Source organism: Notothenia rossii (assembly GCF_949606895.1).
Source record: "Notothenia rossii genome assembly, chromosome: 9".
Classification (NCBI taxonomy): Eukaryota; Metazoa; Chordata; class Actinopteri; order Perciformes; family Nototheniidae; genus Notothenia; species Notothenia rossii.
The window spans coordinates 37,480,135-37,624,313 of record NC_136907.1 but is presented as its reverse complement, the minus strand read 5'-3'; the positions used below and the strand labels follow the sequence as shown (position 1 = coordinate 37,624,313).

The following is a 144,179-nucleotide window of genomic DNA, read 5'->3' as shown; positions in this document are numbered from 1 at the left end:
AACAAAGGCTCAAGTGCTGAAAAACAAACTGTTTGAATGAACTATTTGAACACTACAAGTGGAACGCCTTGAAACGGTGTGTTGGAAATCTTGGAGCAGGGGTTTTATCCAAATATTTCGGAGGGAATTTTATCTATGGAACTGAATGTTACTGAATAGGAATGTTACAAATGATTAATGTTCACAGTTTATACGTACAAGTTGCAGTTTGGGCTACGATTAAAACATGGTGCTCTTTTGAACATTTTTGTTGCTAGCTAAATGTTGTGCAACTTCAACCTTGTATGTTTGTTGATAAGGTGTGATACAAAGAAGTCTTGGGTCTATGGGTTTCCATGATTTTAAACTTGGTAAACCTGGATGCCTATGTGGTTATATCGTGTTTCATGTGAAATAAATGTTTTTTTTTTCACTGAACCAAAGTCAGTTAATTTGAATTTACTTAACTACACTTTGTGGAATTTGTTGACGTAGTCTGGTTTAGTAAGTGAACTTAAAATGACTTCCATTATAGCAATGAATACCAGTTAAGTAACACGGAATGCAGTAGTTTCCAAAATGATTTAAGTTTGTTAAGTTGGAACTACAAATTCAAGTTAAGTTGATCTTACTAAATACAGTAAAGTATAGCAGATCTTACTTTTAAGTCAAATTATTATAGGTGAGTTAAGTTAGTATTATATAATATCTTTATGTTGGCATTAATCTAAAAATCAAGTATGTCTAAAGAAACTGCACTGTGTTGACTTAATATTGCTCAGTTAAGTTAGCTGGACACAGAGCTATTCATTAAATCCAGGGTGACCGGGTATTGTTGAAGTTAATTAACACGGTCGTGTTGGCTGAACATAAGTCAGTTATATTCTTCTTACTAGTGTTATTTAATTATAACCTACTGAACTCAGTTTCGTGGAATTTGTTGACATAACTTTATTAAGTAAGTCCAAGAAATTATTTTTTTGAGTGCACAGCTGCTTGCATGTCCCCTAACACAGTTTTATGGGGAATGGAAGCTCAGCTGTGTGCTGACAGAATGGGCGGACAGGACACTGGGACTGGGTTACTCACTCCAGTTCTGCAGCGTCCCTCCTCCATTGAGGGCTGTAAGAGAGAAAGAGAGCAGGATTAATTTCTCTCGACAATCCCACATTTCCCCATAATGTCTCGTTGAATTCAGCAAGGCCGTTTCATGTTAACTGGGCACCCATTATTCAGATGCATGTTCCTAAAGTGAGAACAGAACGAGGTAAAAAAGCTTTAAAATATGCTGCCCCTTATACTTGGAATAATATACAGAAGGAGCTGAAACTCTCAAATTTGATCACTATGGGAGAATTGAAGTCCATCTTAAAGGTCCCATGTCTTGGCCATTTCTACTGATCATAATTCCATTGTTCCACTAGAATAGATTTACATTGTTCAATGTTCCAAAATCACATTGGTTTCTCATACAGCATCTCTGTATAGTATGGGTGTACTTGGTGTTTCTCAATGTCGAGGACGCTTGCTTGGTAGCACATGAGTTGGTCTTCCGAGTCACTTGCTTCAGAAGCGAGGGCAAGAATCCTTCCTAGCCTCGGAAAACGAAGAATTGTGGAACAGGCTAACAGGTGTGCAGGTGTGCGTCATATGCGAGGCCCCGCCTTAAATGGAGCGCGATTTCCGCCAAAGATTTGGGAATTGGTCCGTGCGCAAAGCATTGTGGGGATTTTAAGGCCGCGGAGTCTACACATGTGCAGCCTCGAAATTTCCGCTACGAAGTACGCCGGCCACGGTAGAATTCCAAGTATGCTGGACATTGGAACAGTCCTTCGGCGGCACTCGATGACGTAGTATGCTTGAAATAGTGGCTCTGGAGCAGCCTTCATTTCATTTCATTTCAAACCTTTATTTAGACAGATTGGTCCCTTGAGATCATCGATCTCATTTATAAGGGAGACCTGCATCATTTAGTTCCACATGAAACATAAAAACAACATACAAACAAACAACAGAGGATATCATATTTACATATTCAACATTTACAAATACCCAGAGTGTCAGAAAGCATTTCATTTAGACGTGCCTTAAATACATTCAGAGAAATAAAAATGCTCAATTTCAATTATGCCTGAAGACTTCCTCGACATTGAGGAACACCCTCTCTGTCCTAAACAGCTTGTTGGAGCTCCTGCCCCCCTCCTCCCTGTGAGCCCAGTGTTCTCTGATTGGTCAGCTCACCCACTCTGTTCTGATTAGTCAACCACCAGAGAGGCTCCGCCCATGTCTAACATGCTTTTTTCAATATACGACTGAGTGGAACATCAGTTTCATGTTTTACAACGGCGTCGGTACAGCCATATATGTTTGAACCGGAGTCCGATCCTGAAAGTGAGACAGGCCAACGTGATGGACCTGATCCACCGTCCCAAACTAGACTAGAGCAAGCGGTTTCACAGTGGAAAGTTTATATTTTGTATCGCTCTTACATTACATTACATTACATTGCATTTAGCTGACGCTTTTATCCAAAGCGACTTACAATAAGTGTCTTACATTTCAGATGTAATGTTAGAACTGCATAATTCATCTACATCACAGTAACAAGTTGGTCCGCTGACTAACCAAACTGTACTTACAACTGTTGTTATTTAGGTGCACTTGTGGAAACTGCGGAGAAGGTGGAATCTGACTTCAGAGGCTGTAACACCCAGAACATGTGGGCGAGACTAAGAACAATGACAGACTACAAAGGAGCAGCGAGGGGTGCTGCGGGAGTGTCTGCGTGCGCATCTCTCCCAGATGAGCTGAAAAGTTTTTTTGCACGCTTTGAGAGCAGCCAGGCTGGGGGTGCAGAGAAGGACCAGGAGCCCTGCCCTTTTGCTTTAAACAGGGCAGATGTGTGTAAATCCTTTAAAAGGGTTAACCCACACAAGACTCCTGGACCTGATGGCATCCCTGGCCGTGTTCTCAGGGTGTGTGCAGTTCAGCTGGCAGAGGTTTTCTGTCACATTTGTAGTTTTGTATGTTTGGGTTTATTTTGATGTTCTCCCTGTCTTGTTTTCTTCCTGGTTTATTGTCTGGTGTTTTTCCTCCTGTCGTTAGTTTCCCTGGTGTGTCTAGTTGTCTGATTGTGTTCACCTGTGGCCCTTGTGTTTCTCCTCCCCTGCCCGGCTGTTTCTCGTCTTGTGATTACCCCTCCCTGTATTTAGTCTTGTCTTTGCCTGTGTTCAGTGTTGGTTCGTCTTTTGTTTGTGAATGAGTTCACCGGTGAGTGTTCTGTTTTTTGGTCCAAGTTATTTTCTTTTTATCCTTGAAATAAAGGTTAATCAGAGTATCTGCATTTGGGTCCTGCTTCTTTCACTAAACCGTAACATTTTCACAGACATCTTCAAGCCCCTGCTGCAGTCTGTAGTCCCCACATGCTTCAAACACTCCACCATCGTTCCTGTCCCCAAAAAGACAAAAATCACCAGCCTCAACGACTACCGCCCAGTAGTACTCACCTCCATCATCATGAAGTGCTTTGAGCGGTTAGTCAAAACCTTCATCCCCTCCTCCCTCCCTGACTCTCTGGACCCCCTGCAGTTTGCCTACAGAGCAAACAGGCCCACAGACGATGCCATAGCCCTCACCATCCACACTGCCCTCTCACACCTAGACCAGAGGAACAGATATGTGAGAATGCTGTTCATTGACTACAGTTCAGCCTTCAATACCATTGTGCCCTCCAAGCTGGCCATCAAGCTTAGAGACCTCAGGCCTCGGGCTTCCTGACGGGCAGACCCCAGGCAGTGCGGGTAGGAAACATCACATCCTCCACCCTGATCCTCAACACCGGAGCCCCTCAAGGCTGCATGCTCAGCCCTCTCCTCTACTCCCTGTTCACTCACGACTGCGTGGCCACACACAGCTCCAACACCATCGTGAAGCTTGCTGATGACACAACCGTCATCGGCCATATCAAAGATGGCGACGAGACGGCGTACAGAGAGGAGGTTGAAAACCTGACATCTTGGTGCCAGGGTAACAACCTCCATCTCAACGTCAGCAAAACCAAGGAGCTGATTGTGGATTACAGGAAGCAGCAGAGAGAGGGACACGCCCCCATCGCCATCAATGGGACTACGGTGGAGAGTCAGCGTCTTCAGGTTCCTCTGTGTCCACATCACTGAGGACCTGACATGGACTCATCACTGAGGACCTGACTCATCACTGAGGACCTGACATGGACTCTTCACACCAACACCATCATCAAGAAAGCTCGACAGTGGCTCTTCTTCCTCCGCAGGCTGAGGAGTTTCAACATGGACTCCAGGATACTCTGCAACTTCTACAGGTGCACCATAGAGAGGATCCTGACCTTCTACAGGTGCACCATAGAGAGCATCCTGACCTTCTACAGGTGCTCCATAGAGAGCATCCTGACCTTCTACAGGTGCTCCATAGAGAGGATCCTGACCTTCTACAGGTGCACCATAGAGAGCATCCTGACCTTCTACAGGTGCACCATAGAGAGCATCCTGACCTTCTACTGGTGCACCATAGAGAGCATCCTGACCTTCTACAGGAGTACCATAGAGGATCCTGACCTTATACAGGAACACCATAGCGAGGATCCTGACCTTCTACAGGTGCACCATAGAGAGTATCCTGACCCTCTTCAGATGCACCATAGAGAGGATCCTGACCTTCTACAGGTGCACCATATAGAGCATCCTGACCTTCTACAGGTGCACCATAGAGAGGATCCTGACCTTCTACAGGTGCACCATAGAGAGCATCCTGACTTGCTGCATCACGGCCTGGTACGGCAGCTGCACCGCCCTCAACCGTAAGGCTTTACAGAGGGTGGTGAAAACTGCACAGAACATCACCAGGACGGAGCTGCCATCCATGGAGGATATTTACTTCCAGCGGCTCAGGAGGAAATCCCTCAGGATTATAAAAGACCCCCATCACCCCAGCCACAAACTGTTCAGTCTGCTGCCGTCTGGCAGGCATTACCGCAGCATCCGGACTAAAACCACCAGACTCAGAGACAGTTTCATCCCACAGGCCATAATACTGTTAAACACCTGAACTGTTGTAACAACATCCATAACATTCATCTGCTACTTAGTCATTTATCTATTTATCTAATATATCATTCCAATAGCTTGCATATAGACTCTTATTTCACTACTTCACTTTTTTTAAACTATTTTTCTTTGTATTTACTTTTTAATATTTACTTGCACTATATTTTTCTGTGTGCACTGTTGGAGAAGCCTGTGACCTAAGATTTTCATCGACATGACTACTCTGTAGCTATGTCCGTATGACAAATAAATAACCTGCTGATTGGTCAGAGAGAATCATCACAATCGTTGCGCGCGAGATAATCCCTAGCGTCGCAAATACAGTATCTAGCGAACCTTGCAGCATTTTTTATAAACAGCATTTTTGTAAACAGAGGAGCTACAAAAATGGCAAGAAAAAGCATGCCGTGGTCAGTCGAAGAAGTGACGACGTTCCTCCATCTGATTGCGGACGACAAAATCCAGCGGGAGCTCGACGGAACAACTCACAATTTAAAAGTTTTTCAGGAGGTCTCTGCACTGATGTCCGAACATGGATTTTCGAGGACTTTCCTGCAGTGTAGGGAAAAACTAAAAAAGTTGAAGAGTGAATATCGCCTAGTCAAGGATAACAACGGCACGAGTGGTGCAGGTAGGAAAAACTGGAAGTGGTTCGACCTGTTGGACGCTATTTACGGCGTCCTACCGGCTAGCGTTGGGAGGGAGGGAGGTCTGGACTCTGCAGCTGCGTTACTTGAGTCCCTGCATGGTAAGTCTTTGCTAACCAGTGGCGGCCGGTCCATAGGGGCGCCGCCCCCCCTCTTCCCACATGTTTGATTGTCATTAAAAATGAAAAATTCATAAAAATATATATTTCCAAAAAATATATATTTTTTATTTTTATTTTTATTTTTAAAGAACAAGGTAAATATTATATAGTTGGTATCAGTAAAATGTATAATCTACAATAAAATCTTGTTTAAAATTGTTTTATGATGTCTAAAGTTACTGATAAGTCACATGTTTCCTGCCTAGCCGCAGCGTGTATCATTACCCTCTCTCGTCCGGGCGGTAGAAAAGAGCCCTCAGCCAGAGCAGCTGCAACCAACAAGCTGACCGTTGCTGTCTGTAAACTATGCTGCCGAAACATAATTTCAGCCAATCAGCGTCGTCAGATCTGATGCTCAAAGGGCACCCTTTCAGCGCCCTGGCCTATGTGTCTGTTTAGACTCGTATCCAAGGTGACGCTACAGTAGGGGATGGCTGCGTCTGCAGTTGTAGACTCCGGTGCTAGTGGATCGCCGGAGCTGTAGATTAACATTTGCATGCGTATTTCAGTTGTAAGGGCAAGGCCTGTGGCACCATGGAGCATATGTGTGGGCTGCACCTGTATTTTACAGGAAAGGAGTGATCAGAGGGTCGAGTTGTCGATTCTTGTTCAGTTTTCATCTTCCTCACCCTCTCAGACTTTGAGTTGCGCGTGCTGCTAAAGAGACGCGCTACCATGGAAACCAAACAATGGTGTACCTGTGGAAACAGTCGTGAGTAAATCTGATTTTGTCAGAGATCGGGAGAAATGCGGGTGTCTCCCGCGAAAATCGGGAGGGTTGGCAAGTATGACACACACACACACACACACACACACACACACACAGGGGCGTAGCTGGAAATTCTGGGCCCCATGAAAGAATCTATTTGTGGGCCCCCAATCCATGCGAGTGCGCATTAGCGCGCACGCTAAAAAAAATGTGGCCATTTATTTATTGATGAAAACGCATAATATGGTTTTTACCTATACATTCGGATCAGCAGTTCAGCACCAGTTCAGGATGTCGCATTGCGTTCATCTTCAATGAATGGACCAATGCAATAGTCTACCAAACAACCTTGAGTTGCACTAGCTAGGCATATTTTCCCCTATTCTTGTGACAATGTTTTCTGATACTCAACATACAAAAGCTGTTACTTGTCCTGTCTCTCTGTAATCCCATCTCCAACACAAATAGTCTACTCAAGCACACTATTAGGTTGACAGACACTTACATTTTGATGTGCTCTGTAGTATACAATCGTTCCCTGCTTGGATATACCTTTTATGAAGCAGATTTTGAACTGTCGCGGGCAGAGCACTAGCTTTTTTGCTGTAGCGGCCGGGTTGCTGCCTTTCTCAGCAGAGTGCTAAAGCCCTACCTGTTACACGCGCAAGTAATTCGAGGAGGCGCGAGTGACAAGTGTTGAGTTATTGGTGGGGACAATTCAGGATTCTTGGATACTGGTGGGGTCAGAACCTTGCGTCCACCCCCAAAACGACACGATGAAACCCAACCTCGAAAACCCTGTTGAAGTTAATGAACTGTAATGGACTGCAAGAAATCAACATGCACTGACTATCAACTTTATCTTCTGTCTATTTAATTGAAAATTACACCCAATACAGGAATGAACAAACAAAAAATCTCAACATTCTTTGACTTATTAAATTAAGATTTGAACAACACAAGGACAAAAGTATAAATTAACTGAAGATTTGAACATAATTATAAAACAATAAACTCTCAGGACATGAACACACTTACAGCAAACAATGAAAAATGTAGTGCGAGAGGACTATGCATCAGATAGTAATTGTTCACAATGTGGGCTGTAGCCTGTCAGCTTACTATAGGGAAACATCCCACAATCCTGTCATAGACTGGATTTTTATTCCTAAATCCCGAACGCCAATCGCCGGACCTTCTTGGTGGCAAAATCTTTTACGAGCTCTTTGAAATCAAGTGACAGAGCCAGCTTGCTTTCAATCGATAACATTGCAAGGCTGTTCAACCTCTCTTGCGACATGGTAGATCTTAAATAGCTCTTGATAAGTTTCAACTTACTAAATGATCTTTCACCACCAGCTACGGTAACTGGGAGCGTCAAGAAAATTCTGAGGGCAATGCAAACGTCTCCAAAAATGCTCTGGAGTTCCATCTTGTATATTGCATTCAGTAGATCAAGAGAGCTACAATCAGGGGGGAAAGTGGCAGAAAATATTTTATTGAGATGCCTTATCTCACTCTCAAACTGATCTGTGAGATCCTGTGAGTATTTCTCCCTCAGTGGCTGACACACAGAAGCCATGACACTGTCACTCAACTTCCCAATTTTAAGTATGGCAGCAAATTCTTCAACAATATTTGCTGTTGTTTGGAACCGAGTGTCCAAGTCACTTATGATCTGGTCCATGGCAGTGAGAAACACAGTGTTACGGAATGTTGTTTCTGGCCTATCCTCCTGACCTGTTCCTTCAGCAGTTTCATCATGAAACCTCTTCCTCCTCCTCTCACGGCAAAGTTCTTTTTTGAAATGAGGTGGAACCTCCATTTCCTTAGCTACCATTGATGCCTCAGACAGAATAGCATCCCATCCATTTCTGAGAGTCTGCATCTCATCTCTTAGTGCAGCAACATTACCTGCCTCCACCTCTATTGAGATTTTCCCTGACTGGAGTATCACATTTCTGTCATCAATAGATTGCAATACTTTCACCCAAATGGTGAGAAGGACAATGGCATCAAATGACATGAGGTAGTTCCTCAGACCAACAGCTTCAGATCTGGCCTCACCTGTGAGACTGCATGAGCTCAGTATGGTAGCAAGGGCTTCAATGACACCAGGTAGGTGCTTTGCTACAGGTTTCACAGCATCAATTCTCGCACTCCAGCGAGTGTCAGATAGCCTATGTACAGAGCAACCTGTTTTCTTTTTGTATATAGACCAACGAGATGGACTGGCACTTACAAATGTGTAGAGGCGGTTAATGTAACCAAAAAAGTTGGATACTTCAGGACTCGATTCTGCAGCATGCACGCCTACCAGATTCAACGTGTGGGAGGCACAAGGTGAGAAAGTAGCAAGATTATTCTTTTTCAGTATTTGTGCTTGGACTCCCTTGATTTTCCCTGACATATTCGCCCCATTATCATACCCTTGCCCCCTGCAATCACTAATGTCTATCCCTAGATCCAGAAGCACACTCTCCATCATGCCTGCTATTTCACATCCTGTTTTTCCGTTGAAATCTTTGAATTCAATAAATCTTTCAGTGATCTCCCATTCGCCTGTGTCTTCATTATAATGTACATATCTTATGAGCACAACATTTTGCTCGGTGTGGGAAATGTCAGGCGTTGCATCACAAATGATTCCATAGTATATGGCATCCTCCCTTTCCGTCAGAATGGTTTTTAAAACCTTTCCCCCACACAATTCAATAAACTCGTTCTGGATGTCTGGGCTCAGATAATGAGTTAGCTGGCTTCCTTTTTTGGATGTCCTGATTTTGTCTAAGTGGTCTTTCAAGAGTGGATCATATCGTGACAAAAGTTCTAGCGTACCTACAAAATTTCCATTGTGGACATCGCCCAAAGCATGCGTTTTACCTCGGAAAGCTAAATTCCTCGTTGCCAAGTGCAGAGTGACATCAAGGAGTCTCTGCAAGATAGCTTTGTTTTTCTCAATTTCAGACTGTAGCTCTCTCTGCAACTGATGATCAACGGCACATGCAGTCATAACCGAACACTGTAGGTGTTTCCATCGCAAATAACAGTCCCTGTGATTCCTACTTGTTTCATGGCTTGGGAATTTATCATACATGCGACGCCACTCGACGTCACACATCTTGTATCCCTGGTCACTACTCAAAGCACTAAGAGAGGGTATTTTTTGCTCCTTGGAGAAAAGAACACATGGTATGCAGAACAGTGCATTTGCACTTTCACTGTGAATCAACCAGTCCCTTTTCACTTTTCCCCTACCCTTATCTGCTTTGGTGTATTTCAAGTAATCTGGAAATCTCTTTCCCTTTGAATCATGTGGAATTTCTTGATCTGTTTCTCGCATTGCTAATTTCTTTACAATAGTTGCCCTGTCCTTGTCACTCATCCTAGCTGGGAACAACCCTGGGTCAAGTGATAGCAGATCTTCTACCTCAGACACCACTACAGGTGGCTCAGTATCTGTGGCATCCTGTGTCGGAGCCTCACTTTGTCCCTGACATTGACTGTCCATAGCTGCTTCCTCCTCATCTGTGCTGCTTTCATGGTCCTCGACCTCTTCTTGTACTGGTACCTCTGCCTCTTCACCTCTGCTCTCCTCGTTGGCTGCCTTGCTCGAAGGCCCTGGCTCTAGAGTATCCATAGTGTACATAATTTATAAAATGCCCTATAATAGTAATAACACAGTACAGCTCGAGCTATCTCTTAATTGTTATAATAATAATAATAATAATAATAATAATAATAATAATAATAATAATAATTTGTATAGATATTTTTCAATTGCTCAAATCTAGCTATAGCTACTGTAACAACCTCAATTTAATGTGCCAGTGGTCAATGGTATTGCAATTACTGGAAGAACTAGAGTAACTAAATGTGAATATTACCTAAAGTTGTATTCAATGCATGGTAAGCATATTTAAAATCTGTTTGTTAACCCCAAGCCCTGCTGCTTTACCTCCCTCTCCTTCAACTGGGAACCGGCCTGAGGGAAGGGGTACTGATCCTGAAGCCGCATCTGTGCATTAGAGCAGATGTGATTAGCATGTAACATTATACAGGTTAGGTTAGCTAGCCATAGCAAAAGGGCATAGCTGCTGGATACAAATTCACTGGGCTCATCGACACTCATCTAATTTTTGATAGCAACAGGTAGCTAACGTCAGCCACAAAATGTTGGCTAAGCTGTTATGGGCTTCAAAACAAGTTCTGTGAATAAATACCTTTCTTGTGAAAATACTTGGTGACTATCTGTCGACCTCTTTTATTATTTTCCTCTTGCTGACGTTTTTTCTTTCGTTTCTGAGCTCCTGATTCATGAGCTGTAGAGGACATTTTCCTGTCAGTCTGTTCAAGCTGCAAGCTGCTGGTGCACTGCTGTGCCGCCTAGTTATAGTTGAAAGTGGGGGTGCAAGATTAGTAACTGGCAGGCAAGGGGTGGTTTGGAGTGGGTCAGGCACGACCACCTCCATGGCAGAATTGTTTTAATTTAATGAACACCTGTACGTGCAATTTCCTGCAATATAGAGCACAGAACTGTCTCAAAATCCTATGGGATCCTAAAGGATTCCTATAGGGTTCCAAAAACGTATAGAGATTCCTATAGCATTTTTTGACTAGGGATGTTATCCTAGGTCTCTTTCTCACTTCCTCTGCCTCCTCCCTGAGTCTGCACAGTCACCACATCATTCTACATTAAGGAGAGCAATACACTTATGAGTACACTGAACTGGTTTGAATACACAATCTTTATGCTACTCTGTAAAGAAAGGGAGAGAGGGGGGAATATATTATCCAAGTATTTGTGTCTTAATTTGTTATGTTATCCTACACTTTAAGCTGACTGATATTTCCATTACCTGTAACTCTTGTGTCTCTTTCTCTCCTTCTCTGCCTCCTCCCTGAGTCTGCACTGTCACCACCACATCATTCTACACAGGAGAGCAATACACGTATGAATACACTGAACTGGGTTGAATACATGATTTTTTTTTTTTTCTGCCATGTTCTACCTGGTTGGCTGGCTGGCTACACACACACACACACACACACACACACACACACACACACACACACACACACACACACACACACACACACACACACACACACACACACACACACACACACACACACACACACACACACACACACACACACACACACACACACACACACAGTGTGCAGGTTAGTTACAGTAGGAGAAGGGCTTCTATCATATTATCTTCTATCATTCTATAATTCATTCTTCTTTTATTTTCATTTCAGGTAGTTGTACCTTAAGAGAATTGAAGGCTGGCATCTGTAAATGCAGATAGATATAAGTACTTTATTCTTATTTTATTATCATTATTTTCTTTCCAATGAAATGAAATCAGAAAATAAGTGGTATATGATGGAAAATATGAAAGTCAATGCTTGAAGGAAAATGGACTTCGGAAAAGTTTTTTATTTTGTATTTACTGTTCTGTAAAAGTCTTGTCGAATGCAATGTTTTATGTTTTGTGTGGACCCCAGGAAGACTAGTTGTTGTCATGCAACAGCTAATGGGGATCCTAATAAACTCAAACTCTAATGGGCTTCGATCTACCAGGTAGCTAGCTAGTCAAACACACACACTGGTTGATGTTACTAGCTAGCTAGCAAACGTCAGCTAACCGCTAGCTAACATAAAGAGTGACCTGTAATTCAATGCAGCGAAAATGAAGAGAAGGTGATGATTATAAATGTGTTTTATTGTATTGAGTGGTAGAAGTAAAGACATGTCTAACATATTCTTTGTTTGAACAACTTACTGAAAAGGTCTGCCACCAATGACAGACTGTTCGCGGTGATTTACACTCAGCCTACCTGCATCAGGACTGCTGTGGGTGGGAGGCAGTTGATCAAACCATTGTGAGCGAAATGCGGGGGGGGGGTCACAATCTTTGGAAACTTAAAAACTCGCTATTAAGTGTCTATAATCAGCACAAGTTCTTTCATTGCGTATTATTAATTCGATTGAAATTACACACTTATGTTTACAGTGATATATTGAGGGGGAAATGTCATATTTTTCATATGATCAAAAAGTGGGGGTGCAAAAGCACACGTTTGCTCCCCCAAGGTCAATTGTGGGGATGCACCTGCTCCGCTTGCTCCATTGCTCAGGCGCCCATACCATGCAATGAATGAAGGGAGGGGTGCTCATTCTGTCAAACAGAGTAACAAGCACCTGTTTGTTTCTTTTGGGACGTTTTTTTTTAATACAGGCAATTATACTTTTGAGTCATTTACATTAACTTACTTTAGGATAATAATAAAACCATATTAATAAAAAGATAATAATAGTGTTCTCTGGGCCCCCCCCCCCCCAGTGCTGGGCCCTTGGAATCATCCTAACCTCCCCCCCCCCCAGCTACGCCCCACACTGTTCGTATTTAGTCTCCTGATTTTAAATGCCCTAGTATGGTTTTGTCACCATTTCCCTAGCCCCACCAAAAATATTTTCCACCAGCCGCCACTGTTGCTAACGCTCTGTTATTTGCTTAAAAGCGCTGTGTCCCTATCTGTTCTAAAGCTCACTTCTAACAAAGAAGTCTATTTTATCCTTACATTTATGTTCGACAACCCATGCTTTTATGGAGCCCCAAAGAGCTACATAGCTGGCTAAGGCAGATAGCATTAGCTAGAGCTATTGTTTGCTAACACAATGTGCCATTGTTTACGTTCAGTTTTCCTTTTCTAGAGTTGTTGTTGCTATTTAGTATTGTGCTGCTGTAGTTTGTGGAATTAACAAGTCATGTTGCTGTTCTAGATTATTACATTGGGACTAACGAGGAGGAACAGTCCCGAACAACGGGAGATAGCCGTGTTCCATCCTCAATATTGAAAGCAATTCTAGAACCCTGAAGGCAGGAGAGACTGAAAAGAGTCAAGGGAAGCTTATAAAAGTTACCAGCATTTAATTACACAAAAGATGCGGTGGTGTACAAAATGAAATGTGCGAGTGGAGGCGCTCTCCACATCCGACCTGTCAGTTCAGGTCAGGGGGTCGAAGAGATCAATTCTTGGCTTGCTTTTCCTGTTTTCATCTGAGGTCTTCTCCTATTCGCCGGCGTTGGCGGGGGGCGGGTCCAATGCAATTCCTGCCTTTTTCTGTAGCTAAATTGCATCATTCTGGCATCTGTGGTTATTTAAACATTCCCTGCTACACATTATTCAGCGTCAATAAATGAGTGCTATTCCCAGTGTGCTCAGTGTACAACATCACATGTCATTTCACCTTGGTTCAACGTTTGAAATCGTATGATTCCGCCAGATGCTAAATGCTAACCGGAAGTGACGCGTTTTCAGAATAAAAGTGTTAAGCTAATAGTGAGAACTTCCGGTTTTTCAGAATAAAACTGATTTAAATCAAATAGTGTATTTAATTCAAATTACGCCATATCAACATTGATTTTAATTTCTAACAATATCAACTGAAGAACAGACCCCAACTCGACCAACTCGACCACCAACAGAAGAACCAACACCAACTCGACCACAGACCCCAACGTTGAGTGCCAGCGCGACACCGCAGCGTGTGGTTCTAGGTAAGAAATAGGCATGGCAAAACGACTGGAATTGTGACTTTTTTAAAACTTTAGATCATCCATCGTCAGTAAGTAAAATAAGCTATACCACGGTGTGGAAATGCTTTGTTACAAGTAAAGTAACTAGCTAGTAAGCAGCTAGTAAAATTATGTGTGACATACTATCATATACATATATTTATATTCATTATCAACAGGCTGGACATAATGTAATTCACTTTCACAATCATTGTAAACATCTAGGGCCAGAACTTCCTTTAGTTCATCCTTACTGTTGTTCTTCTTATACATTTTATTCTTATATCCTTGTGTGACCTGTACCCGTCCTGTGTTTTTCATTCTTATTGCTAATTGTTATTGCTATAATTATCTTATTGTCACCCAGGCAAAAGGAAACGAGGAGGACAGGATTTGGCCCAGCAGGAACGGCACCATGAAAAGAACCTGGCCCAGCAGGATCAGCACCTGGCCCGGCACCTGGCCCAGCAGGAACGGCACCTGGCCCAGATGGATCGGCACTTTGACCTGAGCTTACGGCTGCTGCCCGGACTACGGAGATGGATGCGACCTTGAGAAGGGAGGAAGCCGCTCAAGCACAGACATTTAATTTAGCCTTCCTGCGCAGTCTTGACCAGGTGCTAGGGGGAATGGGCAGCCGGCGTGGCCCGTCTCCTCAGGAAGATGAGCCTCTGTGATAAAACAAACAAATAATCTCTGGCTGAGAATATATTGTTATTATATTGTTTATATCTTGTTATTGTTCATTTGTAAATGCAACATTTGAACTTTCTTGTTTATTTCTTATCTTTAAAATGTTTATTTTATTTCGACAATGCCCTGACTTTTTATGCTTTTGCAATACAAACATTTTTTATTTGTATTGTACAATGCCTTGCCTTTTTTTATGCTGCTGCAACAAAACACTTCGCAAGTTGGGATCAATAAAGTACTTCTTTGACTTATCTTATCTCTTGTTGATAAATAATTGCACCCAACAGCAATCATACAGAAAGATGGCATGATCTAGGCGTCCCTCTGCAGTCAGAAATATAATAAACACCATCATCTGAATCAAATTCAGATTCACATAATCTCGATTTTGAGAAGATATAAACATACATGCATTTATAAAGCAATAACAAACACCACCAGTTAGGAAAAAGCCCATAAGATAAAAGTTAATATTGAGAGATTTAAAGCAAGAAATTGAGTTTGCTAGCTTGAGGTCCTCCTCTAAAACATTATTACATTACATATTTATTTTGTAATGGTATTAAGAATAATACAAGTAGTAAAAATGGCTCAATCTTAATACCCTCGCTGTACTAGACTCAAACAACACATTCCTTATATATTTCGAAGAGAAGAGAGATCAAAATAAAAAAAACCTAAAGAGAGCCGTGCACAGCGCTCACTATTTACTATTTACTTGCACTATATTTCTGTGTATCTGTTTTATTGTGTTGCACTGTTGGAGGAGCCAGTGACCTAAGATTTTCATCGTCATAACTACACTGAAGCTATGTTCGTAGGACAAAATAAAAAAACCTTGAACCTTGAGGCTGTGACTTTCAGACATAAACCATCATAACAAATACAGAGAAGATGATTGCCTGCGCTGATCAACTAGGCAGGTCCTTGTGCAGGGACAAGCTCCCCCTAACCCATTCAAGCAAGCTTTTAACATGTCTAGAAGAAAAATTGAGGTTATATTCTAATATATTATTTTATGCTGTGGATACTTTAGCCTCCATCCATGTTTACAATTTCCCACACTTATTTTACACTTGCATTTATGAATATAGTTTTGCTGTGTTTTACACTTTTGTATTTATGTTTATAGTTTGCTTTTAATATTCGCTTAATTTATTAGAAAGATTTTCTTTTCATGATACTTACTGGTGCTTGAAATTCGAATATTTACTAAATAGTAAATTCTGATAAAAAAAAAAGTTTAAATCATTTGACAAACAAATGTATGTGAAATCTTTTTTTATTTATGTTCAATACAATGATTACAATACAATGAATATTTAGCTATTCAGGTAGCGCATCAAAACCTCTCGTATGTCAGTGCCCTCCTCCTCTGCACCTTGTGCCACTGCTACCCCAGGCTCTTCTGCTGCTGGTGCATCCCACCCATCATCATAGGCCTCTCCATGACTCTCGCAGAGGTTATGCAGAGCACAGCATGTCAGAACCATAGATTTCACAAGTTTCACATCACAGTCATTTATTTTCATGAGGCAACGCCACCTTCCCTTCAGTCTACCACCGTTTTCAACCACTACCCGTGCTCTGCAAATGCTCTTGTTGTATTGCACATGTTCTGCTGTCAGCCGTCCAGTGTCAGGGAAGGGTTTTAAGAGCCAGTTTTGCAAGGGATAGTCACTGTCTCCCAGTTACTATAACTACCCCAGTTCCTAAACTGTGATGGAAATGCGCCATAAAGTGAGCCAGTCCTAACAAGGCCTAACCATTTTCTCTCACTTTCTCTCAAAGCCCTTTTCTTCCTCGCAGCTTTGGATATCATTCATTCCATATCGTTTCTTTGGCTACCATCTGAGCTGGTTGACATGATGAAACAGTCAATGTACAGTTTATGCAAATCCGCCAAAAAAAACAGTCCAATGCTACCGTTTCTGAAGGTTTCAGAGATTCCCGATTCTCTCTGAGCTTTCTGCAACGCGTCTCCGACTCCACTTCCTTCTTCGTGTGAGGTTCATACCACACGCTTTGCAAATCCGTCCCCAAGCTGTGCAATGTTTGTGAAGCTTTGGTCCGTGAAATGCCACGCACACAGTAACGTTCTTCGAACTTCTGAAGAAACAGTGTTAAAAATAAATGTCAACCACTGACTTCGTTGTGGTTCTGCCGTCTGTAGGGCAAACAGTGGAGATTTCCCCTCACATCTCAGGAAACAGACCCTTGGCATGACTGGATACAATTTTGAACTGAACCTGAGCTTCCAACAGTAAATGTTAGGCTGGCAGAGGGTGTGGCCATAGCTCTGGGCGTGCCAACAGGTCGTCGTTACGTCACCTGATACCAGGAAGAAAGAAATGGAAAAAGAGAAATCTCCAACAAGGCGTTCTGAGGCAGCATAGACAGGTATTTTCTGTGTTAAAGTTTTACTCGCTACAGGGTGTACTTTGAGGGTTTGTGACTCTGCAGACCGTTTACATGCAGAAAAAGTTACATAACATACAAGGGGACGGGTAATAACCAGAAAAGCATGACATGGGACCTTTAAAGGACAGAGAACAAGAAACCATTGGTCGCTGTGATTGCTATATCCCATTATTGAAGTGGTTTTTAAAATTGTGCCATGTTTTAATGATTGATAATAGTTTATTTTATTTGCATATTGACTGTCTAATGTGCCATTTCATTTGTGTTTTACGACCGCTGTATTCGTCTAACTGTATTGTTTTGTGTTCATTTGTTGTAACTTTGTTCATGCTGCCCTCTTGGCCAGGTCGATTTTAATCTCAATGAGACTTTTACCTGGTTAAATAAAGGATATATATATATATATACAGTATATAAATAAGACAGAACCTGTGGCATCGATGTAAAAGAAACAATGATGAATATATTTCTTCAAGATCCAAGGGTTTTATTATCATGTGGACAGTAGCTACAGTGTAGTTATGGCAATGAAAATCTTAGGTCCCGAGCTCCTCCAACAATGTAACGTATTATATAAATAACATAAGACAACAAAATAACAATTATAATAATAATACAAATACAAATAGTGCAAATTAAACAGAGTACGATACATTTGAATTAAATAGTGCAGGTGAAAGAACAGAATGTAAGGTTATGCAAAGTGTATTTGCGTGTGTTAACAAACTGAAACTGTTCAAGACACGTATTCAAAACGGAAAATTAGCGCATTTTCCCTCTCTGCTAAAACCAAGCAGACAATCCAATTGAAAAATATGATATATCCCAATGTCAAATGGGCTGCGCTCAAGCTACTATCGATGTTTGGGTGAAACATGCTGTCGAGCTGTTTTGGTGATGGTGGTGGTGTGAAGAGTCCATGTCAGGTCCTCAGTGATGAGTCAGGTCCTCAGTGATGAGTCCATGTCAGGTCCTCAGTGATGAGTCAGGTCCTCAGTGATGAGTCCATGTCAGGTCCTCAGAGATGAGTCCATGTCAGGTCCTCAGTGATGAGTCAGGTCCTCAGTGATGAGTCCATGTCAGGTCCTCAGTGATGTGGACACAGAGGAACCTGAAGCTGCTGACTCTCTCTACCATAGTCCCATTGATGGCGATGGGGGCGTGTCCCTCTCTCTGCTGCTTCCTGTAATCCGCAATCAGCTCCTTGGTTTTGCTGACGTTGTTCTCCTGGCACCAATATGTCAGGTTTTCGACCTCCTCTCTGTACGCTGTATCGTCGCCGTCAGTGATCTGGCCGATGATGGTTGGGTCGTCAGCAAACTTCACAATGGTGTTGGAAGTTCAGGATCCAATCCCAGAGGGCGCTGCAGAGCCGGAGGTCCCTGAGCTTGATGACGAGCTTGGAGGACACAATGGTGTTGAAAGCTGAACTGAAGTCAATGAACAGCATTCTCTGGGGGGTCACGTTATGGCGCAATGTGAAGACACCGTTTTGTCTGGAGCTCCATGCCACTCGGATAAAATTATTTGATTATCCTGTTAATAACCGTGAATTGGAAGCCACTTTTGGTATGAACATTTAAGGCTATGTCCTTAAAAAACCTTCAGCCACAACGTTTTGACAAAATGGGAAGAACTCAAAGAAACAGACAAGAAAGACACCGCTGAATCTGAGCCTGGTGAGCAAGATGGCGATCAGGCCCTAAACTACATTACATTACATGTTACTTGTTAGACGCTTTTATCCAAAGTGACTTACATACTCAATACTGTGGACAATCCCCACAGGAGCAATTTGGGGTGAAGTGTCTTGCCCAAGTACACAACGACATGCTGACTGCAGTGGGGTTTGAACCTGCTGTGACCCCCTGATCCGAACACCTACGGACAACCCACTACCCACTACGCCACACGATAAACTCAGCCCTCTGGTCCAGTTTATTAATAAGCATTCTGCGGAGCTTCAGTCTGCTAACAGGCGGCTAGATGAAGCAGAGACCAGGATCATGGCCGTGGAAAACTCCGCCACAGCATAAGGGGCGTGGGCTCGGGGCATGGGCTGGTTGCCTGGAGTGCGTTGAATGCTCAGCAGACCTCCAAAGGCCAGGTGAGTTCCCATGAAAGGGTCCTGGACAGGAGCAGGAAAGGGGACAGCATGCCTGGAGCTAGCAGGCCGGGAATCAGGCTTGACCTCAGAACTACCCAAAAAGTCTTCCACCCACTCTCGTAATAAGTCTTGACATAATTGACTGCCTCTCCTCTCCACCCCAGGCGTATCGACAGTTATTCTTTAGGCGCAATAAATTATAAGTTACCTCGTAGAGGTCGCCTGCTGGGTCCATCTTTGGTCAGATCCTTCTGTCACGGCTGGAGGGAAAGGTACATAGGACCCAAATGCAGAAGACCATTTGTTGAAATCCAAATCCTTTATTTTCAGGACTGGGCCAGGCAAACAAGGCAAGGCAAATAAAAACATAAACTCTCTTAAAGCTAAATCCGTCCAACAACATCAAGGATCTCACAACAACTAAAAGACAAGCAGAACTTAAATAGCAGCAAGACTAATCACAAGGACAAGACACAGGTGGGGAGGGAGGAAAGACACAGGGGCACCAGGGCCCTTTCTCATTTCTCTAACTCCCCTCCTCAACTCCCCTCCTCGACTCCTATCCTCGAGACTTAGTCCCACCCACAGGAGATGCGAGCGGAGGAGCCGAGGAGGGGAGCCGAGGAGAGAGGAGGGGAAGCAGCAGGCGGTTAGAGAAATGAGAACTCCTCTCCTCTGACCGGTAATTTTAAAGAGAGACGTCCATTAATGATGACAGGAGGCACAGCAGCCCTCTGTCTGATGGACAGATGTGTTCATGACGACTTATATATATATACTTTTTTGCCCCACTGTATATTTACTTTTAATTCATTGAAAGTGCGGTATAATGAGACAATAACAGGCTACAGATGCGGACATATACACACACACATATATTTATATAAATATATACAATTTCAGAATCGAACAAGTATGAGAATTTGAGTATTGAGAAACCTCTATTGAAACAGCTCTGTTCCCGGAAATGCGTCCACGAAGGAACCGTGGAGGACCGTGGAGGACTCATCAGTGTATCCTCGGTTATAGCTCCTCCAGAGAGCCTCCTTGACGCTCGATCCTCGGTCCTTGAAGTGCATTTAGAGAAATGAGATGTCCTTCAACATGGCGCGCTCTCTACCGGAGGGGGGAGTCGAGGGTTGCGTTCCAATAGTCCACTTAGCTTAGGAACCTTCCTAACCAAGTGAAATGACCCGGAAGTACGTCAGTGGCAGCCATAAGTGCCATTCCAATTCTCTAAATGAAAGGAAAGGAGGTTTCAAACTTCCTTTATAACTTCCTTTAGCTTAGGAACCACTGGACCTCCCTTACCGAAAGGAGAGGAGAAAATGCTGCCCCACAATACCTTGCAGCCGCAGCATTTGCCGTCACACAACAGTCGGCCGTTCACGGAAACAAACGATTATGACGGAGAAGTTATATCATGAAAGTTACGGTGCTTATTAAGCATTTTAAAACGTATGTGGTAACTTGCCAAAGTGTTTTGTTTTGAACGTTCATGAGTATTATAATCAAAAAGAGAAATATGAACATTAGTTTTTACTGAAATTGTCAAATAAAGTCAACATTTCACTGAGCTGTGTGGAGTTTGTTCAACTTTGAAAATATGTTTGAATGGTGATATACACAGTGATAGGTGTTAAAGACTAACGTTTAATAAATACATTTGTATTGATTTTAAGATATTTTCCTACAATCATACGTATTGGGATCATTTGTATTAATGCGGACCGGAGGGTGACGAGCATAAATTTCACTTTCCTTTTTTATTTCAATTACAACTTTGGTCATGAAGAATATGTTTCTCTGTTGTCCACGTTCATAAAGCATAAAACAACAGCATCAGAGCACAGTGCAGAGTCTCTAGATGAGTTTACAGTAGTCCCTCGTTCTTATTAAACATCCATGTTATAGTCCGTTGTATAGAACACTGTAGTTTCCATAGTTTCACCACAGCAGCAGACGCACACAATAGAGGTTTCTCAATACTCAAATTTCCCCTCCTCGACTCCTATCCTCGACTCCTCTCCTCGAGACTTGGTGCCGCCCACAGGAGATGCGAGCGGAGGACTGAGGAGGGGATCCGAGGAGAGAGGAGCGGAAGCAGCAGGCGGTTAGAGAAATGAGAACTCCTCTCCTCTGAGCGGTCATTTTAAAGAGACGTCCATTAATGATGACAGGAGGCACAGCAGCACTCTGATGGACAGATGTGTTCATGACGACTTATATACAGTGGGGCAAAAAAGTATTTAGTCAGCCACCAATTGTGCATGTTCTCCCACTTAAAAAGATGAGAGGCCTGTAATTTTCCTCCTAGGTATACCTCAACTATGAGAGACAAAATGAGAAGAAAAAAAAATCCAGAAAATGTCATTGTCTGATTTTTAAAGAATTTATTTGCAAATTATGGTGGAAAATAAGTATTTGATCAATAACAAAAGTTCTTCTCAATACTTTGTTATATACCCTTTGTTGGCAATGACAGAGGTCAAACGTTTTCTGTAAGTCTTCACAAGGCTTTCACACACTGTTGCTGGTATTTTGGCCCATTCCTCCATGCAGATCTCTTCTAGAGCAGTGATGTTTTGGGGCTGTCGCTGGGCAACACGGACTTTCAACTCCCTCCAAAGATTTTCTATGGGGTTGAGATCTGGAGACTGGCTAGGCCACTCCAGTACCTTGAAATGCTTCTTATGAAGCCACTCCTTCGTTGCCCGGGCGGTGTGTTTGGGATCATTTTCATGCTGAAAGACCCAGCCACGTTTCATCTTCAATGCCCTTGCTGATGGAAGGAGGTTGTCACTCAAAATCTCACGATACATGGCCCCATTCATTCTTTCCTTTACACGGATCAGTCGTCCTGGTCCCTTTCCAGAAAAACAGCCCCAAAGCATGATGTTTCCACCCCCATGTTTCACAGTAGGTATGGTGTTCTTTGGATGCAACGCAGCATTGTTTCTCCTCCAAACACGTCTAGTTGAGCTTTTACCAAAAAGTTCTATTTTGGTTTCATCTGACCATATGACATTCTCCCAATCCTCTTCTGGATCACCTAAATGCTCTCTAGCAAACTTCAGACGGGCCTGGACATGTACTGGCTTAAGCAGGGGGACACGTCCGGCACTGCAGGATTTGAGTCCCTGGCGGCGTAGTGTGTTACTGATGGTAGTGTTACTTTGGTCCCAGCTCTCTGCAGGTCATTGACTAGGTCCCCCCGTGTGGTTCTGGGATTTTTGCTCACCGTTCTTGTGATCATTTTGACCCCACGGGGTGAGATCTTGCGTGGAGCCCCAGATCGAGGGAGATTATCAGTGGTCTTGTATGTCTTTCATTTTCTAATAATTGCTCCCACAGTTGATTTCTTCACACCAAGCTGCTTCCCTATTGTAGATTCAGTCTTCCCAGCCTGGTGCAGGTCTACAATTTTGTTTCTGGTGCCCTTTGACAGCTCTTTGGTCTTGGCCATAGTGGAGTTTGGAGTGTGACTGTTTGAGGTTGTGGACAGGTGTCTTTTATACTGATAACGAGTTCAAACAGGTGCCATTAATACAGTTAACAAGTGGAGGACAGAGGAGGCTCTTAAAGAAGAAGTTACAGGTCTGTGAGAGCCATAAATCTTGTTTGTTTGTTGGTGACCAAATACTTATTTTCCACCATAATTTGCAAATAAATTCTTTAAAAATCAGACAGTGATTTTCTGGATTTGTTTCCCTAATTTTGTCTCTCATAGTTGAGCTATACCTAGGATGAAAATTACAGGCCTCTCTCATCTTTTTAAGTGGGAGAACTTGCACAATTGGTGACTGACTAAATACTTTTTTGCCCCACTGTATATTTACTTTTAATTCATTGAAAGTGCGGTATAATGAGACAATAACAGGCTACAGATGCGGAGATATACACACACACATATATTTATATAAATATATAAAATTTCAGAATCAAACAAGTATGAGAGCACTCTTATAATAACGTAACACAATCAGAGACTGGATATATGAACCCCCCCCCCCATCTCTCTGGTCGCTGAAATGGGGAATTGAAATTACGGGCCAAAAGTTGTACAAGTATTAAAAGTAAGCATAGGACACCAAACCAACTGAGACCCGTCTGTCTGCCGCATCTACGCACTGCACAACACACACACCTACACACTGTACCACACACACACCTACACACTGTACCACACACAAATGCTGCTCCTAAAGCATAATCAGGCTACAGCCGTTGTATTTTATTATGTGAAGCAAGAAATGGTCTTAGAAAAATATCGACTCTTTGTTTGTAGATATCTACTAAACTACAGCATACAAATACAGAAAGTAATGTAGGCCTGTTATACTGAGTGATATATATTTTACACACTGCTCTGCTTTCTGCACGGACCTCACAGCTGTTCTCACTGTAAACATCGCGTTGCCATGAAAGCAGTTACTAAAATAATATCCAAGGGATGCATGTAGAGCTGTCATTGGCTGAGATAAGTCCGGCCGTGCGTCACGCCTCCACCGTTCCCGGAAATGCATCCGTGGAGGAGCCATGGAGGATGCATCAGTGTCTCCTCGGTTAGAGCTCCTCCAGAGAGCCTCCTCGATGCTCGATGCTCAGTCCTCGAAGTGCATTTAGAGAAATGAGATGTCCTTCAAAATGGCGCGCTGAAATTCATTTCCAGGTCACTACCGGAGGACCGAGGAGTCGAGGAGGGGAAATTTGAGTATTGAGAAACCTCTAATGACGTCCGCTGGCGCATCATAAACACGTCGGATAGTGAAAGTGCATTCGGATTCTCTAAAGTACCGCAGTCTCTTCTCCTAAGTCCTTTTGAATTCTCCTATCCACTATCCCTTAACCCCGTGACGTTTCACTCAGAGGTCAAGGAATCGGAGATAGGGTTAGAATTTAGGGGCTGATTTTTGGATTATTGGAACGCAACAGAGGAGTCGAGGAGGGGGATTTGATGAAATGAGAAAGGGCCCAGGTGAACACAATCAGGTAATCAAACAGGAGGGAAACACAGAGACAGGAAGTAAAAACAGACATATCTAGGGGGGGTAAACACTTTTCAAAATAAAACGGGAAAACAAAGACAGATCTTGAGATGACAAAATAAAACACAGACAGATCGTGACAAATACAGAGATATGTGAAATCTGTTGACATATTACATTTAATTAAAGTCAACATTTAAGGTTCTCAGTTCTCAGAGCATTTTTTTTTTTTTTTTTACTCTTTTCTACTCTTTCCTCAACATTTCTTAGCAGCTTTTTGGCCGACCACTCCGGTTAAGATCTATTTCAATCTTACACTGCCTGGATCACTGAGATGTGTGAAAGTGTCCGTGTTTTCCGACCTGAAAACACCGGCTCCGTTTTGCCGCTCCACCTGCTCTCCTACTGATCCTCCCGGCTTCACCTGCCTAGCTCCTCCAACGCCGCCTCCACCCCATTCCCGGACTTCTCAAAACGTGTGCCTTCGGCTGGCCTGGACCCCTCTTCCTGGAGCTAGCTGCCTGCACCTCTGCAGTCATCAAGCTGCAGGATACCCGCTAGCTGCTAATGCTAGCGGGTGCCCGGCTCACCTATCCACTCAACGCTCCGTCTCTCCTGCCTGGCATGGCATTTAGGTACTCCGCTGCGAGACTTCTACAACTCAACAACCATTCCACACCGTTATGCATCTCTGTCATCAAAAACCACAAACTTCTAAAACGAACCAGATACATCCATAGAGGCTCCGGTCGCGAGTTTGTTTACTTTCACACAGGTCACTCCATCCCCGTACTCTGGTCAGCTGAGCGCACACCCACCTTTCGACTACGTCATCACAACAATACAGACGAGCGCGCCCCCTGTCTGCAAGCCCTGGCAATGACACCTGAGTCAATCCTCACCACACAAAGCAATATAAAGCTCACTCTGTTTAATACCCGGTCCCTCAACAATAAAAGCCACATTCTCAACGAATTCATTCTGGACAATAAACTGGACTTTCTCTGTCTGACAGAAACCTGGCAACAACCTCTGGATTATCTCTCACTCAAACTTACTACACCCAATGGATACTCATACATAAATAAGCCACGCTCGGAGGGCCGAGGTGGTGGAATTGCCGTAATACACCGACAGGACATTAAAACCAGCCTCATCCCCATCTCATCTGCTCCTTCATTTGAACACCTGGCTTTTAAACTCTCTGGTCACACACAGTCAGTCCTGGCAGTTGTCTACCGCCCTCCCAAACCAAACCCATCATTCCTCTCTGATTTCTCTGAATTTCTGACCCAGCTCTGTTCTTTCTCCACCTCAGTCCTCCTACTTGGTGATTTCAACATCCACATGGACTCCACTGACTCTACAATAACTACAGACTTCACGGACATGCTTAACTGCTTCAACCTCATTCAACATGTCAACTTTCCGACCCATAACCGTGGCCACATTCTGGACCTTGTTTGCTCGACTGGATTAAACCTTCACCATCTGTCTGGCTCAGACCTCTTCCTCTCCGACCACTTAGCCATCACCATGACCATCAACATTCCCACCCCACCACCAAAGCAAAAACGCAAAATCAACTTCCGTAAATTAAGCTGTGTCTCAGCTACCTCGCTCTCATCCTCCCTCTCTGAAAAAATATCCACCACTCCCTTTGTGGACCTCCATAGCCCCTCTGATCTCACTGACTACTACAACAACATTCTGTCCTCCTGCCTTGACCAACTTGCACCCATAAAAACCAAAACAGTTTCCTTCACCCACTCTGCTCCCTGGTTCACCCCTGAACTCCGTCTGATGAAAACCCGTGCCCGGCAACTGGAAAGACTCCGCAATAAAACAGGTCTCACAATTCATTCTCAAACCTACAAAGACCACCTACAGCAATATAAAGATGCCCTCTCCCATGCCCGCACCACCTACTACTCTCAGTTAATCCACTCTGGCTCCGGAAACCCCAAAACACTCTTCTCCACAATAAACAAACTCCTCAGCCCCCTGGACACCACTACTCAGTCATTCACAGTAGACAAATGCAGCTCTTTTCTCACATTTTTTCAAAGCAAAATAGACAACATTTACAGCAGCTTAACCACTACCACACCAGCTCTCCCTCAAGCCACCCTGTCTTCTGGCACCGTCCCACCGTCCCTCAAAATAGCTGCTATCACCCCTATTCTGAAAAAACCCGGACTAAACCCTGACAACCCTAATAACTTCAGACCAATCTCGAACCTACCCTTTCTGTCAAAAGTTCTGGAACGCGCTGTAGTGTCACAATTTAAGCATCATCTCTCTGCTAATAACCTCTATGAAACTTTTCAATCTGGATTCCGCTCAAACCACAGTACCAAAACCGCACTCCTCAAAATTACAAATGACCTTCTCCTCTCCTCCGATGCTGGTAACCTCAACATCCTCATCCTCCTTGACCTCAGCGCTGCCTTCGACACCATCAATCACTCCATCCTCCTCACCCGTCTTGAAACCACCTTCAACATCACCGGCACTGCCCTCTCTTGGTTCACTTCACACCTCTCTGACAGAAACCAGTTCATCTACATCAATAACTGCAAATCCCCCACCGCTCCTCTCCCCAAAGGTGTCCCTCAAGGCTCAGTTCTCGGCCCCCTCCTCTTCATCCTCTACCTGCTTCCCCTTGGTCACATAATCCGCCGTCATGGACTTCAATTCCACTGCTTTGCCGACGACATCCAGCTTCTCATCTCCACCAAGTCCATCTCCACTGCTACCCACTCCATCCTGACAAACTGCATCACTGAAATAAAATCCTGGCTCCAACTTAACTTCCTGAAACTCAACTGCGATAAATCTGAAATAATAATCATTGGACAAAAAAAGCTCACCACACATATCAATAACTTCACTCTCAACATAGACGGCTTCCCAGTTCAAACCTCCCCTCACATCCGGAACCTAGGCATCATATTTGACCAAACCCTCTCCTACAACAGATACATCAAACAGATCACAAAGACAGCCTTCTTCCACCTCAAAAACATCGCCCGTCTACGTCCATCCCTCTCTCCCACTGCTGCTGAAACCCTCATCCACGCCTTCATCACCTCCCGTCTGGACTATTGCAACATCCTCCTCTATGGTTCACCTGCAAAAATCCTCAACAAACTTCAATATATCCAGAACTCCGCCGCCCGTCTACTCACCCACACCCGAATCCGTGAACACATTACACCCGTCCTCATCAAGTTCCACTGGCTCCCCATCCCCCAGAGAATTCAGTACAAGATCCTCCTGATGACATACAAAGCCCTACATAACCTGGCCCCATCCTACCTGATTGACCTCCTCCACAGACACACTCCCACTCGCTCCCTCCGCTCTGCCACTGCCAACCTCCTGTCCCTCCCCACCCGGACCAACCTCAAGTCTTGGGGCGACAGAGCCTTCTCCGTTGCTGCACCCACCCTCTGGAACTCACTACCCCAATCCATCAGAGATTCTTCCTCCCTCACAGCATTCAAAACATCACTCAAAACCCACCTGTTCAACACTGCATTCAACCACTGACCACCCCCCTCCCCCCCTATTTTCTGTTTTGTTTATCTCTTTTTTTATTTCTTTGTCTTTTTTTTGTTGTCTTTTCTTAATTCTCTGTCAAAGCGTCTTTGAGTTTCATGAAAAGCGCTATAAAAGTCCCATGTATTATTATTATTATTATTATTATTATTATTATTATTATTATCCTGTTGCTCACATCCACTGTTCACTTATTCATCTATATTCTTTACTGTCATATTGTCCCTCCAACTAAAAAACAGTGTGAAGGAAATGTTGTGTTATACTAAAGCAGCTGCTGAAGACCTTCAAGTGTTACACTGAAGGCACATTATAACGAAGAGCTATCTGAGGAGGATTTCTTTTTAGCTTGTTAGGTGTTTTGAATTTCTTTCAAGGGAAATCTTGAGGAATGAAGATATTTATTAATAAGTCTGCAATTATTTTATAATAAGATATGCAGCAGAACACGTTTAAGATTAATCCAAGTACCAATGTTATATATTTGTACTCCACTTAATTCCAGATGATTGTATGTTTTAGATTGATAATTTGCAAAATAAAATCATAAACTACATTAATCATCATTTTTATAATTATTGTTTTCTAAATGTGTTTTATGTCTTGTAATTGCATTGTTGAGGAACCTGTGACCCAAGCGTTTCATTCATTAGTCTACTACACCGTAGTTTTGTTATGATATGCAGTGGTTAATTTGAGCCGGATCCTGCCGGAACAGGATCCGGCACCTCTTCATTTTGGCCACCCTGTGTTCCGGCACCTATTTGGGCAGATCCGGTACCTCTCACAAAAAATAAAAATAAAAAATGGTTAAAATGAAATAAAATATGCAGATATTAATTTACAGAAAAAATCCCAAGAATTTTATGTCGTTTATTAAGATTAAGATTTGAAAGAGTCAGAGATCTGTGTTGACGCACTGAAAAGCTGGACCAACGGACAAACGTCTTTCACTTTTGAAATTCGCCACATGAGGAGCACGTCGCAGAGAGGAAGAAACGGTGATTCAATGCAAGAATGTCAAAAAGACAGTTACATTTACTGTCTCTCTTCAAAAAGAAGGAAGAGGTAATAGACACTTCAAAACGAGTCAGAAAAGCCTCCACAAGCAGCGACGTCAGCCAGGTGGACCACCAACAGCAACGGGTGGGTACCCTGGCATCAACTAGCCCGGTACAACAGCCGGAGCAAGAGGCGAGCGGAACCGCGACATCAGCTGGCTTACAGCAGGAAGATTCAGTAGGAGAGGAGAGCGCATTGAGCGTAGAAGAGTGTGGGACGTCCAGCGACAGGTCAGTTTTTTCTAACTGTGGCCAAGAACTTGGAGGACCGTATGTTATCTCAAGGAGGCCGGATGCCAGATAAAACTGGATATAACAAGTTCATTGAGGAATTGAAGGTGCTTTACGCACAATACTGGCCCGAGGACGCAGGTGCGCTGTATGGAGAGACTGAGGTCGAGTCACTGTGTCAGCGCTTCAACATTGCCAACCCGCGCGCAGTCATACGGGCCTACAGAACGTACAGAGACTCAGATGGTAAAGACACCCCAGATGAGCTGATGGAGTTACTTGTTACTGTCAACAGCATTCCCATTGCAAGTGCTGAATGTGAGCGCGGATTTTCTCAAATGAACTTGATTTGCACTCCCAACCGTAGCTCTTTGCTCACATCCACCATGTCATCTTTACTCTTCCTAAATCTTGTTGGACCCCCCCTGGCTAAATTCAATCCAGTCCCGTACGTGAGGTCCTGGGTGGCCAAAGGACACAGAACTGCCACAGACACACGCAGTAAAAGCAGAAAAAAAGAGATGGAGGACAATCCGGACATGCTCGTGATGTGGGGTGTTTTAAACAACTAAATATGGTGAGCAAACATACTGTCTATTAATAGGCCGCCGTGCCAATCTTTGAATAGGCCTAATAAATATTTTTTTTACACGTTAAACCTGTTGAGAAATTAATTGCTGGCTGTATACTGAAGTCCCACCTGTGGTGATGTGGGCATTTGCCTATGTTGTGCGTACTAGCCTAAAAAATTATAAATTATCGTCATAACATTTATACCATAGATACTATTTGAAATCGAGGCTTGTAAGTCCCACAGCGTTGCAAGTGGACATTTTCATGTTGCTTTCAGCACCTTTTCTGTATACGTTCCGGGACCTGTACGCGTCTCGTCATCCCTGAGCTGTCATATGTACTTTGCGTTCCGGCACCTTATGATTTACAAATTAAGCACTGATGATATGTCAATAAACCTTGAATTGAATTGTCCCCCTGCTCCCCTCTTGGGGGCGCCACATGAAATCTGTGTGAGAAACTGGAATCTGATTATCTGTCAACAACAATGTCACAGCAAAAATCTCTTTGCTTTTGCAACTGTGTTTGAAATTAAATTAGCCCATTTGTATTCCTGTGCGATGGTAGTAGCTTGAACATATGACTGTATGGAGACATTTAGAAAGACTTGCTGGTTAAAATGAGCTGTAGCATGGGAACAGCCTCATTAACTGACAGCCACAGACTTTCAGACTGAGGATCCTGTATTCCTACAGGGGTTTATTTTTTGCCATTGTATTGGAATTATACTATATGAGTACTATGTAAGCACATATTTTGTAATTGTCCACAGCAATTTCACTGCAAGATGTTGTTAAAGTGTAATGTAATGTCTTTATTTAATTTAATATCATATATATATTAATGAAATTGAAAGCAGCAGGTGGAGAAAACCTTTCACAGTGTTCTAAACATTTAATTGTTCAGTTTTATCCATGATAATGCGCGTTTACTCCAGAGGTAAGCCACACAGGTATTTTAAAAACGTCTGAATTCTGAACTTAATTGCTGTGCTGGCAGAGGAGGGCTTATACAGTATAGATATAAAACGCAGCTAAATATGACCAGAGATAAAGTTATCAGATTGGAAAAGTCATACAATCCATTTATAAAGATACAAGCCCAGGGTTAGGCTAGTAAAAGAATACAGCAGACATACGCAGAAAATAAATAGATGTATACATTTAATTTTGCGCTATACAGTGTTCATTTGAGAAAAACCTATATTCAACGCACATACATGTAGAAAGAAAAAAATGATTTAAGACTATAAATATACATTTGAAAACGGAGTTATACAGTATGGACATAGTCATCAAAAACCTTTTTGAGGGCTTCACTATGAGTCAAACTCAAAGTATTATAAATGGTCTGTAAACAATTAAAAACATTTTTTTTTGACATTTACAAACAGTACTGGGCGATCCCTATATTATGTCATTTATATGTGAGATTGTGCTCCTGAAACCCGACTTCTGAAGAAGGGATCAGGAAACTCAGAGTGAGACCTCTTCACATGCAGAAAGGATCAGGAAACTCAGTCAGAGTGAGATCTCTTCACCGTCTGCTCTTTTAGGTGCCATGCGCATGTGCCGATGGGAAACCGGAAGTAAACAAGCAGCCTTCGCCCGCGTGCAGCTGCAGACGACGGTGAGTTATTAAGTTATTGCTTTGACAGAGAATTACATTAAAAGTACACCTTAAAAGTACTAAATTGGATTTCTAGCAGTAGACTAATTACTTGCCCCCTGTTTTATGTTTATGTTTTATGTCTTGTCCTTATATGTTTCTTTGTAAAGCGACCTTGTGGTTATGAAAGGCACTATATAAATTCAAATTATTATTATTATTATTATTATTATTATTATTATTATTAGTGATGGCTTCATTTGAACACAAACCCCCCTGTTGGTCAACGTGTGTTGAACAGGCAGATATATCTCAACAGTGGGATCTTTCTTATACTGAGTTCCCAATGAGTAAAGTACGGTGGTCCTGAGAGGCCAGGGTGCTGCAAATAAAAGAACGCTGCAAATAAAAAAAACGCTGCAAATAAAAAGAAACAGAAACGCCGCGCAAATAAAAACGCCGCGATGCAAATAAAACGGATACAACGGAAGTGAATTACCGGGGACTATTATTGCTGATGCACATGCGTTTTTTTATGCGAGAGAAGAAGAAGGCTGGGGGATCTCCAGGAAACATCTCATGGGTAAGTTTATAATGTTAAAGTTACACAGGATGTAGATCATATCTGTCGCTGCTGTATTTATGACTTTAAATGACGTTATTTTGTGTGTGGGAGCAGATTATGTGTGTAGTGTATAATGTTCGTAGAACATAGCTTTGATCAAAACTGCAGAAAGTTATTTTCAAGTTGTTTGCTTGTCTGTGAAAACTGTTGGATTCTGCTCGATTTATCTGTGCAGCTTGAACCGTTTTAAATCTAGCGTATTTAACTGCCTGAGGACTGTCTTGCCCTTGTCAGTGGGGAATGTCGTGATTAAGACACACTTGCAATCCATGTTGGGATATTCCTTGTATTAAGCCAGCGTTGAAAGTAGTACTGATTAGTCTTTCCAAATGTGTTAGTGTTATTTAAAAACTAGTGCAGTGCCCGTTCGGGGCATGGCCGTTCAGAGCTTGTGCCCGTACTAAGCGGACCGATTGTCTGGCTCCCATAATTGCTGCTTGCAATGTTGTCCGGGGGGCGTACCCGATCGGAGCGCGTAGATTCGTGAAAAATAAAGGTTTAGAAAAATGAATCCCAAAAAATTCTAAATGAAGGATGCACATCATCGTTCAATCCGCAAGCCATATCCGAAAGCTTAGGTCGATTTGACAAACAGTCAGAGAGATATGCGAGCCAGAGGCACACACACAGACACACACACACAGACATTTCTTGCTTTCTAGATAGATAGATAGATGTTCATGCAATTGAAGCGCAAAGCAACCTAATGATACTTTATTTGTTTTGTTGCCGGTCATAATGTATTGTCCTTTTTGTGGACAGCAACAGGTTTCTAAATCAGCCTTTTGCTGTTCATGTGGCAAGGACATCACATTCCTGTGTGATGTTGATAAAACAGGCACAAGTGCAGGTAATTTTAATTTTTTTAATTTTTTTAATTAGGCTTAGGCAATGTACACTCTATATCTTATGAGTATGGGTGAGAACATTGTATGTCTCTCTGTTCTTTGTCATTGACGATTGATTTGACTCTTATTTCAAGCAGAGGCTACAGGAAAAAGCACACTGGAGTTATTTCGGACTTTCCGGAGTGTAAAAGAGAAGGAGAGACGAGCAGGTTTTAAGAAATTTGCCGACAGTCCATTCTGTCATGTATTTATAGTGTCACTGAACTAGTTAACAGTCGCCTATTTCATTGTTTCTCTGTAGATTTCAGTTGGCCTTATGAGGCTGAAAGAGGGTGTACTGAAGACTGTAAGAGGAACAGTACTTCCCCTTTTGATGCGACCAGAGTCGGATGCGGACGAATTGCAGAGAGCTGCTGAGCAAAAAATGAAGACCTTCGAAAGAAATGTACATGGCGTTCCCTACGTACTGCTCTACCCTGACGGTACAAAGATAACTAATATACCAGGAACAGAAGTACCCTTCACTCTAAACGAGTACAAAGAGGTAGTGGGGAAGGCCTACCAACGTATCACACTGTACATTTGTACAGCTGAAGATTTCTTTACATCTTGTAAGTAATTGTGAAATGAATTACCAACCAAGAAGAGCTTTTTAAATTGATTTGTTTGTCAAGGAAAGCACTCTGTTGTTCTGAGTAGTCTAAAATCCTCTTATACCTGTTCTTGTATTTCACAGCTCAGGAAACCAGCTCTGAATCCAACTCATCGGATTCAGAGGTGATCATCATGAGTCCAACTTCTGCAGAATTCAATGCAGCTGATACATTAGTGAGTACTACATTTGTTGTATCTTAGATCGCTTATATGGTAAATTCTATCTGGAAGTGAAAATGTTTCTAGATTTCACATAGACGGCATATTTTTACGATTAAACATGTCCCAAAATAGCATTTTAAATTGCGGTAAATGTTGCAGCGTCCTGGCCTATACATATTTTACAAACTTAAGAAAACAACTTTATTTAGTGCAGATCCCTGCAAAATCACACCATAATAATGTGTATGTTTTTCACTGAAAGTAATAATGTAAGAAGGATCATTCCCCCTGTCGCAAATCACATACACTATCAGTCAGAATAATAGAATTCAATATTTATGTTCAAATGGGTTAAGCTCTAGTTCTGTCAAATTTGAAGTGTCACACTGATATATTGTTTTTTACTTCCAGGTATGGGAACCTGCAGAGTCAGGCAGTGATTCAGCAGCTCCGGTAATTGTGGCTCTTCAACATTGTCTATTGTTCACATTTAGCCTTGTCTGACAATATTGTCACACAATTAATGCCTTAAACTACATGAAATAATGTGTCACACTGACCCAGAGATCCACGTTTGTGTACATTAGAATAGTCTTTTCTTTCTAAATCAGCCCTCTGATAGCCATGATTTAAAATACTTCAACTTACCTGTCCTATCCCTGTTATGGTTTGTGATTCAGGTCTTATTTTCTGACTCACAAGAGGGCCCAGGAACATCAGGAGGTGTGCTGGAAACTGCGTGCTATAGGTATTATACTTTCCTTTCTACAATTCAAGTATGTTTTATATGAAAACATCAACAATGTAAACTTGTGTATGTCAATTTCTCAGCAAATATACTCAGCTGTATGCGCCCATTGTAATAGAGGATAAGGATGACTCAGACAGTGTTGAGTGCAGTATTCCAGAGGATACAAAGTAAGAGAAAAGTTACCCTTACTTCAACTGTGGTTGTTATTTTTCCTGAAAAAAAATGTGTGCTATGGTGTACCATTTAACATGGTCATAATTTATCTGATGACAGGGTGGACCAGCAATCACTTTCTGAGATAACTGCAAACCTGGCCCTAGAGATTGACCATCGAGCTGTCAGCAGATTTAACATCTGTCGCTCGAACATCTGGGATGGAGCAGTCAGAGGATTCAAAAGGGCAACATTCTCAGAAAAGAAAGACATCCTGGTGAAATTCTCTGACGATGAAGGGAGGTTTGAGGAAGGTCTCGATACAGGTGGCCCCAAGAGAGAATTCCTCTCCCTTCTCATGAAAGAGCTGAACAAACGGCCCATATTTGATGGACCTGTGGAGAGCCGCTACCTGGTCTACAATTCAACAGGTTCTGTTTTGTGTATAATGTTTTTAAAAGAACCCATATTTCAACCTTGGAGTGTTTTCAAATATGGAAACTGATTTAATATTTCTTTATTCTGCATTATCTTGGACAGCTTTCAGAGAGGATGAGTATTATTTAGCAGGGAAGATGATTGCTGTGTCCATTGTGCATGGTGGACCTGGTCCTAATTTTCTGTCAGAGGATCTGGTCAACTACATCTCAGGGCAGAGCAGTTTCAAGGCATCTGTCGGAGACATTACAGATGAGGAGATAGGGAAAGTCCTACAAGAGGTATGAGAAGGGTGTGAAATTCTAGAATAGGTAAAGAGAGAGTTTTGTCCGTTAAACCATTCTTTCAAGATATACTTCTGGCATTACCATTTTTTATAATTACGTGTCATATTTGAAATGTGTGGGACTCTGTTATCTCTTCTTTTAGATTCAGAATTCACCCTTAGTGGAGATCCTTCAGGACTTGATGATACGGAACAGTGCCATGTTGCAGACTGCTGGGTGCTTCAGACATGTCAGGTCATGTGAAGAAAAAAAAATGATAGTAGAGGATTACCTGAAGTGGTACATAATCCATAGGAACAACACTGCAATCGAAAGGTAGGTTTTTGTATTTCATTGTTATTGCTAAAATAATTATGAAAAACGTGTTGCTATTGTCCCATTTTCTTGCTTACTTACTTCTACATGATGCATATGTATCTTTGCATGCATCTTTTAATTGTATTTTAGATTCAAGGCTGGACTTGAAAGTTTGCAGTTTCTGACAGCTCTGCAGCAGCATCCGACGGTCCTGACCCCTGCTCTCTATCATGCCGATGTGAAGCTGTCTGCTGCAGAGATGGAAAATCGGTTCCAGCCTGAATTTAGTCAACAGGGAAGCAACAGAAGGGCTCAGGAAGAGAAAGCTATGAGTTACTGGGCAGACTATCTTCTCGATTGTGAAGGTTAGTCAATTTGCTCTTGTCTGATTTTTATACACACAGATTATAAAAAGTTCCGGTGTTGATGTAGATAGTATTTACTGTCAATTGATTCCAATGTTCTCTACTTTTTAGAAAATGACAACTCAGTGACCTTGGAGGAGGTGTTGATGTTCGCTACAGGTGTGCCATGTGTGCCTCCTGCTGGTATGAGTCCTCTGCCACGCCTTCAGTTCCTATGTTCTATGTCAACATTCCCAATGGCAAATACCTGTGCCAACATTTTAAAGCTTCCTCTTTTGGACTCTTATCGTGCCTTCAAAGCCAACACGAACTTTGGCATTAATAATTCCCCCGGCTTTGGGTGCCTTTAAACAATTAAATAACTTGTGGTAAAAGTTAATTTTGCCACACACAGTACACAGTCCGTTGTTTTAATGTTGCGGTCTGTCAGACCAAAATGTTGTGACGTAAGAGAGATGTGAGTATTTTTCATGGCAGATTTGTCCTATTTCATATCCAACATGTGAACAACACCACACATTTGTATTGTATTGTTATTGTATTCTCGTTAGGTAGGTAAGGCAGAGTCCTGCATCGGGTCGGGTATCCGCGGGTACCCGACGGGTGACCCGCAAAAAATGTGATTTGCGGGTGGTCTTTTTTCAAACGCTTTTTTCCGGGTTCGGTTCTGGGTAAAACAAAGATGATGCGGGTCGGGTTGCGGGTGTTGCATAATAAATATATTTAAATGATAATAATTTAGTTTAATGTTTAAATCCTCAGACCTCTCCCCCGCGGGACCGAGCATAATCATAACCTCTGCAGCGCATCTATCTGCTGCTGAGCGCGCCACATTCTGAATGGCTGAGGTGAAGCTCTCTAGCGGAGAATACAGCATTTTCAATAACTCTTCCTCAAGAGCGAAATCCAACGCCTGGGAGGCTTTTGGTGTCATCCTAGATGGAGAAAATAACCAACATCCCACGCTTTTTGAGCCAAATATGTAACTGCATGTGTTAATAATTACACGTTTTCACTGCTCATATATATGCGGGTTCGGGTCGGGTTGCGGATCTTGTGCCGGCGGGTCGGGTCGGGTTGCGGAACTAATTGGCAATATGTGCGGGTAGCGGGGCGGGTTCGGTATTGCACGTCGCGGGTGCGGGGCGGGAGCGAGTCTTGAAAATCAGACCCGTGCAGGACTCTGAGGTAAAGTAGACCGTGGTTAAATCAAGAGTTCAGAACATGTGTTAAGATGTTTTACAAATATTTACATAAACAGTAAATTAAGACTGCAAAAGGCACCTTGTCGTGCAAATGTGCCAATTTAGTTTTGGCCATTTTATCAACATGTTTTTACATGGACTTTGTGAAAGAGTAAAGCTGAATGACTCTTCATTAAATGGTTTAAAAGTGTTTCATTTTAACGTAAGGACTTGTTTTTCTACGTATAGCATATATGTTACACACTCGCTACAAAGATGACACGGCTGTAGCTGGTTCACAAGATTTTATTCTCAGATCCACTGTGAAAACAGAAATAACAGTAGCATATGTGACTGATGCAATGAATGAATGTTATTGTTGATTCATCAATTTGTTATGGGCTGTGTCTGAAATCACTCAATAATCCCTATATAGAATTCCCTATATAAGGAGTAGGGAGTAGTGAATGAGAGTGATTTTGGACACGCCTTGGTCTTTAAAATGTCAGAAAGTGAAGCCTCACAGAGAACAAATTAATCCAGCAAATATTCACATTTTAGAGGCTGGAACCTGCTTATATTCAAAACAAAATTAAAATCAATTACCAAAATATTAGGTGTATAATTTTCTGAGGATCGACCTTTCAACTGATAACACGGATGTAACACTAAACATGTTTTACAAAATACATGAATATGCTGTATGTTTAGTTAAAGAAAGAAAGGTTTCAGTCTAATGACTTATGCAAAGATACAAGCTGAATATTTCACTGGACTTATCTACTCAGAATTGCAGCATTCTAAATAATATTCAACCTACATTGGAAACTTGTACACACAAAAAAGGTTCTGGGGGGCTGGTGGGGCAATGTATTCTACACTCCAGACATGTTTTTCATGGAAATGTAATTCTGAACAGCAGCTGTCCAGTTCACTGGTGGAGCCAACCCACTCCGTCTTTGCAAGTCCACAAAATGCATCTCCAGATTCTCATCACCACACAAATTGTACTGGGATGATGCTTGCATGATGCCATCAAAGTGGTGTAGGGCTTCCCAGGACACTGGAAATCCACACTCCCTTCCGCCAAACCTAAGACCAGTCATAAATTGAAACATAATGAGTCAAGTGATTACAAATGGATCACTTAACCCCCCAAACATGCTAGATAAGCATTATAACTAAAACTCCATTGAGTCAGTTCTTCGTTAATTAAATCCTAAACAAAGAGCTTTGACTTGAGAAGTTAATCTCAGGTTGACAGCAGCTCTTTCAGTCAAATAAGGTCATTCTACTCACTTTCTAACACAAGGTACTTTTTGGAATTGAGTAAGATAAATCGACAGAATAGCTTTGGACATTTTCTGATTTAAGTTTTGTGTTCGAATCCATTTTTAGTCGTTTAAGACTTGAAATCATTTTGAAATAATGAGTTTTCAGACTAAATGAATCACGTTATTTATCAAGTGACAAACTTGTCATATTGGGCTGATACACCACATTATATGAAGTCAGATATATTTTAAAGTAATATTACAAAACAATTTGAATACAAACCTGTGAGGCAGGTGGTACATGGCATCAGGTTTACCTGAAGGACACTGAGACAGGTGAACAGGTCGGATGGTGTGGTTGTTTCACAGCTCATCGAGGTGTTTTTGTAAGATGCCCAAAAACACATATCGCAGCAGACACTTGTGCTCATGGCTCCCATTGAAGAGGTGCCTCTCTCTAAGGTCACTGAAGAGCTCGATCCAGAACTGACTCCTAATGGTGGAATTCAAAACTTTTGTATTTCATGAAAAAAAGACAACTTCAAGTAAAAAGTCACAATATTTTGCTAAAAAGTCAGAATATTTCTAGAAATGTTGTACATTTCTTGGCGCGCTCCTACATTATTTCATTTGGGAGCACATAAACTCCCTTGGGAAAATGTTAGTGTACAGCTCTAATGTAATTTCACAATTTTTTTCAATTTTTTTCATCCAGATAGATTTAAAGTATTTGGGCACCTCTGTACTATATACACACACACACACTAGGCTTGGGCGGTATGACGGTATTACGGTATACCAGGGTATTTCGAAATACCGTCGGTATGATTTTCAATACCGTGACGTCACAGACTGTGCGCCAAATCACAGATGCGTTTCATTCTATTACACTGACACGGAGTTTTGACAGGGACGACATTGGTTGTGATGCACAGCACGCGCCAGCAGAGGGCAGGGGAGGGCAGTCCGTCTTTCCCGCTCTCAGAGCTCAGCACAGAGCTGAGCTGAGCAAGATGGCGGCAGCATTTGCCGGCCCCGAACTCGGACAACTAGTAAAAAAGAAAAATACCTCTGCGCCTGTTTGGGACTATTTGGGGTTTACTCGTCGCCAGTGACTTCATCCAGCACAACGAGAGACAGAGGCACTTCTTTGGGAATGTTTAAGACGGGGTGAGTGAGTGTTGACATTTTTTAATCCTATGCAACTGGTTGATGGTTTTGTAGTGGAGGTCGGACGGTTTTAAAAACGAAAGCATTAACGTGCTAAACATTCACGTGAGTAATCCAATGAATCAAATGGAAATAAGGTTTTTAACACATGCACGGAATAATATTGCCAAACTAGTTATTGAATAAAGTTTGCTATATTGACTAAGTCAAGTATTTACTCCCGGAAAATGTTTATGTATGATGATATATTGTTAACTTAGCTCACAATGGAAGCAACGTCGGACATCTACAAACGCGTCCTGTATCCGATCTCAAAATGTGCCATTTGCACAATGTGTCATGTATGCAGCCCTTGTTTTGCACTTGCGCGCATGTCGCGGCACTTTGCGAGCGTCTACCGGCTCGGGCTGCATTTTACACCGAACATATAATATACCGTTCGAAATATCTATTTGCCGCCGAACGCCACCTCGCTCAAGTCGACCCAAGTCATACCGTCATATACCGTATACCACGGTATGATGTCAGCAAGGTATGACGTTATGAAAAAAATGATACCGCCCAAGCCTAACACACACATACATTCTTGGACCTGACCTTAAAAGGCTATACCTTTGCTTTCTGAAGAAAGACCACCAACTCTCGATGCGCTGGTTTGCAGTTGAGGTACCATACATGTGACTGAGGGCTCCTGCAAAATCATCTGTGTGTTGAGATCGTAATGTGCAGTTAATGGCTGCCATAGTGCCGTTTTCAGTTCCACAGTCAGTGCGAAGGCGGGCTGGAAGTAGTCCAAACTCCGATAAACACTGCAGGTAATACTGCGCAATGATGCCCGGATCGTCGTTAGTGCTGCCACTCCTGAGCCACATAACTTTCCTTGAAAAGCCGTCGATGCAGCCACTGATGGCAATACCAAAGGGTTTAAGTTTATCATATCCATCAGCGTGCCACACTTGGTTTGGTCCTGCTGTGACGTATCCCCTTCGGACAAACCTTCGCCTGGAACGAAGTTGAACACCAGATGGATCCAGTCTGGAAATCGTCTGTCTAACATCCTCCCTTTTTACTGTCAGGTGATACTTTTGTTGCATTGTCTGCCACATAGCTCTGTAACCCAACAGCCGACCCGAGCCTCTCAGTTCATGTGCAACAGTTTGGTGTACAGTGCCAATGGGAGTGTAGTCTGTCCTTCTTGTTAAGCCAGCGTTCTGTAGCCTCCTCTTTAAGGTCCTCAGACTAAGAAAAATGTTGTCTTTTTTCTAGAAAATCAAGTATCACTTCATAAGCGTGTCCCTCCGTGAAGTACTTGTGGATGAAGCCTGCCTCGGTTCCTTCATTAGATTCTGTGACTGAAGGGAAAAGACAACAGTGTCATTAGGAATTAAACTTAATAACCAAAAACCTATTAAGAAAAAAATGAAAATGTATCAGTAATGAGGAAAATACCTGAACTGTTTGATGCATAACTGTATGTTTTCAGTATGTTCAATGCGTGAACAATTCCAGACATGAGGTGCAAAAAATGAGAGAAATAAACAGGCAAAGGACAAAATATTGGGATACTTACATAATTGGTAAGGATAAAAATACATATCAATCTAGAGGTAGCGAACAAAAAGGTACCCTTTTAATGCCTGTATTTGTGCATAAACGCATCAGAAAAAGTATGTGAACCCTTTGGAACTACCTGGATTTCTGCATAAATTGGTCATAAAAGGTGTTCTGATCTTCATCTAAGTCACAACAATAGACAAACACAGTCTGCTTAAGCTAAAACCACACAAACAATTATATGTTTTTATGTTTTTATTGAACACACCATGTAAACATTCACAGTGCGGGGTGGAAAAAGTATGTGAACCCTTGGATTTAATAACTGGTTGACCCTCCTTTGGCAGCAATAACCTCAACCAAACGTTTCCTATAGTTGCATATCAGACCTGCACAACGGTCAGGAGGAATTTTGGACCATTCCTCTTTACAAAACTGTTTCAGTTCAGCAATATTCTTGGGATGTCTGGTGTGAATCGCTCTCTTGAGGTCATGCCACAGCATCTCAATTGGGTTGAGGTCAGGACTCTGACTGGGCCACTCCAGAAGGCGTATTTTCTTCTGTTGAAGCCATTCTGTTGTTGATTTACTTCTGTGCTTTGGGTCGTTGTCCTGTTGCATCACCTATCTTCTGTTGAGCTTCAATTGGTGGACAGATGGCCTTAAGTTCTCCAGCAAAATGTCTTGATAAACTTGAGAATTCATTTTTCCGTCGATGATGGCAATCTGTCTAGGCCCTGAGGCCCCAAACCATGATGCTTCCTCCACCATACTTCACAGTTGGGATGAGGTTTTGATGTTGGTGTGCTGTGCCTTTTTTTCTCCACACATAGCGTTGTGTGTTCCTTCCAAACAACTCAACTTTGGTTTCATCTGTCCACAGAATATTTTGCCAGTAGTGCTGTGGAACATCCAGGTGCTCTTTTGCAAACTTCAAACGTGCAGCAAGGTTTTTTCTGGACAGCAGTGGCTTCCTCCATTTTATGACCAACTTATGCAGACATCCAGGTAATTCCAAAGGGTTCACATTTTCTTGCAACTGTAATTGGTCAACTTTGGTATTTCACCTGATTTTTTTACTTGTTGGCATTTTTTGTTATCAGTAGTTCTAAATCATGTTGAAATTGCCATGACTGACAATAATATGTGTATATTATATATTAAAATGGCAACAAATCATATACAAATAAGACATTATCACTGTACTGGTGAAATTCTTGACTTTTAAGGAGGAGCTTAACATCTTCGAGAAAGGGTGCCAAACATTCAATGTTCAATGTTCACAGGAGCCGCAAAACCTCCCAAAACACCCACCAGTCCCACAATATGGACAATACATTGCCTGTGGAAAAGGAGCAATGTGAATGTTATTCATTTGCAATGAAGTAACAGCTACTTGGTAAGCTATTGCAGCAGGTAATGTTACCTGCAAACAGCTGACACTAATTTAACAGCAGATATCAGCTGCAATCACTTAATATCTGAACCATGCATCTACAATGTCAAAATACATAAAAAAAAAAAAGATTTAAAGCCACTTCCCAAAGGAAGCACGTCTTGGACAGGATAGAGACCCTTCTCTATCTCTAAGCAGGATAAGAGACCCTCATTTATCTCTAGACAGGCATATTTAGATGACATGTTGATGGAGTCAAGATTGACTACAGGATGTTAGTGAAGATCTATACTTGTATGTATTCAATATAGGGCTGGGCAACGATTATAACGCGTTAACTTGCCCAGCCCTAATTCAGTAAAAGTTGTTCCTTCAGAGCATGTTAAGGAGAGGACCCGAGCTCGTCTGTTGAATAAAGGCATATTCAACTTACTTTGTGTGTCTTAGCATCATCTTTAAGTCCCGGTCGGCTCAGATCCGTTTGTTTAGAAAACAGCTAACGTTAGCAGATAAAAGTAGCTATGTTCTACTAACATTATACACTACACACATAATCTGCTCCCACACACAAAATAACGTCATTTAAAGTCATAAATACGGCAGCGACAGATATTATCTACATCCTGTGTAACTTTAACATTATAAACTTACCCATGAGATGTTTCCTGGAGATCCCCCAGACTTCTACTTCTCTCGCATAAAAAACCGCATTTGCATCAGCAATAATAGTCCCCGGTAATTCACTTCCGTTGTTACTTTTTTATTTGCATCGCGGCGTTTTTATTTGCGCGGCGTTGCTGTTTCTTTTTATTTGCAGTGTTTTTTTTATTTGCAGCGTTCTTTTATTTGCAGCGTTCTTTTATTTGCAGCACCCTGGCCTCTCAGGGCCACCGTAGTACATTTGCAGCGTTCTTTTATTTGCAGCACCCTGGCCTCTCAGGGCCACTGTAGTAAAGCCTTAGAATAACTCTAAACAATGAACATACAATCATATTCTCATGTAATCAATTTGTATCAATATTGTACATGCTATTAAACACCTGAACATTTTAAAGAACATCCATAAACATTCATCTGTTTGCATTTTTGCTAATTATTTATCCAACATATCATATTCCATTTACTTGTAGACTCTTCTTGCACTATTTATATTTGATTTGTATTTACTTGCACATCTCAAAACATTCTCTTGCACTATTGTATCTGTTTTATTTGTGTATGTCCTATATATATTCATGTTGCTCTGTTGGAGGAGCCTGTGACTTAAGTTTGTCATTCATTTGTCATATCTACACTGTAGCTAATGTGCACATGACAATAAAGCCTTTAATCTTAGAACTTCATTTATTCCAGTTGAATGATTGTGATTGAAAAGCTTAAGGAGGGTGGTAAACATTACAAAGAGGGATTTTTATTCCTTAATAATATTCGTAAACGTAACCATGTTATAGCCTCAGAAAGGCTAAACAACATCAAATAATACATGTATTAACTGCATTATTACGTTTAGCTGTAGCTTTTATAAACAAACAAAAAAGACAATATTAATTTATTTGTTGCCATATTTATTTATGCATTTATTTATTAATGTATTCATTTATACATTCATTTATGTTTTTCCATATTTATTTATTCATTTATTTATTCATGTATTTATTTATTAGTCTATTTATTTATTTATTCCTGTATTCATTATTTGTATTGCCTTATTTATTAATTTATTCATGTTTTATTCATACATTTATTTATTTATACTTATATCATGTTCTGTCTTCCATATAAGTGAGGGTCTGAGGTCTCTGAATCCCATCGTGGTAATATGAGTGTTGTAAAACTGTGAAGTGTCAGTGGTTCAACCGATCTGACGCTCTATCTGAAGCAGTCACGTGGTATCGAGGGGCAGCGAGGCTTCGTTTGTCATCGATTACGTCACTGGCCTAAAACGACACAAGCCTCGATACACGCTTCACCAAAAACGTCCTGGATTTCTCGAACCACGCTCCTAAGCCTCAGATACGTAACATCACTACTTGTGAGGGCAAGATGAAGCTTCATGAAGCTTTGAAGCTTTCCATCCAATTGGTTCGCAAAAGGGTTCATCTCATACTATTTCTAATGCCATTATCAATACATTCCTTCATTTCTATTTCTCACTCGTCGTCTACCTTCTGTTTGTAGATTGCTCCAACAGGAAAGTTTCATTTTAAAACCAGGAAAATACAATACAGCTTTATTTGTAAAGCACTTTAACACCTCCAGACCAAAGTGCTGTAGAGAGGAATAAATACATGGGAAACAAAATCACTCAGCTCACAAACTATAACATAAGTAAAAATACAAAGAAAAACATAAAATAATGAATAAAATAATAACAGCGCTAAAGTAAAAATAATATAATCTTTAAAAGCTATAAAAGAGTGACCTATTGATTTTATTGATGGTTTCACCGATCTGGTATGATCTGAACCAATATCTAAAGCAGTCACATGGGTAAGACGGTCAGCTAGGCTTCGGATGTCATCCATGACGTCACTGGCGACTGTACAGTCAACATGTCCATGGATACCTAAACCTGAGTTGCTCCTGATGGCCAACGGTGTGTGAGTGTTAGGTTCCTAGAGCAAGTGGCCGATTGCTTTGTATAAACGAGGTGTGAATGGGACCATGTAAAGCGCTTTGAGGAGTCGTACAACCTGAACAAAGCCCAGCATAAGTCCATTTGCCATTCAAAGGACTAAAACGATACAAGCCTCGATATGCGCTTCACAAATGTTAAACATTTTTGTAAGGAAGTTTAAAATGCTAAGTGTCTTTGTATACCATGAGAAGCGCTCTATAAATAAAAATGTTTTATTATTATTAGAAGATGAAAAAGAATAAAGGAGAGAAGAACATCTCCACGCAAACTAACAACACCATGAAGAAGAAGAGGAGGGAGGAAGAGGAGGTCAATCCTGCTGCTGCACAACACCAGGAGGAGGAGGAGAAGAAGAAGAGGAGAACAAAAGATGTGCTGGGAGTAAAGGAGAAGCAGAAGAAAAGCAGCACAGCAGCAGAAGGAGAGCAGTGAGTTATTATTACTATTATGTTATTAACAGTGTACTGCCTGTGTGTGTGTGTGTGTGTGTGTGTGTGTGTGTGTGTGTGTGTGTGTGTGTGTGTGTGTGTGTGTGTGTGTGTGTGTGTGTGTGTGTGTGTGTGTGTGTGTGTGTGTGTGTGTGTGTGTGTGTGTGTGTGTGTGTGTGTGTGTGTGTGTGTGTGTGTGTGTGTGTGTGTGTGTGTGTGTGTGTGTGTGTGTGTGTGTGTGTGTGTGTGTGTGTGTGTGTGTGTGTGTGTGTGTGTGTGTGTGTGTGTGTGTGTGTGTGTGTGTGTGTGTGTGTGTGTGTGTGGCTCGACATTAAGGACTGCCCGATGGCCCGGGGCCATCTAGTATTTAGCTCGGGCAATGAAGCCTCACCTGCTGGTTGCCCGATCGGGCAATCTATTATGCCAGCAGCTCGCGGATCCAGTAATGAGTGACCCGACAGTAAAACTAAACATATCTATAAATAGTTACGGTAGTTTGAGAGGTAATTAAAATAGCTACGTGTGATATTCTAACCTGAAGTGTGTGTTTTGTCCGCTCACCGCTGCATGTGATCATGCAGCGCTGCGTGTCGACTCGTCAGCAGCAGCTGATCTCTCTCTCCCGTCAGATTAGACTTCACTCGCGTTTATGTCCATATCGATCAGATCCAGCTAGTTCTAGCTAATGATATGACTACCTGCTTATTAAAAGACACCTCAACAATAAGTGTCGCTATGCAACTGGGTGAGGCCACAAAGTATAGCGCAGCATTATGCATTTGTTTACATGCCCACCGGAACCCCGAGGCATTACCAACAGATCAACGCACAATCAACCCATACAGGACATCTCTTTCTCCCAATTAAGTGTTAGACATTAGAATTGACTATTCTTGTCTGTCACATAAGTGGCGCAACTGAAGCAGTATTGCGCTAAAGGGAAATGATTTTGACCAAAGAGATTTAGATTTGCCGGATAACGGGAACTCTTTCGACCAATTTACAGTAGATAATAGGGATGTAACGAGATACCGAATATCGCGGTATCGTGGTAAATAAACTTCCCAATACCGTCGTGAGACTGACAAAATCTACCGCGATTTTTAAAAAAGATTTTTTTTTTTTAAACTTTTTTTTTTTTAAACCTTTATTTAACCAGGTGGTCCCATTGAGATCATCGATCTCTTTTTCAAGAGAGACCTGTCCAACATGGCAGCAAGTAGGTTACAACATGAAAATAAAACAACAGATAACACAAAAGGACATCGTATTTACAGGGCTACATTTACACACCTAGAGACATTGACAAGTACCAACCATATAGTTATATCTCGCCATGTCAATAAGCCTGGCGTTAGACTTTTTCGCTGTCCGTCATTTTGACAGACAGGATCGTAAAATATCCGTCATAATCCCTTATTACCCGTCGGGTCTGAACATTTCACGATAGAGCATGCTCGTGAACTGTCAACGGGGGGGGGGGCGGTGTTATGCCGTGTGTGCATGCACCTCGCGGGACGCGCACAGCGTGAAGCAAAACCTCCTAGACATGTATTGATCTGTACGGCAAAGTACGGTTTGGGAACTATATCATTTCCTTTTGGAGGGTATGCATAACACGGCATAATACCAGAGCCTCGCTGCGGGGAAACGTTGGCGCTGTTCCGAGTTTGTTCTAATCTGTCAAAATGACAGACTGCTTTCAGATTTTTCCGTCATTGTTAAATAAAATATTCGGTTAACGCGACCACTGGTGTCCAAGCAACATCAGTACCAAGCGAGAGAGTTGTTTCCAGAGCAGGGGATATTGTAAATGCCCAAACACCCCAGCTTATAAATACCTGGAAATGTGGACATTCTCATATTCCTAAAAACCTGTCTGATGATGCTGAGTGAGTGACTAGTGAGTTTGAGTTGAGTTACTTGAAAAACCAAAGTGAAACTTGATTTATTTTATTGCAGGGTCTGATTATTAAATGTCCTTGTTTATTTGTGAGATGCAGTGGCATAAAGAAAATGCTTACTTTGTTGGGTAGTACCAGTAGGTACAAAAACACTGGTTTTCTTGTTCCAGTCTGTTACTGTCACTTTGTTTTTGACACTTTAAAATACTGCTATCCTACAAAAAGGCTGTAAAAATCAGATTTATTATGTAATAAAGAAACATTTTCCGAGTAAAAAAATGTTTTATTGAAAAAAAAATTTTTATGATTTTTTTTTCCTTCCCTTTATTATTCAATATCGCGATAAATACCGTACCGTGGACTTGTTATCGCGATATTATCGTACCGTGAGTTTTTGGTATCGTTACATCCCTAGTAGATAACATTACAAACATTTCATCCAGAATGCAGCGGCTCGTCTGGTCTTCAACCTTCCCAAATTCTCCCACACCACACCGCTCCTCCGCTCCCTTCACTGGCTTCCAGTAACTGCTAGAATCCACTTCAAGACACTGGTACTTGCGTACCATGCTGCGAATGGATCTGGCCCTTCCTACATCCAGGACATGGTTAAACCGTACACCCCAGCACGTGCACTCCGCTCTGCATCAGCCAAACAGCTCGCTGCACCCGCACTGCGAGGGGGACCCAAGTTCCCGTCAGCAAAAACACGTGGGTTTGCTATCCTGGCTCCAAAATGGTGGAATGAGCTCCCCATTGTAATCAGGACAGCAGATAGCTTACACATCTTCCGACGCAAACTGAAAACTCATCTCTTTAGACTCCACTTCGAGCGATAGAATTACTAACAAAGCACTTATATACTAATAAAGGGCTGGCTTTCTAAATGCCAGTTGAGTAGCACTTGAAATGTTTGGCTCTATGAAACCTGATGTACTTATATGATTCTGTTTTCTTAAAGGTTGTATCTTCCTGGTCGAATGCACTTATTGTAAGTCGCTTTGGATAAAAGCGTCAGCTAAATGTAATGTAATGTAATTTTTAACAGGGGCCATAATAGTGAAAATAATGTTTATTTTGGCAGTTACAACTGAATGTAATGTTTTCTACTTTTTTACATCTGGGAAGGCATTTGCCTTCATCAGATGGAAAGTGTCTTGACAAACAACTTAAGTATTTCTTATAGCTATGCAGGGAATGCAAGCGAAAACAAACACAAACAAGAACAAACAAACTTGAAATTGTACGATATAATATTGTGGTGGTTCATCTTATAATTCAGTCTAGAGAATGCACCAGACAGCATCTAAGACCTGCAAAAATCTTTTCTTTTCTAGGGGGAGGCCCCCCAAACCCTTCGTACCATTTCGTCCGTGCGAATTTTTCAGGGCAATCTCTATTGGGCTCAGGGCCATCTGTAAATTAGCTTAGGGCCATCTCCCAAAATCCTCGTGTGTGTGTGTGTGTGTGTGTGTGTGTGTGTGTGTGTGTGTGTGTGTGTGTGTGTGTGTGTGTGTGTGTGTGTGTGTGTGTGTGTGTGTGTGTGTGTGTGTGTGTGTGTGTGTGTGTGTGTGTGTGTGTGTGTGTGTGTGTGTGTGTGTGTGTGTGTGTGTGTGTGTGTGTGTGTGTGTGTGTGTGTGTGTGTGTGTGTGTGTGTGTGTGTGTGTGTGTGTGTGTGTGTGTGTGTGTGTGTGTGTGTGTGTGTGTAGATTTACTTTTGAATTTTAACATGTAAACAAAGGGTCTTTGAGTTCCATGAAAAGCATTTTTTAAATTATTACTTTAATATTATTATTAGCACCATGCAAACCAAGAAGAAGAGAAGGAGGGAGGAAGAGGAGGTCAGTCCTCTTGCTGCTGCACACCGCCAGGAGGAGAAGAAGAAGAAGAAGAGGAGAAAGAAAGATGTTCTGGTAGTAAAGGAGGAGGAGAAGAAGAGGAGAAAGAAAGATGTTCTGGTAGTAAAGGAGGAGGAGGAGGAGGAGAAGAAGAAGAAGAAACAGATGAAGAAGACAAGCAGCACAGTAACAGCAGCACAAAAAGAGCAGTGAGTTATTAACAGTGTACTTCCTGTTGTACCCAAGCGGCAAATTCTGGGGAACAGCCGGGACGCCAATACGGAAGTGCAACACACTGCAGTTCATACATGGGCCGCTAGGTACTGACTGCAGAAAGGAGCAATTTCCATAGACCCCCATGTTAAAATGCCCAACTTTACAGCAGAAAAAAACATATTTCTACCCATGGATGCAATAAATATTATTATCGATATAGTTAGATTCCACCTTCATGATTATGAATCTGTGAGTGAATTGTTTTCGAACACGACCCTTTTATTTATATTAGGTCTTAAAGTTTTTACATAAATTAGGGCGTGTTCACTTTGATGGACATCTACATGCCTCACTGTCAGCTAACAGCAACTTGTCCACTCTGCTAGGCTACAACCATAGAGGCTACAACGTTAGTTAGTCATAGTACTGTACTTGACCCTTTAGCTTTAGCCTTGTTCGTGGTGATTGTGCCTTTTAGGGAATATTTTTACAAATACCAGACAATTAAAATGTCGTGCTGTGCGCTTGAATGTACTAATAGGACTTCCAAGAAGTCTAAAATGATAATATTATACATGTTAATCCCGTTCGCAGGTGTTTGTGTGCTTGGTAGCTTACCTTGTTACTTATTAGCCAGCTAAGGACGTAACCCTTTATACATACATTTTAGTTTATGATTCAGCTTGGGTAAGACTTTTATAGTCTATGGCTATGACGCCCATAATGCTAAACGAGAGCAAATGTTAATAGGGGACCCAATTATCCCAGTGGTGGCCGCCGGAGCTAACGGAGCCGCAGGGGGCTAGCTCCAGCTGGCGTCCCGGAGCTAGCCCACTGTGGCTCCGTTAGGTCCGGGCGATGGAGTCCGTCGTTATAACTGGAGATCAAGGAATGCAGCGAAACGCAGACTTGGTTCGCCTGCTGTAGTATTAGCAAAATAAATTATGTTGAATAAGGCTTATTAAGCTGAACATCACCACAATTGTTCTGCTATGTATCTGTAATTCTTTTCTTAACATGTGAATGACAAGCATTAAGAATAACAAAATATAACTAATTCTCTTGCAGATTTTCTCATTTGATTATGAATGTAACGTTTATATAGGGGAACTACACTGTTAGCAGTAACTTGGTATGGATGTATTTCATGTTAGCTTAGCTTCTTAGCCTGAGCTAGCTCTGTTTACTTCCAGTTCGGAGGCAGCAGGTCCCGCCTCGGCTCCGCCTCTTTGCCCTTATTTGGAGCAGGCGGGATTAGACTCTGACGTCGCTGTCGAGCCGTTAGTGGCCGACTCCGCCTACTAAGGGCTTCTCTGCAACTCTGCAGAATCCTATGGGTGACGTCACGGACACTACGTCCATTTATATATACAGTCCATGGTTGTACCTCATATTGTAATCTGTTGTACCTCCTGTTGAACTTCCTGTTGAACTTCTTCTTGTAAGTTCTGTTGTCAGGCTGGACTTGGAACTGGTGGATGAGCTGCAGGAGTTTGTTCCAGACATCAAGAATAAATGTGACGATGTGATCAGATCACTGCTGAGATACGACCTGCACCGCTTCAAAGCCTTCAAACAGCAAGGTGTGTGTGTGTGTGTGTGTGTGTGTGTGTGTGTGTGTGTGTGTGTGTGTGTGTGTGTGTGTGTGTGTGTGTGTGTGTGTGTGTGTGTGTGTGTGTGTGTGTGTGTGTGTGTGTGTGTGTGTGTGTGTGTGTGTGTGTGTGTGTGTGTGTGTGTGTGTGTGTGTGTGTGTGTGTGTGTGTGTGTGTGTGTGTGTGTGTGTGTGTGTGTGTGTGTGTGTGTGTGTTTTAATATGTGCAGTTTGTGTGCAGGTGTGTGTCTCCGTTCCGGCCGCTGCTCTCATCAGGAAAACCAGCGAATAAGAGAGAACATGGCAGACTTCCTTTCTCTGACAAGTGTCAGCTCGGCCAATCTGCTGCTGTTCCCACGCAGATACAAGGAACAGGAAGGGGAGATCAGAAAACTGAGAGCACGATATCACTTCCTAGAGAGGATCGGTACGCACACAGACACTAAGCTGTATTTTATATTTACACACATACACAGACACATATATATTTATATATATATATATATACACATATATTAGGGCTGGGCAAGTTAACGTGTTATTCTTCAGTTAACGCGTTAATTAATTAATTAGCGACAACAATTATTTTATCGCGCATTAACAATTTCTTTAATGAATATTTATATTTTGAAAGTCCGTTGCTCCCTGGCTCTGAAAACATACAGACAAACCATGGATCACGGGGGGGGGGGCACACTCGTGAACTGTTAGCGCCGGTGTTCTGCCGTGTTATGCATGCCCACTGCACCTCGCGGGAGCGCGCTCAACGTAAAGCTAATACTCACAGACATTTCAATGATTTGTACGGCAAAGTTAGGTTTGGAAACTATATCATTTCCTTTTTGGTGGGCATGCATAACCGGAGCCTGCGGGGAAACTTTGGCGCTATTCTGAGTTTGTTCTAATCCGTCAAAATGACAGATTGCTTTCAGATTCTTCCGTCATTGTTAAAAGAAATCCGGAAACATTCGGTTAACGCGACCACTGGCTGGGACAGAAACATGGACAAAAGTACCAAACTCTTACATGGCCATTTGACATCTCTTCAGAGGTCGGAGATGATAGAACCAGAGTTATTTGTAACCACTTCAAAGTTGAAAATCTTATCTCTGGACTCTGAGGGCAACTTCTATAACAAACTAGATAACACGTTAAAGCCCTGGCAGAGGCAAATATCTTTGATTTGATTACATTAATTTATGTTGAAGTTGAGATTTACAAGAAATATTTGAACTGCTACTGCAGTGGTTCCCAAAGTGGGGGGCGCAGAGGCATGACAGGGGAGGCGCGAGAGACCAGGAGGAAAAAATGGTTATAAAAAAAAATATTTATTGATTCGGAAATAATATGATACAGTACAGTACTATTACATCTGGGTGTCTGTGTTTCATTAAAGCTCGGCTCTGTGTGTGTGTGAAACGAGCCATTTTGTGTGCGTGCACGAGCGAGAGAGAGAAATCGCACCGGTACCAGTGATCGTTGATGTTAGCTTCTGGTGTTAGCAAGCTACGCTAACGGATATAAGGAGTTTTTTCAACAACAAAGTGGAGGAGAGTCCTCTCCTGTCAGACTGAGAGACTCAGTGAGCTAAAAGACTCTCTCAGTGTTATCTCAGTGGGTCTCAAACGTTTTGGTCACCATTAATGTAAACAATTATTTCTGAGGCACATATGATCATTATAGTTATACAAAAATAAGAGAATAAATTAAAAACAGGTATGAAATACTATATGACAGTAAAAAAAGAATAAAGTTTAAAAGGGTGATTTGTAAAATATCCATAAAGAAAAAGTAAATCTGTTAACAGTTCTGTTTCATATGGGTGTTGAGAGATGTATCCATAGATCTCTTCATTTTGCTCTCAGTGCATCAGATTGATGCTTTTAACTTCAATATTTAAAAATAAATCTTCCCGGGGGAGCTTGCCCCCAGACCCCCCTATATGAGGTCCACACACCACTTATAAAAATAGCACTTTACCCCTGCTTACACCTATATGGCGTGAGCTGATTATCGAGCCTTCATTGTAACAGTTGCGGGTACGTTGTGTATATGCATGGGGATTGTTGCAGTAGAACATTCCACTGTAGCGACCGGTACATTAATGGGAAACCCTAAATGTTTGAGCACCCTCTATGAAACGTCAAGCTACCCCACAGCACACCAAAAACAAATCTCTGGCGCCGCCACTGAGCCTGACTTGTGTTGGGCCGGCCCAACTTTTTTTTCTCCAAAGGGGGTGCCTGACAGAAAAAGTTTGGGAACCACTGTGCTACCGTAATTTTCGGACTATAAGCCGCGCCTTTTTTCCCATTTTTCGACGCTGCGGTTTATATAACGGTGCGGCTAATCTATGGATTTTTACAGCTAACGGCCACCACCTTTAACTCTATGGCAGGGGTCGGCAACCCTGCTGGCACGCGGCACCGTAACCAGTGGCACACTAGGAATAAGTTGAATAAGTGTGCAAAATATTTAAATTGTATTTTCGGATCCTGAACGAGACCGCCGCCAGAGCGCTTCTCCCGTTACCTGCAGAAGGAAGCCATGCACGCAACGCACCCCCGCTCTCTTTATCTCCAGGTGACTTTCTGCCGCTTTCCTCTGTGGTGCAGTGCTGATCGTTTCACTAATTGCAGTACCCATAAGGAGCTGTACAAATGCCGCAGTTTTTGCGTAGCTGTGTATTTAGTTGAAAGCCCAGTGGCGATCTGCTCATCTCTCATCTAAATAATATAAAGGGGGGGACTGGCCATCTGTGTGTTGAACTTTCCTGTCGGCTCCCAGACCGTAGTCGAGGAGGGCAGAAGCAACAAGCTTCAGGTTCAATAACCCACTTTAGCTTAAATGACTGGAGAGAGGCGAGCTCTTCTTGGGAGGCCGTTGCATTTATTTAGCTGTTCTTCTGTTTCACAAAATACATCACAGATCTCTGTTTTTCTGCTGCCTCGTTTTACTTCCAGAAACATACACACGTTCCCTCACTGTTGCTCTACCATCCACAAAAACACATGCACAAGCCACACCTCTCTCTCTCTCTCTCTCTCTCTCTCTCTCTCTCTTAAAGGGACAGCGATCTCATCTCACTCTGCATGACCCTAATATCATAACGTGCTCTGGAGAATCACAGAACGGACGATCGTCCTTATTATTATGCCGTTCAAACCAATTATTTAAATGTGGTTGTTAAATTCGGCATCATGTAAATTGCGCTGACAGGTCCACACACTGCTTCCCCACAGCGAGGCTCCCCCGCCCTCCTGCTGATAGTTCACAAGCTTCAAGCTCCTCCACCCCCCCCCCCCTCGTTGATAATTCTCGATCGTTGGCCCGCTGATAACATTTTTTTTTAAAATGGCACTTCATATCAAAAAGGTTGCCGACCCCTGCTCTATGGGCTCTATGGCCGGTCCGCGCCCCCCACCTTTAAGCGGCGGGCTCCAGCAGGAAAAGCTGGAGGCCGGAAAAGAGTGAGACAGGTAGCGCGCAAAAGTAACAGTGGAACCGAGAGTGGTACGAGAGACAGAACGAGAGCAAGACAGACAGACATTACGAGAGCGAGACAGTTTGTCCCCGTACCACTGGTTGAAAACCGCTGCTGTAGATCACTGCCGGTACGTGAGCTGGGAGCGCACCGTTTAAGTTTGAAAGTTGAAAAGTGTGTGTGTCTGAAACGCTATGTGATACAGTACAGTTTACACAGTACATGTTCTGTAGCTACTATTGCACTAAATGCTAACACTTGAATACGTTATGCTAATATGCAACTTGTTTGTTGAAATGTTAATAAATGGGAGCTTCCTCAAACAGCCATCTCTTTCCCGACAATCCCCTCTGTGCACGAACCATTACATATGGTAATGAAACATTAAAACACCTGCGGCTTATAGTCCAGTGCGGCTTATATATGTACACATCATTCAATTTAGCTGCTGCGGCTTATATTCAGGTGCGCCTTATAGTCCGAAAATTACGGAGCACCTTACTGTTTAAAGTGTTTGCAAACCAACCATGTTTAATCGTTGCCCAACAATTGAACTGACACGCTGAATCCCGTGAGTAGAAAGACTGTATTTTTTCTGGGGGAAAAATGCTTTGTTTAGGATTTTCAAACAGAGAAATATACATCTACATCTATTTTTGGACTTTCTTTTAATATATGAACTGTCTTTTGCGTCCTTTTATATTAGGCCTGTACATACAGGATATCTAAATATACATATATATTTAATATATTTGTTAAATATACATATATAGTTATATATATATAACTAACTCTACTCTCTGTCCGTCCAGCTGAGGGGATTCCTCGCTCTTGTCATCAGGTGTACACCAGAGCCAGGAAGATGTTTGATGACCGGAACTACAATGGGAGGTTAGTGATATGAAACCAGAACACTGTCAGTTTTTGTGTTCACCTTGCAACAGTTTGACCTTTAGTTTTGATGTTTGATCCTTTTATTTAGGGGTGTCAGTCAGGTCTCTCTCCTGACATTTAAGATTTTTTTTTAATCACAATCAAAACTGCACAAAGGTGCATATTATTTACAGTACACCCCCCAACACTGACAGAACATATTTAGTATTTATATTTAAATCTCGCACCAAAAAAGCGAAACCCTCAAACCACAAATACAAAATAAATCAAAAAGTCCACTTTTGGTTTTCAAATGGTTCACAAAGGACAGTTCATTTATTAAAAGAAAGTCCAAAAATAACTCGGGTAGATGTATATTTCTTAGGGCTGTCAGTTGATTAAAATATGTAATCGCGATTAATCGCATGATGTCCATAGTTAATCGTAAATTAATCGCATATTTTGTATCTGTTCTAAATGTAACTTAGAGGAATATATTTCAAGTTTTTAATACTCTTATCAACATATGGGTGGAAAAATATGCTTCATGCAAATGTGTTTATCATTGGAACAATGACAAATATTCTCCTGAATATTTTCAATACAACAACCTGGAACCTCTCTCTCTCTCTTACACTCTCTCCCAACCCTGTGTACTTCTTTGCACTGAGCCAGTTGCTCAAACAAACAAGCCTGTTTACAGTTGTCGGTGAAATGCCGCTCCTCTGTCTTCATAACAGTCAAAGCATGAGACTGAAGTTCCCACTGTGGGTCAAAATAATGCGCTGTGATGTGCAGTCGACACGTTGGATGCGATCCGAATTATCTGTGGAGTCCCTCGTCCTCCACAATGTTAATTGTCCTGCAAGCTGTAGCCACCGCCACCAATTTAGCTATCGCTGTTGAAAGCTTGCTGCTCGTAGACGCCGTGTCCAGGCGTCTCCCCGGCAAACTTTCAAGCGTGGTCTGCCGCAAGCGAGCGGCAGGAGCGGGGCTGTCAGCATCAGCTGTGTGCTTGGCTTGCTGTTTAAAAAACATTTTCTTGTATCCATATCTCTCGCTAGAATCTCCCACCATTCAACTAACAACAACAACAACGTCAAGCCTTTGTGCTCTGAAACTACAGGGCGGGCCGAGGACAAATACACATGGGTTAATCGCACGTTAAAATAATTAGTGGCATTAAAAAATAATTGCGTTAACCTGTTATTAACGTCTGAACTTGACAGCCCTAATATTTCTCCATTGGAAAATCCTCAACAAAACCTTCTTCTTCCAGAAAAAATACACAGTCACTTCTACTCACGGGATTCAGTTAGTAATGGCGCATTTCCACTACACGGCCTCTGTATGGCTAGGCCTTGTTAGGACAGGCTCACTTTATGCTGCGTTTCCATTACAGTTTAGGAACTGGGGTAGTATCTAGTAACGCAGTGTAGGCGGAGCCGTGACGTCATCTACAATGAGAACCCCAGAAAAACAACACAGCCATTAGCTGTTAGCACTCAGAGCTCACAGCTCCTCATATCTGTTCAGAAACTAGACAAAACTTAAACAAGTACAAACCACAGACTGTCTGTGTCATGGTGAATACAGTCACTGGTTTATTTATGTCTGTATAGGCCGTTGTGAGTGTGGACGGTCGGAGCATACACTGCGTTAGCTTAGCCAATCTCCATTTAGAAAACACGCATTTTAGAAGGTTTTTCGCCTGCAGTCTGTCTGCAGTCTTGTCAAAGCATTAATTCATGGTTTTTACTAAAAGGTATCGGTATGTTGTTACTTCGGTATCATTTTGAAACGTGTATTACAATTAAATCACGGTCAAATATGTTCATCTTGTTGTAGTTGTAGCCCCCTTGCCAGCGATTCTCTCTCTAGTTTAGCATACTCAGCCCGACTCAGCCTGGTTGTTGGCCCGGAAAGAACCTCGATTTTATGGGACCAGAAAACTGTGAAATTGTACCCGCTAGCCGGTTCTACGCTAAGTGGAAACGCAACCAAAGACGGCCTCGGCACGCTTAAAGCGAGCCCCGCGCTGTAGTGGAAATGCGCCATTAGCGTGTCAGTGCAGTCAGTCTAGTAATCTAGTCCCGGTTTGCAAAATGATTGAGGAGATGACCCGCTTCCTTAGTTTTTAGTTCATTATTCTATTTACGTGTGTACATAAAATCCTGCCTTTTTCCACATTCTCTACATCATTTAGCTCATTGTATTTATTAATTTTTCTGACATGTATATAGTTAACTTTGTCTGCACAACTTGCGGACTGGTCTTGCAACATAACCTGCAGTATTTTATTCAAATCTATCCTACTCTTTTATTTTTGTATTTGTCTTATGCCCTATACCAGCGGTTAAAAATAACAAGAAATAATGAAATCCAACTTTATGCGAGCGGCAACATGGATCGATTTTTAGTGAAGTTACCTAAAGTGAGAGAGGAGACAGCGTCTGGCAGAAAACGGAGGAAGTATGACCACGATTATATGAAGCTAGGATTTTCATGGAACGGTCCTGGTCATCTGTGTGTTCTGGAGATTCACAGAACGGCCGGTCGTCAGCGGGCCGTTGACGGCCGGCTCGGATCGCTGACGGCCGCCACCGCTCTTTATTTTAATTAGTGCGAATGCTGTTTACAAAAAATGAAATGAATGACTATAACTTCACTTTTAAAAGGGGTAAATTAATAATCTTTTTTCTCAAAGCAATGATAAACCTGTGAGTTGGATGTAGATAAGTCAGAATCAATATAAATGTTTTTATTTTAAAGTAAATTATGATTGAACATAGTAAAAAAAATTAAGTTATAGTGTCTGTCAAAAAAAAACATTACTTATAGTGAAAACCAACCTTGAATGATGGGATAGTAGACTAAAAGCTTTAGGAATCCAAACTGTAACATATAATAAGTACCCTGTATCAAGATTGATGCAAAAAAAGAGAAATTTGACCTTTTTAGAGAGATTTAGAAAGAAAAAAACCCTCCTTTGGGGTCATTTGGGTGGATTTGCCATTTCTCTGGAACCATTGGTCGATTTTGGGGATTGACATCTCTTTTGAACCGTTAGAGCCAATAGAATCAAAGGGGAAGTTCCACATACACACACGTTACCATTGAGGAGTGAGAGTGACGCGCACGCAGTCAAAGCTATGTTACGCTCTGAAAACTGAAACCTAGGCTCAAACTAGGATTATCAGTAATCATTTCAAAGTGACACAGACACATTGGATTAACCATTGGATTAACCTTCAGTAGCGTTTTTATTGTTTTGATGCCATTGAACACAACTTTTGATCAGAAAGAGGTAAAAGGTAAGACAAATTGGCCGTGTTTGCTCCGTAAAGCTCTGTGTTGTGATGTCTGTGTTTGCTTCCCCTGTCGCGAGTTCTGATCGTTCAGTGATGATACTTTATATTTCTGGAATCTGTGGAATCTCAGTTTGCTAATCGATATCTTGTTTGTGCAGATCCGATATGTAATAAGGTTATTTATACCTAGAGTTCTGTGCTAAGTGCTCAGGGCTCATTTAGACGCTTCTTGTGAGACTTTTGTTTTGTTTCGGTAAAAATGGTTCGTATCGTCAGTTAGCTGAGTTTCTTCCCGTTAAGTGGGTATGACACATTAATAGGTTTTGAAATGTTAAGAAGCCCTGAGATACAGTTTAGTATGGCGGGGGCCTCCGGGTTGAACAGGTTAATTAGTGGGAATGCTGTTTACAGCATTCCACTATAGTTCTTCAAATCTTTATTCTTCAACTTATTATTTCAACCAATATTTTGCCGTCCGATAACTTCAGCATACTTTCAGCTACAGAAACCATTCAAATATCAAACATATTAAGCCTTTTCAAAACATGATGGGAAACTTTTTGAGATATTTAACTGAGTTTGGAGCTTGGTAAAGAGGCCTTCTTCAGATTTTAACATTAGGCAAGGCAAGTTTATTTATATAGCACATTTTAACACAAGGCAATTCAAAGTGCTCTACAAAAATTAAAGACATTAAGAGCGTTAAGAAACATATTATAAAATTGTAAGGGAAACTTCTGTGTAGCAATGCAGTGGGAGTCACCGACTCATGAAGGAGACACGGGAAGAGCTGGAGCTTTGATGTCAAACACTGATGGTTTATTACAAGGTTCGGCCGGAGAATTCACATCACAAGTCCAAGAGCCAGAGGTTCTGACTTCACGGTAGAGTTGCCACGTCAAATGTGAAGAACTCTACCCTAGACCCATGTATTTAGCTAGTTCAGAGAGAATAATCAACATGCTGCATAACAAGATAGAATCATAAGACCTATATCAGCTGACACCAACAGGCAGGAACAGGGAGACAAAACACTGAGAGCACAGCAGCCAAGGTTACAGGTGCCTGTGCTCAGTCAGGACAGTTTGAACTGATAAACTGGGTCAAAGTTATGGACCTTGGAAAATATTTCCCCAACAAAAATGATATCTAAAAACACTCATTTAAAAGCAATGATATAAAATGACATTTAAAAACACTAATTTAAAAGCAAAGACAAAAAGCAAAGATAATAAAAGTTACAGTGCAGTTTAAGATATGAATACATATATTAATATGAGCGGCAAAAAGAAAAGTCTTCAACCTGGATTTAAAAGTAGTAAGAGTTGCAGCGGACCTGCAGGTTTCTGGTAGTTTGTTCCAGATATTTGGAGCATAATAACTGAATGCTGCTTTACCATGTTTAGTTCTGACTCTGGGGACAGAAAGCTGACCAGTCCCTGAAGACTTGAGAGTTCTGGATGGTTCATAATTTAGCAGGAGGTCAGAAATGTATTTTGGGCCCAAACCATTCAGTGCTCTATAAACCAGCAACAATATTTTGAAATCAATTATTTGACACACAGGAAGCCAGTGTAAAAACTTCAGAACAGGAGTGACTTTGTTTAATTGGAGAAAGTTCTGACACATACAGTCATTGATTTGTTCAATGCACTTACTCAGTGTTTGAATTAGAGCATAGTCTCCTGGTGAAATTGTTACGTACATTTGTGTGTCATCCGCATAGCTATGGTAACTTATTTTGTTGTTCTTCATTATCTGAGTCAGTGGTAGCATGTAGATGTTAAAGAGAAGAGGCCCCAAGACGGAGCCTTGAGGTAGCCCACATGTCATATTTGTCAACTCAGATGTGTATTTACCTATAGAAACAAAGTTGTTTCTGTCCTTTAAGTAGGATTCAAACCAATGTAGAATTGTTGCCGAAAGTCCCACCCAGTTTTCAAGTCGGTCTAGTAATATGTTGTGGTCAACATTGTCAAATGCAGCACTGAGATCTAATAATACTAACACTGAAGTTCTGCCACTGTCTGTGTTTAAGGGGATGTCATTGAAGACCTTTACAAGAGCAGTCTTAGTGCTGTGGTTTGGACAAAAGCCTGACTGGAACACATCGAAACAGTTATTTAAATGCAAGAAATTACTCAACTGTTTAAAAACTACTTTTTCAATGATTTTACCTAGAAATGGGAGGTTTGTTATGGGCCTGTCATTGTTCATTACTGAAGCATCTAGATTATTATTTTTTAAGTGCAGTTTAATGACTGCAGTTTTCAGGGCCTGTGGAAAAACATCTGAGTGAGGAGATTTGTTTACTATATGAGGTAAATCTGAGGCCATTCAATGAAAAACATTTTTGAAAAACCCTGTTGGAATAATATCAAGGCAGCAGGAGGAGGATTTCAGAAGTTGAATAATGTCCTCTAGGTTTTTATCATTAATCTGATGGAATAGTTTCATGGTGTTTGAATAGATTTTAAGTGGACACAGACACAAAACATTTGCTGTACCTGATGCAGAGGCACTGACTGCTTGTCTGATTTTCTGGATTTTGTCAGTGAAGAAGGAGGAAAAATCATTGCATGGGCATGCAATGATTTTGGTGGATAGAAATTCAGAGGCTACTGACACTGGGGGGTTTGTTAGTCTGTAGGCGGTAGGTGTCATGTGCGTTGTTTTCGTTTTTGGCAATGATCTCAGAGAAAAAAGACTGTCGTGCAATTTTCAATTCCAAATTATAAAAGCCAAGTCTCTCTTTATAGATTTTAAAATGAACCTGGAGATTTGTTTTTTGCCATCTGTGTTCAGCTTTTCGACACTCTTTTTTCTGTTTTCACGGTCATGGCCTTTCTCCATGGAGATATTTTCTTGCCAGTAACTTCCTTTACCTTATTTGGAGCAATGGCATCTATAACATTTTAATTTTTTTTATTAAAATGATCTACTAGCTCATTTACTGAGATGTTAGCAGGGGCAAGTGTGGAAGAAAAATTCTGAGTAAACATTTCCCTAGTATTTTCAGATGAATACCGCTTTGTGGTTACCTCTTTTTGAACATTTTTGTGAACAGAAATAGAGCTCTAAAAGAAAACACATGAATGATCAGAGAGTGCAACATCAATCACCACTAGTGTTAATTTTGTTGACTAAAAGTATGACGAAATATGTTCGTCAACAACCTTTTTTTCCATGACGAAAACGAGACGATGATGAGACGGCACAGACGGCAGTAAACAATAACTGTAACGAAATCATCATGCAATATCATTGATGAAAAGTGACGAAACGAAAATGTAGTTTACTAAATAAAAACTATGCCAAAATCTCTCTTTACTTTTGTTGACGAAAAATGAGGAGACGAAATATTATCAAAGATAACGTTACATCTCTGATAGTCAGTTTTTCTCCCAGCAGTTCCATTTCCGGTGCTGCGTCTGAGCAGCAGCTGTGTGTCTGTGCTGCGCGCGGCGGTACATTTTAATTACACCGGGCAGCGGCAGAATATGAACTGTCAGGAAGACTCGGGTCTAATTCATGGTCTAACTAACCTTATTTAACAGAAAATAAAATGGCAACAACAGGGCTTGAGAGCAGTGGTCGCACTCGCGTTAACCGAATAACCCCCCGTCAGCGCGAGTTAGTGATAAATTGTGCACTCGACGGGTAATAATGGATTATGACGGAAGTGTTACGATCCTGTCCGTCAAAATGACTGACAACGAAAAAGTCTAAAGCCACCACTGCTTGGGAGAAAGAAAGAATGTGATATTTGAGCCCATTTTCACTACAATGAGGCGGAGAAAAAAAGTGAATGCATTGTTTTATCAGAAGGGAAGCAATGTGGCCATAACACAGCTGGTAAAAACACCACAAACCTGACCAGATACTCTCTGCAAAGCTGCATTCTTAATCATTCAACCTGTGTTTTTCATCAAATAAGGACAAGATAAAATCTTATTGTGAAATAAGTTTGACTAAAATGACAAATTATTGGTTTTGACTAGTTTGACTGAAATGTTCTATACAATCTGATGACTAAAAAAGACTCAACTTTTTTTGAGTAAAGTCATCAAAAAGCTTGCACAGTATTTGGGTGGTCTATAGATATTTAGGAACAGAGCTCGAGAGGAGCATTTCAGCTGAAGGGCCACATATTCAAAAGAAGCAAAGTTCCCATAAGATGTCTTCCTGCATTCCTTGAGGGCATGAAGTGACAAAAATGTTCAACATGTCTCCATTAAGGCCCATTGTAAATTCAGCCTAATCTGTCCTCAGAGCACCAGCTGCACACCTTTGTAAATCTGCCAAAAATGCCACATTATTGTCCCAAAAGTGCACAAAAAGCAGACTCCGATGCTCCTAACGGTCCTGACATGCTTCACGCGTTGACATTTTACCGAAAGCAGCTACGGTTTTTAAACTATGGTTAGAAATGTAAGAGGTTTATTTCTCATTCAGAACAATGGAAAGGCTCTCCTTTCACAGCACATCTCCATGTAAACCTTTGATCTCTGGGCTCATGTACACAGGTGTTTGATAACGTTGTCACCTCAAACACAAACACGATGGGTGTTTCTCAATCGCGAGTAAAGCTGCTCCAGAGAAACTATTTCAAGCATACTACGTCATCAGGTGCCGCCGAAGTACTGTTCCAATGTCCAGCATACTTGGAATTCTACCGAGCCCGTCGTAGTTCGTTTGGAGAAATGTCGAGGCTGCACATGTGTAGACTCTGCGGTCTTAAAATCCACGGACCAAGCTAGTGGATCGCCGGAGCTGTTAGATTAACATTAACATTGTTATTGTAGCTCTAAGTGCAATGCCTTGCGGCCTGTAGCACCATCCTTGGATGGAGCATATGTGTGGGCTGGACCTGTACCAGGAAAGGAGTGAGCGGAGGGTCGAGTTGTCGATTCTTGTTCTGTTTTCTGTGACTATCTTCCTCACCTTCTCAGACTTTCAGTGGCGCGCGCTACTAAAGAGACGCGCTACCATGAAAATCAAACAATAGTGTAGCTCTATTAAAGTCAGAGTGGAAACAGTCGTGAGTAAATCTGATTTTGTCAGAAATGCGGGAGGAATATGACCCCGGGAGGAAACCGGGAGAGGGCTATGAAATCGGGAGTCTCCTGCAAAAATCGGTAGGGTTGGCAAGTATGCTTCATACTGACTTCAACATGTTCCACATATTTTATACATTATTGGTGACGTATGGTTTTAGTTCAAACGTATGCAGTTAAATTATTCTGCTGCTTTTCACTTTCTTTTCTCATCTTAATACACATTCATTCACTACTACTTACATTTCATATCTAACTCCTTCAGCCTACTTACAGCCACAGAAACTATTCAACTATTAAATGATTCAGCTATTTCAGGACATTGAGGCTATTCATTTTATTGTTTATACCTTTTTTAAACCTTTTCTTTTAAATATTAAGCTTCTTCACTATTTGTCCTACTCTTCCACTTAAACATTTCACTGCAATGCTACTGAGACCATTCAACTAATAAAATATTCAGCTTTTTCTGCATTTTTCCTCTTTTCAACGTAAGAGAGGTTTTCCTACAATTCAAGCATAAAATGATGTCCAAGGAGTTTTCAAGCTCTGCTGCACTCTAGCTGTGACATTGCGCACTCTAGCCTTAACGAGCTGCGCAATACACACTAATGGTAATATCTGAAGAAGGCCTCTTTGCCAAGCTCCAAACTAAGTTAAATATCTCAAAAAGTGTAAAAGATATACAAAATCTGAATATGATTTTAATAGCTAAATGTCTTGGGATCATTTTAAAGTTGGAATGAAGTCTCTAGCTGAAAGTATGTGGAAGGAGTAGCATTTGGCGCACGATGTAGGTAAAAGAGGATTTGAAGGTTCCTCCCATTGAGTTCCATTTTAAAAAAGAGGTGTGTGTGTGTGTGTGTCCTCAGGTTCTCGAAGGAGGAGCTGCACTCTTTGATGAAGCTTCAGACTCTGCACGGGAACGACTGGTCAAAGATCGCCGAGAAGATGGACCGCAGCGCGTACTCGTTACAGAAACGCTTTGCTCACATCGGTCAGTCCTGACCCGGTTATGGAGTTTCTGTTGGAACACGCACACTGTTTACTAACTGTGTGTGTCTGTGTGTGTGTGGTGGTGTGTCCAGCTGCAGGACGGGGTGCGTGGAGCGTAGAGGAGGAGTTCAGGTTGAAGCGGGCACTAAAGACTCACCTGGAGGCTCTGGCTGGGGGTCCTGCTGGTTCTGAAGATTCTGCTGCTTCTGAAGGTCCTAGTCTAACCAGAGATCAGCTGTGTAACAACCTGCCCTGGAAGGAGACCAGCCAGCAGGTGGAGACCCGGTCCTGGACCCAGTGCCGCATAAAGTGGTGAGTGTCCCATCAGCCCTGATTAATAATGGAATTCCAATAATAATTAAAGCTGCAAGCAGTATTGAGCGGGTCTTCGACGCTCCACTGGCTGTTGTCCGCACGTCGACGTGTCACGCAGGTGTTTTCCGGACCCGTTGGTAAACGTGGAAAGTTTCAGGCCGATCGGACAACGTACATAGGAGTTACAGCAGTATCATACTGTAAACATTGTGTTTGATGGCGAGTGACCTGCCGCCATAGCAACGGCATTTGATGACACCCCATAAATACCTTATTTCATATTAAAAAAAGCTGTTTTAATCAATCTACTTTAGGGAAATATGCTCTATGAAGTGACTCCATTTAAGCCCGAGGGAGAAATGCTAACGCTACATTAGCACCGGTGATATGTTCTACTTCATGCTATCTGCACAAATGGTTGACATTAAACATAAACATACATAACATAAAAAGATCAGGCAGTTCAGAGAGAATCAAAGGAAGACAGGCAGGCAGGCAGCTTTGCATGACATTCTTCTGGACGTGTTTCATTGTTTTGAAAGTGAGGGTAGTTAATCACTTTTTTGACAAGACAGTAGTGACGGCCATCTTGGTGACGTGTGTTGTTGTGAGAGTCTGCGAGACCAGAGATGTAGTTCATTGAGCGTTTCCCACTAACAAATGTGTTACTTCACAGTTTTACGACACATTTTTATTTTTTTGACTTGCAAAATTATGTTTTAAATTGAGTGTAATTCGTGGCACAATTCAAACGGGATCGAAAGATAATCTTTCTCTCTGCATTGACTTCAATACCTAATTTTTCCGAAATAAGGTCCCATGGAGCTCCCCCGGAAGGGGAGGGACTTCGCCACTCTATAGAGTCATTATTCATTTGTTTTAAAGCTCAATAAATAACAAAGAAGACCTTTGACCGGCACTTTTCTAATTTTGTCCAGAAGATTTAAACTTTAACGGACATGTTGTCCGGCAAAAAAAAATCAAACTGAAACTCTGCTGCACGGTCCCCTCGTTCCTTGGAAGAGGCAGAGAAGTGGGTGTTTGTCATCCGCTGGTGGACTACCGGAGAGAATTACAGTGCTTGCCTCGACGGGGAGGGATTGCATTGAATTACAGCAGCGAGAGCAAACGCTTGCCTCGGGGAGGGAGAAAAAGAGCCACAGCGGAGAATAAACAGAAGGGCAACCATGTCAACCATGCGCAGGAAGTCTTCTTCGCTGCTTTTGTGGCAGACTACTGCGCCACTTACAGGCCTAGCATATGTACTACAGCGTACTAATGGTACGCAAGTACCATTGTCTTGAAGTGGATTCTAGCAGTTACTGAAAGCCAGTGAAGTGAGCGAAGGAGCGGCGTGGTGTGGGAACATTTTGGCAGGTTGATGACCAGACGAGCCGCTGCATTCTGGATGAGCTGCAGAGGTCGGATGGCACATGCAGGTAGACCAGCCAGGAGGGAGTTGTAGAAGTCTAGGCGCGAGATGACGAGAGCCTGGACCAGAAGTTGTGTCGCTTTCTGGGTAAGGAGGGGACGTATCCTCCTGATGTTGTAAAGCGTGTTTCTGCAGCAGCGGGTTGTAACAGCGATGTTTGCAGTGAATGACAGGTTGTTATCTAGGGTCACACCCAGATTCCTTGCAGTCTGAGTCAGGGAAACAACAGAGGGGCCGATGTTGATTGTTATGTCAAGAGTGGGACAATCTTTTCCCAGAAGGAAAAGCAGTTCAGTCTTGTCAAGGTTGAGCTTAGGTGATGAGCAGTCATCCACTGAGAGATGTCTGCTAGACCAGGGGTTCCCAAAGTGGAGGTCGCGAGATGATTACAAAATAAAAATGCAAAAAAAACAAAAACATTATCAATTTTTTTTTAAAATTATTATTAATAATAACGTTTGCATAGAATTTTTTCAGGGGTTTCCCCGCAACGAGGCTCCCCCTTTGACAATCCACTAGGGCAGTGTTTCTCAAACATTTTCATACCTGGGACCACTTAACCAATAAAAAACACTCACGGATCACCTTACTCCACAAATATCCCAAAACAATAGGCCTGCTTACCCATTCCAACAGTATATAACAAATTACAGCCTAATAATGACAGCTTAACCTTCTCTATATTGCCTCGTTTACACATTAAATCAATAATACAAATACAACTACAGATTGTATAAGCATTTAGTTTAAAAGCGATTTAAAATCCTCTCAGGTTTTACACCTCTTATTATGAAATGTAGATTTATTACGAGTTTATGTCCGAGCCAACAGACTCACAGATGGTTGGCTACTGAGAGATATGCAAAATGCACCGCATGTAGTATGACCATAGACTGTATATATAAAGAGTACGACAGAAACCTCCGCTGTGGACTTTCAAAACAAAATACAGTAAAACTATGGTCGCAGGCCCAAGTTTAACTCTCCGAGGCCTGCATGGTCTGCCTACAAAACAAAAATAAAAAAACGTTTATGCAGCCCTAACAACAGCCTCTGATCATCAACAGACTTCATGCAATGCTTCATCAGATGCATATATTAGATAATAATCTCTATCTCACTCCTAACACATCTAAATCTACTTTCAGCATGGATAAATGTTCATAAAATACATCCATTGTTTGTTCTATATGCTTCTTGAAATCCTAAAAAAACACTTTGTTTTTCTAGAACAAATTACAAATCTCCTGAAAATGGTACAAACAAGTGGCAACATGTTTGACGAAGGTGTTGCGCTGGGCTATGTCATGCAATCGAAAGAGAAACTTAAGCTCAATCCATTGCGGAGATAGTCCCGCGAGAGTGCGGAAAACTTAAATTAATTCACTAGCCCCCTCTGATGGAGATAACAGGAGAGTTGTTTAAAGACAGCGCGTTCAAGTGTTTTAGACAGGAACGGGAGGAGAGAGACAGGCCTGTAGTTTATAACATGCCTCCTTGAGACTGTTTGGAAAGTGACCAGAAGTTAGAGAAGTGTTGATGAAATGGGTGAGCGATAGTCTGAAGGAGGTTTGAGGGGATAGGGTCCAGAGGACAAGTGGTAGGACGGGCAGAGGTAATGAGGGCAAGAACCTCACTTGGAGAGAGGGGGAAATGAGGTTAGTGTGTGGTTGAGCGGTGAGTAATGGTGAGTCAGAAAAAGAAGAACGAATTTCATCAACCTTTTTTCCAAAGTAGTTAACAAAGTCGCTTGACAGAAAGGAGGAGGGGGAAGGGGCTTTGGGGGGGTCCAAGAGGGAGGAAAAGATGGAAAATAGTTTTTTGGGATTGGAATAGGAAGATTGGATTTTATCTTGAAAGAAATTGCTTTTTGCCTGAGAGATCGAAGCAGAGAAAGAGGAGAGGAGAGCCTGATAGGTTAGGAGGTCGTCATGGTGTTTGGATTTCCACCGTTTCCGCTCTGCTGCCCGAAGGATGGTTCTATTAGCACGCAGTGCGTCATTTAGCCAGGGAGCAGGAGGGGACTGACGAGCCTGCCGAGATGTGAGAGGACAGAGAGAGTCCAGAGAGGATGAGAGAGTAGAGAGGAGAGTTTCTGCAGCAGAGTTTGGAGGCAGGAGTTGGAACGAGTCAGAGGAAGGGAGGGCTGAGAGCATCGATGAGGCAAGGGTAGAGAGGGAGAGGGAACGAAGGTTACGGCGGACAGATGCAGAATTAGAAGAGATTAGTTTGTTATGTTTGGAAAGGAGTAGAGCGAATGAAATGTTGATCGGATGTGTGAAGTGGGTTTACACTAGGTTAGAAGTAGTGCAGTTCCTTGTATGAGATCAAGGACATTGCCAGCTTTATGAGTTGGTGGGTGTAACGGAGGTGATCTCTGGGCTCATAGATCTCGGCCTCCGTTACGGATTGTATAGCTTCATTGTTGGTGATTGTGTTCACCTGGTGCCTGTGTTGTCTCCTCCCCCCTCACCTGTGTCTTGTTGTTTTAAATAGTCTGTGTGTATTTAGGCTCTGTTTTGCCTGTTAGTGGTGGTGTGAGATCCTTGTTGCTGGTGACGGTGTTTACGTGGGCAGTAATATTGAGGCTGTGTCACAATGCCCACACCGGGTTGTATTTGGGACGTTCTGCCTCTGCCTCCTTGCTTTGGTCGGGCCACTCAACGGTCAGTTTGACAGTGGGGATGGAGACAGTGAGAAAGCAAAGGTGGTTAAAAGAGATGTTAGTTAAGATATCTTCCCTGTCTGGAGATTGAAGTCTCCGAGAAGTACAGTGGAAGGGCCAGTTTCAGGGATGTGTGAGAGGAGATTATCTAATTCCTCCAAGAAGTCCCCCAAGGCGCCTGGTGGACGGTAGAGAACAACAAGGGTTAATTTGTATAGGATGGGTTACTGTAACAGCATGGAATTCAAAGGTGGAAGGAGTGAAGTTAGGTAGCTTGAAGAGGGAAAAGCTCCATTTGGGAGAGAGCAGGAGACCAGTGCCACCTCCTCTTCCAGTGGGTCTGGGTTACAACTCTACAACTCTATATCTATCCAACACCCCTCCTCCCCCCACCCCCACAATGCATATCGACCAATCACGTTCTTGCTTGATTTGCGGGACCAGTGTTGCAGTCGGGAAGAAAAGCCATATGGAGCGGCAGCTCACCGCTTCATAAGGAGTGTGACCGTGATTTTCCTTCTGGCAGAATCTAAACAACACATCAGCCCCATTGAACAGCCTAGTCGTGCCAGCCTATACAACACATGAGGGTCAGAGTTTTACTCTGTGTGTGTTGCAACTTGCATATATATTTATTACACTTGACGCACACACACGCACAGAGATGCACTTCCTCCTGAAGTGTGAAACATTCAACGAAGTAAGGAGCATTTACTGGAACAAGTTGAACTCTGTAATCCCGGGTTTCAAGGAGGTTAATGACCTCTCAAGACTGAGAATACTCCTCGGAGAAGGAGACAAGGCACATCTTGCTGCCCAATATGTATACACATGCCACAACCTGAGGGACAGTGAATGAGACACACGCACGCACGCACGCACGCACGCACGCACGCACGCACGCACGCACGCACGCACGCACGCACGCACGCACGCACGCACACACACACACCTTGCTGTTTGAAGGCTTTGAAGCGGTGCAGGTCGTATCTCAGCAGTGATCTGATCACATCGTCACATTTCCCACCATCCTGTCATATTAAAAATAAGGTAAAAATATTTCCACTGAACCCCAGAAGACAATTTCCAATTCAAAAGAAAAATGTCAATTTCAGAACATACATAATATAATAAATCTAAAATATGTGACATTTCATAGGCTTATGGGGCCGGGACCAAATTGTGGTATATTGGGCCAACTGGGTTTATGAGGTCTGTTTACATACATCACACAAACCTAGCCACTTGATTTTTTTATGGGGTCAGTTGTATTTATGAGGTCTGTTTACACACAACACACAAACCTAGCCAGTTACTGGTCTATGGGGTCAGTTGTATTTATGAGGTCTGAACACACAACACACACACTTAGCCACTTACTGGTCTATGGGGTCAGTTGTATTTATGAGGTCTGTTTACACACAACACCAAACCTAGCCACTTACTGGTCTATGGGGTCAGTTGTATTTATGAGGTCTGTTTACTCATAACACACACACTTAGCCACATACTGGGGGGTATACTACGATGCAGGCTAGATCTCCATGGTAACTTATGCTGTGCGGCTAACCTGGTCGGGACCAGGATAGGTTGCAGGCTAAGAGATCAACTGCCTGCTGACCAATTAGAGCTCAGTGTGCGGAGTTTAAAGCGATCAAGTCATATTACAGGAGAAAGGAAATACAGAAAAACTGCCGTTGCAGGAAAGACGGCCGGCAAAAATCAACTGACTGTGTGAACGTGAACATTAATAGAATATCACCTCCCATCTTCAGAGCAATCTGACTATTATAACATTAGCATTAAGAAAGCTTACTTAAATATCTGACACAACATAAGTAACCGGATCAGAGTAACATTAAGTACAGTCCGCGGCATATCACATCATAATGTATCATATATCTCCTTATCTGAGTCAGCTGAGCCGTATCTGGCCGTGCAACACTCACAGTGTCACACACTGTATGCAGAAGTATTATTTTAAGCAAAAAAATTAAGTTGACGAAACACCCGAGTCAAATGTAATTAAAGTCAGATCGTGTCTTAGACGGGGCAGTGATATCATAAACCTGTTAATGTACGCATTCAAACACTTTTTCTTTTACCAGATATTCACCTTGCAGGTGCAGCTCTGTGGCTTTGATCCTGGATAAAGTGTTTAAGTCATGGATGTTTAAAGTTTAAGTTCTTCACATTTGACTAATATTAAAGTTAACTTTTCATTCAGGAAGTATGACGCTGCACTGTCAGTACGCTTCTCCATGTTTGTGATTGGTCGAATGCTCCAAATACCACCCCTTTCATGTGAACATGCACCGAGTTAGATAGGACACGGCTGGCTTGAGCGATCCACTTGATAACCAGCATCTTAGGACCGCTTAGTGAGAGCGCGTATGTTTTAGATCAGGCCAACCGGCTAACTCAAACATATCCAGGTTAGGTTGAACCAGCTTCGTAGTACAGGCCTCTGGTCTATGGGGACAATTTTATTCATGCGAACTCACAAACATAAGTCAGACCACACATACAAATTTGTTTAAAAACTTCTTAGGTCACAGACGTCATTTTGATTGATTTGAATTGGTTGGCTGGAAAAATCACTATTGTTGCCATGCAGATGGAAACAACGCTGTACCTGCTTTGGCAGAGCAGGTTAAAAACAGTAGGCTCGCAATGGATGGCTTTGAGAAGCGACTGGCAGATCAGGCGAGAAAAGATCCTCAGCTGTATGAACAATCACGAAGGAATTTTACACCAAAGAAACAATTTGATGATTTAAGTGGATTAATCATTGTTGGATGTCTTTCACTAAATAGAAGAGCTCAAGTAAAATGCATTGTTGATGGAGTAACCAATATTGACAATGCAAGTATACAAATCAGCATTGTAGACAGGTAGGACATTCGGGATGAATACAAAGAAAGGTCTGCAACGAGATCTTATGTTGCCATTTTAATCAATAATCCATCTGAAAAAGTATTCTTGGATCATATTAGTCACTCACTAAGAGCTTTTGTTCCCAAGTCCATTCAGTGCACTCTTTGTCGGAAATTTGGACACAGTTCTATGTCGTATATGGCTTCGCCCTCTAAGGCTATCGCTATTGGATAATCCCCTGCGCACCCGCGCAGCACTGAAACACTTGTAGTCCACGCCCACCCGCAAGGTGGGCCCCACCCTCGGGCTCCCATCCGGTATAAATAGGAAGGAGGCCCGACAATCTGCTCCCTCTTTTCTTCAGCACCCGTTACTGAAGCACAAGAGACATTTCAATTGCAAAGTAAACATGAGTAACAATTGTGTGAGAGATTGTCCCTCATGTGGCTCTGGGTTCAGAATGACTTTTCGCGGGTGCAGACGGTGAGGAGTGACCCGATCTGGCCACTTTTCCCAGCCATCAGGAGGTTCCAGGAGGGGGCGGCGGCGAACCCGAGGACCCTGAAGGCTCCGGTGGCCACATTTGTTCCCCTCACCAAGGTGGAGGGGTTCACAGATGCTGGTTTTCCAGCTGCCCCTTCTCTGAAACCGAGCCTGACGGTATTTTTGGGGTAAGACAGGCCAACATAATCACCGGACGGCGCCCTACGTTGAGCGCCCCCAGAGACCAGTATCCCCCGCCCGCCAGGCACCAGTGTGCCTTTCAAGTCGCCAGCATGTCAGCTGGCTCCAGCCTGCTGAGTGCCCACAGCGGCACCAACGCCCGCAGCAGCCGCGGCGTCCACACGAGCCACAGCGGCAGCAGAGGCCGCAAGCGGAGAGACGCCCACAGCAACCGCCGCGGCGTCAGGCTCGCCCTTCGGCGGCTGCAGGGGCTCCCTCCCACGTCTCCGCTCCCCCGCCACCCCAGAGACAGCGTCTCCCGGCGGCGAGTCAAAGGGAAGTGAGGCTCCCCCCCTCCTGGTCTGCTCCACGAGAGGCTCCGTGGAAGCAGAGCCGGTTCTGACGTTCTGGGGGTTGTGAGTAAAATAAAGTGTGTTCATTTTCCAACTTTTTGTACTGAGTCATCAGTAACAAGTGTTTCTCAAATATCCCCCCTGTGTAAGCCAGCTGCCTATAATCGGTTACTAGCCAGCAGAGCTTGTTGCAAAAGCTTGCAGGTTTTAACCTCGGTTAATAACCTGCAGAGCTCGCGGCATTCCTCTGTCCCAGATATGCCTCCTACACACGGTCATAATAAATCCACGAGCACCGTTATAACGCCTCGTGTGGACAGCACTGCACACACCACTACTCATCCCCTGGGCGTGTACGCGCCTCATGATGAGAGCCAGAGTGAAATGCAGCGTGTGGAGATTCCCTCGCAGCCCTTTCGCCTCAAGAAGCGCGAGCAGCAAGGCCGATGGCGTGGCTCGTCACCTTGACGACCATTACAGCATATCACAGCGAAGCCTCTCCCCCCCGAAGTTCCGGGATAAAAGAAACACTCCTGTCATCCCAGGAATAGTGTCTTGCGCTCCATTCAGCGCTGTAGGAACTCCTGTTGAAAAAGGCATTTTTTTCAAAAGGGAGGAAAATCAGGGGTTTTTACTCCCGTTTTTTTCTAAATCCCGGGAAGAAAACGGGGGAGTGAGACCCATCCTTGATCTGTCAGTGTTCCACATGCTGACGATCAAACATATGCTGGAATGTGTTCACCAGGACGACTGGTTCACTTTCATAGACCTGAAGCACGCACATACTTCCATGTAGCCTACCCATCATCCCGAAACTCAGGAAATATCAGACCAGACAATCGTTTGCCGTTCGGATATTTCCTGGCCCCTCGCATTTTTTCAAAGTTTGTATAAGGCTGGAGCCACTACACAGAGGAGGGATGAGGATGTGGTTTTATCTGGACGACCTGCTATTGCTGGCTCGCTCCAGGGAGGAAGTCGCTTTACAGACGTTACATCTCGTATCGCATCTGTCAAAGCCTGGGTTTTCGTAATGAATTTGAAGAAGAGCTGTCCTCTTCCCTCTCAGATATCCATTTATCTGGGAGTGGAATTAAACTCACCCAGCAGAGAGCGGCTCTCGCGGCAGCGAGTGGAGAAATTGACAGCTCCCTCTCCGGCGTGTCACATCCTGCAGGCCCTCTCCGTGATACAGCTGCTCAGCATGACGTCAGCTGGTCACGTGGGGATCCCCCTGGGACTCCCCCACAGGAGGAGTCTCCAGAGGTGGTTCATTCGCACGCGCATCGACCCCGTGCGTCAGAGGTAAATGTGCTGGAGCTGTTCTCCGGTTTGGGAAGTATTCCAGCACTGCACCCTGTTGCTGTACTATCAGATATGTGTTGATTCACACAGACAACAGGCCACGGCAGCCCACCTCAATCGCCAGGGAGGAGTACGATCTGCGCAGCTTCTGAACGCAGGCGGCTGCTGTTCTGGGCGCGCACACACGTTGCTCTCCAACAGAGTAATGTATATTCCCCACGAATTGAACAGAGGGGTTCGCAGAGCGCAGCAGCCGTTTTATGCGAGGAGTACGGAGACTCAGACCTGTGTCACGCGCACTGGCAGGTTACGTGCACTGGCGCCTCAGTGGGATTTGGCTTTGGTGTTACGCGCACTAAAGCAAAGCCCCATTTGGACCTTTGGATCAGGTTCCCCTTAAACTGTTGTCAGCCAAAGTAGTACTACTTTTGGCTCTATCAGCGAAAAGGGTGAGTGATTTGTCTGCTCTCTCTGTGGCTCCGTCATGCCTCCGAATCCAAGGAGATGGCAGTTCAGCTGCTTTACGCCCTAACCCGGCTTCATGCCTAAGGTCATCACAAACTCTTTTAGGTCAAGAGTAATCACCTTGGATGGCTTCTTTCCCCCTCCTCACAGGTCTGAGGAAGAAGCCACGTCTCCTCTCCTCTGTCCTGTGCGCGCGCTGTCCTGCTATGTGGCGCGCACGGCTGCCTTGCGCCATTCTCAGCGCCTGTTTGTGCATTATAGAGAGCGCTCGATCGGGCAGCCTATCTGCACAACGGCTGTCACACTGGCTGTGTGAAGCTGTGTCACAGGCTTATGTCTCCTCTGGGGTGGATCTCCCGGAGAACATCAGTGCGCACTCCACCAGAGGAATTTCCTCCTCCACGGCTTTGCACGGAGGAATGTCAGTGGAAGACATTTGCACGGCTGCATCTTGGTCTTCCCCCTGTTCATTTATTCATTTGTATTTCAGGGATGTCTCTCATTCCTCTCTGACACACCCTGTACTGAGTGTCCTGTCGGAGTGAGTGACGTCAGGGATCCACCTGTGCGCCTCTCTCCTGCCTCTCGGCACGTGGAGAGCGGCCCTTTTAACCTCTTATGAGAGGGATGTTTCCTTTTTTCCTCAAACATTTTGTACTGAGTGTCTTGTCAGAGTGAGTGACGTCAGGGATCCAGCTGTGCGCTCTCCTGCCTGTCTACACGCAGAGAGCTGCTGTTCCCCCTCTTTTTGTCACTGGGCAAAGTGTGACCTTCCTCTCTACTTTCTCACAGCGGCAGGTATGTATTGTTCCCAGCCTTCGTCCCCTCATGTGGAATATTCATGTTATGCTATATTCCAGGGACGGTGATGTACCATTCGCATGGCGCAATAGGCATGGGTTGTTATTGAGCGGGTGTGTCTGTGCTTCTAGTACCGGGCGGACCCAGTGGGGCGCAGACTACATCATGCTTCGCCCTTAACCCAATAGCGATAGGCTTAGAAGGCGAAGCCATATACGAATTAGAACTGAAGTTATCTACTGTAACTCCAGCTTCTATGAGTAATGGCGAAGCCCTCTAAGTTCTGGGCCCCACGAATAGCTGAATAAAATATGTTTTGTGTGGGAGCAGATTGTCAGGCCTCCTTCCTATTTATACCGGAAGGGAGCCCGAGGGTGGGGCCCACCTTGCGGGTGGGCGTGGACTACAAGTGTTTCAGTGCTGCGCGGGTGTGCAGGGGATTACCCTATAGCGATAGCCTTAGAGGGCTACGCCAATTAGGGGTGGGCGATACCACAAAATCTGGATTCGATCCGATACCAAGTATTTCAGGGCCAGTATCGCCGATACCGATATCGATACCGATACTTTTTTAAATGAAAAGCGTCTTATGTACTTTCTTATAGGGGGGAGCTGCATAACATGGTTTTTGAGCTGAAATCATCATAAATAGACTAAATCTGAATTCATTTTCATGAATAAAGACAGGACAGTTTTTATCGACAAATAAACGTTTTACTTTTGCAAATTTAAAGTGCAAACATGAAAAATAACAATACAAAGTGGCCAGAGTAGCGAACTGTGTTCTTGCACACATCACAGTTCGCTAAGTTTTAATTGCCAGTTGTGAAATTGCTCCACACAACGCTGCTCTTTCTCTCAGCCATCATGCGCGTGTGTGTGTTGCACTCGCGAGTCGCTGGCTGCTGCTGTCAGTCAGCTTGATAATCGGCGTTCAGGCAGGGAGCGCGCTGCGCGAGCCTCGAGGGGAGGAGGACAGCATGGAGAGAGAAGAAAAGAGCATATACTTGTGTTCGTTTGCACATAGTTTTTTGAAGAAATTGACGAGTAGAAGAGACGGGAAAAAAAGTATAAAAGTATCGATCCTATTGGCTCTAGTATCAATATTTTGAAACGTAACGTAATATCGGAAGTATCAATATTTTGGGATCGATCCGCCCACCCCTAACGCCAATACTCATAGATTCTGGAGTTACAGTAGGTAACTTCAGCTCTTCAGCGTGGTGACATGATTTTGGGATAGGCTATATGTCAGGGGTATTCAACTAAATTCAACGAGGTCCAGTTAGAGAAAATCTCCCCTTGCAAAGGTCCGGAACATCAAAACGTCTAACTTGCTTTATGAATTAGTGTTATATATATTGATGTAGCCTGTAGCTGTATCAACGTCTGCATGTAATCTACAACTGACTGTCAAATGAAGAAAGTACAATTCAAAAAGAACAATATTTATTGTCAATGAACTGTACAAAAACTGAGAGGAAGCTATTAAACCCCAACATTTCCTGAAAGTAGTTCAGGCAGTAAAAGTGACTGCTGGATTTGACAAGGAGCAAAATTGTTACAAAATTCCAAGCCTTGCATTAAAATCAGACACTCCCTGTTAAAAGTGAGTGACATTAGCCATTGCCATGCTCTCATGGCTGGAGACGAGGACCTCATCAAATCATCAGAAGCATTCAAGAAGCTGTATCGGGAGGCGTGTGGCGCAGTGGATAGAGCCTTGGTGTTTGGCTCAAGGGAGCACAGGTTCAAACCCCACTGCAGTCAGCATGTCGTTGTGTCCCTGAGACACTTCACCCCAAATTGCTCCTGTGGGGATTGCCCACAGTATTGAGTATGTTAGTCGCATTGGATACAAGCGACGAGTAACATGTCATGTAATGTGTCACCAATGGTATCCAAGTTAATGAGGTCGACCATCAGTGATCTTCAGCAACCAGGGATTTGGAGTTTGCCAAGCAGTTTGTTGGTTCCTCACGTGCAGTATCAGTTTCTGAAACCGGAACATACTCTGGATCCCGTTTATCATCGGATTCTTCCTCTTCACTGCTTTCACATTCGTTCTGATTACAACAAATTTCAAGTTTCAATCGAACGTCAAACTTTCTCACAAAATCCTGTCTGGAGCTAAGAATCTGACACCGTTATGGTGAGGGAGGGGAAGAAAACTTGTGTGGAACCCGCTTGCAAAATGTGGGGCCCCTGTGACCTTCAACAAGGTCAAAACTGAGGTCAGAGGTCACGTTTTCATGGCGTACAGTACACTAGACGGCACAAAGGAAGGTCCGACCGCTTTGAACTTGGTGTCGTTGGAACCGGCTCGCAGAGTACATGAAGATTCAACCCTCTGCTACTCATAATGTGTAATGTTACGGCTTTAAACGGAACAAAGCCTTCCGTTAAGCTGTTTTCACTCTCACTCTTATGGTGATAGGACACACCAATTTCCCCGCAGGCTCGGCATTCAAGAGTATTCTAATTAGATTCGGCTTGATGTGGAGATGTGATTTGATGTGTGATTTGTCCCCAAACTCCTCTCCAAAGTTGAGATATTTAATAAAAAATACTCAGGGGAGTTTCCTGAATTTTCATGCCCAATGCCAAGCACTAGGCCCTGGGTAAATTAAGAGGCTGATCTCGGGCACTTTTGTCCACTTTCCCTGCTGCTAGAAACTCAAGTCAGGCATCCCTGGAATCGTCTCAGAGATGCAGATTAATCCCTCTGGTGCCGCCAAATGTCAAAGGTTATGGCTTAAAATGTAACAAAACCTTCCATGAATTAGACAAGTCTGCAGACAGACGGCAGGCGAAAAACCTTTTAAAATGCGTGTTTTCTGAATGGAGAATGGAGATCAGCTAAGCCAACGTTATATATGCTCCGACCGTCCACACTCACGACGGCCTATACAGACATAAATAAACCAGCGACTGTACTCTCCATGACACAGACATTCTGTGGTTTGTACTTGTTTAACTTTTGTCTAGTTTCTGAACAGATATGAGGAGCTGTGAGCTCTGAGGGCTAACGGCTGATGTTGGTTTTTGTTTCGCATTGAAGATGATGTCACGGCTCCGCCTACACTGTGTTACTATAGTTACTGACCCAGCTACTAAACTGTAATGGAAACGCAGCATAAAGTGAGCCTGGCCTACCAAGGCCTAACTATACCGTACTAAGCCGTGCTAGGCCCTGCATTGTAAATGCGCCATAATAGGTACCCAACTGCGAACGGGCTCCGAGCCAACCAAGCACCAGCACGGACCTAGAACCGAACTGTTTTTTGGTGTGAAAGGGGCATATGTTCCTCTGAGACTTTTCTTATTTTGGATTTATCCATGGTTAACACACTGAGAATAGGATTATCTATCTTCAGGGATATGCACAGAGCCGTAGACCGATGTGATGCATAATAATAGAGGCCTAATGATAAAACCATTTTTGATTCACTATCACCTCAAACTCACGCAGGAAAATGTTAACTGTGCTAAACATATATTTTTAAATATCCGGATTTCCATGATATTTATTGTCAAAGCTACAGGGAACTCCTGCAGAAAGGCAGAAGCAGGAAGCTCTAGGAATAGCATCACATTGCAATGGGTTTTCATTTTGATATATTTAATATTAATATTATATAATTCATATTTAAAAAGGAAAAGTAGAATCAAATAGTTGTTTTCTTCTACTTTATCAGTTATATGGGTGTACAGTTACATTGTTCAAATATATATATACAGGACTGTCTCAGAAAATTAGAATATTGTGATAAAGTTCTTTATTTTCTGTAATGCAATTAAAAAAACAAAAATGTCATACATTCTGGATTCATTACAAATCAACTGAAATATTGCAAGCCTTTTATTATTTTAATATTGCTGATTATGGCATACAGCTTAAGAAAACTCAAATATCCTATCTCTAAATATTAGAATATCATGAAAAAGTATACTAGTAGGGTGTTCAACGAATCACTTGAATCGTCTAATTAACTCGAAACACCTGCAAGGGTTTCCTGAGCCTTGAAAAACACTCAGCTTGGTTCAGTAAACTAAATCACAAGTATGGGGAAGACTGCTGATCTGACTGCTGTCCAGAGGACCGTCATTGACACCCTCCATCAGGAGGGTAAGACACAAAAAGAAATTTCTCAAAGAGCAAGCTGTTCACAGAGTGCAGTTTCAAAGCACATCCACAAAAAGTCTGTTGGAAGGGGGAAATGTGGCAGGAAACGCTGCACAACCAAGAGAGATGACCGCAGCCTTAACAGCATTGTGAAGAAGAGTCACTTCCAGAATTTGGGGGAGCTTCAAAGACAGTGGACTGAAGCTGGAGTCCAGGTATCAAAAGTCACTGTTCACAGACGTGTCCGGGAAATGGGCTACAATAGCCGTATTCCCATGGTCAAGCCACTTCTGAACTCAAGACAACGGAAGAGGCGTCTGACTTGGGCTAAGGAAAAGAAGCACTGGACAGTTGCACAGTGGTCCAAAGTCCTCTTTTCAGACGAAAGCAAGTTTTGTATTTCATTTGGAAGTCAAGGCGCCAGAGTCTGGAGAAAGGCTGGAGAGGAGCAAAATCCAAGTTGCTTGAAATCCAGTGTGAAGTTCCCACAGTCAGCGATGGTTTGGGGAGCCATGTCAGCTGCTGGTGTTGGTCCACTGTGTTTCATCAAGCCCAGAGTAAATGCAGCTGTGTACCAAGAGATTTTAGAGCACTACATGCTTCCGTCTGCTGAAAAGCTCTATGGAGATGAGGAATTCATTTTCCAGCATGATCTGGCACCTGCCCACAGTGCCAAAACCACCAGTAACTGGTGTACTGACCATGGCATTACTGTCCTCGATTGGCCTGCAAATTCCCCTGACCTGAACCCCATAGAGAATATGTGGGGTATTGTGAAGAAGAAGCTGAAAGACACCAGACCCAACAATGCTAATGAGCTAAAGGCCGCTATTGAAGCATCCTGGGCATCCATAACACCTCAGCAATGCCACAGGCTGATTGCCTCCATGCCACGCCGCATTGATGCAGTAATCCGTGCAAAAGGATTCCCAACCAAGTACTGAGTGCATTAATGGACATTTTCAAATGTTTGATTGTGTTTTGCTGTTATAAATCTTTTTTTTTACTTGGTCTGAGGAACTATTCTAATTTTTTGAGATAGGATTTTTGAGTTTTCTTAAGCTGTATGCCATAATCAGCAATATTAAAATAATGAAAGGCTTGCAATATTTCAGTTGATTTGTAATGAATCCAGAATGTATGACATTTTTGTTTTTTTAATTGCATTACAGAAAATAAAGAACTTTATCACAATATTCTAATTTTCTGAGACAGTCCTGTGTATATATATATATATATATATATATATATTGTATATATATATGCAGTTACATTCAGGGCCGCCTTAATGCACGGGCTGACCTGGGCTGAAGCCCAGGGGCCTACGGAGATCGGGGGCCTATCATGAGCCAATTAAAAAATAAAAAAATAAAAAAATAAAAATTCTTTTTTTTTTATTTCGGGTGTTTTTTTTTTTTTTTAAATAAACAAATTCTTGGCTTTCAGAATAGGAAACTTTCATTTCCAAAATCACACGATAAATACATTTTTGAATCTTGTAAAGGGAAGACGACAGCTCTCCCTCGCCACTCTGCTGTCCCACAGCGCCGCCCCCCTCCCTCCACTGAAATTATTATTGTAAGACGTAGAGTAATGATAGATAACACAGCAAGGTCCGTTACAGTTTGTTTTCATCTGATTTTAAAAAAACAAAGTCTTGGCTTTCAGAATATTAAACTTGTTTCGGCAAATTCAGATGATAAATACAACTTTGAAGCTTGTAACGGCATAATTACAAGCGGAGAACCGAGTAACATAACGTCACAGCAGGCATAACAACAGCCGATGTTTCTCGTGAGGGTTTTCCCCGGGAAACAAACACAATACACACAAACGCAAATATACACAAACACCCACACGTCAGAATGAGAATATGTTTCACATGTGACTTATTCAAATTGCGAGTGATTGAGTGAAGAAAAAGTTTGAGTGGTGCTCGGAAAAGGAAATTGTTGAGGGAAAAGGAGTTTCGAGACAAGCAGCTATTACAAAAAATGCCGACGCTTACAGGTTATTTTAAACCTGTAGGCCAGGATGAGGAGGAAGGACAGATGAGTTCTGTACCGAGCGGTAGCGGTGCCGGCCGCGGGGCCTCGGAGACAAGTAGGCCGTCTGGTTCTGATAGCGATGGAGTAGCGGGAGAGGAAAAACAGACAGGAGGGACATTATCTGTTGGAGGAGATGGAGAGGACGACGAGGACTTGCTACGTGGAGGGGAGCCAACGGCAACCGGACAAATACATGAGGGAGGCCCGATACGTCACTCATATGGAGGAGAGGACCAGGCGCGTGTAGAGCAGAGTGGAGAAGTGCGATCACAGAGCCTGCCGAGGCTATAAATGACTTTGATTTGATGTTTAAATAGGGGGCCTACAAAAATTAACAGCCCCAGGGCCTGATGGCAGGTTAAGGCGGGCTTGGTTACATTGCTCAAATATATGCTCTGCTCTAGTGCGGAGAGAGTTCACAGATTGGACAAGAGTGGGGGAGGGGGAAGTGCTGCAGCTGCAAGTTGCAAGCTTAGTTTGCACCATGCTTTGCACACCTTAGTATTATTAATGTTGCATTCACGGGGAATGGGAATTACACTTTCACTGTTTCTAGTTCAACATGAATGTGCAAGACTGCTAGAGTGCCTCATGTTGGAGTCATTATTTCAAGATTAAACATAGTTTTAAAATGTCTAAATACAGTCAAGATTTTTCATTAAGAGTGACTTCCTCCTCGTGTGGCATTGCATGTGTCGCTCAGTTTTGTACTCTCGCATTGACATTGAACGCATCATCGGGCCAGGCTACCGAAACACTTATGAGGTCAAGAGGACGACGAGAAAACCTGAGCGACAATTACACAATTCTACAACTATTTAAGGTAAGACCATTTTCATGTTTTAAGCTAGTCTAAAGAAAAGTGTTTGGTAAATTAAGTGTGGGCTGGCCGTCTGGTATCTTTACTGAATTACGCTGTTTAGCTAACTACATTCAATGACTATGCTAGTTGCTAAGCTAACCTCTGAAACACGGGGCTTATCTCAAGGTAAAGTGTTCGTCCATCTCTCAATAAGTTAAACCAGACTTGTGTAGGTTTCAAGTTACACTGATATGGATGGAGATTTGCCTTAAAAGTATTTCTGTGACCAGATAAATAATCCGTGTGTAAATGTTTAATGTAAATGTAAGAAATGCAACTCTCAAAACTATTTTGCAAGTATAAAACACCCACAAAATGTCGCCATTTTGATTTCAAAATATGCAATTCAACTTAATCGTGTATATCCGATTAGTTATTATTTTTGAGGGGTGGGGGTTGAATGCAGTCAGCTGTCTGTCTGTTCCGGAGCAAAGCGAACTGCAGACAGGCTCCCGCACAAGCACAATACAGGCTTTCTCGGCCGGCACATTTCGATAACATGTTTATAAAAGCACGGGTAACGGGCCAAACTAACACATTCTCACTCGTCACATATTAACGATCGGTCAAGGCCCCTTCAGGTCACCTTATTTCGCACTGGAAATTACATTTGTGTGCGTTATTGCAGATGCGTTTGTTAGTGGTCAAATCTTTATTTGCACTTGAGAAAAATGTATTACATTAACAAATACACTATTACGCAACTATTATTTATCTATGCTCACAAATCAAAATCATTAGGGGCCGGGCAATATGGCCTGTAGATTAAATTTGCATTGTTTTAGTACATTTTACATTTGAACAAGTGTACCTTTTTTAATGGACCCTAATGTGCATGTTTTATTTGTGTTTGTCTTTCAAACAAAGGAGCAAGCATTCCTTCAAAAGAAGGAGCTCAACAGGCGGCACAAAATTGTGAAAGTGATGTCCAGGTCTCTGGTAAGAGAACTTTTTAACCACCTCAAGACCCAATTTTTAACATTATTGTTTAATCTGCTAAGTACTTTCTAAATTCATCGGACATACTGTCTCCAAATACCTGAAAAAGAATCATGATTAAGCCTTTACCTGTTTTGCTGACAGTGGAACTGTCAGATAATGAATCATTTGTTCTTTCCTTGCAGAAGAACCTGATGAGCCGAAAAGCCCTAAGACACCAGGTACATTCTTTCTCATTTTTGTTTTCTTCTGCTTTTGTTTAGCAACTGTCAGTTACAATCAGTTACCGTAATTTTCGGACTATAAGGCGCACCTGAATATAAGCCGCAGCAGCTAAATTGAATGATGTGTCCATATATAAGCCGCACTGGACTATAAGCCGCAGGTGTTTTAATGTTTAATAACCATATGTAAGGGTTCGTGCACAGAGGGGATTGTCGGGAAAGAGATGGCTGTTTGAGGAAGCTCCCATTTATTAACATTTCAACAAGTTGCATATTTGCATAACGTATTCAAGTGTTACCATTTAGTGCAATAGTAGCTATAGAACATGTGCTGTGCTGTGCTGTGTAAACTGTACTGTATCACATAGCGTTTCAGACACAAACTTTTCAACTTAAACGGTGCGCTCCCAGCGCACGTACCGGCAGTGATCTACAGCAGTGGTTTTCAACCAGTGTTACGGGGACCACCAGTGGTCCTTGAGGGAGTGCTAGGGGTTCCCCAGCAAAATTAGTTAATAGCGTCACAATCATTTGACCACTTAGCTTTGGCTATTTTTGAAGCTGTAGCAAGCTCAACAAGTGCATAGCGCGGCACCGAGTGCCGCGCTATGAGCTTCAAGATCTGCTATTTTTGAAAAACCTTGAAAAAGTGTGCACATCTTTGAATATTTATATTTTTTAATGCGAAAATTAACTGATATCTTTGCTTCTGGGGGTCCCTGGCACAAAATATTTTCAATTGGGGGTCCGCGGCCAAATGTGTATCAATTTAGGGGTCCTTGGCATGAAAAAGGTTGAAAACCACTGATCTACATTATAGCCTACAGTAGTACCATAACAAAAAACAAAGCTTACAGCGCTTGACGAGGCAATATCAATGGCTAAATTAAATGTGTTTTTTTAAAAGTGCAAAATAAAGTGCCTGTAACACGACAGCAAGCGCGTAAGCCTAAAGTTGCAGTAACACGGCTGCTTAAAATATACGGTAATCAGCCTAACAGAAAAGTCATTAATCCTCGTCTTCATCTTTTAGGCTAAGGTGCAGTACACGGCTGTAACCAGAAAAGTCAAGTCATTAATCCTCATATTCGTCTTCTTCCTGCGTACTAAAACCACTAAAGTCCTCATCCTCATTGTCGGAAACAAACAGGCTCAGGGTGGCTTCGTCAGCCACTCTCCTCTCTCCTTCGTTGTCGCTCTCAAAACCAACAAACTCCTCTTCGTCACTGTCGGAATCGAACAGCCTCTGAAGGGCCACAGCTGTGGCGGCGTCCTCCTCTTCATCACGCAGCAGTCCAGCCTTTCGGAACCCGTTGGTGATCGTGGATGTTTTGACACTCCACGCTGTCAGGATCCACTCGCAAACTTGAGCGAAAGTTGCTTTTCGCATGCGACCAGTTTTGGTGAATGATTTATCGCCGCTAGTCATCCACGCCTCCCACTGAATTTCTTTGTGTGAATATTTGTTCCTGGTAGTCGGGAGGGAGTTGCTGACACACAGTCGTCCGCGCCCTGATGGACAGTCCCTTTCGTCTCATAAATCTGAAACACCAGGATGGTCCACCTCTAAAATTTTCAATTTTCATTTCGGTGGCAACTGTTTTGGCCTTCAGTCGAATCTGCACGGTGGAAACACCTCGGCCGTCTGCTCTCTGTGTGTTCACCCAATCTTCAAGAAAGTCTTCAAGTTCGGGCCATCTGCTTTTATTACCTCTGAAAGCTTTTTTTGACTTTTTGCATTGAGACAGTTCTTCTCGCTGGTGTCTCCAACGTCTCACCATTGACTCATTGATGCCAAGGGTACGTGCAGCAGCTCTATTTCCTTCTTTTACTGCCAGATTTACTGCCTTTAACTTAAAAGCTGCATCATATGCATTTCTACGTTTGTTTTCCATAATGAGGGTTTGTGCATGAAAACTTCCTTTGCAAAAACTGTCTTGCTCTCATTCTGTCTCTCGTACCACTCTCGGTTCCACTTTTACTTTTTCGCGCTACCTGTATCACTCTTTTCCGGCCTCCAGCTTTTCCTGCTGGAGCCCGCCGCTTAAAGGTGGGGGGAGCGGACCGGCCATAGAGCCCATAGAGTTAAAGGTAGTGGACTGTAACCTGTAAAATCCATAGATTTAGAAGGTCCCCTAGTGGCCGTTAGCTGTAAAAATCCATAGATTAGCCGCACCGTTATATAAGCCGCAGGCTCGAAAAATGGGAAAAAAGGCGCGGCTTATAGTCCGAAAATTACGGTACATTAAACTAAATAATTGTATTGCGATTATATTTCAAATAGCTCAATTGGCAGGGCCAGTATAGTAATGCAAAAAATGTTTACAAATATAACAAGCATCTGTACATATATACATTTATATTTTTGAACAAAAGCAGAACACGTTTTCTTTTCAAGGAAAACAATCTACTGTTTTGAAAATGAACAAGCACATTTCATTTACATTATAAAGACTAAAATAAAAGATGTGAGACTTGGACCCAATCCCAAATCACCCCCTACACACTCCCCCTCCGTTTGCGCGTTCACGCGGAGGGTCCGCCATATTGAGGGCTGTTCCAAACCAACGAGTGTGGAGCGGTGTGGAAGGGGAGTGGGCTATCAAGCCCTCAAACAGCGAGTCTGCAGCGGTGCTGACTTGAGACCGGTCTCTTCCTGACCGGAGTCACGCTGTGTGTGTCCGTCAGGAAACACGCTGTTAACAAGTAGTTCCAGCAAACATCCACTGATAAACTGCAATGTTAACAACCTCATGATAACCTCATATGTTTTAACTTAGGATCATACCTGTGTTTAGTCAGGTTTTTAAAAGGTACATTTACCTTTTTAAAAGGTAAATGTGTGCATTTTATTATAAAGTTGTGTATATTTACAGATTGTTGCAAAAACTAAGAAGCTTGTAAACATCAGGTTTAAAACTAAAATAATTAAACACAATTAAAGATGTTTGGAGTTTTTATTTGAGTTATTAATTTACATTTTTGTCAAAGAGATGCTGATTTGAAACCGTTGTTACATACAGTTACGGCATTTCCTGTTTCTGCCGGAGAGAGGCGAGGCCGTCCCAAAGCTTGCCGCTGTATTTATACCCTTAACCCTTAATGGAGGGAACTTCATTCAGCTGCGAGTGTGGCTACAGACGGAGTTCACTCCGTCACGGAGGGGTAGGGTCGAGGGGGTGATTTGGGATTGGGCCATAGTGTGGTGTGTGAAGTGCTTCCTCCACACAGTCATATAGATAATATAACACTACGGCTTCGGCTGAACTAATGGAGGATTCAGAAGGTATGAACATCACTTCAGTTTATTGCTGGGACACTTTGATATCTGTTAGCATGATGAATCAAAGCTAATGCTAAGGTGATTTCTTCTCTCCTTGTAGAAGAAGTCGACCTTCTGACCTCCACCAAGAGACGCTCGCAGCAGCCAAAGAGGGCTGAGACGGCAGGTACATTTCATGTACTCACAACAGGATTATATCCAATATCCATAATATGAATAGACACAATCTATAGAGAATCACATTTAAGAAGTCAAGATGTCTATTTCTGCTTGACCTGCCCTTTAGCAAGGCACTAACTTCTATTTAATATTTATTTTGTCATAAATCTATATTTACTTTATTTAAATGTGTGTTTTGATGCTTACAGAGGACAGAGATAACAGTTGTTAGAGATTTTTATACTACCAAGCTGCCACCAAGCACATACACTCAAAACCACAATTCATCCATAAATAATATAAATTAATTTGCTGGACTGAATGATTGTTCCAACAGTGAGGAAGACCTCTTTTACATTTGTGATTTCTGTTTCAGGTGCAGGCCTTGGACCTCTAAAGAAAAAGCAGCAGTCCTGCGCCAACTCGGCCGGTTCATCACACTACAAAGGGTGCCTGGAAAAGAACTGTGTAACGGCTCTGGAGGCAGAACCTGTGCTGTGCAGTCGGAGCTGGAAGGACGTGAAGAACCAAGTTTACAACTCCATAACTGCCCAAAAAAGAAAACTACTGTAGTTAATTTCAGAAGTGGGTAGAGAGGAGTTGGAGGAGATGAGAGAGGAGTGAGGGGAGAGGAGTTGGTGGAGTGATTGTATGAAAATGTTATATGACATTAAAGATGCCATCTTGGTGAGTGAAACTAAACTCTTCTGAAATTGTAATAACTTAACAATGGAATAATCAAGAATATTACTATTGTCAATTAATTAATGTGATATCAACCATTAGGGTTGGGTATTCTTTGGGTTTTTTCCGATACCGCTCCTTAACCTATACTTTTTTCTTTCATTTTTTAAAACTATGGTCGAAGAAAAAAATGCTTTTTTAAAAAGAAAGATGTTTTATTTGAACAGGGTTCCCACAGTACCTGGAAAACATGGAAAACATGGAATTATTTTTTTCATTTTCCAGGTATGGAAAAGTCATGGAAACTGAGCAAAAGTGAACACTTACATGGAAATAGAAACAGTTGTTCTGGAAATTTTTATTGGATGAGGTGTAAAATAGTAATAAAATGAAACTATTGAGCACAGAATTAAGATGACTTTATAAAAACCCTTTACATGTGAACAGCTTTTACTGTAGATATAAATGGATGATCCCATGTTGTAGAGCATGCTCTTGGCATATACTGCATCGTATATGGTATATTGGATGTTGGAATTTGATGCAGGCAACTTGGTGATATGGACTTTAAAAGTATAGTTTCGGATTGGTGGACTTCAGGAATAATAACGTTACTCGCGATCTCAATAGAAGGGTCAAATACATGCATTTCCCAGCCAACACGGGAGCCTTGACATCTACAGTGAAACTTCTTATGCAAGTTTATCCTCAAATGTAAGTAGCTGTGTTTTAACTGTGGTAAACTTGGGTTTATCAACGTTAGTTAGTAAGCAGTGCAATCTTGCTAACTAGCTAGAATTTTGATTTGTTAATGATGGTTAGCAAGCACATGGAGTGTAATCTTGCTAGCCAACATTCAGTTTGCTAACTAACTAGCTAGTGTTGGCTAGCTTGCATTGCTAGCTAACTACCAATACATTTTCACATTAGGCTGTGACATTACTTCTATACTAGTTGACATGAATAGTCTAGTCTTGATACATTTTGTAACATTCATTCTTATATCTACTTTTAGCTATTTTGTGATTTTTCGTTTTTTTCTTAAAAAAGATTATACTAATAAATAGGAACATTTGAGGTGAGACATTTTTGAAAAACCATTGATCATGCCTAGACTGATTCTATACATCTATACTGTTAAGCTAAGCTTACTAGTGGGGTTGCTGTACTGAGGAACCACAGGGGAACCAGCCTTATGTTTTCCCTTTTAGGTTCATTAGTTTGATTTCCAAAAGATTTTACAGAGTAAGAGTAGGCATATACCCCTTCTACGTTTCATTGACTTTTCCTAAAACCGTGTTATTCACCACATTTAGGGGAGTTTGTTTTGAATTTGGATTCGTTAATGATGGTTAGCAAGCACATGCAGTGCAATCTTGCTAGCCAACATTCAGCTTGCTAACTAACTAGCTAGTGTTGGCTAGCTTGCATTGCGAGCTAACTACCAATACATTTTCACATTAGGCTGTGACATTACTTCTATACTAGTTGACATGAATAGTCTAGTATTGATCAATTTTGTAACATTCATTCTTATATCTACTTTTAGCTATTTTGTGATTTTTCATTTTTTTCTTAAAATAAAATGATACTACTAAATAGGAACATTTGGGGTGAGACATTTTTGAAAAATCATTGATCATGCCTAGACTGATTCTATACATCTATCCTGTTAAGCTAAGCTTACTAGTGGGGTTGCTGTACTGAGGAACCACAGGGGAACCAGCCTTATGTTTTCCCTTTTAGGTTCATTAGTTTGATTTACAAAAGCTTTTACAGAGTAAGAGTAGGCATATACCCCTTCTACGTAAGACTCATAATCTCAAATGTTTGATGCATTACAGGAGTGAGTGACAATGACACGCGGCAGATTCAAGTCACATTGGAAAGATGACTCTCAATACAAGGACTGGATTGGAGAGGTACCAGGAGATGTCCACAAGGCTTATTGCAAGTTTTGCCACAAGTCATTTGACATCAGCAATATGGGGGTCGCTTCCCTCAAGAGCCATTCAAAAGGACAAACCCACACCAAGTTAGCTGGACAGCTAAATAATGAAAGAAGAATGACAGATTTCTTGACTACAAAAACAGGAGAGGGAAGAAGCGGCCCAACAAGCCAGGATATCGAAAGTGACAGTCAGGTGCCCAACACCAGCAGTGAACAGTCTACGGAAAAAGGCTCTGGAGCTCAGGGGAAAACATTTTTTTCAAGCCAAGCTGTATTTGAAGCAGAGTTTCGCTGGGTCATGAAGGTGGTCAGGTCACACTTCTCGTTCAACTCCAACTCTGACATTTCAAACACTTTTGCTCAGATGTTCCCAAACAGCGAAATTGCCAAACAATTTACATCTGGCGCAACAAAATCGACTTACCTTATATCTTTTGGCTTGTATCCTCGTTTTAAAGAGCAGCTGATCGAAGACGTAAGAAAAGCAAAGTGTCATGTAGTGTCTTTTGACGAATGCCTTAAATAAGTGACACAAACAGAACAGATGGATATCATTCTGCGCTACTGGAGTGAACGCGAAGGGAAAGTAGCTGTGCGTTACTTCACTTCAGAGTTCCTAGGACACACTCAGGCAGAGAAGCTCTTGGAGAGTATCAACAGATCCCTGTCACCTCTGGACCCCAAGAAGCTCCTGCAAATATCGAGGGACGGCCCTACAGTGAATTGGAAGTTCTTAAGAATATTCCAAGAGGACAAGAGCAAAGAGGACCCAGATGCACCAAAGCTCATCAACCTGGGAAGTTGTTGTCTGCATGTTGTGCATGGAAGTTTCCAGAACGGAGAGAGGGAAACAGGTTGGAAAATCGGAGATGCGCTGTGAGCGCTTTGGCAGGTGTTCCATGACTCGCCAGCAAGGCGAGAGGATTTCAGTGAGCCGAATAAAACGGCAAGATTTCCTCTGAAGTTCTGTGCCACTCGATGGGTTGAAGACTTGCAAGTTGCTGAGCGGGCAATTGAAGTGTGGCCAGCTGTGATGGCGTACATCCACAGCCACAAGAAACTTCCGAAGTGTAAAGTGCCAACATCTGCGTCCTACTTGACAGTCAAGAAGGCAACCGAAGACCCTCTTTTCCTGGCTAAACTTGAGTTTTTCGCTTTTGTTGCAAGACAGCTGAAGCTTTTTTTGAAGGTATTTCAGACAGATGCCCCAATGGTGCCATTCTTGGCAAAGGAGCTCCAAAGCACCCTGACAGGCCTTCTGTCATGCTTTATCAAGAGAGAAGAGCTGGCAAAGATCAAGACACCTCTCCAGCTCACTAAACTGGACCCCCAAGAGAAGCAAATCCATGTCCCACTCAAACACCTGGACATAGGATTTTCAACCAAGCAGGCTTTGCAGAAGGCATCTGAGAAGCTCCAGGAAAATCCTGTGAAAATCGCGGAGTTCAAAAAAGAATGTGTCTCCTTACTCGCAATGACCTGCAAGAAAATTATGGAGAGAAGTCCTCTCATGTATCCAGATGTGCGGCATATGAGGTCCCTTGACCCTGTGTTGATTGTGACGGAAACCGAAAGTACAACAGCAATGTTTGAGAAAATCCTTCAGGTTCTCCTCAATGCTGGATGGTGCCCTGCCACAGAGTGTGACAAAGTCCTTTCTCAGTATAAAGCATTCTCACTCGATGTCAACACAAACCACAAAGCAGAGTTCCAAGAATTTGTTTACAGCTGCAGACTTGAAGAATTCTTCGGAAGATATCTCAGTGGCAAAGAAGAGTATGCAGAACTGTGGAACATCATGCAATGTCTCTTCACGCTGTCTCATGGACAAGCTGCAGTAGAAAGGGGGTACTCTGTTAACAAGGATATGCTTGTTGAAAACCTACAGGAGAAGATGTTAATAGCAATGCGCTTGGTCCACGATGCAATGGCTGGGCACACAGATGGAGCTCTTCCAAAAGACCTCAAGCAACACTGCAGAAGAGCAAGGACAAGATATGAGATGTATCTGGAAGACCAGAAGAAGTTGAGAAAGCAAACCCCTAAAGAGAAGAAAAGAAAGGAGCTCTCCCAGGAAATCCAGAAAGTGAAAACAAAGCGGCAAAAAGTAATGACTAGCGCTGAAACAATGGAGAAAGAAGCACATGAAATGGCAGTCATGGCAGAGAAGAAGCACGATTTTACACTGCTGTCAAAATCAAATGCCTATCGGAAAGGGGTTGCTGATAAAAAGGAAGAGGTGGCAGCTCTAGACAAAGCCCTGAAAGAGCTGCAAGAGTCTGTCAATAAGTTAAAGCAATGAGGTATGGATGTATGAAAGATTGTAATATTTATCGGTCACCCTCCTAAAGACAAATATAACACCATTTTAGCTTATGGAGATGACCAATTTTAACTCAAAATAACATTCTGTTTCAGATCTTCAGACTGTAGAGAGGAGGAGGAAGAGGAGTGGAGAGGAGGAGGAGCCAGGAGGGCACAGAAGGAAAGAGGGAGGAGGAAGAGAAGGGGGACGAAGATGAAAGAGGAGAAGAAGAGGGGGATAAGAGAGTAGAGGATGACAGAGGAAAAGGGAGAAGAGTGGAGAGGAGTTGAGAAGAGTAGGAAGAGAAGACAGGAGCGAGCAAAAGAGTGGAGGTGTGGAGAGAAGAGGACAGGATGAGATAGGAGTGGAAGAGTGGAAGAGAGAACATATATAAATCCCAGTGCTCATGTGTTTCAAAGTTCCAGTTCAATAAATTGTTGTTCATCTACAGCTTGTTGCATTATTTCATGCATTGATATTATCAATAAGACATAATATCTAAGCATTTACAATGTAGACTTGACTGGCACATCTTTTAAATCAAGTAAGTAGTCAGGTGTCCTAGGGGGTTGTGTGTGTGAGTGGAGGGGGGCGCGGATGGGGGCGGAAAGCTTCAGGGGCCTATCGATCATCACTTAATATGGTACCTGGATAATCAGGATTTAGCATGGAAAAAAATGTCAAGGCAAGCGTGGGAACCCTGTTGAACTTGAACAACATATTAACTGTAAACAAAGTAAACTTAAATATATAAAACCCGGCTGTGATCGGCTATTCTCGTCTACTTTCTATGCGAGCCGCAGCTCGTCTCAAACAAGCCTACTGACTTTCTGAAGAAGATCGCAGGAAATGACGACAGAACAGCTAAAAAATCTCACACCGTGTCAGATTTTGGTTATTTTGGGGAGGTCCAGATACATCATATTGTTTGGTGGATGCAGTTTGAACCAGAGTAGCAGCATGGAGGTCGGGTCGTCACCAAAATAAATAAATAACTGGTCCGAAAAAGGTTAATGAAAAAAAGAATACACATAGCCTTCCTCAGGCAGTGTGTTTGTACCGGGGACAGGAGACCCCCCTTGATGAGAAACTCTAAGAAATGATCGGGAAATCCCTCCGGAGTGGAGTCATGACGACTGGATCTGAATTATGTTTTTGTATTTGGTGGTTTGTGTCCCAGCTGTCGATCAGCTGTGCGCAGCGTCTCCACTGCAGCCTGTGCATCCCCCCCCCCCCCCCCCCCCTGTTAAAGGAAATACAACTAATGTGTTGCGTAATATTAGCTGTACAATTTACCACATGATGTTCTTAGTTTCCATACCTCCTGTGTTTTACGAGCGACTTATCCAGTCTTGGCAAGCGGCATAAAACACGATTAAACGTGATAGTATATAAAACCATGCTCTACAACAGTGACCACCAACTGGCGGCCCGCGGGCCTCATCCGGCCGGGGTGACGTTGGCGGAGTGATAACTGCGTTCGCCCCCCACCCATTTTTTTTTACAACGTCTCGTGAATAAGGTGCAGTACCGGAGTCCAACAGAGAGGCAGCAGCTGCGGGACAGTAGACTGCGTACTGCGAAACCTTCCCTTCCTTGAAGAAGAAGTGATCCTTCGTTGTGAAGAGTCTGGTTAATGCGCTCCGCACCACAGCAGTAGCCCCGCTGCGACAGAGTCCAACAGAGAGGCTGGAGCTGCGTGACAGTAGCTTAGAAGCAGGGTTGGGTTGTAACGGAATACATGTAACGGCGTTACGTAATCAGAATACACAAATCAAGTAGGCTAACTGTATTCAGCTGGCGTTACATTTGAAAAACGAGTAACCTGATAACAGTTACTTTCGTAAACCTGAAGTGAATACATTTTGGAATACTTATTGGAATTATTGGTGGAAAAGATTCCTCACAAAATGTAATATTCATTACCGGCAGAACTGTGTGCACACTGCACAGCGCTGCAGCATGTCTCTGAGCAAAAGAGAGATGCAGCGTGTCTGTGAGGCCCAGCCCCCGCACGCAGAAGAGAGAGAGAGAGATCTCTTTTAAAATATATTGAAAGTTAGAAACGGAGATGGATAGATAAAATCTGCAAGATAACGTTTATGTAGTATTTCTATATTTTCGAAATTATGACATTTCATAACGGGATAAAATCAAAGTGAATGGCCTGCTGCTGCTGAATGCATGGGGCAAGTGACTGGAAAAACTTTTTAAAGTTATTACATCGTTTCAGACAATAAATAATAATGATAATTCATTCTATTTAGGGGCGCCTTTCAAAGCACCCAAGGGTGCAGATGAGAGAGCTGCCAGAATGACACCAAGATGTTGTGTTTGAGTTCTTGATAAGCCATTAAAACAGTAAAATAAGTGTCTCCTGTTCACCAAAACATACCCATCTGTTATGGAAGAATAAAGTATTCTAAAAGTCATCTGAATATGTTACTTTTTTAAGACACGTAACTAACTGTATTCTGATTACTTTCAGAGCATGTATTCAGTCAACAACTTCAAAATTCTGGGTTATATAAAAATCGCTGGCCCGCGATAGTGTCTATTGGATACATTTTGGCCCTTGGACAAATGTAGTTGGTGATCCCTGCTCTACAACCTATAGAAATGCAAAACGGCGTCAGTTTAGACGTAATTATGTCCTCCTGCTTACCGCATCATTTATGAGAAAACATTTCATAACATTAACACAACATATTCGAGGTAGTTTTAAATAACATATCCGTATTTATTTATTTCTCCAAGTTATGTTTTTGTGTGCACTGAGGAGTCTCAAATAGGCGTTTGTTTATCATTTTAAGATTGGCTTTAATCAATTTGTGAAAATGAATTTTCCACATATTTCTCTCCATTCTTCCTTCTGCCAACGGTGTCGCAGTTTTTCGTCTCTCCCGTTTTTGTGCTTAGTGCGTACGCATTGGTTAGAGTTTGCGTGGAGGACCGCACGTTTTCCCGCCAAGTTAGTATTTCATAAATCGCAAACATTGCGTTGAAACTGGCGTACGCCATTTTTTTAGCGTATATCCCTTTATAAATGAGGCCCCGGAACATTCTTTATCACATAACAGGTTAAACAAGTTAACAGTAACACATCTTACCTTTGCTGGCATTGATGTGCTCCCATCTCATTTTGTCCTTATCTTATCCCATTCGGATTTGACGTTCTGCTTCTTGGCAGGGGTTAAGTCCTCTTGTACTCCTCATCATGCTGACTAACAAATATTATGACAAATCATTCTCCACGGACACAATATAATAATATTAATATGTGTAATATTGTAATCTGTTCACACAAATATAGCATTATTGACAAATATTCGCCACTTTATTAAGAACAAATTTCTGGGGGCATTTTTACTGCCGTCTCTTCTATAAGCACACATCTATCTATCTAAGGGTGATTATTTGACACAAAGAAAAATATTGAACGGTGAAATGTCACTTTAAAATAACCTGAATTTAAAAGCTTTTGTATTTTTCTTTAAAAGCAGAATGCTCATTTACCAATAAAGTTAAAATGATGACAAACCTAACTTTGCTGCCCTCACTGTTTTCGTGACTGAAGTTTTAATAATAAAATAAGTGATAAAGTATTATGTAGCTTTTAAAATAATGTATAATGTATAGCCTAATGTTAACATTGACGTTAAAGTTCTGCTTTGACAGTCGAGGCAGAGGGACATTATGGACAGTTGGACACGATCAAATACATAAGTTGACGTTCACTTTATTCAGTTGTGTCTATCTATCAGATATAACTTCACTATTTTCCATTATCCAGGCGACTCGTTGAAGATCCAGGATGATAATAATGCCGTCATTTGCGGGTAACACTCAGACGAGGGGGCGAGGTCTCTTAGTATGACGTATGACTTACATGCGCGAGGCTGACATTTGGCGCCATTTTGTGTCTAATATGGCGGGGGAATGTGTAACATTTGACGGAATTGTGTATCATTTTTTAATTTAGAAATCAACACACACACACATCATGGTGTATGAGGTCAATATTTATAAAGGTCATACAACATGTGTGGGGGGTGAAAACAGTCAAATAGCAATATTACCTAATAATACAGACATGGTACTGAGTATACAATTATTAATTATGCATCAAAATATTATTGTTCAATAATTATATTAATTTAAAGTCCCAGGTTTACGAGACCACCAAAATTGGTCTCATAACCCGATCGGTCTTGTAAAGCTGGTATGTAAACCTGAATATTGGTTTCATAAACCACTTATGCCTACACACACACACACACACACACACACACACACACACACACACACACGTACGCACACGTACACACACACACGTGTGTTGAAATGTAATTGTATCACATATATCATCAATAATATGTAAACATTTGAAATGTATGTTCATGTTGTTAATTATTTTGTATTGTGATGCTTTGGCAACATTGTTTAATTTAACTTTCATGCCAATAAAGCCCCATTGAATTGAGAGAGAGAGAAAGAAATTTTTCAAACCACTTTTATTCACAAAGCAAACCATGCAGACACATTGACACACATTGTCAGTTCAGACAACGACTGAAAATAAGATCCTCATTCTCCACAGAACACAAAGCATTTTCATGGAACCACATGGCCTCAAATTCTCCCACATTTTTGGCTAAGCAAAAGTAACTGTAGTCCGTTTTCAGCCTTGCTTTTACCATCCGCTTGAAAAAATCAAAACTGTATCAGTATCCAATGAGTCCGCAACTTTATTCCTCCTGCTGAGGTAGATGGCCATTTTAGCCTGCCCCAAAAGCTGACTTTTGCACTTCTGCTTCTGGCTGTACCTATAACCCAAAATGAACATTGACTTAGAAAAAAACACATTAAACTAAATTAACATCTGAGTTGTGTTGCCATTAGCATACCGCACCGCTATCGAACAACGCAGACACACCGTCCTCGTCCGATCCACCTATCGCACTCCATCGTTATTGTAGTCCACAGGGAACCCGAAATGTTCCCACACAGCTGATTTAAGGGTGCGTTCACACCTGCCTTGTATAGTCCGGTTGAATCGAACCCTGGTGCGTTTAGCCGCTTGGTGCGGTTCATTTGGGTCGTTGTGAACGCAATCCGAGACCTCTGAAGTGAACTAAACAACCAGACTCTGGTCCGCTAAAATAGGTGGTCTCGGAGCGCTTGCTTGCGAACTCTGGAGCGGTTCATTGCTGATGTGAACGCAGTCCGCACCAAAACATAGGAAGCGTAGTATTTACGTGACACAAGCACGCGGATATCTTCAAAAATCTTTAGCGAAAGAGTCTTTCAAGACATCCGCGGTTGTTTATTTAAAGAGTGAAGCAGAATTAAGTGTTGAACAGTGTCGTGTAAAGTAAAAATTCTCCGTCAGCTGCATAAAAGTAAGAACACCTGTCGTCGGTGAAACGCCCCTCCTTACTGCAGAACGTCTCTCATTATATGTGTTATAATGTTTTTTAACGGACGTTGTAGAGGCTAAGCCAACGCTTTAAGCCTCTGAGAATCCGCTTTGTGGGTGTAATTGACGCACACAAGATTGCTGCCGAATAAAGGTCAGAAACCAAGTTTCCAGTTTGAAACAGTCCATTTATTTCCAATCTTACTGGTTTCCCTTTTACTTGCTTCTTTCCATATTCACCACACGATATTACAGTTTAAACAATACCTTTGCTTTGCTTGTAATCCCGTGTTGTGTGTGTGCTTCGTGTGTGCTCCGTGTATGTGTGTTCTCTGTGTGTGTGTTCTCTGTATGTGGTCAAAAACTGTATGGCCTTCCGGCGGAACCTCTCACCACCAAACATAGGTTCCTACCTTTATACCCACAGATGTTAATTGGCTCCTACACACCGGCCCCTAATAGATAGTACAGGTATCAATTGAAAACAATTAAGGAGCCAAATGTGAAAAGAATTTTTCAATACATAGAAATGCGCATCCTACACCTCCTGTACTAAACATAGTTTAGTAATAGGTTGCACAATAATTTTGGTCTTGGTCTGTAGCTTTACAGAGCGTACTAGTCCTCCTTTGTCAGGAAAAACCTCCAATACTTTGCCAAGAGGCCAGGAACCACGGGGAGCTGAGGAATCCATGATGTCTACAATATCACCAGCGACTATATTCCTTTTCCTTTGGTTCCACTTTTGCCTCTCTTGTAGCAACGGCAGGTATTCTCGCACCCAACGCTTCCAAAATAGATCAGAAATGTACTGAACTTGTCTCCAGCGACGTTTCACATACATGTCAGATGGTTCAAACAATCCAGGTGGCAGAGCTGGTTTCCCTTTCAAAAGAAGAAGATGATTTGGTTTTAGCGGCTCCAAATCATTTGGATCGTCAGACAGCTTGGTGATTGGCCGATCATTAAGAATGGCTTCAATTTCACACATGACTGTATGGAGTCCATCATCATTCAACATCTGTTGCTGCATAACTGAATGCTGGACGCGATTTACCATGCGTATTAAGCGCTCCCAAACACCACCATGATGAGATCCTGCTGGTGGATTAAAACTCCATTCAACTCCAGCTGAAATTAGAGCTCCTTGAATCTTCTCATTATTCAATGCAGCGAGAGCCTCTCTTAGTTCTCTTTCTGCTCCAATTAAGTTGGTTCCATTTTCTGACCTCATATGAACAACTTGACCTCTTTTACTCCAAAATAATCCCAAATAATCCACTCCAATATTGGTGAATGGAGGTAGATCTGGAATAATTCTCTCCTTTGGAAGGTCTGCCATTTTTTGCTCCATAGCTCTTCCATTGTAACGTCTGCACAAGTGGCATGATGATATGATCTTCCTTATGGCAGAGTTAGCACTTGTTATCCAATATTTTCTTCTCGAAGCAGACAGTGTATGGTTTCTACCGCTGTGCCCTAGTAGTTGATGAATGTCCTTGAGGATGAGTGTGGAAATATGCTGCTCTTTGGAGAGGATCAGTGGATGTTTCACCTCCAAAGGCATTGCTCCTTTGCTTAGCCTGCCTCCAACTCTTAGTAATCCATCTTCCAGAATCGGATCCAGCTTGTAGATGGAACTGTGTCTGCTCACTGTTCCTGTTTCAGATGTTAAAGGAGTGATTTCATCCTTAAACCTATGCTGCTGACCATAGCGTATTATAGCCAACTCAGCTTCCAAGAGATCTTTAGGTTTCAAGATGTGACTCTCCGGGTTGACTTTGGGTTTCAGTCTTTTCACTTGACCAGCTTGTGCAGAGGGATTCAAATCCTTTCTTTTACGACTCAACTCCAACAGAATTGTCTTCAGCCTGAGAAACCAGGCCACTGACACTTTGAGCCTTTTCCAGTCTGAGAAGTAAGTAATGAGCTGGTCTGTTGCATCAAGTGATTCATTGACTATGATATTAACCGAGGTATCTTTTCTGACTTCTGGATCAACCAAATCCAATATGACATCACCGCCATAATATGTAGGCCATTCCTCTTCAGATTTGACAAGAAACGTGGGACCCTCAAGCCAACTCTTCAGAAAGTCAGGGATCTTCATTCCTCTGGATGCAGCATCAGCTGGGTTGTCTTTGGTTCCTATATGCTTCCATTGACATGGTCTTGAAACCTCTCATATGGCTGTGATCCTATTTGCCACAAATGTGTGGAAACGCTTGTCCTCGTTGTTAATGTACTTCAGAACTGAAGTACTGTCTGTCCAAAACACAGACTCATCCAAATGAAGTTGAAGCTCTGATGTTAACATCATATCCACTCTGGCAGCCAGAACAGCAGCTGTTAGTTCCAGTCGTGGAATGGTCACCATTTTTATGGATGTAACTCGAGCCTTTCCTAATAGGAAAGCAACATGAATATATATCGCCTTTGCAGTTCAGTAGCCTGATGTAAGCTACAGTCCCTTAGCCTTTTTCACTGGCATCAGCAAAGTGATGTAGTTGAGAGTGTATGGGTTCACCAAAGTCCTTTGGCTTCAATCATCTGTCCACTTTGAGTGATGCCAACAACTTAATGTCCTCCAACCACCGTCTCCACTGTTGTACGATATCTGGTGGCATGGCATCATCCCATCCACAGCTTCTCCTGCAAAGCTCTTGTTGCATTATCTTGGCTGGCAAAGTGACTGGTGCCAAAATACCCAAAGGATCGTACACCGAGCTTGTTGTGGATAGCATGCCACGTCTGGTTAGAGCCTGCTGTTTCACTTCCATCTTAAACTTAAAGGAATCTGACTCGACGCACCAGAGTAGTCCCAAAACTCTCTCAAGAGGAAGATTGTCTCTGTCCAGATCCAGGTCCTTTAGCTCTTTAGCCTTCTACTCTTCTGAGATTGTCAACAAAACTGCCCGACTATTGCTGATCCATTTTTCCAGCAAAACCTCCTCTTTTACAGAGAGCAATAAGATCTTCAACCATTTGTATTGCTGCCTTCTCCAAGCCCAAACCCATCAAACAGTCATCCACATAGACATTTTGCTTAACCGCTTCAACAGTCTTAGCAGAAAAGTCAGACTTGTTGTCGTCAGCAGTTTTCCTTAGTGCATAGCTAGCGCAACTGGGGAAAGAGACAGCCCCAAACAGATGCACCATCATTCTGTATTCCTGGATCTCTCTGGTGAAGTCTCCCTCTGGCCACCAGAGAAAACGAAGGAAATCTCGGTCTTCTTCTGTGACTTTGACCTGGTGAAACATAGCCCGTATGTCGCCCATGAATGCCACAGGTTCCTGCCTGAAACGAGTGAGAATTCCAAGCAGTGAACTGGTGAGATTGGGGCCTTGATAAAGTACATCGTTTAATGATGTTCCTTTAAATGTGGCACCACAATCAAACACCACTCGGAGAGAACCTTTTCGTGGATGGTAAACAATGTGGTGTGGGATGTACCATAATATTCAACTGCCTCAGTGCTGCTGTGTTGGTACCTGTTCAGCATAACCCTTTTCAATCACTCCATTCAGAAAGCTGGCATATTCCTTATGCAACATTGGGTTACTCACAAATCTTTTCCTCAATCCAAGTAGCCTTTGCTTTGCCACTGCAAAGTTGTTTGGAAGAAGGATGTCAGGTGTCTTAAGGGGCAACTTCAGGCTGTACCTGTTGTCCTGTAGTGTTGCAGATGTATTCATGATTTCCATACATTTTTGGTCTTCCCTTGACATCTCTTTTTCTTCTGAGGGCTTTTCATTAAAGTCATGATTATACTGACTGCTAAGCATGAGCTCCAATTTGGACATAGAAATCCTATTCACCACAACAGAAGAAAGCTCCATGTCAACATCGCTGCCATTGCTGCTTCCATGTAAAGGACCATTGATGACCCATCCCAACACTGTTCTTATAGCGTATGGGCCATTTCCACAACTGTTGACAATTTCCCAAGGTTCCAATATCTTGGGAGCGTTGGTTCCAATCAACATGTCAACATTGGCATTTATGCTGGGGATATGAATTTTTGACAAATGATTCCACCTCTTCACATCTGCGGCTGTAGCAATGTTTTCTTTGGTTACTGGTATTTGCTTCTGTGTGAGGACTTCTGGAAGAGGATAAAAGTTATTTTCCTCAAGACCAGATACCTCCATCCCAAATAAAGGAGTAAGCTGGAACGACCTTTTTCTGTCCCATAGTCTTCAAAAGAAAATTAGTTATTTTTCATGTGATGTTTAATCTGTGCATGAGATCTTCTGAGCAGAATGTGGCTGTGCTTCCAGGATCTAAAAATGCATAGGTCTGTATAATCTCACTTCCCTTTGTGGACTTGACCTGCACTGGAATAATTGAAAAAATGCAGCCATCATTTCCGGCCACAGTACGTCCACATGTCTGAGGGGGGTTTGTGATTTAGAGGTTTGTCCCAATTCCACATTAGATGTATTTATGTGGAGCGCAGTAGGATGTTGCTTTTCACAAACTTCACAGATCAAGCGTTGTTAACAGTCCAGGCTTATGTGTCCAATACACAAGCATCCAAAGCAAATTATTTTCTCCTTTAGAAATAGAATTTTGTCTCTGTGCTTCCTTTTGCTGAACTGCTTACATCTGTCCAAAACGCGAGTGTTGTGATCACAACAATGACACACCAAGCTCTCCTGTGGTTTTGAGTTATTTGTCATTTTAATTCCGACCTCACTCATTGGGAATACTGTAGCGGCAAAACTACTTCCTTTCATTCTGTTCTTTGATTGTGGCTGAAACATGTTGGAAGATTTTATAGCAACTGATTTATGTCCTGAATCCTTGATGTCTCCAAAGATCGGATCAGAAAGGACTCGTACATGTCTCTCAATGAATTTGACCAAGTCAATGAAATGAGCTCTGTTGTTTGACGCTTCCATGATGTTATACTTAAGCTTTGTTTCTCCATTGTTCCCTTAGTTTGTATGGCAACTTGAAGACAACCATTTTCATATTGGAGGGCATATCCAACTCCTGCATGTACTGAAGTTCTTCCATCACATTAGCACATCCACGCAGAAATAAAGCATAGGCTTGTAGTGCTTTAATGTCTTCTGCCTTTGTTATTGTTGGCCAAGCTAGAGCCTTTCCTATGTAAGCAGCAGCGATCTTGTACTCATTCCCAAAATGTTCTTGCAAAAGACCCTTTGTCACAATGTAGCCACTTTCTGGAGCCATGTCCTGGCAGCTACGAACCAGTTCCTGTGTCTGTCCTTTTGTGAACTGTTCTAAATAGTACAAGCAGTAGGCTTTGCTGGCTTTGTTTTCCACTCCTTGTTCAAATGATTTAATGAAAGCCTTGTACTGAAAAAGGTCTCCATCAAATATAGGAATGTCTCTTGCTGGTAGAGACAGTAAACGTTGCTGGTGAACCAGTGCAGCTGTTATTTCATTTTGCTTTTGCATTATCGTGAATAAACCTTCAGGTGGAATTCGATTGATTTGCTGATGGTGATTTTCCTGATGACTTTCCCATGCAGTTGAATCACCAGTTATCAACTCATGTGATGTTCCCAGATAATGTTGATTTTGTAAATAAGCATCTTCCTTAAATGCAAACTGCCTTTCAGCTTGCTTTGGTTCCATGTCCATCTTTGTTGGTTTGCTGGAGGATATTTTCCATGATGTGGAATCATACTCCTTTGCCAGGGGGTTAAGTATGTTTAACGATGCTAGTTTCCTTTTTTCCTTTCCCAGGTATGAGTTAATTCCATTTGTTGGTGCAAGAGAGGAACGTCGTGAATGTGAACCCTGTAAAACTGCTAGCCCAGCAGTAGATACAGCTAGCTCAGTTTCCAAATCAAGCTGTTCCTTTCTTCACTTTAATTGTAGCTCCTGTTCCTCCAGTGCATGCCTCTCAGTTAAACCTGCCACGCGAGCAACAATTGCAGCCTTGTCTGCTGCTGCTATAATTTGTGCAGATTAAGTTGTACTTGACTTTGTACTGCTGTCACTTTTGTTTGAACCTTTACCAACATTAGAAACACTGTCATCAGGATTGATTTCATCATTGTTATCACCAGTACCTTTGGTTTGACCAACCCACACCTTGATTTGGAAAATAAATTCATCATTGAACATCATTTTAGCTTTAAACCATGTTTCATGTCTTTCCCTTTCATCATGTGGCAATAAACCCATTAAAGTGTCATGCATAGACCTGGCTTCAACACACAATTCAATATAACCATCAAGAGCATTTTGAACCTTAGCATGTTCTAGGGGTTTCACCAACTAATCGACTAGTCGACTAGTCGACTACCTTTACCACTAGTCGGCGCTGTAGGCCCTAGTCGACTAGTCGTGGAAAAAAATGGAGGTAAACGAGGTGCTGCAAAATGCTACAAAACACGTCCGACATTCTTATGTATGGCAGTACTTCAACGAAGATGTAACCAACTCCACAGTGAAGTGTCAGTTGTGTACAGCTGTACTGAAGTACAATACAAATGCATCTGCTATGCGCAACCATCTGAAGATGAAACACCCGCTGCCGACAGTTAGCACTAGCAGTAATGCTAGCACCAGTGAGCAACGGACCGGCGTCAGCACTGAACAGAGGCAAACGAACAGCAAGAAAACACGGGTCAACAGTGATGCAGATGATGAGCTACGGGATTACTGCCAGCGGACACCGCATATCCCCACAATGGATAATCCACTGGAGTGGTGGGCAGAAAACGTGCACCGCTTCCCCCGCTTTCGAGGAGCTACCTGGCTATTCCAGCCACAAGCACCCCGAGTGAGAGGGTTTTTTCCCTGGCAGGCAACACTGTCACCCGAAAGCGGTCAAGCCTCCTTCCCTCACATGTCGATGCGTTGGTGTTCAAACCAAAAATATGGAAAGGTGGACGTTATCGTGGAGGACAGCGAATAAAGTGTTGCACAATGCGCTGTTGCGCACTGGATTTACGTGGCATTTATGTAAACAAGAGTTTTTTGCTCTCGATTTTGGTGAGTCCAGTGTTTGTTATTTACTCAGCCATGTAACACAAATTAAAATGCAGTGTTTAATGTTACTGTATGAGTTCCAATAGAAAATACAGTTGTAAACCTCTCTTTGTGTGTCTCTATTATGACGTAACGACTAGTCGACTAGTCGACTACTATTTTGAAAAACTAGTCGACTAGTAAATATTGGTAGTTGTGAAACTCCGAGCATGTTCACACTTTAACATCAAATCTTTTATATTTGTTCTTAATTTGCTAGCTTTATTTAGCTTAGCCTTTCTGCCATTTTGCAACCTCTCAAGTTTTTCCGCAAGTGCTTTGGCAGAGAGTTTAACTACCCGCTTAGTGCTTTGCGCATCACTACAGCTGGCCACGCTATCCAGCTTGCCAGAAGCTGACGCGCTGTCAGCTGCTGGCGGCGCGTAATCTGACGCGCTGGTACGTCCGCAGCGCGCTCCTCCATATTTGAATGTCTTAAAGTCAAACGGATTGTCACAAATCAATCAGTACAATGCAAGCGCTTATTGTTCATCCCTTTAACAACCAATGCATTGGAATTACGCCCTTATGTGTGCAAACAACTTAATTCCTATGGCCATTTAAACCGGTTGTAGCGCGCTACACATACCTCCTCAGATGAACGTAGTTCCGTGACAAGCGGCGAAAAGCTTCCCGGCACCATTCACCGCGTTGCTCCTGTCGCTTTCCTGCGCAGCAGATGAGCAAACGAGTTGTAGCTGTCCTCCTCTCGGCGTCAGGTGGCTGATAACAGCTGAGCAGCCGGCGTGTTGTTTTCCTCCTCTCGGCGTCCAGTAGAAGGTGAGCAGCCGGCGGGTTGTTTTCCTCCTCTCTGCGTCCGGTAGAAGGTGAGCAGCCGCTCTCAGCGTTCGATAAACGCAACGAAAAATGTCCTCTTGTGTAACTCCAAAAAAGTCAAGTTTTTGACTATACAGGACTGTCTCAGAAAATTAGAATATTGTGATAAAGTTCTTTATTTTCTGTAATGCAATTAAAAAAACAAAAATGTCATACATTCTGGATTCATTACAAATCAACTGAAATATTGCATGCCTTTTTATTATTTTAATATTGCTGATTATGGCATACAGCTTAAGAAAACTCAAAAATCCTATCTCAAAAAATTAGAATAGTTCCTCAGACCAAGTAAAAAAAAAAGATTTATAACAGCAAAACACAATCAAACATTTGAAAATGTCCATTAATGCACTCAGTACTTGGTTGGGAATCCTTTTGCACGGATTACTGCATCAATGCGGCGTGGCATGGAGGCAATCAGCCTGTGGCATTGCTGAGGTGTTATGGATGCCAAGGATGCTTCAATAGCGGCCTTTAGCTCATTAGCATTGTTGGGTCTGGTGTCTTTCAGCTTCTTCTTCACAATACCCCACATATTCTCTATGGGGTTCAGGTCAGGGGAATTTGCAGGCCAATCGAGGACAGTAATGCCATGGTCAGTACACCAGTTACTGGTGGTTTTGGCACTGTGGGCAGGTGCCAGATCATGCTGGAAAATGAATTCCTCATCTCCATAGAGCTTTTCAGCAGACGGAAGCATGTAGTGCTCTAAAATCTCTTGGTACACAGCTGCATTTACTCTGGGCTTGATTAAACACAGTGGACCAACACCAGCAGCTGACATGGCTCCCCAAAGCATCGCTGACTGTGGGAACTTCACACTGGATTTCAAGCAACTTGGATTTTGCTCCTCTCCAGCCTTTCTCCAGACTCTGGCGCCTTGACTTCCAAATGAAATACAAAACTTGCTTTCGTCTGAAAAGAGGACTTTGGACCACTGTGCAACTGTCCAGTGCTTCTTTTCCTTAGCCCAAGTCAGACGCCTCTTCCGTTGTCTTGAGTTCAGAAGTGGCTTGACCATGGGAATACGGCTATTGTAGCCCATTTCCCGGACACGTCTGTGAACAGTGACTTTTGATACCTGGACTCCAGCTTCAGTCCACTGTCTTTGAAGCTCCCCCAAATTCTGGAAGCGACTCTTCTTCACAATGCTGTTAAGGCTGCGGTCATCTCTCTTGGTTGTGCAGCGTTTCCTGCCACATTTCCCCCTTCCAACAGACTTTTTGTGGATGTGCTTTGAAACTGCACTCTGTGAACAGCTTGCTCTTTGAGAAATTTCTTTTTGTGTCTTACCCTCCTGATGGAGGGTGTCAATGACGGTCCTCTGGACAGCAGTCAGATCAGCAGTCTTCCCCATACTTGTGATTTAGTTTACTGAACCAAGCTGAGTGTTTTTCAAGGCTCAGGAAACCCTTGCAGGTGTTTCGAGTTAATTAGACGATTCAAGTGATTCGTTGAACACCCTACTAGTATACTTTTTCATGATATTCTAATATTTAGAGATAGGATATTTGAGTTTTCTTAAGCTGTATGCCATAATCAGCAATATTAAAATAATAAAAGGCTTGCAATATTTCAGTTGATTTGTAATGAATCCAGAATGTATGACATTTTTGTTTTTTTAATTGCATTACAGAAAATAAAGAACTTTATCACAATATTCTAATTTTCTGAGACAGTCCTGTATGTAGAGGCCAAGCCAACGCTTTAAGCCTCTGAGGATACGCTTTGTGGGTGTAATTGACGCACACAAGATTGCTGCCGAATAAAGGTCAGAAACCAAGTTTCCAGTTTGAAACAGTCCATTTATTTCCATTTTACTGGTTTCCATTTTAATTGCTTCTTTCCATATTCACCACACGATATTACCGTTTACACAATACCTTTGCTTTGCTTGTAATCCCGTCTTGTGTGTGTGCTTCGTGTGTGCTCCGTGAGTGTGTGTTCTCTGTGTGTGTGTTCTCCGTGTGTGGTCAAAAACTGTATGGCCTTCCGGCGGAACCTCTCACCACCAAACATAGGTTCCTACCTTTATACCCACAGATGTTAATTGGCTCCTACAGACGTTGTCTGATTATATAATCATATGCGCGGGCCGCGAGTGTCTGTTGATCTCCAGATTAACAGCAGCATGAGAATAACCTGCCGAAAGTGCCGATTCTCCATGGTAGAGGCTACGGTAGAAATTGCCGGGATTTGCGTTTTTACCCCCTTAATGTCTGACCAATGGTTGAACAGCATTTCCGTGCACATGACTTGTGTTTAAAGTTTATAGTCCGTTTGAATTTTGCCCGTGTGAACGTAAACCAAACCTTCTGAAAAAGGAAACAATGTAACAAACTGTTGTCTGGTGAGCACCAGAAAATTTACTATTACGGCCCGTCTTCACTAAAGGCATGAAAAAATCTTGAGGCTGGGCGTGTCTGAAGCTTGGCGATTTTTTGCGAGCAACCAATCACATGAATCTCCCGCCCCCGACATACAAAGCAATAGCAATGTTAAAACGAAGTAAACTGGATATAAACTCTCCAAATAGGCGAAAAAACTATCAGTTTCACCCACTGTCTCTGCCACCTCCCTCCATGCCTGGTTCCTCCGGTTTGTATCCCGGTAAATAGTTCCGGTCGTAAAGAACCGGTTGATTTGCTACCGTAATATCTCGTTTGGAATATGAGGAAATGAACTGCGGTCTGGCTCTCCCAGCTTGCACGCGGTTTGATTGGCTGCGCTTGCACTGGCGGGATTTGCATAAACACGATTTGATTGGCTGATTCCAAGCATCGAGCCTCAAAAGTTGAACATTGTTCAACTTTTGATGCCGATAGATGCTCGTGATGCTTGCAAAGCCATGCCATGCTCCCCACAATGCAGTTCGGCGAAGATTAAACATCTTCTACGTCACCCCATTCAAATGAATGGGCGAAGCGTTGAAAGCATCTTTTATGCCTGTAGTGTAGACGTACCGTTAGGTGTGAATGCACCCTAAAAGAAGGGTTCTACCTCCTTTGTTATCTGAAATCGCCATACTAACTTTTCTTCTTCTTGTAGTTTGTTCTTTTTGTTGTTATGTTTCTTCTTGTTCTTCATTTGTTGTTTAAGGGTGGCTGGCTAACAGCTTTTAGGCGCAATACCGCTCCCTGGATTATAAATAGTGTTACAGATGGAGCACTGAATTTCGGACTCCAGCTTACAGCTTCCTGCCTACCACCAGCCAAAGACCAGTATAGAGGAATGTTAAGCCCTCCCACTATTTTCCAAGAGGGCGTTGCCAGATTTTCAATTTCAGGTTTTAACCAGGAGATGGCGCTTCATTCACAAATACAGAAAGACAAGTTTCATGGACTTTCAGTTGTGTTTTGAAGAGCATTTTAACACATCAATATTTTAGATCAACTAAAGTATATCTAATCTTGTAATTCAATAATATATAGTCTTTATATATTAAATAATCATAATTATAATGTAAATGTTTACATTACACTTCTTTATTTGTTATGCTCATACTTTAACCTTTACAATCGTTTTGCTTTAATATGCAGTATATTTTTGTGTTTGCTTCCTCCTGCTCCCTTTCGGACACATACTGTATGATTTATTATTATTATTAATATGAAGATATTATTAAGATAAGATAAGATGTTACTTTATTGATTGAACATTTTAGTTTAGAATGTGCTGTCCCACGGTAATTCAGAAGGCTCACAGGTCACATTCCGAGCATTATTTAAAACAATAGGTGCTTTCACACCTTCTACAGTTTGATTTGTATAGAGGGAGCTCTGTCAGTTTTCGAATTACATTAAATTTGCTTTCGGGGAGCCCTATTTTTCAGAGCACATCCTGCTACTAAATATGTCACACGCACGCTCTGTTGACTGGCGCAGCAGCGCGGATGCGATCAATTGCTATAAAAACACTCTTCTACTAATACAGACGGTGTCACTATGCCGGCGGATGTGGCCGTTGTTGAAGCCTCTTCAGGCTCCGCATCGGCAGGCCTCTCCCTCGGTGTGGAGCTGTCAAACTCGACCCTAACGCCGCTTACAGCCAGCCAACTAAAAGTTGTTTTCCGTTCACGTTGTCATTTTTAGACTCCTTCGCTTCTTTGCTTGTGAATCCAAAAGCTGTGACGCTTGGCTGTTTTCGTTTTGCCATATTTTTTTATTACAAAGCCAGAGTTAAAAAAATATCAATATGAACATTTCAAATACCGCGCCGGCATCACCGCCATAATCATAGCAACGTAAGTAAGAATGCAGCGCCGCCACATACAGATGGCAACACCCAGACATATTCACAAATATAAAACAAATATTCAGAAACTGTAATGAACAATAATTATTATTTATTTCAAGAACTGTTATTTACAGAAACTCAACATTTCTAATCTGTGTGACACAAATATGCACGACTGTTTCGGGCTCCCCCTATTTATCTCAAAGTCAGCCTTCAGGGGAGCTCCCTCCCTCTTCGGGGGAGCCAAGCTCCTCCTAGCTCCCCCCCATTTCGAACAGTGTCTGTGGCTGAATGGCCAGCGATTAGGTGCGGCGCATTTGTCATAGGTGATCAGAGCTAACTGCCTGCCGTCAGATTTCATTTAAAAAACAGATCTGATTTTAAGACTATTTCTGCGCTCATAAAGAATGATAAGAATAAGAATAATGCGTATTGAACTGGTTTCATTAATTAGTGAGTTTATTTAATACTAGAACCGCCAATCGGGTCAATTTGTGTGATGTGTTGTTGTGTGTGTGCAATGTAACTTTTTTTCAATAAAATATTAAAGTATCCCAGTCCCTGACTTTTCCTGAAAGTGTGTTATGTAGCACCCTATGTTGTTAAAAATTGCATTCTAATAGCGGGATTTGACGGGTTTAGGTAGGCCTATACAAAAACCTCTGGCGGTTCTAGTGTTAAGGTAATTAGGTACAGTAGAAGCCCTTTTTTTTTATCAGTAACGAATTTAGCAGTTGAACATAAAAGTCAACTAACTGAGGGTCACTTGCAATGACAGTGTTGTGTCTAACTGTAAGCTTGTCACTCAGAGTAACCTACCGTTAATTTAGCTGCTGGAGAAGAAAGATCAAGGGGGGAGGGGGGGAGAGAGCTGTGGTTGATGGGCCATTAGTTGTGTAAATACACAGCTGAGAGCTGCCGTTTCATTCAGACTGTTTAAAAAACTGTAACAACTGACTATTTTTCTTAGCGGATGCATGTCAATTTAAATCAATACATACAACTATTTTTTAAATCAATACATACAACTATTGTTTAAATCAATAAAAAAAAAATCTAAATCCATAAAAGCATTTCAATTAATATTGGGAGTCATGTCGTTACTTTGTTGAGAATTTGGCCGTGTAATAAGCGGGATAATTTGCAGCGACTTGTTCCTTATGGGGAAAATAACACCCGTCATGTGTGTGTAGTAGAGGTGTGTGTGGTTAAAATACTTTCATGAAGTGAGGGAATTTCCTTCTATAAAACAGCTGTGGGCAGCAGTGAGTGTCACGGACATGAATTCATAGATCAAGGCAGACTGGTGCACACACTCTCCTGTCCTGCCAGGCGACACGCCCGTTCTAAGCCGTGTCCCTCACTCCTCACATCCCAAACATCCCCACAACAAGTGTATTATGTTGTTACATCGTTTCAGATGTTATGTTTCAGTTGTGCTCTGTCTATGTTCAGTGATGCAAACTTGTCACCTTTCGGCGAAATTCGCCGTTTTGAATCCAAAATAAGTTGTTTGTGTGATTCATGTAGATCTGCAATACAAATATTTTTGGGGTATGGGGGGGGCTGGGACCCGGAGTAATCTGCGGCCGTGAGCTGTTATGTGCCATCATGACACGCATGGTGTTCTTTTTTTATATATTATAATGAAGTACGAGCTGTGTGCACGAGTCTTCCTGCCTGTCGGCTCTGCTCATGGTGGATGTATAATACGGCTCTGCTGCTTCGAGATCATGGTCTAGCTTCAGCAGCTATATTACCTACGGGTGCGTTCGTTAATATTAACTGTGCGTCCGGAGTCACTGTGGCACAGACTGGACCGCTGGTGAACAGCTGTTAGAACGGGCCGTTCAGGTGTTCAGAGCAGAGCTCCCTGTCGGAGCGGCAGAGCGTGATGTGAACTGAAAAGTTTTTCTGTGGCAATATTATTTAAGGAATCGTTGAGCTAGCTAGCTAGCATACATTGTCACTATCTGCGAACGTTAGCTTTAGCCTTCTATTTCTAATAGTTTTTTTCATAGGCTATAAACAGAGGTGGTATAAGTATATATATTGTACTTGAGTAAAAGTAGAAGTACTCAGATCTTGTACTTGAGTAAAAGTAATAGTCCCAGAGTGTAGGAATACTCTGTTACAGTAAAAGTCCTGCATTCAAAATGTTCCTCAAGTAAAAGTAGAAAAGTATTATCATCAAAATATAGTGAAAGTAGCGACAGTAAAAGTAGTCATTGTGCAGATTGGTCCATTTCAGAATAATAGATATGATATGTTTTATAATGATTGATCATGAAAGTGTTCTCAAAGCTGCTAAAGGTGCAGCTAGTTTGAATGACTTTGTATACTGCAGGGTAGCTTGTGGATTTACTCCAGGTGGAACTAAAGTCTGATTTAACACTTGATTATATTTCACTTAATTAATCCAGATCTGTGAAGTAACTAAAGGTATTACATACATGTAGTGGAGTCAAAGTACACCATGTACCTCTGAACTGTAGTGGAGTAGAAGAACAAAGTAGCAAAACATTGAAATACTTAAATAAATTACAAGTATCTCAAAATTGTGCCCAAGTATAGTACTACTTGTTGAGTTTATGAACTTAGTTACTTTACACCATGTGGCTATAAAGATAGAAAGACTAAGCCTTGCACAGAGGCCTGAAAATACATTTTCAAAATTGTTGAGCATTTCAAAATGCTCAACAGTGCTGCCAAAATTATAAACTGACTGCTACACAATTTGAAATAAATGCTTTTATATATTTCTATTATGTGACTCTTTGGCTGTTATTATTAACACTGCTGCTTTAGTTGTTCTGACTGCTAAAATCCTCTGTCATTCCGTGGGGTGGGGGAGCCGGGGGCTCGGATCCTTGTCACCTTTTTCATACCTGATGAGTTTGCATCCCTGTATGTTAAAAAGCCTCAGTCACCTTAATTCATGTAATAAAAACATCTCAGGTCAGTAACACTCAAAGCTAAATGTGCAATACCATGTTCAGCTATGTTACTATTTATAATGTTATTGTTGTTACATCAGAAGATGTACATATTGAAATGATTTCTTAACTTACAGTAAGCTATTTTTTACAATGTGTGTTGGAAGGATTTATTAAATCTTTTAGAGAAGGGTGAACTATAAGCCTGAATTACATAAAATGTTATACCTAAAAACATAAAAGCCACAATAAATAAGTCACAATTATTGTAGTTATTTTTACCTCCCGTATTGCTTTCAACCCACCAGCTTTTATGGTGTTGTTACGTCACTAACTGTAAGCTTGTCACATACAGTCTATGGTCACTCAGAGTAACCTACTGTTAATTTAGCTGCTGGAGAAGAAAGATCAGGGGGGGAGGGGGGGAGAGAGCTGTGGTTGATGGGCCATTAGTTGTGTAAATACAAAGCTGAGAGCTGCCGTTTCATTCAGACTGTTTAAAAAACTGTAACAACGGACTATTTTTCTTAGCGGATGCATGTGAATTTAAATCAATACATACAACTATTTTTTAAATCAATAAAAACATTTTCTAAATCCATAAAAGCATTTCAATTAATATTGGGAGTCATGTCGTTACTTTGTTGAGAATGTGGCCATGTAATAAGCGGGATAATTTGCAGCGACTTGTTCTTTATGGGGAAAATAACACCCTTCATCGACGACGACCGACGAAACTCCATTAAAATATACATATTTTTGGTGAATTACTGAGTTTAGGCACGTTAATAACGTTTTAATGAAGTTGAATACAGTATATTCATATGTGTCAGTGATTTCATGTCAATTCCGCGAACATAAACATAAATGATCGTGGTGAAGATGATGATTAAATTAGGATTAAAAATCGAGAGCTGGGCTGCATTTCCTCCCGTTCGTTTTTTTCGAATAACAAAATTATTTTGTTAAATAACAACATGGTGATGTTTTGTAAATGATTACATGTCTCTTATTTAGCACAGTAGTATGATATCCGTGACATATGGATCTTAACAAAGTTCCGCTGTACATCCAGCATACTGTATCTCACTTTATTTTACATGAGCTCCAGTGTGGAACCCCACTGCACCCCCTGGTGGATCAATGATCCATTGCAGCTGGCTTCATTATAATTACATTTATCTATCACGGGGGCGGTCTCAAGTCAAGCTGGAGGTTTTCCCTTGAGCGAGGGCAGATCACGTACCAATCACGGCCCTCGCGTTTCAAACTGTCCGAAATGAATCGCTCCATCTGTATGGATACTGCCCTGAATGACAGACTTTTTTCCCACAAAAAAGGCGTATTCGTCGTGTGACTGTATGTGCCGAACCGTGACGTCCGAACCGTGACGATACGGGACGAATACGGATACCGTTACACCCCTAAATTGCACACATTTTCTTTTAATAAACACTGAAAATGGGTCCCACAGACCCAAACAGCACACAAAGGTTAAAGGTTGGAATATAATAATGTTAAAATGTGATAAATATATACACTGCAAAAAACAAAAAAAAGAGGAGTAAAAGAAGCCCCCGACTTGTTTTATTTTTTTAAAGTAGTTATCCTAAAAAAGGTTGATGACCCCTGCAATAGGGTCTTCGCCGACCTCTGGTCTCAGACCCTAGTAATCGGATCAATATCAATAAGCGATTAAATTGATCCTACGGATATCAAGCATGCGAGTTGCAGTCACGTGACTGGGCTCGCGCGGACTAGCTGCGCGAGCGATTACAATAGGGTCTTTGCCGACCTCTGGTCTCAGACCCTAATAATAACATCAATAACGGTGTTGCTGTGTTGCAGGTTCTCTCTGCTGAAGGGTAAGCTGGCCTCAGGTGTGAGCACATTCAACAGAGGACCTGAAGGACTGGAGGCTAAAATCGTCCTCATTAACACGTGAGTCCCTTTCAAAATAAAACACCTAATCACTGTCGACCTGTAATTATTATTTATTATTTATCTATTATTTTCAAACAGATTCTGGGTTTTATCAGCACTAATGATAATTTTAATAATAATGATATTTTTAATGTAAAAGATAAATAATTGTAATAATAATAATTAAAGAAAATCATAATAATTATTTAAATTCCAATATGTTGTGTGTCTCAGGCTGTACAACATGCGTGTGGAGGACGTGTGCGATGTTGACTGGGACGAGGTCGCTCATACTGTCGGGTGAGGTCATAATTTCAAACTGTCACCCACTCATACAGAGCTGGTAACCAAGGTGACCAGGTGGTAACCATGGTAACAAGGTCTCTCCTTACTGTGTGTGTGTGTGTGTGTGTGTGTGTGTGTGTGTGTGTGTGTGTGTGTGTGTGTGTGTGTGTGTGTGTGTGTGTGTGTGTGTGTGTGTGTGTGTGTGTGTGTGTGTGTGTGTGTGTGTGTGTGTGTGTGTGTGTGTGTGTGTGTGTGTGTGTGTGTGTGTGTGTGTGTTTCAGGAAGGTGACTCCTGTCTGTGTTCAGAAGAGTTTCCACAGACTGAAGGTTTCCAGAGTTCCTCACTGGAGCGGCCTGTTCTACGGAGGTACTGCTATACACCTGACTACTACAGTAATACTACTAATATACTAGGGAGAACTACAGTAATACTGCTGATTACTACACTAATACTGCTGAGTACCCTAGTATATATCACTGTTAGATACATCTACTGCTAACACCTTCAGTCATAAACTTATAACTATGGCTTTCGGCAAAGAGAGGATGTTGTCAGGCGGCGTTTCCACCCTGAATCACCACTGCCCATCCTCCCCTGGCTTCCAGCTTCCAGCACAACTCCTCCCGTCTGTTCCAGAGCTAACAAGAGCTCTTTCCGCTGCCTCCCCCAACCTATGAGCAACTGTATTCAGCTCCCTTCCTGTTAGTCCCAGAGCTGTGAGCATCTTTCACACTGATTGCACCGGGAAGCCCCTGCAGCCAACTTCAACTGGATATAGCCAGGTCTGCTACCCTTTGTCCATGCATTGATGGACCAGGTCCTGGTACTTTTTGGCTTAACCCTCCTTTCGGAGGCCTCTTCGCACCTGTATTTCAAAGGGGCTGTCAGCTCAATAATGATGATCTTCCTCCTCCGACCATATGACCATGTCAGGCCTCATGGGTTTTACACTCCTCTTCAATGGCTGTGTGAAGTTGTTGGATGTTGGCAGGAACTGGAACAAACTGTCGTATACACTGATCAAGAGCATCCCTAATATGCTCAATGGGTGACATGTCCGGTAAGGAAGCAGGTCATGCAAGAACTGGGATGTTTTCAGCTTGAATTGTGTACAGATCCTTGCAACATGGGGTCGTTCATTATCATGCTGCAATATGAGGTGATTGTGGATGATGTATGGAACAACAACGGGCCTCAGGATCTCGTCACGGTAACTCTGTGCATTCAAAATGCCATCAATAAAATACACCTGTGTTCGTTGTCCGTAACCTACACCTGCTCATACCACAACCCCACACCCACCATGGGCCACTCGATTCACAACGTTGACATCAGCAAACCGCTCACGCACATGTCTGCCATCTTGCCTGTACAGTGAAAACCGGGTTTCACAGAGAAGAGAACACCTTTCCAAAGTTCCAGATGCCAACGAAGGTAAGCATTTGCCCACTCAAGTCAGTTACCACAACGAACTGCAGTCAGGTCAGGACCCCGGAGATGACGATAGCATGCAGATGGGCTCCCCTGATGTGGTCTGTGGTTGTGAGGCCAGTTGGATGTACTCGGGAACGCCTTTGGAGACGGCTCTAACGCTTTTTCAGCATCCAAGGAAATAACACACTCAGGAACTGAATCAGAGGGAGAGTACAAGATATTAAATAAACGATGTGTATTGAAATATGATTGGCGGTTTTTGACAAAACCAGTTTAGTCTTCTGAGACAATTGTTGGCAAGATGTTCTCCAATCTTCGGGCCAGAACTTTAGCCAGAATTTTGGCATCAACGTTTAATAAAGAGATAGGCCTATAGGAGGAACATTCAATCTGGACTTTACCTTTCTTTGCAATAAGAATGATGGTTGCTTCATAAAATGATAAGGGAAGTTTGCCTTGTTTGAAAGATTCTGACAGAACTAAACTGAGTTCAGGAGAAATCAGTGAAGAGAACGTTTTGAAGAACTCTGCAGGGAACCCGTCGGGTCCTGGATATTTTACAGACTGTAGGGGGAGGAGATAGCTATAGCTATTTCAGCTTGCGAAATAGGCTCCTCCAGTCATACACTATGTTCAGTAGAGATTTTGGGGAGGCTTAAGTTGTTTAAGAAACCTTCCATCATTTGTTATCATTGTGAAATTCAGAAGAGTAGAGCCTAGAATACAATTCCTGAACTTGCATTAATGGCGGTGTGGCCTGAGGTGATACTGCCATCCTCCTTGGCAATTTGAGTTATGAACTGCTTAGCCTTGTATTTTCTCAACTGATTAGCCAGCAGCTTACCAGATTTTCCCCCATGACCATAAAACCAACTTTACTTCTTTACAAGTTCAATTGGATGTGTCGAAAAGAGATCAAATTCAGTTTGTACAGATGTAGCACTGAATTTCAGACTCCAGCTTACAGCTTCCTGCCTACGACCTGCCAAAGAGCAGTATAGAGGAATGTTAAGCCCTCCCACTATTTTCCAAGAGGGCGTTGCCAGATTTTCAATGTCAGGTTTTAACCAGGAGATGGCGCTTCATTCACAAATACAGAAAGACAAGTTTCATGGACTTTCAGTTGTGTTTTGAAAAGCATTTGAACACATCAATATTTCAGATTAACTAAAGTATATCTAATCTTGTAATTCAATAATATATAGTCTTTATATATTAAATAATCATAATTATAATGTAATGATTACATTACACTTCTTTATTTGTTATGCTCATACTTTTACCTTTACAATCGTTTGCTTTAATATGCAGTATATTTTTTGTATATTTTTGTGTTTGCTTCCTCCTGCTCCCTTTCGGACACATACTGTATGATTTATTATTATTATTAATGTGAAGATATTTTTAAGATAAGATAAGATGTTACTTTATTGATTGAACATTTTAGTTTAGAATGTGCTGTCCCACGGTAATTCAGAAGGCTTACAGGTCACATTCCGACCATTATTTAAAACAATAGGTGCTTTCACACCGTCTACAGTTTGATTTGTATAGAGGGAGCTCTGTCAGTTTTCGAATTAGCCATTTGCTTTCGGGGAGCCCTATTTTTCAGAGCACATCCTGCTACTAAATATGTCACACGCACGCTCTGTTGACTGGCGCAGCAGTGCGGATGCGATCAATTGCTATAAAACACTCTTCTACTAATACAGACGGTGTCACTATGCCGGCGGATGTGGCCGTTGTTGAAGCCTCTTCAGGCTCCGCATCGGCAGGCCTCTCCCTCGGTGTGGAGCTGTCAAGCTCGACCCTAACGCCGCTTACAGCCGGCAAACTAAAAGTTGTTTTCCGTTCACGTTGTCATTTTTAGACTCCTTCGCTTCTTTGCTTGTGAATCCAAAAGCTGTGACGCTTGGCTGTTTTCGTTTTGCCATATTTTTTATTACAAAGCCAGAGTTAAAAAAATATCAATATGAACATTTCAAATACCGCGCCGGCATCACCGCCATAACCTTAGCAACGTAAGTATGAATGCAGCGCCGCCACGTACAGATGGCAACACCCAGACATATTCACAAATATAAAACAAATATTCAGAAACTGTAATGAACAATAACTATTATTTATTTCAAGAACTGTTATTTACAGAAACTCAACATTTCTAATCTGTGTGACACAAATATGCACGATTGTTTTGGGCTCTCCCTATTTATCTCAAAGTCAGCCTTCAGGGGAGCTCCCTCCCTCTTCGGGGGAGCCAAGCTCCCCCTAGCTCCCCCCCATTTCGAACAGTGTCTGTGGCCGAATGGCCAGCGATTAGGTGCGGTGCATTTATCATAGGTGATCAGAGCTAACTGCCTGCCGTCAGATTTCATTTAAAAAACTGATCTGATTTTAAGACTATTTCTGCGCTCATAAAGAATGATAAGAATAAGAATAATGCGTATTGAACTGGTTTCATTAATTAGTGAGTTTATTTAACACTAGAACGGCCAATCGGGTCAATTTGTGTGATGTGTGTTGTGTGTGTGCAATGTAACTTTTTTTCAATAAAATATTAAAGTCTCTCAGTCCGTGACTTTTCCTGAAAGTGTGCTATGTAGCACCCTATGTTGTTAAAAATTGCATTCTAATAGCGGGATTTGACGGGTTTAGGTAGGCCTATACAAAAACCTCTGGCGGTTCTAGTGTTAAGGTAATTAGGTACAGTAGAAGCCCTTTTTGATCAGTAACGAATTTAGCAGTTGAACATAAAAGTCCACTAACTGAGGGTCACTTGCAATGACAGTGTTGTGTCTAACTGTAAGCTTGTCACTCAGAGTAACCTACCGTTAATTTAGCTGCTGGAGAAGAAAGATCAAGGGGGGAGGGGGGGAGAGAGCTGTGGTTGATGGGCCATTAGTTATGTAAATACACAGCTGAGAGCTGCCGTTTCATTCAGACTGTTTAAAAAACGGTAACAACGGACTATTTTTCTTAGCGGATGCATGTCAATTTAAATCAATACATACAACTATTTTTTAAATCAATAAAAACATTTTCTAAATCCATAAAAGCATTTCAATTCATATTGGGAGTCATGTCGTTATTTTGTTGAGCGACTTGTTCCTTATGGAGAAAATAACACCCGTCATGTGTGTGTAGAGGTGTGTGTGGTTAAAACACTTTCATGAAGTGAAGGAATTTCCTTCTATAAAACAGCTGTGGGCATCAGTGAGTGTCACGGACATGAATTCATAGATCAAGGCAGACTGGTGCACACACTCTCCTGTCCTGCTAGGCGACACGCCCGTTCTAAGCCGTGTCCCTCACTCACATCCCAAGCATCCCCAAAAAGTGTATTATGTTGTTACATCTCAGATGTTATGTTTCAGTTGTGCTCTGTCTATGTTCAGTGATGCAAACTTGTCACCTTTCGGCGAAATTCGCCGTTTTGAAGGGGGGAGAGAACTGCCGTTTCATTCACACTGTTTAAAAAACGGTAACAACGGACTATTTTTCTTAGCGGATGCATGTCAATTTAAATCAATACAACTATTTTTTAAATCAATAAAAACATTTTCTAAATCCATAAAAGCATTTAAATTAATATTGGGAGTCATGTCGTTACTTTGTTGAGAATGTGGCCATGTAATAAGCGGGATAATTTGCAGCGACTTGTTCCTTATGGGGAAAATAACACCCGTCATCCAGATCAGGATCCCTCCGCTACGCTTTGGGATCCTGATCTGCCGACGAGGCTCCATTAAAATATAAATATTTTTAGTGAATTACTGAGTTTAGGCACGTTAATAACGTTTTAATGAAGTTGAATATAGTATATTCATATGTGTCAGTGATTTCATGTCAATTCGGCGAACATAAACATAAATGATCGTGGTGAAGTTGATGATTAAATTAGGATTAAAAATCGAGAGCCGGGCATTTCCTCCTGTTCGTTTTTTTCGACAAACAACATTATTTTGTTAAATAACAACATGGTGATGTTTTTTAAATGATTACATGTCTCTTATTTAGCACAGAGTATGATATCCGTGACATATGGATCTTAACAAAGTTCCGCTGTACATCCAGCGTACTGTATCTGACTTTATTTCACATGAGCTCCAGTGTGGAACCCCACTGCACCCCCTGGTGGATCAATGATCCATTGCAGCTGGCTTCATTATAATTACATTTATCTATCACGGGGGCGGTCTCAAGTCAAACTGGAGGTTTTCCCTTGAGCGGGGGCAGATCACATACCAATCACGGCCCTCGCATTTCAAACTGTCTGAAATGAATCGCTACATCTGTAGACCATCAGAAAGCAGCTTCGTGAGAAGGAAGCAACTGTTGATACGATTACTTGGAAATGGAAGAAACACAAAATGACCATCAATCGCCATCAGTCGGTCTGGAGCTCAACTTAAGGCCTCGCCCCATAGGGTATTGATGATAACTAGAGAGTGCAATTCCTGAAGAAATTGCTAGTGGGAATGCTTTATGCTAAAAAGTTGACGCTAAACTGATATGCTGAAATGTAATGTGTAAGAAGAAAGTGAGGAATTTAGATGTAAATGATACATTTCACTGGGGGCTTGAATGTGTGATGAGAGAAGAAAGGAAAGTAAAAAGGCTTGGAAAAGCAGCAGAATATTTGAACTGCAAACTTTTGAACTAACTTGATGGCGAACGATCTGTCACCATGCCAACGGTATTTGATGACATCCCATAATACGCTTAGATGCGTATCATCTGCAGGAAATAGCGTCTGAGGGTTTCTTAATATTTAATAAACTATGAATGTTTCATATCCATATAACGGGAAGAAACTCAGCTAACTGATGATATGAACAATTTTTACCAAAAAAAACACAAGGCTAACGCTGAGCCTCTGAATTAGCCCTGAGCGAAAAAATGCTAACGCCGTTAGCACAGAACTCAGAGTATAACACCCTTATTACTTATCGTAAATGCAAATCCAACATATCAATTAGCATCGTGAAAATACACAGAATCGATAGGTATCTATATCATCACTCCATGATCAGAACTCACAACATTATAAACAAAAACAGACATCACACTTGGCATTAGGTAGCTAGCACGGCAATATGCCTTACCTTTGTCGTTGTCTGATCAAAAGTTGTCTTCAATGGCATTAAAAAGATAAAAACGCTGCTCAAGGTTAATCCATAGGTTAATCCAATGTGTCTGTGTCACTTTGAAATGATTTCTGATAATCCATCAGCAATAAAACTAGTTTTCAGATTCCAGAGCGTAAGACAGCTTTCGCTTTTGGCAAACTGCGTGCGCATAGCCCCCACTTCTCAATGGTAACGTTGGTGTGTATGTGGAAATTCCCCTTGGATTCCATTGGCTCTAACGGTTCAAAAGAGATGTCAATCATCAAAACCGACCCTTGGGTTCCAGAGAATCGGCAAAAACGCCCATTTCCACCCAAATGACCTCAGAGGTGGAGTTTTTTTTTTGCTAAACTTCTCTAAAAAGGCAGGGTGTCCGCGGGGTCTTAAAATGTATTAAAAGTTGATAAATCAATTTAGCAAAAATTAAGGCTATTAAAAAGTATTAAACGGCATTTTCCAAGGTATTAAGAAGGTTCACAGCAACGACAACATGAAACACCCTTTAATTTACTGAAACGACATGTCGGGAAACCCCACAAGGTGGCCCCATGCATAGCACGCCGTAAAATGCTGCTTATTATTTTAAGTTTCGTTGCCTTGCTCCGCTCTGTGTGGGGGGGTGGGGGGGGAACTAAACGACTACGGTAACGGGTCCCAAGGTGTGTAGACCAGCATACGCAACGCTCTGGGGGTCCAACGGCTCCGTGTGTGCCCTATATGATCATTTTCTGATAACGATGAAATAGCCCGCCTCCCTCTCCCCACGTCTCCTGCTGCTGCTGGGCTGTCAGAAGAGGGGGAGGAAAGGAGAGGCAGTCACCGTTTATTAAATATTATTATATTATTATACAGAGAACAGAGTCGTTATCAATTTGTTTTAAAGCTCAATAAATAACAAAGAAGACCTCTGACCGGCACTTTTCTAATTTTGTACGGAAGATTTAAACTTTAACGGACATGTTGACCGGCGGAACATTTTTTTTACGGAAACTGCCGCACGGTCCCCTCGTTCCTTGGAAGAGGCGGAGAGGTGGGTGTTTTTCATCTGCTGGTGGACTACCTGAGAGATACAGCAGGAGAACACGCCGTCCATCGCGGAGAATAAACAGAAGGGCAACCATGGCAACCATGCTCCGGGGTCTTCTTCGCTGCTTTTGGTGTATTTCGGGCGGCAGCTGCGCCACTTACAGGCCTGGCATATGTGCTACATCGTTTCCAGCATTTCCAGCGGTCTAGTGTGAACGGACACGTTAATGAATCGAATGCGTGTGAACGGAAGCCTTTTTTGCGCTTGCGTATGCGTTTTACCGCATGCCTCCTTGTGGGGCCGGGGTCTAAGCCAAACTATATCCGGTCACAGAGATCTGCTATTTTAAAGTAAAGTCAACACATATAGACCCTAAATATAGTCTATATTAAGAATGAGAAAAGTCTTAACATATATATCCTTTTTTGTAAACATATGACAAATTTGTGAGGGTGATGACGTCAGAGCATCGTCCTATGTGCCAGGGCTTAGCCCCGGACAGCCCCAGCCCAATTTAACCCCTGGGTATTTGTGAGGGAGCTCCTATATGGCATTACCCCGCTGAAGCTCACCAAAGTTTAACATATTTCATAGTTCAAAGTTTTGTTTATTGGTCAAATACTGGTTTCTAATGGTTTCTGAGGAGTTTTACTGGAATGAAAGAGCACAGAGTCTACAGAAGCAAAAAAGCAGCATACTGCATTAAACCTGACCTTCACAGAGAGGTTGAAGTTCATGTGGAGAGGAGGCTTCAGTAGTCTGTCTGCACTCTGTTTAGTTTTGCTATCTTACAATCAATATAGTAAATGTGAGGTAAAGTGTGTTGCCAATGTAACCGGTTAGAACTCAAAGTTGCGATGAGGTCTTAAAATGTATGGAAAGGGTCTTAAAAAAGGTCTTAAAAGGTATTAAATTTGACTTCAGGATTCCTGCATATACCCTGAAAGGTCAAATGTCACTTGTTTTGCATCAATACAGGGTACTTATTATATGTTGTACTTTGGATTAATCGCAACATCGTCTTTTATGGCGAGGAATGTGTTTCCATGGAAACGGCATATGATGTAATAATTGACGTAGAGCTGTTGAGGGCTGGACCGTTAACTTTTATTTGAAGTCTGGTGCTCTGAGTATGTCAGTTGGAGTTATGACATCATCGTGTTCCATGACACAGGTGTTTATATTTGAGCTAACGAGGTGTCCAGAGATCAAAGGTTTCCATGGTGATGTGCTGTAATCAGTGAGAGGAGAGCATTTTCATTGTTCTGAATGAGAGATAAACCTGTTACATGTGAACGTTTTGTTGAAGAACCGTAACAGATATCGGTGAAATTCAAAAGCGTGAAGCATGTCAAGGAACTTGAGCATCTGCAGTGTACTTTTTGTGTACTTTTGGGTTAATAATGTGGCCTTTTTGGCAGATTAACTAAAGGTATGCGGCTGCTGTGGTGGTGGGGATGAGGCTGAATTTACAATGGGGTTTAATGGAGACATGTTGAAAGTTTCTGTCACTTCATGCCCTCAAGAGGCAATTTGTTTAATTATTTTTCAGGGTTCGTACGGGTGCTGGAAATCCTTGAAAATGCTTGACAATTTATGAGGTGTTTTCAAGGTTTGAAAGTGCTTGAATTTTGGGAAATACTGCTTGAATTTGGGATAAAGTGCTTGAAATTGTAAATGCTTTACTTCGCTTTTTAGATTAAAAGAAAATAAAGAAGTCGGAGCGCGCTTAATTGCTTCGCTTTTACATAAAACAGCTCCGCTCCGGCCTATGCGCGTGACCGGCAAGTGTTTTTGTTACGTGTGACCTTGGCATTCTGATGAGTGATAGATGACAGTATGCCAGGAAGTTGCAGTTTCAACGAGCGTTGGCTAGCAGAAGACAAATACAAGCCATGGCTAAGACGAGGGTCAAGCCCACGTTAATGCCTCCTGCAAAGTTTGCAAAAAATAATTTCAGTTGTTCACAATGGGAGAGTATGCGCTGACGAGCCAAATGAAAGGTACGCCGTAGTAGAGCATTTTAGATTAGGCTAACGTTGCATGTTACGTTTCTTTAAGCTAACGTTAACAAGCTGAATAGCGAACTCGACAATAATTTCAGAGGAGCGTACCTATGTTAATATGTGCGTTACAGTCGCCATCCTATGGTGTCACGAAATATAATCTATTGATTCGACACAGAACGATTTAAAAAGCAATGTATTTCTACTGATAGTATGTTTCGTGCCTAAACCAAAGGTGACTTGCTCTATCGAAATCAGTCACATTAACCCGAAGACACATTGTCGTTTGTATTACTGTTCTGGGGGAAGCTCACGAGTGTGTTTGTGTACCGGGGAAACAGTCACAAGAAACACCGGCTGTTGTTATGCCTGCTGTGACGTCACCTTCTCCGCTTGTAATTATGCCGTTATAAGCTTCAAAGTTGTATTTATCATCTGAATTTGCCGAAACAAGTTTAATATTCTGAAAGCCAAGACTTTGTTTATTTGAAATCAGATGAAAACAAACTGTCCCGGACCCTGCCGTGTTATCTATGATTAGAGGCGCCGTAAGGGGGTGAAAAGTTAGGATGATTCTAAGGGCCCGTGACTGACAGGGGCCCAAACAATTTTAGAACATTAAGAAAAACATTTTTAAGTAACCAATGTGATTATCTTTTCATGGGGCACAAAATCCCTGGCGGCGCCACTGTCTATGATTACTATACGCCTTACATTCATAATTTCAGCCGGAGGGAGGGGGGGCTGCGCTGCGGAGTAGCAGGGTGCGAGTGAGAGGTGCCTGTCTTCTTCCCTTTACAAGCTTCAAAAAATTATTTATCATGAGATTTTGGCAATAACAGTTTCATATTCTGAAAGCCAAGACTTTGTTTATTTAAAATCAAACAAAACACCCGAACCCTGAAAAACTAGTTTTTTTACACAAATCCACGTTTATTTATTTTTTAAATGAGCCGTTGCGACTTTTGACTGATTTCGATAGAGCGGGTCACAAATAATAACAAATTAGAAGGAAAAAAATATATACAGATTTCAGTATTCTGAGGCTCTGAGCCCCATTTCTTTTCCTCACAGACGACAAAAAAAAGCCAGACATTATACAATTCAAAATAAAAACAATAATCGTGGCTTGATATAGAGAACCGCTGTGACGAGTCCTAAAATCCGGAAGTAAACTCCTTCCGGTTCCTTCGTCAAAAACGCAATGCAATTTCTCCATAGGATTTTGAAAAATAGCTCGAAATAAGGGCCCATTCCCAAACCGCCCCCTACACCCTACCCCTACACACTCCCCCTCCGTTTGCGCGTTCACGCGGAGGGTCCGCCACATTAAGGGCTGTTCCAAAGCGACGAGTGTGGAGCGGTGTGGAGGGGGAGTGGGCTATCAAGCCCTCAAACAGCGAGTCTGCAGTGGTGCTGACTTGAGACCGGTCTCTACCTGACCGGTCTCAACGCGTGTGTGTCTGTCAGGAAACAAGCTGTTAACAAGTAGTTCCAGCAAACATCCAGTGATAAACTGCGATGAAAGATGTTTGGAGTTTTATTTGAGTTATTAATTTAAAATTTTTGTCAAAGAGATGCTGATTTGAAACCGTTGTTACATACAGTTACGGCATTTCCTGTTTCTGCTGGAGAGAGGGGAGGCCGTCCAAAAGCTTGCTGCTGTATTTACTCCCTCCATCTGACAGGAGGGAGCCTCGTTGAGCTGCGAGTGTGGCTACAGGGGGAGTTCACTCCGTCACGGAGGGGTAGGGTCGAGGGAGTGGTTTGGGATTGGGCCAAGGTCTGTGGTTGACACACATTTAAGAGACGGATCACGTTTTGTTCAGCCGGATAATATCCACATGTCTATCCTACTTTTATAATTTTTTAATCTTAAATCTAGTCGCCAGAAGCTAAATGCTAACGTTATGCTATAAACGAACTACAGCACGGTCGCTGCTTCAACGTCACGCCAACTTAAGATCCATATTCAAACATACAGATTCTAAATGGTACAAATTGAAGCGTTTGTTTGAACAGTTTGCAGGAGGCAGGTACTTGCTTTCAAGCAGAACAGGGCAAACAAACTTAGCGGGAGTGTTTTACGTGTTCGGTGTGATGAGGTAAATCGGCCTGGACAACTTCTGTAGTCCTATTCAGCCACTTGTTAACAACCATCGTTTTTCCGACACGTAAACTCTTCAAAAATCACCAGCGGGGTCACTGCTGATGTATTTAATGTCGTAGAACAAAACGTGATCTGTCTCTCCAATTTGTGTCAAACACAGACCTTATTTGGAGCTATTTTCCAAAATCCTATGGAGAAATTGTATTGCTTTTTATCGAAGGAACCGGACATGGTAAAAATGCTAACTTACTTCCGGGTTTTAGGACGCGTCACTGCGGTTCTCTATTGGGTAAAAACCATAGACTGTATATATAAAGGTAAGAACATGTTTTTATGAACCCCACAGCTTCTGGTCTTCCAAGACCCGACCGGACAAAAAGACGTGCTGCAGGCACGAAATATACTACCAATAGAAATACATTGCTTTTAAAATCGTTCTGCGTGACACGAAAAAAAGGGGGAAATCGTGGTGGCAAACACGAATCAATAGATTACATTTATTTCGTGACTATAACACGAAATGCCGTGAGACTTGGTTGTGTAATTAGACCTTAGCTTGTTAGTATGTTGTTATAAATTATAAACTGAGGATTTGACCGCGTGGTTGATAATTTTAGAAACAGGCTTTTATATGAAATCTTGAAGTATTATACAAGTAAAACTACATTTTGCTTTAATCCCATGTAATTGTAGAAGAAACACAGTCTTCCTTTGAAGATGTATAAGACAGGTGTCTTGAGTAGTCAACATTACCTACAAATCATTGTACACATTTGTAAATATTATTTTCCACTTGTTACCATTATGAGTCTATTTTTATGCAGCTCTGATTTTGTGGCTACAATTCAGGCTAATACGCTACCAGAGGTGGAATAAGTACTCAGATCTTGTACTTGAGTAAGAGTAGAAGTACCAGAGTGTAGGAATACTCTGTTACAAGAATAAATCCCTCAATCAAAATGTTCCTCAAGTAAAAGTATTATCATCAAAATATAGTTAAAGTAGCGACAGTAAAAGTAGTCATTGTGCAGATTGGTCCATTTCAGAATAATATATATGATATGATGATGCCTTACAGATCCACTTTTAAACTTTTATTTTCTTTAATTTGTCATCCTTGTGTAGAATGCTATTACGAAACACACATTTGGTTGTTTATAGCATAAAGAACATCTGATCTAATGTGAGGTAGGGAAATAATCATTTGAGTATAAGTATGTGTATATAAATATGTAATTTACAACAGCTGTAAGATGCTTGAAAAGTTTGAAAATGCACCTTGAAAATGCTTTTTTTAAATTTTCAAGCTACGGGATGTTTTCCTACGTTTCTCATGAAACATGATGTCTCAGGAATGTAGCGTTTGGGAATTATGGCAGGTTTAAAAGAAAATATGAAGGAAAAAACCCCACTGCTGACTGCAGTGGGGTTGGAACCTGATCCCAACACCAACTCACTAGTCCACTGCGCCACACGCCTCCCTAAAACAATGTTTAATATCTCTAAAAGTACGAATCAGATTTAAAAGTTGTGTTTCACGAATAATGTCAGAAAGATGTGTAACATTTTAAAGTTGGAATGAGGCTTCTGAGTGAAAGTATGAAGGAGCAGTTAGCAGTTGAAGTTGCATGAAGATTTTACAAGTCTGAAGGGTTTCTCCATTGACTTCCATGTTAAAAATGTGATGAATAATGGGATGTATCTCTGGAATTATGAAAGTTATGAATAAGAAAAGTAATAGCCATCGATTCCCGATCGAGCTGAACGTTTTGAGGTTTGAAAGGAGTTTCTGCGATGTGGAATGTGAGAGAAGAAGAGGTGCAAAATAACCCGGCGGAATAATAAAGAATTTTGTGCGTAGCATAACAGATAGTTGGAATGCTGTGTCAGCATTCCCACTAAATGAGAAAGGTGAGGTAGCAGCCAAGAACTACACAGGAGGAACTTGTTAATAATCTCAAGGCAGCTGGGACCACAGTCACCAAGAAAACTATTGGTAACACACTACACCATAATGGATAAAATCTTGCAGCGCCTGCAAGGTCCCCCGCTCAAGAAGGCCGATGAAAGGCCCGTCTGAAGTTTGACAATGAACATCTGAATGATTCAGAGAAGATGTTGTGGTCAGATGAGACCAAAATCGAGATCTTTGACATCAAATCAACACGCCATGTATGGAGGAAGAGAAATGCTGGCGATAGCCCAAGAAGACCATCGCCACCGTCAGGCATGGAGGTGGAAACATTCTGCTTTGTGGGTGTTTCTCTGCTAGGGGGACAGGACAACTTCCCTGCATCGAGGAGAGAATGTACGGGGCCATGCACCGTAACATATTGGCCGATAGCCTCCTTCCCTCAGCCAGGACACTGAAAATGGGTCATGGAGGGGTCTTCCAGCAGGACAATGACCCTGAACATACGGCCAAGGCAACACAGGAGGGGCTAAAGAAGAAGCACATTTAGGTGATGGAGGGGCCTAGCCAGTCTCCAGACCTTAATCCCATAGAACATCTGTGGAGGGAGCTGAAGCTTCCAGAGGCCAAGCATCAGCCTCAAAACCTTCAGGATTTGGAGAGGATCTTCAGAGAGGAGTGGACCAACATCCTTCCTGAGATGTTCACAGACCTGGAGACCAACTACAAGAAGCGTCTGACCTCTGTGTGTCCAACAAGGGTTTCTCCACCAAGTACTAGGACATGATTTGAAAGGGGATCAATACTTATTTCCTACACTTAAATGCAAATAAATTGTAATCTTTTATATAGTGTCAATTTCTGTATTTTCTTTTTGATATTCTTACTCTCACTGTTAAAATAAACCTACCATTAAAATTACAGACTGTTAATTTCTTTGTAAGTGGGCAAACAAAATGTGCAAGGGATCAAAAAATTATTTCCTTCACTGTATATCAGAGAGTACTGCAGTATATATCAGAGAGTACTGCAATATATCACAGAGAACTGCAGTATATATCACAGAGTACTGCAATATATATCACAGAGTACAGCATGAACGGTTTGAGTTGATTTAAGTTAAGCTACCATGATGTCCTCCTCACCTGTGATGTCACTTTCTGTTGCAGAGATCATAGACTTCCTGCACCTGAGGGTGACGCCTCTCCTGCAGGAGCAGCTGAGGAAGAGCAAGCGCCAACAGGATGCTCAACAGGAGGCGAAGCAGGAGAGCTGCTACCTGCTGTCCGACATCTTCTCCTCTCAGGACGACTTCCTGGAGCTGGACAACAGTCAGCGGACCACCGACCAATCACAGCTCTAACGGCTGGAGGCCTCGCAACCCCTGAGATCTGACTGGCTGTAGAGAACTCTCTTCATGTCATTAAAAATCTTTCCTGTCACAGCAGCATGTTCTCAGAACATATATTATAAATGCTGTATACGGTTTGTTTGTTTGTTTGTTTGTTTGTTACTAATGTCTTAGTCTCTCCGTGGTGGAATTGTTTTAATATTGGAGCTAGGAGAGCTTTCAACAAAATAGCGGCTATTAAACACAAGCTGTTTAACATTTCACGCAAAAAAGATCTCCCATGTGTCCATAAACACAATGGTTTTTTTTCATTAAAGGGCTAATGTCATGTTTTTCCGGTTATTACCCGTCCCCTTGTGAAGGTTTTTATGCATGTAAACGATCTGCGGAGTCAAAAACCCTCAAAGTACACCCTGTAGTGAGTAAAACTCTAACACAGTCTATGCTGCCCCAAAACGCCTCGTTGGAGATTTCTCATTTTCCATTGTTTACTTCCTGGGTACTGTGACATGTGAATACCCAGAGGTCGCACCCTCTGCCAGCATTTCACGAAAAACAAAGCTTCACAAACCTTTCAGCAATTCATGCCGGATATGTATAGCGTAGGCCGTAGGGCACTGAAGAGCGATGCTGTTCTTACTTTGTTTGGACCAGCGGGAGATTCGGATACACAACCTGTAAGTATCCATTGTTGTTTGTGTATTTATGATGTTTAAAACAAACAAGGTATTGTAAGAGTTGGTGAGGTCCTGATAATTTATTCCGGGAAATTACTCTGACCTAATTGACCTAACCGAAGTTATTGAGTCTATGTAAGTTTACTGGTTGGCTCAGATCCACCAACGTCAGCTAGATCTCACCTCTATTAACTCCCCGAAGAACCAGATTCAATTAACTGCTGTTTCAATTCAGACAACTCTCTTAAAATTGTTTAAGCGATCCCGAAGGATTTTGATATCAGTAAATGAGGTGTGGTCCTACCTAAAAGTGAGTGTGGCAGGGTGCAATCTTAACTTTGAAGCAGGAGAGGAGAGCGCAGATGTCTTTTAAGTTGTCCGAATCCAAAAGGTCGGATCAATTTATTTGAAGAAAAATAGGTCCAAACTAATACAGGGTTTTTACGTTCTCTCTTTACAACATTATAATCATACTAAAACTATCATGCTGTGATCATGTTCTAATATGAAACCTTGATTCACAGTTTTACATTTATTACTGTCCAATTCAGTTGTGATTTTTATAAAATTGTAGAGGTCTTATCTCATAAAAGACCGGTGTTAATAAAAAGCTCATTCAAACTTTCATTTACCAAAAACAGTTCATTTTCTCATTTCGACATTTTTATACTTCAACTAGTCCCGCATGAATTCGGAGGACCCATCCTCACAGGTGGCAGGGTACTAACTTTCAACAAACATCAATTCATTCCACAATTCACATTCGTATACTTCAACTAGTCCCTCATGAATTCGGAGGACCCGTCCTCACAGGTGGCAGGGTACTAACTTTCAACAAACATCAATTCATTCCACTCATTTCACAAAGAAATTCACTCGGCATTCAACCAAGACATTTTGAGAGATATTTACCAAGTCTGAGAGGACCTTACCGAGAGCTATTAACCCAGCTCTGAGGGACAGAGCCCGGGAGAGAGTATACCAGGGTAACCCCCCTCTCTCTCTGCTTGCTCCCAAAAAGAAAGTCTCTTTATGCTCAAAAAACCGGATAGAAAACCCCAAAAACACCTCCATACCCAACCAATGAAAAAAACTGGGCATGGCCACTGATGTACAGGACTGGACATATTCTATTGGCTATGGCATAAGACACACCTTCCCATGTTTGTGTAAAAAAGGACATGACCAGACATATTCTATGGCTATGACATAACCACCTTTTTGAGGCCTCAATGTATTTCTCCTTAAGTCCGGAGCCCCTCTCCCTGTGTACTGCTGTGAGAGGAGAGGGAAGAAACTGCCTACTCTCTTATCAGAGAGTAAGGCATAAATCATTATAGGCCTTACACTCAATTTAACAAACCACTTGTGTTTTGTTTATACTGTAAATATAGGAAAACCTAAAATATGAAGCATTTTCATTGTGGGTTATACAAGAATATAATTGATTATATTTGATTATAACTAACTTTCGTTTTAAGTATTCAACATACTATGAAGATCTCAACACCCTCTTTTTAAAACGCAAAGTTATCAAAACAGCAACAACTAAAATTGTAAGCATACATACATATTCAAAAACCATCAAGAAGCATTCTCATTATGGGTCCATACAAGAATATGATTGATCATATTTGATTTATAATTAACTTTTGTTTTAAGTATTCACTTGATACTATGATCTCAACAGTATCTACCACGACTGTTTAAATGGCTAAACGTTTTTCGGGCTGCTAAGTTAGGATCACGGAGAAGTGCTCTCCGCAGACCCATTCTCACAGCGTTATAAACGTTTTTCTTACTCAATATCAAGCCACACTTATTGCTTTTACTTTGGCTGTGAGTGTTTGTGTGTGCTCAGGATGAGTTCCGGTTGTTCTCGCAGTATCGCCGACCCAGAAACCTGTCCGCTCCTCGCAGCAACGAGGCTCACAGGGAGGGGGAGGCAGGAGCTCCAACAAGCCGTGTAGGACAGAGAGTGAATACAAATTACTTTACAGAGATGCTGTATGAGAAGACAATGTGAGTTTGGAAAATTGCACAGCATAAATCTATACATCAACAATGGAAATATGATCAGTAGAAATGGCCATGACATGGGACCTTTAACAATTACTATTTTCATTCAATTTTGTATTTTCATCTAATCACAGAGTTGAGGTAAGAATATATCCATCCTCTCTCTGCAGCTTCATGTCTTCTATTATGATAACTTTCATCATTGAGACAGAGGAAATCAAACATGCCATGCAACATCACCAGCAGTAAAACAAATATCAGCAGCAAAAGTGTGTTTATGGAGTTGTTTATTTGTATTATATGTGCAGCAAGTATATCGAAGCAGCTGTTTGGGGAATCAGACAGACTCAAGCTATAACCATTAAATATCTATTAAAAGAAAGGACACAACAAATATCTAATTCTGAAACTAAGACACAGAAAAGTGCAAGATAAAATATAGATTAATATAAACAAACACAAGTAATATCATCTTAATTGTAGATTAAATCTAGACAGTATTGCAAATAAATTAACTGTTAACAGCAATGCAATAAGTATATACGGTATATGCAAAATTAGATGTTATATATGGCTCACAAATGAAATGTGTTCATTTGAAGTAAAAGTATGTAAGGCTAAAGTGACAGCAGTGATGAGCTCTACAGTTCTACACTCATACGTCTGTAGGACGGCAGTAAGCAGAGGTCTGGGTGGAGGATGTTCCTGATCGCCGTTCTGCTTTCTGCAGCACCACGGGGGTCCAGGTGGATGGCAGCTCTGTCCTGCTGATGTGCCGTGCACCTTTCAGATCTATTTCTCCAGAATTGTCCTAATAAAAGAGAAAAACAAGAGAAAAATACAAATGAATTGATCACATTAAACACAGGGTTGCAAAATTATTATTGCAAAATGTAACTCTAAGCATTTCAGACGAACAATCCCTAAAGGATTATTTAAAATGATGTAGTGTTTTGGTTTTTAAAAAACTAAAGAGATGAAGTGACTGTCACAACTTGCATCCCTTTGACAGCACTGCAAAAACAAAAATCAAGCAAAAGGCTGCTGTCCATTTTCTATTGTCTTATTATTATGGGATTAAAATCAATTCAAAAAACTTTAACCTAAATAAAAGATGATAAAATCTGTTGGAAATATTTCAAATCGGCTTTTTTTTAGCCCTAGCTGAATACAAAGGATGTAATGTTGTCCCCAAGTATAATAAACAGTAAAACATTGCAAAATGTCAGAGAAATAAATAAAGCTAACAGCAGCTACACGTCAGGGTACCATTTTACAAATCCCACCGTACTGTAGGCTATACCGGTCTAAATATTTTCACTTTGGTCTATTTATGTATGTAATATAAAGTATAACTTATCCATAACAGAGCCAAGATCTCTGTATGACTTTAGTAAACCTCTGAATTGAATTCAAAATAAGTGTAAAACCACAGTGCAGCACGTCCAGCTAGCTAGTTAGCGTCACTAACGTCACATATTTATCCGTATTATTTAACGGAAATGTACGTTTTAATGCCCCTTGGGTTTGACGTGTGTTACATTAGTTATTGTAAGTTGAAACCCAATACTCACATTTATTAGTGATTCCTCCGCTTGCTGCTCCTTTTAAATCCACTCTGCTGGGGAGAGCGGACCGCCATTTAATTTGAGAAAAAACTAATTCGCCCCCACCACGCATTGCATCCTGGGATATGGTAGACTGCGGAGGATACATCAGATGTATCCTTCAAATCCGGGAAAAGAAGGCCGCACTCGGAGGAGTCTTGTCTTTTTTTTTATTGGGACTGCCTTCTTTCGGCGGAAGTGACATATGCGGTCTACAAATGCAGCCTCCGAAGGATTGGGCCCCTGAATTGAGACTCTGGGTGTTTCTCAATGTCGAGGACGCTTCCTTGGTAGGACAAGTCCCTCTGAGTCACTTGCTTCAGAAGCGATGCAAGAATCCTTCCTAGCCTCGGAAAAGGAAGAATTGTGGAACAGGCTAACAAGTGTTCAGGTGTGCGTCATATGCGAGGCCCCGCCTTAAATGGAGCGTGATTTCCGCCAAAGATTTGGAAATTGGTCCGTGCGCAAAGTATTGTGGGGATTTTGAGACCGCGGAGGATACACATGTGCAGCCTCAACATTTCCCGCAACGAAGGACGCCGGCCTCGGTAGAATTCCAAGGATCGTGGACATTGGAACAGTCCTTCGGCGGGACTCGATGACGTAGCATCCTTGAAATAGTGGCTCTGGGGGAGCCTTCCTCGACATTGACAAACACCCAGAGAAACACCCACGGCCCTCATGTCTCTTGACCTGTGTGCAGTGGCGGATTCAGGGTATTGCTGGGGTAGGCAGCCATATCAAGAAATGGCTTGAGTAAAAGTAGAAGCAGACAGATCTTGTACTTGAGTAAAAGTAGAAGCACACAGATCTTGTACTTGAGTAAAAGTAGAAGCACTCAAGTCTTGTACTTGAGTAAAAGTAGAAGCACACAGATCTTGTAGAGTAAAAGTAAAAGTACTCAGGTCTTGTACTTGAATAAAAGTAGAAGTACTCAGATCTTGTACTCGAGTAAAAGTAATAGTACCAGAGTGTAGTAATACTCTGTTACAGTAAAAGTCCTGCATTCAAAATGTTCCTCAAGTAAAAGTAGAAAAGTATTATCATCAAAATATAGTTAAAGTAGCGACAGTAAAAGTAGTCATTGTGCAGATTGGTCCATTTCAGAATAATAGATATGATATGTTTTATAATGATTGATCATGAAAGTGTTCTCAAAGCTGGTAAAGGTGCAGCTAGTTTGTATGACTTTGTATACTAAAGGGTATGTAGGAGCCATGAAACGTGTTTAGTAATCCTTTATGTTTTAATATAAGATATTTGTTTGATCACTATCGATTGGTTGGCTTGGGTCACATGGTTATGGGCGGCACTCATTATAATCTTGTTCACCTGCGTGAGGTGTGTGTGTGGAAGAGAGGGTGACACAGGGCCGTTGTACTTTTTTGTTGACCGCAAGGTTTACGATTGCTTTGATTATTATAACAATGTATATGTCTGATCACCGAGTTTTTTCATTAAACTACAATACTATGAAACAGAGCTTTTGATCTCAGCAAGTACTTTTTTAGCGTGTCATACAATATCAAACAGGCCCGGCCTCAGCCTCTCAGCGACTTTGTTTGTTTCCTGCTGTCGCTATACAAGGTAGCTTGTGGATTTACTTCAGGTGGAACTAAAGTCTGATTTAAAACTTGATTATATTTTACATCATTCATCCACATCTGTAAAGTAACTAAAGGTATTAAATACATGTAGGGGAGTAGAAGTACACCATGTACCTCTGAACTGTAGTGGAGTAGAAGAACAAAGTAGCAAAACATTGAAATACTTAAATACAGTACAAGTATCTCAAAATTGTGCCCAAGTATAGTACTTGTTGAGTTTATGAACTTAGTTACTTTACACCATGTGGCTATAAAGATAGAACGACTAAGCCTTGCACAGAGGCATGAAAATACATTTGAAAAATGCTCAACAGTGCTGCCAAAATTATAAACTGACTGCTACACAATTAAAATAAATGCTTTTATATATTTCTATTAGATGTGACTCTTTGGCGTTTCTGTTATTATTAACACTGCTGCTTTAGTTGTTCTGACTGCTAAAATCCTCTGTTATTCCTCATTTTAAAGCCGATATTCCGTGGGGTGGGGGAGCCGGGGGCTCGGATCCTTGTCACCTTTTTCATACCTGATGAGTTTGCATCCCTGATAATACATTAACCGTGCTTTACCTGAACCTCATCATGAGAGGACGGCAGAATTGTAATTTCCCGTGTTCAGTGAATGCAACAGAGGCAAGACACCAGACCAACCAGAGAGTTGCATGGAAATAAACGTGTCTTATTGGCTGACAGGTACCTAAAACCAGGGGGGTCCGAATACCAGTCAGTATCTGGTGTGAGGGTTAGGATTAGGGTTAGGGTTAGGGTAATGTTGTAAATCGAGTGGCCCATGGTGGTGGTGGGGTTATGGTATGGGCAGGCGTATGTTATGGACGATGAACACAGGCAACTCGATTCACAACATTAGCCTAAACCTAACCCTAACCCTAACCCTCACACCAGTAACTGACTTGTTTTCGGACCCCCCCAGACCCCCCCAATAAAGCAAAAATGCACGTTTCAGAGTGGCCTTTTATTGTGGCCAGCCTAAGGCACACCTGTGCAATAATCATGCTGTCTAATCAGCATCTTGATATGCCACACCTGTGAGGTGGGATGGATTATCTCGGCAAAGGAGAAGTGCTCACGATCACAGATTTTTTCAGATTTGTGAACAATATTTGAGAGAAATTGTTATTTTGTGTATATAGAAAATGTTTTAGATCTTTGAGTTCATCTCATGGGAGCAAAAACAAAAGTGTTGCGTTTATATTTTTGTTCAGTGTATAATCAAGGAACCACCAGACCATCCTTCGATGAAATCCTCAGACACTCGCCCCGCCCCCTCACTGATTGGATGATGCCGTGCATGCACTGATCTGATGCTTCTTGAGAGCAGTTTCCCAGCGGAGTGAAGAAAATACATGAACCTCACGGGAGTCACTCCTCAGTTTATACCGTGTTTTTTTTCAATTAATGTATAATTTAGTTACAAATATGTGATATATCTGAACAACAAAGAGGTCAAAAATCATTTTATTCATTTTTTGGAAACATTTTAATCATCGCTTTTTTCGTTTTACATTTTCATTTATTGTCATTTCCATTCAGTCAGTCATTAAGTGCTATTTAAAATGTTAATTTGCTACATATCCAAACAAACAAACAAAGTGTGCAATCCAATGAATGTTAATCTAACTGGGTTTTGATAGATAAAATATCTCTTTTTCTTCTCTCAATTATTTTATTTCTATTGTGCACTCTAATCAATATTAATCTAACTAATGTTCGTTTATACATTTTAAGAATGGCGTTTATCTTTTTTATTTGGGTCTACAACAGATGATACAAATGTTTGTGTCAGTAAATGTGTACTAACAGGCGAGGGTGTTTGTGAAAATAACGGGGACAGAGCTGCTGTCAGACGATCAGCTGTGCGGCGTCATCACAAACGAACGTCGCTTCACGTGACGCTCCGGAGGAAAGGACGTCCCATTGCTCTTAAAACTCATTTCCCTGCTTCTCGTGGTTTCCTTGCGTCTCTCCATACTTCCCTGGTGGGAGGGACTAGTTGCAGGGAAACGACGCAAGTGAGGGACGCAAGGAATCCATTTAACCGAAGTGAAACGCAGCCAGAGTTTTTGAAGATGGACATAAGAACATTTTTTCTTAAAAAATACGACAATTCTCAAGTGGTGGCTCACACAACAACCCCAGATCCACCACTTGAGCCAGGTAAATAAGGTATGTAAATATCAGTAAACTTCCAAGTTATGCGAACATGTAAGCAAAGCATAAATTACAGCTACGTTGACGTTACTTTGAATCGCGGGTTAGGGTTAGTAATCTAGATCCTCTGTCTCGAGCCAGTTAACTAGCGGGCCTTCTAGATTAACCTGGAACCGAGGGAAACTCTGAAAGAATACGCCCATAGGCTACAAATCATTATAAAACGGACAAGTCAAATCAAGCAATCTGATTGGTTCTTAGCCGTGATATACTGAGCGTATACCACGGGTAGAATTGTAAGTTACTTTTCACAACAAGTCAGTATCCCTCCGCGTCTGAGAAAAACAGTATACCGTTGGGCAGGCAGTTTGCTTTTCATACTGGAACAAGAAAGCAGCGGAGAACTAACGGGGCAGAAGCTGGGCAGAAGCCCTCCTTTTTAACGCAGCGGTCCAGACATAGACATCAAATGGCAAAACATATTCAGTGTGCAGTTCCTTTGGCATTAGGGCAGGGATATCTAGATACTTTCGAAAGTTTAACATAATGAATTGTGCTACTTTTAAAGCAAGCAACGATGTTTTCAAATCTGTAATCAAAGAGGTCAACAAAAAGGCTCCGCTTTGCGTCGGGCCGAACCACGCCCCTTAGCTGTGATATAATGAGCATATACCACGGCCTGTCGTGAGTTATTGCTTAAATATATGATTGGTTGATCAAACTGTCAGTCCAAACGTATGCTCTCATTCAGTGCAACGGCCAGGGCATTCTATCAAGGATGTAGAATACCTTGGTTGAAGGATATTCTACCCAGAGACCCAGAACAAGATCTGATTGGTTGCTTTCTTTTCTAACACAAAACCACTGAAATGCGTAGTGCATGGTCCGAGAAGGACAAACAAATCAACGTAACACTGTAATGTTACAGATCAACAACACAGGTACGATTCTCATTTGTTAATTTTATATACATTTTATTACATTTGATCACATTTTATTTATATAATTAAATTGATTTTTTGTTTGTTTTATCTGAGTGTTCCAGGGTATTCTCTGAATACCTTGAAGGCCCTGACGGTTCGCCTCTGTACACCGTTGATCCTGAGTCCTGTCAGTTAAAGTGTTTCATAGTTAGCTTAGCTAAGCATCAACCAAGCACTGAAATATATGGATGTTATGTGACAGTATTTCTGAGAAAAAGTCAGCTGAAATGGTGGCATAGTTGCCACTGCTTTGTGTCGACAGCATGTTTGAACGTATTTGCAGCAGTAAATGTGGCTGTTTGGCCACTGACGTTGCCATACATCACATGATTCGATAATAATGTGATGGTCGCAGCGTGAGTAAGCGCATCTCAAGCCTGTCTGTTTGTCGCTGTTAAATTAGCTCTTTAAAGCTTATGTCATTGATCCACATGACCTGAACCTATGAACATTTGTATAACATAGTAAAGCGGCTCACTACGGTCTCTGGATTAGTGTATTTTTTGATTTTGCAACTATGGAGGGAAACATGTCTCTGCAAACTTTGTGGGACGCGATTCAACAAATCAAGACCGACATGCAAAAATTGATCCCATTCAAAGTAGCTTGAGCAGGATACACAATTCCCTGTCTAGTTTGGGAGACCAAGTCAATTTGTTAGAGCAGCGTGTCGGGGCTAATGAGGACAATGTACACGAGTGTGTCGCTCGAGTCAAGCAGCTTGAGAAAGACAACTCCTTGCTAATGTCTAAAGTTGATGACTTGGAGAACCGGAGCCGACGTTCCAACCTTCACTTCGTAGGAATCCAGGAGTCCGCTGAAGGCAGTGACATTATCGGCTTCATGTCTCGGCTCTTGGGGCCAGATGCCTTCCCTACCCTGCCGATCATTGAGAGGGCAGACCGCTCACCAACTGCCAGGCAAAACTCCCGTGCCAAAACTCCCGTGCCATGATCGAGCTGCTGAATTTCCAGGACAAAGTGACAATCCTTCGTCTTGCCAGGGAGAAAAAGTCTCTGGACTACAACGGGAAACACATCAGCATATATCCCGATTTCAGTCCCGAGCTTACTAGAAGATGCCGGAGCTTCGATCCAGTCAAACGCAAGCTCCGTGAACTCAACATTAAGTACTTTCTCCTCTACCCGTGCACCCTCTGTGTTGTTGTTGATGGCACACAACAGGCGCTTTCACACCGCAGTACTTTTCCCATAAAGGTTCATGAGAACATATCGGAACTAAAGTGGGAAAATTACTCCGGTGTGAACGGCTATAACACTTCTCTACCCAAAAAGACGCGGACGCAATCTTCATGTCTACCTCAAACTCTCCTGGGTGACAAACATCCCCAGAGATGAGGCTGCTGCTAATGGTATTCATGTCATCATGTTGATCCACTTCGATGGTGCAGCTAAGTGACTTTCTCCTCGGTTTCCTCTCTTCTCTTCTCTTGTTTTTAATTTTTCTCATCTTCTCTAAAAACAGAGACCTGTTTACGTGATGTGTCATGACTGCTGAGATGTTGTTGACACTCTCTTTTGTGTTTATTATAACTTAATATAACAGGTGGGCACCCGCCTGGCTCTTTCAGTTGTGTGGTTTGTTTACATTTGATGTTGACGTCACTTCTTCTTTGGCACGTTAGAGCCCTCTACTATTGCAATACTGCCCCGAGTGGCTGTTATTGTTAAATAATGTTTGTGTTCGTTCGGATGAATTTCTTTGAGCTACGACTTCTTTATCCTCTTCGTAATGCAGACTGATATAATAATTATTTATTATTTTTATGTTTACGTTTATTCATGGTAATGCTCTGGGATTTGGTGTCCAGGGCTGCTGGGCCTTCTTAAAGGTTGTTTTGTGTTTTTCTGTCTTTTTCTTTTTGTGTTTGAATGTTTTGTATGTCTGTTTTAAATTAATGGTTGAATCTAGCAATCTTTACAATCATGAATCACATTTATGCGTAACAAGTGACAGGAGCATTATTTGCTCTTATTTCCAGACTGGATTAATTAAAGGGTATAAAAATAATTCATTTGAATATCAGGAGTCTATTGCCCAAAATGTATTTACTTCGGATATGGGTTGTTCTACATAAACCTAAAATCATCACACTCTCTGAAACTTGGCTTAGTAGTAACATTTCCGATAATGAACTACAAATCACAAATGATTTGCTTTACAGATCTGATAGATGCAGCAGGGGTGGAGGTGTGGCACACTGGGGACTAGGGCTTCCCCCAATTCTTCTTCTTTTTTCCATGGCTGAGAGAGGACGCTGGCATAGACTGTTTGCCGCTTCTCCAGCTGTACCTAGTAGTGTTTTTGTTTGTTTGTCGTTCTTTTGTCGGCTCTAACTGTTGGCTTTGCCGGCTCTAACTGTTGGCCTCTTACCAGTCGTGTATCTCATATCTTCACGTTTTATGTGAACACGTCTTTACACCCAATTCCTCTGATCTCTTACCTGTATGCTGCAGCTGCTACACCAGCTCCTTTAGCTAGCTGTAGCAGTTAGCTGTAGCAGCTACTCCGGCTCCAGGGTGATCTCTGCTTTCCTGTCGTCTCTCGACGGATTGCTCTGTCCTGCCCTCCCTGCGTGCCCCGACTCTGGACTACCTGTCGCCGACTTTCAATCATGCATTGCCGTCTCTACCCTGTGTCATCATCACCACTGAGTGCTCGACAAACCCACGGCTGACCGCCGGTGCGGTTAGCCTCGCTGGCTAGCTCCGCTGCATCTCTTGGCTCGGCTACCCTCCACAGAATATATCTGGATCACCCACCTCCCCCCTAGTGCTGTCCATGCTGAGAGTCCTGTTCCCACGACACACTTTAGTCCATCCCGGAGTGGCTAGCCTCTTGGTTGGGACCACCTTCTCCCAGCTGGCTCTCAGCTAACGTAGCATCGTGCTAGCATACCTCCGGCTCTATGATGCTGAAATATTCCACTGCACAACTGGTTACTCTCAATAGTTGTATTATCCAACCTCTATGTTTGGCAGTCATCAACAAGCTTGGGCTGTTACGTAGCAGACCCCAGTACATCCATAGAGGCTCCTGGCGTAGGTTTGTTGTCGCTGGGATGGAGCCTCTCTCCAGCTGGTCCTGCGCGCGCACCGTCCCTGGCTCTCTACGTCATCACAACAAACCTCGCACCTGCATTGGCAATCTGAAGGCCCTGGTCTGTGTTGACAGTGTAATTTTGCTCACTCCGCCAGCTTCCAGAAGCAATGCCCCCACATTCATGCTGCTGAATACCCGTTCCCTCAATAATAAAGCACCACTCATTCACGACATCATCACTGACAAGAAAACGGACTTTGTTTGCCGAACGGAGACCTGGCAAAATCAACAAGACTTTTTCACCTTAAACCAAGCCACACCCCCGGGCTATATTTACCTGCAGCAGCCCCGCTCCCTGGGTCGGGGTGGTGGGCTGGCTGTTATCCACAGAGCAGAAATCCCGATAAAACAACTCCCTGTGGTAAATACAACCTCTTTTGAGTGTATTGCCTTTTCCCTGCCCGGATCATCACAGCTACAGGTTGTCCTCATATACCGCCCCCCAAAAAGCCTCCGCCATCTTCATGTCTGAGTTCGCAGAGCTGCTCACCTGTGTCTGCTCCAGATCTCCATCCACATTGCTGCTTGGTGACTTTAACATCCATGTCGACTCCAGCACATGCACCTTTGCCTCTGATTTTCTCTCACTACTCGACTGCTTCAACATCACACAGCACGTCCAAGGTCCCACCCACATCAAAGGTCACACGCTGGACCTAGTGTGCTCTATAGGCACCCCTCCCTGCCATCTCCAGTGCCTGGACCTAGCTGTTGCCGACCACCTTGCCATACTCTTTACTGTTCCTGTCCCTCTGCCCACTCAGCGTGCAAAACGCACCATCACATTCAGAAACACCAAAACACTGAGTGCACCAGCCCTGACCAGCACGATAGCAGCCCAACTAGCCTTCATTCCCCTTACCACCACAGTGGATGGCCTGGTTGCTCGCTACAACTCAGCTCTATCCCTCAGCCTTAACTCTCTAGCCCAACTCAAAACCCGGACTGTCTCCTTCACCCGTTCGGCCCCTTGGTTCACCACTGAACTCCGCGCCCTGAAGGCTTCTGGTCATCGGCTAGAGAGACTCAAAATAAGAACTGGCCTCACCGTACACCGTGAAGCATACCTGGACCATGTAAAGGCCTACAAAGTAGCCCTCTCCCTGGCTAGGTCTTCGTACTACTCCACCCTCATTGGCATCCAATAATCTCAACCGAGAATGCTGTTCTCAACCATAAACCGGCTTCTCCGCCCCCTTGACCCACCCCATCCTCCAGGTGCTCTCGATCTCTGCACGAAGTTTCTGGATTTCTTCAAGGCCAAAGTTGATTCCATCCACCAGCAGCTTCTGGTGCCTGCCCCCCCCCCCCTACTCCAACTGCACCCCAGCTGCAAGGTATTACTCATCCACCTAGGTGTTGCCTCTCCACCTTCTCCCCGGTGGATGCCATCCAAATTGCCAAGCTGGTCACCAAGGCCAAGACATCGATCTGCTCTCTCGACCTCATGCCCACAGCCTTGGTCAAAGCAGCTCTATCAACCATCTGCCCCGCCATTGTTGACATTGTGAACTTGTCCCTGTCTTCTGGCATAGTCCCACCCTGCCTCAAAACTGCCTCAGTCTCTCCAATCCTGAAGAAGCCTGGCTTGGACCCGGAGGACCTCAACAACCACCGGCCGATTTCAAACCTCCCATTCCTGAGCAAGATCCTGGAAAGAGTAGTTGCCGCACAACTGCAACACCACATGACACTTCATGAGCTCTACGAGCCCCTCCAGTCTGGCTTCAGACCCCATCACAGTACTGAGACTGCCCTCATTAAAATTACTAATGACCCCCTCATCGCATCTGATTCTGGCCTCATCAGTATTCTCATCCTCCTGGACCTCTCCGCTGCCTTTGACACAATATCCCATACCATCCTCCTCAGCCGCCTCCTCAGCCGCCTCAGCCTACCTTGGCCTCAGTCACACAGCCCTTGCCTGGTTTGAATCCTACCTCTCTAACAGGACTCAATATGTTAACATCAGTGACTTCAGCTCCCCTCCGGCCCCAGTTAACCAAGA

At 42.3% G+C, this 144,179-nt stretch overlaps 4 protein-coding genes and 2 long non-coding RNA genes across 19 annotated transcripts in view; 3 read left to right on the top strand and 3 right to left on the bottom strand.

The window, feature by feature from the left end:
• Positions 1-3,339, top strand: part of LOC307017948 (uncharacterized protein) — a 9,090-nt gene extending 5,751 nt beyond the window's left edge. The window contains exon 6 of one of the 6 annotated variants that reach the window (XR_013802303.1): positions 2,635-3,336. Coding sequence is in view for 2 of the 6 variants with exons in the window: in XM_079647933.1 (XP_079504059.1) it covers positions 2,635-3,023 (389 nt within the window). In the remaining 4 variants the exon portion in view is untranslated. Of the gene's footprint in view, positions 611-2,634 lie in introns of those variants that run through there. The other 5 variants (XR_013802304.1, XR_013802305.1, XR_013802306.1 and 2 more) reach the window with 5 other exon arrangements.
• A 233-nt stretch (positions 3,340-3,572) lies between these two features.
• On the bottom strand, positions 3,573-10,912 carry LOC307018367 (uncharacterized protein; the record flags this gene model as incomplete). Its single annotated transcript, XM_079648598.1, has 4 exons — positions 3,573-3,636; positions 9,007-10,204; positions 10,536-10,595; positions 10,801-10,912. The coding sequence occupies 4 exons, from the start codon at positions 10,910-10,912 to the stop codon at positions 3,573-3,575; spliced, it is 1,434 nt and encodes a 477-aa protein (XP_079504724.1).
• Positions 10,913-31,340: 20,428 nt separating this feature from the next.
• On the top strand, positions 31,341-130,315 carry LOC307020800 (transcription termination factor 1-like). 9 transcript variants are annotated; one of them, XM_079652376.1, is made up of 13 exons: positions 31,955-31,998; positions 32,803-32,890; positions 33,026-33,097; positions 33,190-33,499; positions 33,625-33,716; positions 34,116-34,157; positions 34,385-34,452; positions 34,536-34,622; positions 34,729-35,039; positions 35,149-35,327; positions 35,476-35,648; positions 35,781-35,995; positions 36,107-37,390. In XM_079652376.1, exons 4-13 carry the CDS (start codon positions 33,205-33,207, stop codon positions 36,343-36,345), a joined length of 1,701 nt encoding a protein of 566 aa, XP_079508502.1. In that variant the 5' UTR covers positions 31,955-31,998; positions 32,803-32,890; positions 33,026-33,097; positions 33,190-33,204; the 3' UTR covers positions 36,346-37,390. The 9 variants fall into 9 exon arrangements, with proteins under 9 accessions (XP_079508501.1, XP_079508508.1, XP_079508500.1 ...); XM_079652375.1 differs by lacking the exons at positions 31,955-31,998; positions 32,803-32,890; positions 33,026-33,097; ... (8 more) ...; positions 35,781-35,995; positions 36,107-37,390 and adding exons at positions 31,341-31,436; positions 45,437-45,639; positions 49,342-49,590; ... (7 more) ...; positions 115,299-115,384; positions 129,806-130,315; XM_079652382.1 differs by lacking the exons at positions 32,803-32,890; positions 33,026-33,097 and adding an exon at positions 45,437-45,604 and having other exon boundaries at positions 31,924-31,998; positions 36,107-36,178.
• LOC307020803 lies at positions 37,470-40,869 on the bottom strand. The gene is made up of 3 exons (XR_013802983.1): positions 40,236-40,869; positions 38,737-38,946; positions 37,470-38,271 (listed from the first exon to the last, which is right to left on the bottom strand). It is a non-coding gene; the product is annotated as an uncharacterized lncRNA (long non-coding RNA).
• On the top strand, positions 89,709-92,922 carry LOC307020802 (uncharacterized protein). Its single transcript, XM_079652385.1, has 2 exons — positions 89,709-92,364; positions 92,480-92,922. Exon 1 carries the CDS (start codon positions 91,095-91,097, stop codon positions 92,361-92,363), a length of 1,269 nt encoding a protein of 422 aa, XP_079508511.1. The 5' UTR covers positions 89,709-91,094; the 3' UTR covers position 92,364; positions 92,480-92,922.
• On the bottom strand, positions 130,122-136,627 carry LOC307020804. The gene is made up of 2 exons (XR_013802984.1): positions 134,258-136,627; positions 130,122-133,494 (listed from the first exon to the last, which is right to left on the bottom strand). It is a non-coding gene; the product is annotated as an uncharacterized lncRNA (long non-coding RNA).
• Between the last annotated feature and the right edge of the window lie 7,552 nt (positions 136,628-144,179).

Coding starts and splice junctions, on each gene's coding strand:
- LOC307020800 (XM_079652374.1), top strand. CDS start 31,933: ATGCACATGCGTTTTTTTATGCGAGAGAAGAAGAAGGCTGGGGGATCT. Junction 34,158..34,384: donor GCAGTGATTCAGCAGCTCCG/GTAATTGTGGCT, acceptor TTTGTGATTCAG/GTCTTATTTTCTGACTCACA. Junction 35,040..35,148: donor CCTGGTCTACAATTCAACAG/GTTCTGTTTTGT, acceptor TATCTTGGACAG/CTTTCAGAGAGGATGAGTAT.
- LOC307020802 (XM_079652385.1), top strand. CDS start 91,095: ATGGCGTACATCCACAGCCACAAGAAACTTCCGAAGTGTAAAGTGCCA.